The following is a 144179-nucleotide window of genomic DNA, read 5'->3' as shown; positions in this document are numbered from 1 at the left end:
ATCAGCCTTCCGAAATCCTGCCAGCCTGGCCCTCTCAAGCCTTCTGCATTAGCAGGTTATGACTGAATCCTCAGCCACGATTCCCTTGAGCTTACAGTTGGCATGATCTCACCTCTAACTAGCTGCCTACACTGGCAGCTATATACGTGCCATCTGTGGAACTGACTCCTCCAGGCTACAGTTGGTAAGGCGAGTTTTGAGAGGAACCCAGGATGACAACATGTGTTTGTAGATTAGAGCATTGCGTCAGTCGGCACAAAGGAGCCCAGCTTGCCAACAGATGGTGCAGGCAGCAGCAGGTGAAAGAGAGAAGCTCTATAACTTGCAGCCATGATAATGTATCTTCTTTAGAAGTGACCCTGAAGCTTCCTGGAACACTGTTTCCTCCTAAAAAGCATGTAGATTCAAGATTCCATTTCAATGGGATCAGGTGGTGGGGAGTAAATATGATGTGGTGCAGAGAAATCTGCCCTGTCTATCTCAACTCCAGGGTGTCTGGGGAGCCAATCAGAAGCAGTTGCACCTGCTAGAAGGGCAGGACAGAGTCGGGTCTGGTTATAGAGGATGGCAAGAGAAGGTCAGGACCCTGGACAGATCTATACTAGCTGGAACTTGCTCAAGAAGAACTGTTGTCTCAGCAACCTGCAGAGGCTTTCTGAGGCTTTATGAAGGCTAACTGATCTGAACCTTCTGTTAACCCCACCCATTCTGAGAAGCTGTCTGTCTCTTAAAGTGCCACTGCCTGATTCTGAAGCTGGTGACTCCTCTGGCACGGGGGTGGTGAAGATTGCATCAGGGGGAGGGTACCCTCTGAATCTGAAGAGTCCAATAAAGCCATTTCTTCTAGCCAGGAACTTCTTTGGTAACAGACAATGATTCGTTGGACAATGCCTCCTCCACTTCGAAGTCCTCCTCTGAGCCCGAGGGTGAATCATGGCCAAGAACATGACAGAATCTTGCACCAAGCTCACATATTGTGTTGGGCAGGCAACGCATTGGGCATGGCTCTATTTCCTCCCCATCTGATGTGCTAGGTGTGGTATGACCAGCCCAATCACACAAGCTTTCCAAGCAGATACTCAGGAAGCCACACACCTCTCAGGAGAAGGTGGCCCAGGAAAGTGGAGACAGCATTGGGAGGGACCATAGCTCAGCAGAAGAGCACATGCGTTGCATGCACAAGGTTCCATGTTTAATCTGATGCTAACATGGACCAGGTAGTGGGAAGTCTGGGAAAACCACTGCCGTCCAAGTAGTCAATACTGGACCAGAGAGACAAATGATTTGACCTTTTTAACTATTAATTTGATTTGATTTGATTTTTTTTTAAAGAACAAACCAATACAACAGCAAAACTCACTGTCATAAAAGTCGTAACAAAAACAACAATTGTGAATTAAAATACTTGGACATGGTAAGCTTCATAAGTCTTTCATGGAGGGGGAAAACCTCCTTAATGGATTGCGCTCAGTTGTTCAGATTTGTCTGTCTCCCACTCTGTTGCCCAAAGCAAGAAAAAGTTATGGAGTGCGAGTCCAGACAAATACATAGTGTGAAAAATAAGCATGGTGGGTCTGATTCAGATTGGGCCGCAGCACAGAGGATTGTTGTTGTTCAGTCGCTCAGTCGTGTCCGACTCTTCGTGACCCCATGGACCACAGCACGCCAGGCCTTCCTGTCCTGCGCTCTCTCCCGGAGCGTGCTCAAGTCCATATCCATTGCATCGGTGATGCTATCTAGCCATCTCATCCTCTGCCGTCCCCTTCTCCTTTTGCCTTCAGTCTTTCCCAGCATCAGGGTCTTTTCCAGGGAGTTTTCTCTCCACATTAGGTGGCCAAAATATCTGAGCTTCAGTATCTGTCCTTCCAATGAGCAGTCAGGGTTGATTTCCTTTAGGATTGACTGATTTGACCTCCTTGCAGTCCAGGGGACTCGTAAGAGTCTTCTCCAGCACCACAGTTCGAAAGCATCAATTCTTCGGCGCTCAGCCTTCCTTATAGTCCAGCTCTCACAGCCATACATTACTACTGGGAAAACCATAGCTTTGATTAGACGGACCTTTGTCGGCAAGGTGATGTCTCTGCTTCTTACTGTGCTGTCTAGGTTTGCCATAGCTTTCCTCCCAAGGAGCAAGCGTCTTTTAATTTCATGGCTACAGTCACCGTCTGCGGTGATCTTGGAGCCCAAGAAAGTAAAATCTGTCACTGCTTCCATTTCTTCCCCTTCTATATGCCAGGAAGTGATGGGGCCAGATGCCATGATCTTAGTTTTTTTAATGTTGAGTTTCAGATCAGCTTTTGCACTCTCCACTTTCACCCTCAACGACAGGCTCTTTAGATCCTCTTTGCTTTCTGCCATTAGGGTGGCATCATCTGCGTATCTGAGTTGTCCGTTTATTCCTTCTCTCCCCAGCGATGAGGCTGCCCCCCTCACCTCCACCAGCATGATAGAGACAGTAAAAGCCTCCCATTGCCACCAATGGCAGGTGATATTTTTGTTTCTTTACTATCTTTTACTACTGCATGGGGAGGTTTGGGGAGATGTGGGGAGAATCACACCTGGTGAGGAAAGGATTAAACCTCCCTCCATGTGTGCTGCAGGCCCAGTCTAGATACCCCCATGCTTACTTTTGAGTAAAGAAAAAATTGTGTGCTGTATACTTTGTTTTTAACGTAACATGTGATTTGACCCTTCAAAACATGGGAAGGACTCAAATCCAACCAGGAATAGGACATTCTGTTTTAATTTTCTCAATGGGAAATGTGTTCATCACTTCCAAGCAATCTCCCTGCAGAGGGAATCTTAAAAGTTTCATATCTCAAGTGGAGCTACATTTTCCAATGGTGCAGAAGCAAAGCCTTGGCCTGACCCAAGCACCCACTGCCTTCACATTAACTGTGCAAACCCATCCTTTCTCCCAGGGTTGAAATAATTTTCCGCTGCTAATGTGCAACCCTTCACTGTCCTTGGATCTTCTCCTAGCTTGTAGATGGAGGGAGTCACTGGTCCGTCTGTTTTCTTTCAAAGAGCTGTGGTTATACTTAAAAAAAAAAAAAAAACCTGTTCGTATCCCACCCAAAAAGCTGCAAGGCAGAACATGGTCCTCCCACCTGAAAACTTCGTCTGGTCAAAATCAAAACCGGGTTTTGGGGGAAGGGTGATGAGTGGAGGGGGAGGTGTCGGGGAAAGCAGCCAACATTTTAAGAAAGGAAATTTAAAAAAAAAACTTTCCCACTCATCTGTGAGAAAACAAAGAGTAAGAACACAGAGAGGGAAGAGCAGTACTGCAGAGGATAAATGAAACCTGCCCAGAGAAGCGCAGAGCCATCCTGGAATAGGAGCTGGGATTAATTCTAAATCGAACCTCACAGGGTTGCACGGCATTGCTCAATTCTGGGTTGCCTTCGGGGAGGAAATCCACAAAGGTGTCAAAGCAGGAAGTGACCACGCTTGGTTAATAAGCACTGAAGCTTGTTAGTCTCTGACAATCCCATGTGTCTGCATTGCCAAAGAGGAAGGTTCCCCCCCCCCCAGTCTCTGCTTTCGGGTGGCCTCTGTTCCCACTAATGTTAGTTAGGGTTCAGTTAAGAGAATGCTTCAGTGGAACCCATTCCAAGCCTTATGGAGCCAGATGCAAATATACTTTAAAAAAATGCATTGCAGAAACGCCTGTGTAGCTATGAAGCTGGAATCTAGGAAAGAAAGATCCTTTATAGGGGAATCAAGGAGGATTTTTAATGTATTTAAAAACACACATTTATATGCTGTCTTTCCTCTTGGGAGCTCAAGCCAGATAACAATAACAAATACTCATAAATTTAAGAATTTAAAACATCCTTACAATTTAAAACAAAACCCACCAAACATTAAAACACAAAAACAGTAGCAGAACTTAAAACCACAACAGCAGTCAATCCTATACATAGCTACTCAGAAGTAAGTCCCATGGCATTCAATGGGACCTACTCCCAGTTAAGTGTGTATAGCAGGCATGGTGTGTATAGGATAGGTATGTCTAGAGCTGATGGGAGTTGTAGGCCAAAACACCTGGAAACACCTGGAGGGCCAGATGTTGTCCACCCCTGGGGTATAGTATTGCAGCCTAAATATGCAAAAATGAAAAACTGGAGACAGATTAAAACAGCAGGTTGAAAAATTCATGCATTCCTAAAAAGCAAGGTCTTCACCAACTTCCAAAAGGCCATTAATGAGAAAGAACTGGGAAACATTGCATCCTTACATCCATGCCAGAATATAGTCACCTGTACACATCTGTTCAGGTTTCGCCATATTTGTTTAGGACTCCATGGGACTGTTATATTTTGTCCCACTGCAAGTATTACATTAGCAAAGCTAGGAAGAGTGTATTATCATCATTATAGAATGAAACTCTCAGTTTTGCTTTCTCCCACATTCACGTTTTGTTTTGTTTTTAATCTCAAATTATTTTTCTCCTAAATATAAAGAAACGTGCAGATCTGGGTAAATTCTTATCAAAAATGAAATTAAATTAAATTCTCACCCATCTGCACTGACCAAATTCAATAAGTACAGCTATTCCCAGCAGGGAGAGGACCATGTTGTACTTGCCTGCCATATAGATGTTAATGATGAAGAGCCTGTCAGAAAAAGAAGAGAGGTTATAATCCTAATTCAGCACCATGAACGTGGTTGAATGAGTACTGAGTACACAGTGATTCACATCCAGACTTTTAAGAGCTAAGCAGTCAAAGCCCTGAGTCTGCATGGATGAATTCATCAGTATCAGTTTCTCCCAGGTTCATTTTTTTTTTTTTAAGATCTCAAATTCCTTCAATTCCAAATATGATGAAATTTGCAAATTTTGGTAAATTGCATAGGAACAACTGAGGATAACACTTCATTCTTATTTATTGATTTATATCAGCCTTCCCCAAGGTGGCAGCCTCCAGATGTTTTGGAATACAACTTCCATTGGCCCCCAGCCAACATGGCCAAAGGTAAGGGATGATGGGAATTGTAGTCCAAAACATCTAGCAGCACCAGGTTGGGGAAGGTTGATTTATAGCTTGCCTTCCTACAAGTCATTTGAGGCAGATTTACGACTATAAAATTAATACAATAAAATAGTGCAAATGAATAAGATTGTAGACATGTCTTAAAACAAGTACAATGTTAATACAAACCCAAACAACAGAAGAAAACATATTAACACCAAAATGACATGAAGATGAGCAGGTGGGAGAAGCTTCACCCACTAAATTTCTAGAGCTGTGCACCGCTTTGGTATGAAGCCCAAATAACGAGGTGAAGCGGGCTGATTCGGAGCTGCCTCATTGTGATACAAAGCGGATCAGACCAGCACTGAGGCACCCCAAAGCGAAGCAGCTGCTCCACTAGGCACCTTGTCTGCCTTGTATATTCAGAGCTCTTCTTATGCCTTCTAAGCAGCCCAGAAAGGCTGTCTCCGGAATGCATCAACATCTGAAAGATGACTTGGAGGGGCAGGAGGAAAAGGAAGGGGGGGGAGGTGAGAGGACACAGGGGCACCAAATGTATTAATCTGAGAGATGGAGAGGTGGAGGAAGGGGAGAGGGGAGGGAGGAAGAGGAGGAGGAGGAGGGATGGAGCTTTCCTGTCAGTCAGCCTCCATTTGGTCATTGTGAGAGAGGTGGTGTTACTGGAGAGGAGAGGACTGTCTGAACATTATTTGGCTAGAGCAATGGTCTCCAAAGTGGGGTGCACACACCCTGGGGGGCACAAGATGGTCCATTGAGGTGTATAGGCCACTTGATAATTGAGCAGCCCCCCGCTACCCTGACAAATTGCCACTGTGTGCAATGATGGCGGTGGCCATGGCAGCAAGATGGGATGGGAGCTGAGAAGGAAGCTCCGTGGCATTTCTCTCTCCGCTCCAGACCTATCCTGCCTCCGCTGCAGCCACTGGGAGCAACTGCCCCAGTCTCTTCCAGGCATGGCAGAGGAACCCTTAACCTTTCCCATTCTTCTTTGGCAGTCTGAAGCTGAGAAGAAAGCGTGTGCTATGGGGACTGGGTAAAACAAGGATCCATAAAATCAAAAAGGGATCCTCATGATTTCATATGATTTTTAAAGGAGAGACCCACAGAACCACCATTCAATCACAGAGCACATCTGCCTCCACGGGCTGAGCCAGAAAAATCATGGATCCGCTACTCATGGGCGCAGCCACAGCACATAACATGGATCCTTGGCAGGGATCCTCATGATTTCATACGATTTTTAAAGGGGAGACCCACAGGACCACCATTCAATCGCAGAGCACATCTGTCTCCATGGGCTGAGCCAGAAAAATCATGGATCCTCCACTCGTGGGCGCAGCCACAGCACATAACATGGATCCTTGGCAGGGATCCTCATGATTTCATATGATTTTTAAAGGAGAGACCCACAGGACCACCATTCAATCACAGAGCACATCTGCCTCCACGGGCTGAGCCAGAAAAATCATGGATCCGCCACTCATGGGCGCAGCCACAGCACATAACATGGATCCTTGGCAGGGATCCTCATGATTTCATATGATTTTTAAAGGAGAGACCCACAGGACCACCATTCAATCACAGAGCACATCTGCCTCCACGGGCTGAGCCAGAAAAATCATGGATCCGCCACTCATGGGTGCAGCCACAGCACATAACATGGATCCTTGGCAGGGATCCTCATGATTTCATATGATTTTTAAAGGAGAGACCCACAGGACCACCATTCAATCACAGAGCACATCTGCCTCCACGGGCTGAGCCAGAAAAATCATGGATCCGCCACTCATGGGCGCAGCCACAGCACATAACATGGATCCTTGGCAGGGATCCTCATGATTTCATATGATTTTTAAAGGAGAGACCCACAGGACCACCATTCAATCACAGAGCACATCTGCCTCCACGGGCTGAGCCAGAAAAATCATGGATCCGCCACTCATGGGTGCAGCCACAGCACATAACATGGATCCTTGGCAGGGATCCTCATGATTTCATATGATTTTTAAAGGAGAGACCCACAGGACCACCATTCAATCACAGAGCACAACTGCCTCCACAGACTGAACCAGAAAAATCATGGATCCGCCACTCATGGGCACAGCCATGGCACAAAACCAGGGGAAACTGGCTCCCCCTATTCCACGGAACAAAATGGCTGCCCGCACGCGCCGCCCCCATGCCAAGCAAGGGACCTGTGAAGGCTTGAGCAGAGGCAGGAGTCAGCCTCCACCGAGGCGCCCTCCCTTCCTTCCAAGGAAGGGAGACAGCACAGTTGGAGGACAACTCCTGCCTCTGCCCCCTGACTCAAGCCTTCAGGGGCTCCTCTCAAGCAAGGGACCCGTGAATACTTGAGCAGAGGCAGGGGTCAGCCTCCAGCCGGGCGCCCTGCCCTCCTCCCAAGGAAGGGAGAGAACGCAGTTGGAGGATGACTCCTGCCCTCGTGCCTGTCGGCGGTTGGCGGGCTGTGACAGGCAGCATTTTCCCCAGCAGCGCCTTCCCCGGAAGCACTGGCAGCAGCTTCCCCAGCAGCACCAGCAGCAGTTTGGAGGGATTTGCACATTTGGGGGATTTGCACATTTGCACAAGTGCACATTTGCACAAGTTCAGAAACTCCCCCCAAATCTGATTCTGTCGATAAGCAGAAGAAAAGGCGCCTGATCATCTGCAAAATGCAGACAGGATGGATCTTATGCAATCCGTTCGTCCCTAGTCTAAAAGCAGGTCCTCAAGTCAGTGCCTGCTTTTACAGTTTCACCTCACTCTCCTTCTGCATGTGCACTGGTGCAGCCAGGTAATTTTACAGCCTGGACTTCATGGTCTTACGGGGGGCCCTTTAGATGGCCGCGTGTACCACTCTAGTTGTGAGGCACACAACACACATTTCTCTCCCCACCACCATCCCATGCTTTGCAACTGCTTCTGCATTCCTACAGTGGCGGCTCGTGTCCATTGGGTCTGGTGGGGTGGAGGACAGGGCAAATGCTTAATATTCTACTGGGATTGCCGGACGAGTGCAGGAGAAGAGCACTATGGCACTCGGAAGCAGTGGAGCAAATGTACCTGGTTGTGGGGGGATTTCTCTGCCACAAGTGGGTGGGGGAGAGGCAGGGGATCACTGGCCCCTTTGTCCCAAATATAGAGCCATTTCTGCATTCCTGATATGTTACAACAGCAACAAAACTATTTGCTAATCCCGCTATCTGAGTATGTGCGGTTTTGCATTTTAAACTCACCTAAATCAAAGCACTGTCACAACCTCAGGAAGAAAGTGGAGTTTGCTTCTGCACCTGCTGCTCTCTGGGAGGTAATTTGGTGTGTGGGGGGGGGCGGTCTTTGGCTCCAACCCTAGCTGCCCATGCATGCTTCCATCTTTGCCCATTTTACAAGCTGAGAACTATTTGCATTGCCTCCGTGCAAGCATAGCACTCTAGTCTACGAAAGCAGTGCCGATTTGCACAAAATGTGGCCAGAATTTGCACAAATTTTAAAAATATGGAAATTCCACAGCGCAGATCAAGTCAGGGCAGTTTGCAGGAAATGGACTGGGGTCTGGGGGCCGAATCACGGGAAGCTCCTCAAGCTCCAGCTCTCAGGCAGATTTTTCCGACAACCCTAACAGTCAGAAGACGAATTGTGCAAATGTAGTGTGCGAATGTGTGTGGAGAAAGATAACCCTTGAATGTCCTTTCACCACCAAGGACTCCGAAAGCACCTGCATCTCTACCTGCGGATGCACAATCCCCTCAGGTAGCAAAGAGGCATTCCAACCGCAGAACTCCCAACGACCTGTCAATGCGCCTTCAGGAGAGACCCCTCCAGCTGTTCCCTGTCATCATCTGATCCAATCTTCCTTGGTCAGTGTGTGGAAAGAGAGCTTTCTAGGCATCTGAAGTGACTCACTGACAGGAGGCCTGGGTGGGACAGAAACACTAAACTTGAGGCAAATTCTTTTCCACTGACAGGCAGCTGGCCTTCCTTTGTTGTTGTCGAAGCCACAGCAGAGACAGGGAAATCTATCAGCTAACTGCCATGTAGCATCCTTGCCCTAGGCCCCCCGCTAAACTATTACTTTTCTGGCACTCTAGTGAGCGTCGGGCAGCTGACAGCCGCCATTTTAATTCTCCAAATGCCCCAAACGTAGTGTCTCTCAGGAGCATTGTGGGAAATTAGAATGTTGTCTCCAGTGGTGTGATGTTGCGACCTGCTCTCACTGCTACAGTTGGCAGGTGGGCCCATAAGGGGAGCCTATGCATATGTCCCCTATGCATAAGGGGAGCCTATGCATATGCTTGCATATGTTGCTGAACCCCTTAACCTTTGCCATCAGAAAGGGGCAATATGGCTCCCACCACCTATTCATAATGGACAGTTCATATTTTGGAAGGTCTATTGTTAATAAAAGTGTCATGATGCAGTGGAGGCTGGTGGCTCCGATGTCAGTGGGGCAGTGAATCTGCTCCAGGTTTCAGTCAAAACAAGTCAGAACTCTAAAGGAGCTATCCGAGGTGCAAACCTTTAGAGTTCTGACTGGTTCTGGCTGAAACCCAGAGCAGATTCACTGCCCCACTGACATTGGAGCCACCAGCCTCCACTGTTATGATGTTTGGACACACAATTCTGCTTTCCCAGAAAATATCTCAGTGACTCCGCTCTGGGTTTCAGTCAGAACCAGTCAGAACTCTAAAGGAGCTATCCAAAGTGCTGAACCCTATCCCCCAAATGGGTTCAGCACCTTGGATAGCTCATTTAGAGTTCTGACTGGTTCTGGCTGAAACCCAGAGCGGATTTACCACCCCACTGACATTGGAGCCACCAGCCTCCACTGTTATGATGTTTGGACACACAATTCTGCCTTCCCAGAAAATATGGATAAATTCCATATATAATTAGAAAGATCTTTCTTTCTTTCTTTCTCTCTCTCTTTCTTTCTTTCTTTCTTTCTTTCTTTCTTTTTCTTCTCTCCTGTGTGGCAGTTAAGCTTAGAAAAACTTTTTTCCATTGACATCAATGGACACTTGGAGCCCTTGGAAATAGATTTGTGGCCCTGGGCAATAGATTTGGGGCCCTTGGGAATAGATTTGGGGCTCAGCCCCCATGGACCCCAGCTTAGCAATGCCCTGGGGGTGGGGACTGTGTGGCTCTCCAGATGTTGATGGACTGCAACTCCCATCAGCCCTAGCCAGCATAGCCAAGAGTGAGAGAGGCTGAGAGTTGCAGTCCAACATCTCTGTAGGGCCACATGTTCCCCATCCCTGTTTTACAAAGAAGATGATCTTTTCCCCAGATAATGTTAACATCGCAAGTCCTCTTATCGCAACTAGAGAGCTCTCTGATCCCCATTAATAATTTCTGTGTTCTGTAATCAAATGATGGGCACACAATACACTGTCACATGCCAACAGAAAATGTATTCCCTGCCTAACATAGTTATTAGCCACTGGTATTTCCTATCTCAAGGTCCCCATTGTAGTACCCATGGGCACCATGGCACCCGGGGGGACCTCCAGTGGCCCCTGAGTAGCTCCCCATTCCCTGCCCACTTCAAAATTCTATTTTTAATATAGAACTTGGAAAACGTTAAGGCACCAAGTTCTCCTTCCTGTTTCTGAACCTGCCACTGATCAGCAGGTAGCAAGAGAAGGGAAGAGTTGCTTCCTGGCCTCACCCAATCTTCTTCTGTCCACACAGGCCTTTCCCTTTTGCTCTCTTGCTCTCTTGCTCTCTCCCCTCTCCACTCTCTTGCTCTCTCCCCCTCTCTACTCCCTCCCTCTAACCTTGCTATTTCGCTCCACCCCTTTCCTCCCTATTTCTCTCCCTCCCCCACATCCCTAGCCTTCTCCTTTATCTCCCTTCCTAGCCTCTAGCCTTGCTATTTCTCTACACACACACACACACACATCTCTTTTCACTAGCCAGGCCTCCTCTAGTCACATCCTACATGGGACCCATTTTGTGGTGGTTCCCACAGCAGTTTCTCAAATTCCCAAATGTGCCCACATGTCCAGGAAGGTTGGGGGACCTCGGTCCTATCTTGTATGCATTCACCCTTTTTTGAGCCCATTACATTGCTGAGAAAATCGTGAGGACTTGCAGTCTCTAGCAGTTTCCAGCTACACCTTCTGAGGGTGCCAGCGAGTTCGTGGCTTCGGATGAGCCCAGTAGTTCATGGCCAGGTGTGGGGTTGATTTACACCTCCCCAAAGTCTGTAAGGTATGGTTGCATGTGGACAGGTGCCACTGTGCATGCCATGCTGCTGATGTGCACACTATATGAATGCTCGATCTTGTGGCTGGAACTTGGCTCATCAGTGCAAAGCGATCTGCAAACAAACCAATTAACACTGCAGAGAAGTGCATCTCCTTCCCCCATATCCCCTTCCCCAATTCCAGGCATGACAGTCCCACCTCAGAACATAAGAAGAGCTGTGCTAGATTGAACCAAAGGCCTATTGAAACCAGTATTCTGTTCCCAAGGTAGCTGTCTAGATGCCTATGGGAAGCAGGACATGAGTGCAATAGCACCTCCCACTCATGTTTTGTTTTATTTCATTTTAAATATTTCTTGGCTCCCTTTCAGGGCAGAGGCCCATGTTCCCCAGCAACTGGCACTGACAGGCATTCCGCCTCTGATACTGGAGGTAAGATACAGCCATCAGGACTAGTAGCCATTGACAGCTTCTCCTCCATGAGCTCAGGGCCAAGTCATTTTCTGAAGCCTTTTTTAAATTTGCGGGCTGGAGTTCTAGACAAGGCCAAGATCTCTTCTCTCGACCATGTGCTTGGTTCCAATCTGAGTATTGCCATCAAGGGATGGAAGTACATTTGAAATAGCCTTACATGGGCATTTCCAGAGATGCTTGGAGAATTTGCACACTAGACTCTCACAACCTCTCTCTCTTACACACACACACACACACACACCTGCTTCTTCTTTCCTAAAGGCTTTGCTGCCATCTCTCAGCATACCGCAGAAACACACCCAGGGAGGAATGACCCAGGACACAGGGCAATATAAACAGGAAGGTACATGCTGTATCCCATTAAAGTTTGAGCTCCAAATATATATGCCCAGATATGCCATTAATGGTAAGGGAGGAGTAATGGTCATAGAAACGCTTCCAGAATAAATCAGGAGACATAATTCCACTTCAAGGCACATTCGTAAGGACGATGACGTTTATTTCGGCCACAGACCAGTATAACAACAACAACAACAACAACACAGCAATAAAAACATATCAGTAAAATACATAAAATCATTGCATTAAACACAACTATCCCAACCTAAATCTAAAATATTGTTATTCAATAAAACTGTTCAACATCAATTTCCATTGGCTTATGGCAGCCGCACAAAGGCTGGCCACTTTTAGAGTAACTTGGGGCTCCTTATCCGACAATAGATACTGTAGATTAAAGTATCTAAACTTTGAACTTTAGACTTCGGATCTACCAGGGGTTCGTTGTAAGATAGGAATAATAAACGGTTGGCGCATATCCCAGTAAAAGGAGCAGTATGATAGAACATGGCCTACCATTTCCACTTCTCCCATCTCACAGGGACATACCCATTCTTGATAGGGTATACTTCCAAACCTTCCGTCCAATAGGGCTGAAGGCAAGACATTAAACTTGGCCAGAGTAAAAACTTTCCTGAATTTGGGAATATTCAAATCAGCCAGATATTTTGCATACACAATTGTCATCCCAATGTCTCTAACTTCAGGATACACTGAAGAGGCACATTAGTAAGATTTCCCAGAATATAATGGCATGAGTGGTGTAAATGTATCCATAATGTCCAATAGTGCAGCAAAGTAATTTTAAGCCCTGAATCTTATGGGGGACCTCTTTAGAAGGCCATGTGTATTGTTTCTGTTGTGAAACACACAACTTACATTTCTCTTATCCTCCCCTCCTACTGCTGTTCAGTGCTTTAAAACTGCATCTACATTCCTGATAAGTATCAGGACAAAAACAAAGCCATTTGCCAACCCAATTTTTTTAAAAAAATACTCTGAGCATGTGTAGCTTTGCATTTTAAACTCACTTAAATCATGACTATAGGAATGAAATGGAGTTTGCTTCTTCACCTGCCACTTTCTAGGTGTTCATTGAGGGGTGGGGCTGACCCACTGCAGGGCCCTGGATTTTGACCCCAAGATCCAGTCCTGGCTGCACCACTGCTAATGACTCAAAATTCAGTTGAGAAATAAGTGTCTGCACAGTTTGATCCTCCATGCAAACTTATCTCAAGCACACAGATGCTGTATGTATCTGGTATCCAGAGCTCTTGTACACATACATCCTTTTGTAAACAATGAATTTGCAGGGCTTCCAGGTGCCAAAAGGGGACCAGTGAAGGTACTTGGAGGTGAGAGAGAAAAACGACCATAGCATCCTGTGCTTCCGGAGAATTTTTGCAATAGTGCAAATTAGGGGCGTGAACTGGATTTGGCCAAAACCAGAATCCAGTACTGAATTGGCTGATTTGGAAAAACAATGAGAAATACTCGAATTGAAGCAGGACTCTTCCAAACCAGACTGAATTTGAATCTGAACCCTTCTGGAAATTCAGAGGGACACAGAGACACAGAGAAATGTGTCTGCAAAATTGATATATTACTCCCCAAGCTCTCCATACAAAGAAAATGCCAGGGTGAGGAGAGGGTGTACAGAGAGGCAGGGATGTATGGATTTCATTAAATCTGTTCCATCTATGTTTCACAGATCGTCAGGCATCTTTCATTCCGTTGTCCACTCATTGACAGAATTGAATTTTTAAAATCAGAATTTTCTTTGGCTTGCACTAATTCGCATTAGTGCTAATTTGCATTAGTGCTAATTCACATTAGCACAAGTGTGCCAGAGCACTAATGCACATTAGCACTAATGCACACTTGTGCACATGCACATTAACTAATCCACATCAGCACATTTCTGCATTTGTGCAGAATGCACACTTCCACTGATGTGCTAATGCAAATTAGTGCTAATGTGAATTAGTACAATCCCACCCCCACCCCTGCTGGCACAAGTGAAAAACCAGCCTGCAAATCCACAGAATCTATGTGACTTGGGAAAAGCTGGTCAGATTCATAGAAATCCAATCTCATTTTAATCAATTGCAGATTTCTCTCACATCCCTACAGAGAGGAAAGGGAGATATTTTGTGAATGACAGCTCTTGCTTCTAATCACACTGAATGCTTTTACTAGGACTCTCCCATCACAGAGCATTGAGGGAGGGATCTTGAAGTAATATATTGTAAGACTGATCCAATGTTCAGTGCTCTTTGTTAGTTCTGTCTCCCAAAAGCAGGAACGTTAAAAGAGGTTTGGTGGAATTTGATGAAATACTCAGGTCCTTCTGCCATTGCCACTGTATGCTCCAAATCCATCATCCACTCCTGTCCTATTGCATTTTCTGTGACTTTGGTTTCAATTGAGCAGAAAACAAAAAAGCCTTAAACTGTTTTTCATTCATCCTAACTCCCTAGCTCCCGCACCTATCCTTTTGAAATTTTTCAGGTTTCTTGCTTAGGGACACTTTTATGATGTATGCCATTTTCATACAAATTGCCACCAAAAAAGTGGAGGGGGAAGGGGAAGAGAGTTGTCCTCTCCTGCAAAATTTGAAGACTCCCCTTCCACCAAAAATGCTACACCTATCCTTCCAATATCTTTCAGGTTTCTTAGCTAAGACCACCTCAGTCATTTTCATTACAAAAATGGAGAGAGATAAGCACATCCATTTGGGGGGGAACCAACTGTAAAGGCTGCTCTAGCACAAAAAACCCTGCACCTATTCATCTGAAATTTGGCATTCTTGATCTCCTCAGGAGGGGCAACCATGACTGCAAATTTCAACTGATGCTGCCAAGAAACAAAAAGGTTATTGGCAGTTCCTTCCCTTCCTAAGGGGGAACTATTCCTACAGCTATCATCCACTCCTATCGAACAGGAAAAAGTTCTAGCCATGTGTTGACATCCAATGATCAGCAATGGAAAGCACAAAGCTTCAGATTTCTGAATCAATATTTGGATTCAGGCTGCAGTTGAATTGGCGAAGCCTCACAACTGGTCTGAGGAAGATCAGGCTGTTTTCGAAATCACCCAATTGGGATCCAAACCTAATCTTATGGTCAGTGCACACCCCTAGTTCGAGAGGTGATATGGGGTGGTTCCTACAGCTCCATTGAGTAATTGGTTGATCACTACAGCTCCATGTTGTGCTAACTGATACATACATATGCAGGCCTTATACACTTTTTAGAGAGTCAATGTTTTCCTACCCTTAGCCATGTATTACTGGGGTGGGGTCATTTTGGATCACCCTGAAATTCTTCTGTCCCCTTAAATTAACTCCTGCCCCCCTCACAAAAAAAACCCCCTCAAGGATTTATGGTGCCTGACTAATCTTGAACATCTGGGGTTGGGAGCTGTGAAATTCAAAATGGCAGAGAAGATGGAAGGCTCTTGAAAAACAACATGCTGACATGACAGGGTTGCCAGATGTCCCTTACTTTGCCTGTCCTATATCCCAGAACTTCAAAGCCCCCTAGGATCTAATGGGTAGTTCTGACTTCAGAGCATTCATGCTCTGTTAGAATGCATAGACCTGGCATCATAAATTCTGTATCGTTCCTTTGTTTATTCATTGTCATTTTTTGAAGTTTTGGCCTAGGATCACCAGGATGTCACACCGGACATTCTTAAAACATGCCTTTGGGAAGAGGTTGAGGGGAACTACATAGTTTGGTGCAAATTAAAAGAAGAGGGTAATATCTCTCTTTCCTCCCCCCCCCCCATGTACACAAAATGATTCTCCCCAGAGTCTGTCAAAACACAGGGTACAACATGTCAGGACTGTTCAGAAAAAGACCATTTGAAGCCAAAGAAACTGTGAACAATTCTTAGCCGCTGGAGGACTGGCCCGGTTTGTTTCTTGCAAAATGCAATACACTGCACAATGGCCAGCAGACCCCCACAGCTTGTCCTTATTCTCCAAGAAGTCCTGCAATCATTTGTCCAGCTTCTCTGAAGCCGTGCTCTGACTTCTCATGCAGCGACAAAAGAGATCCCTGGAAGGCCTTCCTTTCAAAAAGCTGTGGCTAAAAGATGCAATTGCTGTTCTTTCCATTGTTTATAAGTTGCAAGCTATTTACTAATTAGGAGTGTCGCGAACCCATGGAGGGTTTTAATTTGAGGCCTCAGGCATGGGCTTAGTCATCCGCATGGCTTTTACACAGACACACATTCCACCCAATCACATGGGCAGAAAGATACCTATTTGATGGTTTTGCATTTGCCCCTTATTCAAAGCGATTTTCCTGACTGCTTCAACAAATGAATGAAATCATTACAGAGTTTACTCAATAGGGTGGCCATGTGTCCTCTTTACAGAGGACAGTCCTCTCTTTGAAGGGCTGCCAGAGGACGGTCCTCTACCTAAAGGCATCCTCCATTTGAAGGACTGTCTTCCTCATTCTGCATAGGAGCAATCCTACGCATGTTTAGACAGAAAAATCTCCCAGAACTCCCAGCATAGCTGCCTGGGGCCTGGTGGGACTTGTAAGACTTTCTTCTGTCTAAACATGTGTAGGATTGTGCCCTTAAAGATGAAGAACCATCAGAACTATTGCCCGTCAAGAATTAGCTGGCTGGGTGGCAAATGCTGGGAGTTGTAGGGAAGGCTGGGAGTTGCCCATCAACAGCATGACTGGCTGGGGAATGCTGGGAGTTATAGGACTTCCTTCTGCCTAAACATGCATAGGTCTGTGACCTTAAAGATAAAGAACCATCAGAACTGTTACCCATCAACAGTTAGCATCTGAACAGGTCACCTAGCCAGAGTCTTCCACACTATGGTAGGATGTACTCTATTTCTATGTAGAGTAGAATTATTTCTGAATTTGCATCTATATGTGTAAATCAGCATGTGTGAATTGCATGCAAATCACTGTCCTCTTTTGTCTTCTTTTTTGGCAATTCATAAGTGGCCACCCCACTCAATGCTGTTGCAAGGCAGCTGATGTCATCCCTAATGACCTCAGTGGGTATAGTTGATGTCTTCTGGCCTGCAGAGGACCTGGTGAGGACAAACTGCACCCTCCCCCCTATATAGTTCTGCATCCATGACCTAAAGGATTATCTCCTCCCATACATACATACCTGAACCATAATATCTTCTTTGAAGACCCTTCTCCAGATGCCCCTATCAAATAAGGTGAGACAGGTAGCTACTAGTCCTTTTCAGTGGCTTCATCTACCATATCCACTTCCTGCTTGTGTCCCAGTTTACACTGTTCTGGGTAGAGAGGGAAAGCGACACTTGTATGGTGGCATGCAAACCTCTTCTGCCCCAGGTTCCAATGATAGGGCTGTAATCCAACACAGACTTAAGCATGCTTAATCTAACTGAAATCAAACCCGCAAGAGAGATCCATGTGCAGTAATGAAGTCCTATCTTCCACATATTTATCCCACAAGCTGAGTCAGCAGTGTGATGCTGCAGCTAAAAAGGCTGCCGGATAGAAGATATACAAAGCTGCCTTATACTGAGTCACACCATGGGTCCATCTAGACCAGTATTCTTGACACTGATGGCTAGGGATGTATGGATTTTATTAAATCCATTCTGCCTGTGTTTCCCAGATAGTCAGGTATCTTTCATTCCATCATCTGCTCATTCCATCATCCATTCATTGACAGAATCAGATTTCTCTTACAGATGTACAAAAATTTTGTTCCACTTGCACAAGTGTGCATTAGCACTAAAGTGCATTTGTGCACGTGCACATTCATGCTAATGTGCATTAGTGGAGATGCAAATTTGCCTAAATCCCCTCCAAAAAGCCACACACACACACACACACACACACACACACACACAAGATCTGAAAGTCCACAGAATCCGTGTGGCTTGGAAAGAGACAGGCCACTGCATAATCCACAGGTCAGATTCACAGAAATCCAAATGCATTTTGAATTTCAGATTGACATCCCTAGTAGCAGTGCCCCTCACCACCATCACCACCCCGCACCCAGGGTTTCAGGCAGGAGTTTTTCCAGCCCTATTTGAGGATGCCAGGGATCAAACCTGACCTGGGACCTTTTGCATGCAAAGTATTCACAGACCATCTATCCACAGCCCTGTCATACTGTGCAGTTCTAGGCCGCATCATCAGAAGTATAGTGTCTAGATCAAGAGAAGTAATGGTACCATTCTATTCTGCTTTGGACAGACCTCATAATGAGTACTGTGTCTACTGAGCACTGCAGTGTAAGAAGGATATTGACAAAACTGGAACATGTTCAGAGGAGGGAAACAACGCTGTTGAGGGGCCTGGAGACCATGTCCTATCAGGAAAGGTTGAAGGAGCTGGTATGTTTAGCCTGGAGAAGGGGCAACAAAGAGATGTTCTGATCAGAATGGCTGTCACATAGAGGAAGGAGCAAATCTGTTTTCTGTTGCTCCAGGTGGTTCCAATGAGATGAAAGGGGGTTTCGAATGAATTTTAGGAAAAGCTTCCTGATGGTACATGCCGTTCAGCACTGGCACAGATTGCCTCAGAAGGTGGATTCTCCTCCATAGGCAGCTGCCTTATACAGTGTCAGACCATCGGTCCATCTAGCCCCAGTATTGTCAGCACTGACTGGCAGCATCTGTCCAGTGTTTCAGGACATATACTTTCCTACTCCCACCTGGAGTTGCCAGGGATTGAACCAGGAACCTCTGCATGTAAAGCATGTGTTCTGCCACTGAGCTACAGCTGCTGAACTACAACCCTTCATTAGAGGTCTTTAAGCAGAAACTCTCAGCAATGCCACAGCATGCAAACTTCCTGCATTGGCAGGATGTGGACTAGATGACCTCTTAGGTCCCTTCGAACTCTATGATCCAATGAGGATGGAAACATGCAGTTGATGTGCATTCATATCATCCACCACTTCGTCCAGTTGTACCCTCCAATGGCCAGAGCTGTTAACCATCAGGGTGCCTTTGCATGCAGGTTTCAAAAACCATTCAGAAATTCAGTTGATAGTCGGCTGCAGCCTTATTCCCATGCAGAGGGGCTGGTAATGGATGCTGCAGAAGGGGATCAGCCAGGTGCCTGCTTCACTAACAGCCTTTTCCCATGCTCTTTCCATGTGTTTGGTTTAACAACTATACAAAATGGAAAGGCTCCATGCACCCATAGCCCTTGCAGTAGAAAAGCAAAGGCTGCTGTAATTTGTTCCCCATTTTCCTCCTCTTTCCCACCCCTCCCAAAAACAGCAATGCAGGGGGGAAGCCACCTTGGGTTCCTTGCAAGAGGAAAAAAGGCAGGATATAAATGCGTGTGTGTGTGTGTGTGTGTGTGTGTATGTAGATAGATAGATAGATAGATAGATAGATAGATAGATAGATAGATAGATAGATAGATAGTTTGCCGGATGGTGTTCAAGAGCGCCACCTGGTGACTCTTGTGAGAACATTCTTCAAAGTGTCCCCCACCAGCACCATACCCCCACTCGGCTAATCATCATCATCATCATCATCACCATAATCGAAAAGAGAGGCTACTCCAGAAGAATGCTCCAGCACTTGGAAGAGCCCAGATTTCACTCTGAATTTTCTGCCCAACTGCCGGCCTGAATGGAGCCAGCTGAAGTGTGGGCTTTTGTGGTCTCTAATGCTGTTTGCAGACATGCATTTACAGGGGCGTGTTTACGCCTGGGCGCACAGACGGCGGCATGTGGTGAGAGCTGATGCCGTTATGTGGGCAGGGGAGCAGTTCTGGATCGCCGCAGCCTCTCGAATTCTCTCACCACAACCCTTCCTGCTGTTCGATGCCGGGGAAGAGCCTCCATGGAGAAAGGGCCTGCTTCTTCCCTCTGGCTGAAAATGCAGGGGGCTCTTTCTCTCCCTCCCACCCTCTGCCACCACAACCTCAGTTTCTGTACACATGATGTCAAACCCCTCCATGCCAGGGCGCTTTGTATTTTGCCATCTCCCCACCATCAGGATACAGATACACCACAAAAGAATGTGACGCTCGCACGCCTTCTCCCAACAGTGGCTTCTGGGTGGGTAGACTAGATAATCCAATCAAGGATAGAAACAGAGGATATCCCAGATTACGTCTATGGCCGCCAAAGCTGGAAAACATTGAGACTTGGGCAACAGCACCTGGTGATCACCACTGCAGGCACAGGCTGAGGAACGAGGACGTTCTAGCACTTTCCCATTATGCCAACTGCTGATATCAGCTTCAGATAGACCAGCTTTCCCCAACCTGGTGCCCTCCAGATGTTTTGAATGACAGGTCCCAGCATCCCTGGCCATTGGCCATGCTGGCTGGGGTGGAGGGCAGCGGAGACTGGTGGCTCCAATGTCAGTGGGGCAGTGAATCCTCTCTGGGTTTCAGTGAGAACCAGTCTGAACTCTAAAGGACCTTCGCACCTTGAACAGCCCCTTTAGAGTTCTGACTGGTTCTAACTGAAACCCAGAGTAGATTTATCCCCCCAGCTCTGACATCAGAGCCACCAGTCTCCACTGGGCTGAGGGGCATTGAAGTCCAAAACATCTGCAGGGCACCAGTTCAAGGAAGGCTGACACTGCAAAGCTCTTCTGAAACAATACTTGGAACAATACATGGATGACAATACAATTCAATACATGAAATACAATACAGTACAGTACAGTACAGTACAATACAATACAATACATGAAACAGTATATGGAAGAGTTCTGGGTAATAGGGAGTGGAACAACTTCTTCTTCTTCTTCTTCTTCAGCTTGCTCCTAATATTCCATCTTGTTCAGCTGTATGCCAAGCCGATGGCCAAGGATGGCATGAAAGGTTGGAAGACTTGGGTACCTACTGAGGTCCACAAATCTGCAGGGGGCCCACTGCCAAGGCTCGTACTGATGCTGCTCTTCCGTAGCTTTCCTGTTTGCACAGTTGCCTGCCCTTTTCCTCTGGCCCAGAGTTGGCGAATGATGGTGACAAGAAAGAGAAGCAGCACCAGCCTCCTTCTCATTCATCAGCTCCCTCCTCCTAGCAAGCAAAGAGGCAGCATTGGCAAGGAGGACGTGATCTGCGGTAACAACGGCAGCAAGGAGAAGGTGGGCTCACAGGGTGGCTGGGTGGCCTACTTTGCAGAGGACAGTTCTCTGTTTTAGAGAACTGGCAGAGAACAGTCTCTGAAGGTGTCCTGTACTTGAAGGGCTAGCCAGTCCAAAAATTAAAGAGAAAGAACCATAAGAAGGGAGAGCCAAGGGGCCTTGAAGTTGCCCACCCACAGTTAGTACCTGGACTGGAGATGGAGTAGCAAGCACCCAGGTCAGCTGCTCAAAGTCTTCACCCCTCAGCTGAGATGACTTGTATTTCCATTTCAATCACAGTGGTTATTTGTAAATGTGCACCTGTAAGTTCAAATATGCAAATGTTATGCCAATTGGTGTCCTCTTTTGACTTCTTTTTTGGATGACACACTTTCTCCTTTTTAAGGATGTGTGATTGGCTACTCGGGAAGGGCCCCACTGAGAGTGGCTTGCCCAAGGGCCCTCCGAAACCTGGAGCTGGCAGTACTTACAGCCTACTCCCCACCCCACCCCCCGACCCTGCTACAGTTGGGCTGCTGCAGTTCAGGACTTCTTGTCATGAAAAAAGGCAGAGAAGCTAAATTCTGCTCATGAGACAGGGCTGGCTCCAGTTCTCAGCCTCCTCCACAGACCAGCTTTGATGGTCTGATGGCTCTTTACAAGGGGCAGGTTTCCCTTTTAGTGTTTTTTTCCACAATTCAGCACGTTACGAACTGTTGTACCGGCTGCCGCACCCACGGCTCTGCCAACATCCAGACATCTGCAATCCCTTAGCGTGTGGCATTTTCCTTTCTTCCCCTCTCCCACCCCCTTCATCTTGCTTTTGCTAGCTTATCCCCACATACACTGCCAGAACACATACACTGTTCTGGAAACAGTTTTGCTGCAGAGAATTATCTGCTGTAACCCACGGAATGATTCACAGCAGTGAAGGTCTCCCTGTCCATTTGGAGGCCATGATGTAGTGGTAAATTTTGAAGAGCAACAACTCATTCTGCACTAGCCATATCCCCAAGGAGAGTCCAAATAGCTGGCAGCTGCACTGATCCATATCAACAAGCCATTTCTAGCATAAGAACCTAAGAAGAGCCCTGTTGGATCAGACCAAGGGTCCATCTAGTCCAGTATTCTGTTCACACCATGGCCAACCAGCTGTCAACTGAGAACCCACAAGCAGGATACAAGTACACCAGCACCCTCCCGCCCATGTTCCCCAGCAACTGGTGTACATAGGCATACTGCCTCTGGTACTGGAGGTAGCACAGAGCCATCAGGACCAGCAGCCACTGATGGCCTTCTCCTCCAGGAATTTGTCCAGCCCCCTTTTAAATCCATACAAATGGGTGGCCATTGCTACCTTTTGTGGAAGTGAGCTCCATAACTTAACTCTGCGCTGTGTGAAGAAGTCCTTCCTTTTATCTGTCCTGAGTCTCCCCCCAATCATCTTCTTGGAATGACTTTGGGCTCTAGTATCATGTGAGAGGGAGAAAAATGTCTCCTTTTCTGCATTCTCCACTCCATGCATAATTTTGCACACCTCTATCAGGTCTCCCCTTAGCCTCCTTTTTTCCAAGCTAAACAATCCCAGCTGTTCTAACCTTTCTTCACATGGGAGATGCTCCAGCCCCTTGATCATTCTAGTTGCCCTTTTCTACAGTTTTTCCAGCGCTACAATATCTCCACCAGGAGCAGGTCTTTTGTACAGCTAATGGGTCTTGATTGCCCATTTGAGACCAAGCCACCACAAAATACTTTGCATTACAACAGGGAACGATATACTGTTGCTGAGAAAATTAATTTCCCCCCAGCAATTGTGAGGATTGCAGCAAAGCTCTGGGGGAACAGGGAATTCTGAGGGGGGTGGCAGATGACATCAGAGTCCCTGCTAATCAGAAAGTGCCAGCACTGCGTCCCTGTGAGCCCTGGCTGTACTACACCACTTTTCAAAGGTTGATGTCTTCACTTGTCGGAACTAGCCTCAGCCATCGTTCCACTCTGGGATCAAATAACATCACTCGCTTAACTCATACACCCTTTCTGCTGGGTGGATGGGAGTTAAGGTGGCCAAGTGTCCTATTTTATGGAGGACAGTCCTCTGTTTGAAGGGCTCTCCTGTCCAATTCTGGTTTAAAGCCATCAGAACTGTTGCCCTTCCAGAGTGAACACCTGAACAGCAACTGAACAGGCAGGTGCACAGCTCACCTGGTCACTGTGTTCCCCACTATAGGGAAGTGTACCGTATTTAAATGATAACAAGTATTTCCAAATGTGGATCTATACATATGAATTAGCATCGGCAAATTTTATGCAAATCTGCCACCTCTTTCATCCTCTTTTTGGGCGATGAGCTTCCTCTCTGTTGGCAATTCATAAGTGGCCAACGTAATGGGAGTTCTCACCTCTGCTTGCTTGGAATTCTCAGGAACAGCACACAGGGGTGGGGGCTTCCATCTACCAGCCTTCTGAACCATTGGGAGGGCAGGAATTGTTTGGGGAATGGGCTTACGCACTGCTCTGCACTCTGGAGCGCTCCTTTAGAGTTCTGACTGGCTCTGACTGAAACCCGGAGCAGATTCACTGCCCCACTGACATGGGAACCACCAGCCTCCACTGGCTGGTGTCAGAGATGAACCAGGAGCCAAGGGGTGAGCCAAGGTGTCTGTCAAGGGACTGAGCCTATAGTCAGAGCTGAGGAACACACAAGAGCCTGGAAGACCTTGATGCTCAGGCAAGGTCTCAGCCCGAACAGAAAGCCCTTTTTTAGCCCTTCTTCTTGAGCGGGGAGGCGGTCATGGCCACTCTGGGTTGATGAAGCCAATACAGAACGTGGGAATATTTCACTGCCTGGAAGGTTTTCCAAGCTGTAGTTCCGATAGCCAGTGCCAGCTCTAGGTTTTGGGGGTCCCTTGGGCAAGATACCCTTAATGGGGGCCCTTTCTTAGTGAGGTTGCCTTTCCTCACCCTTGTCACCAGCTGCTGATGCTCCTCCTCCTCTTCCTCATCATTGCTCTTATCTGCTTGCTTGCCTGGCAGAGAGCCAGGGATAGGGGTGGACGAAAGTCACTTACCTGTCGTCGAAGCTTGTTCGCGGTGGGGGGGAGGCGCTTCGCTGCTCCCCCCGCGAAGTTCAGGCCGGGGGGGGAGGCTTCCCGCCTCGCCCGGCCGCGATCTCCAAAGTTTAAAAAACAAAACAAAAACGCCCCCGTGATAGGCTACGTGACGATTAACGGCTATCACGGCTAGATCTGCAAAGTCAGCCGTGGTAGGCTACGTTAATCGTCACGTAGCCTATCACGGGTGACTTAAAAAAAAAAAAGCACGTACGCTAATGGCGGCCCCCATAGGGAGCCGCCATTCGCGTTCCTTATTTGGTCGCTGTAGTCTACGTAAAGATTTACGTAGACTACAGCGACCAAATAAGGAACGGGAATGGCGGCTCCCTATGGGGGCCGCCATTATCCGTACGCGCTTTTTTTAATTTTTTTTTAAAGTCACCCGTGATAGGCTACGTGACGATTTACGTAGCCTATCACGGCTGACTTTGCAGATCTAGCCGTGATAGGCTACGTTAATCATCATGTAGCCTATCACGGGGGCGTTTTTTTTTTTTTCTTTTATTGGAATGGCGGCGGCGGCAGCTGGTCGAAAGACCGGCTGCCGCTCCCACCCCGCACGAACACCCGCCGAACCGCCAGCCGGACCCGCTGCCAGGAGGGACATTCGGCAAAGGTAAGTCCCATCCCGGGGGGGGCGGGGGGCGGGGGGGCGGAGAATTTCTCCCCGAAACTTGTTCAGGGGGCCGAACACGTTGGCGCTCGGCCCCCCGAAGTTTCGGGGAGAAATTCTCCACCATCCCTAGCCAGGGAGCAAGCAGGCCGTGGCATCTCATCACCACTGTGGCCTGGGCCAGGGCAGGAGGCAGGTGAACAAGCAGCTTGCAATGGTGAATGGGGGGGGGTTGTCAGTGGGCCCCCTGCTGGAGTGTGGGCCCAAAGCAAGTGCCCAACCATGCCAAACCTTGATGCTGGCCCTGTTTATAGCTCAACACAGGGGGCAGCCACACACAGAACCAAAGGTTCTCGGATCCAACCCTGGCAGATCTTAATACCCCCCGCATTATTCACTAGCAGGAGACACGGTCTCTTGGCTACCAGCTCAAGTGTTCAGCTGCTCTGTGAGTGAAGTAACTAGCGATGTGTGAGCCTGCTAAAAACATTACTCGTGCAGTAACTTCAAAAGACCCAGTACCTCAATGAGTGAAATGAACTATAGGTTGGGCTGCAAAATATGATATGAGACCAGGGCCAGCCCTACCACTGAGCAGAGTGAGGCAGCTGCCTCAAGCAGCAGGTTTTGTGGGGCTGGAAGGAGCAATGAGGTGATGGCGGATGGAGCTGTGTGTGCCATGTGGCAACAAGCGATCTTGGGCCAGCTCTGTGTGAGACACTCCTTCTGTCGCCTCGGCCCTGCCACGGGAGGTCTCCGGGAGGCCAAAGCAACTGACACTTTCGGCCAGCACTTGAGTCCAGTAGGGGTCAGAGCAGTGGAGGCTGGTGGCTCTGATTTCAGTGGGGCTGTGAATTCATTCTGGGGTTCAGTCAGAACCAGCCCGAACTCTAAGTGAGCTATCCAAAGTGCCAAAACCTATCCCCAAATTGGGTTCAGCACTTTAGATAGCTCCTTTAGAGTCCTGGCTGGTTCTGACTGAAACCCAGAATGGATTCACAGCCCCACCGAAATCAGAGCCACCAGCCTCCGCTGGTCAGAGCTAGGATAACTGGCAGTAGAGGAGAAAATGAACAGACAGTGAGGGAAGGAGAAAGGAACATCATCCAAAAAAAATCTGAGCTGAAATACAGAGGTAAAAGTCATGTCAGACACATACCCGAGAAAAAGAGAGAGAGAGAGAGAGAGAGAGGGAGGAAATGAATATATAACCAAAACAAAGCAGGAGTGGGTTCACATGGCTGGGGTCAATCCCCAAGAGGAGTCTTGCTTTACATTCAGCTGCTGGGGGTGGGGGTGAGGCAGCCCCCAGAGAGCTGAGAAACCAGGTTCATAGGTGGGGGTAGCTGGTGGTCTACACAAGGTAGAGCCATTTTTACTGTTTGGGTGCAATGAATGCAGGACAGAGTGAGCCCTGAGCAGAACAGGTCCACTGAAACGGCACGCCTGGGAGCACAGAAAGATTTGGGAAGCTGCATTCCATATTTCAACCAGCCCGTCCAATGCCTTGCTAAAGGATATGCACCTGGAATGGAATCAGCACATGCAGAAGAATAAACCTTTGTGTTGCTTGGCAGCCTGGATCAGCCTTCCCCAATGTGGTGCCCTCCAGATGTGTTGGACTATAATGCCCAGCACGTTGTGGTCCAACACAGCTGGAGGGTGCCAGGCTGGCACCAGGAAAGCTGGCCTGGGTCATAAAGCTGGGAATGCTGGCGAGGGACCATAGCTCAGTCACCTGCTCACAGCTTTCTACACCATCGTGGGATCTACTGTATTTCTATTTAAGTTATAACAATCTTTTCTAGACTTGCGTCTATGCATATATATTAGCATGTGCAAATTGTATGCATATTTGTGTCCTCTCTTGGCCTTCTTTTTGGGGATTCCTCTTTTTCAGGGATTCCTAAATGATAAGTGACTATCATGACTATCAGAAGCCTAAGGAAACCGAGAAGCCGTTTGCCCCTCTGTGACTGTGAACAACCAGGAAGCAAATCCCTTTGCTTTCTCCTTCCTCTGGAACAGGTAATTATACCACATTGCTCTGAACCTGTCTATTCTGCCCCTTGCATTGCCAACCCTTTGCCATTGAAACTTGAGTTTTCTCCATTGTGCATAGGCCTCCGAAACAACCCTGCCATTACCCTAGCACCCTTAACGCTCCCTATTTGGCAAACCAGAACTCCCTGCCTCCATCTTTTCTTGCTCTATTCCCTGCTGTTAGAAATCATAAGGGAATAATCTGCCAGCTGATGTTACAGATGTTGGGGAAATCCACAACGGAATCAAATAAGTTTGGTTATTTACGAATCCAACCCATGGATTCCACAGTGGACCAGCTTATCCCCTGTCGGGTGGATTCTATGGATGTGTGAACCATTTTTCTAACTTTCCAGAATTTTACACAAATTTAGTAACAGAAAAATAAGCGAAACTTTAAAAAATGGCCCCAAATGGCCAGAAGCATGGAAATTCGCATATGTGAGGGATTTGCACATTTGGGGGGGGGGAGCTGCACATTTTTGCAAGTGTGAATTTTCACAAGTGCAAATTTGCGCAAATTTGGAAACTCAAAAAAAATCAAATTCCAACAATGAACGCATGACAGAACAAAAGGCGCCTGACAGTCTGTGAAACGCAGTCGGAACAGATTTTACACAATCCATACGTCCCTGGCTGAGGTACTAACTAATCTTTTCTTTCTTTAAATATTTGTGGTAAAATAAAATGTAGACGCCTTAAGCTTAAGCTTTGTTAGTGTTTTTTGAGCTAATTTCCCCACTGTATCAAGCAAGTGTGCACACCACTGTGTACATGCCATACCTCTACCCAAAATTTGTTTTTGTTTTTTATTTATTTTTTTATTTCCATACACTTGCATGTTCCGCAACTGCCAAAGCACTCTGGGCAGTTCACCAAAATTAAAACCATAAAATATAACATGCTAAAATACAATGTAAATCCTCGGGGTGGGCAATTTGTGGCCCTCCCGATGTTTTGGCCTACAACTCCCATCAGCCCTAGCCAGCATAGCCACTGGTGAGGGCTGATGGGAGTTGTAAGCCCAAACATCTGGCAGGCCACAAGTTGCCCACTCCTGCTTAAAAAGTTTAAAACAGAATACAATCAAAGAAAAGAGCAAATGCCAACATTAGAGTAAAGATCTAAAAACACAAGATCCTGGTAGTTCCGTGTCAGTTGATTACACATACACAGCTGCACGTTTACATCTTCGTGTAACAGAGGGCGTGCACTAACATATTAGTGAGCTGTATGGAACTAGGGATGTAGTTATTCAGGATCATTGTGAAATACAAGGGAATGATCTTGCTAGCAATATGTGAGAAATCTGCTCCATCGGACTTGTAGTTTTTACGGATTTCTCTAGTCCACATCACCCTGAAATGGATTTGGACCAGATGCATCTTGGGCTCAGAAATCTGTACATTCCCAGACTTGTGATGTGTTCCACAGAACAAAAAAAGCCATATCCAATTATGTGCACAAATTTGAAAAGTGTGTAAAGAACAAAGCATACATTTAAAAAATGCTCACCAACATGCTTTAGTCAATGGGTGGATGTGTACAAAAAATGCATAGAATTTGAAATATGTGCACAACAATTTGCTTTTTAAAGAGGAATACAAACAATCCATATGGGTTTATTTCCATTTAAAAAAAAACACATCCACATGGATTGGGAGGTGGGAATGGAGGAAATTGGTGGAAATGGAGGAAATTGGTGGAAACAGACCTGGCAGATCCACCCATCACCAGATCTTACATATGAAGCATCCATTTTAATTGCAAGCAAAGCTGAAGTTTTGTCTCACTCTGGCCTTTTGGCCTGACACCCAGCTCCCAATTGCCTGACTTGGCTAACACACTTTCCACCTTCAAGCTGAGACTGGCCAAGTGAGGGACAGAATCTGTAATAAGCAGCTCAGTGTGGATTGTATTATCCAAATTCATCCCCAGAGCATCTTTATTAACATTGCTGGATGAGTTACAGAAGAGGTGAACAACTCCCTATGTGAGCGTAACAAAGGAGAATACAAATGCATAATTTCCAAACGGCTGTTGCCATTCAAGTTACAGCTCTGTGAAGTTCTCCTGGGCCATGGCTTGGGAGTTCTTATGGACCAGAGGGTTTCCATTACAACACTGCTTCTCCAAGCTTTATCAGTTTATGTGGGGGACTCATTAGATAGCCTCTCGTTCACGGCACAAGTGAAACAAAAAACAAAAGAACCTTGTGATTCGAAGGCCAGGGTGTCTCAGAATCATAGCAATGGGACTCTGTAAAGTATCTCACTCCTTAAAGAACCATTTTTTAATGTCCTCTCCTTCCTTACCAGGAATTATCATTCTAGAACAGCCTCCCCCAAGCGGTGGTGTGGTGGTACATTTTGAAGTGCAGAAGCTGTAACAAAAGGTCTTCAGCCAACCAAAATGCAACTTTAAACTCAATCTTGCAATCTTGCAAAGAAGTGTTACTGTTTCAACCGCTACAGTGAAATAGGAAGACCACCCAAAATGGGGGCAGGGGGATTATCCAGCTTCTGCAGAATTATTTTCCTCATCCTCTGATTTCCTCTATATGCTACTCTATCATAAACAATAGTAATATTTGAAAGCCTCATTATCACCACATTTGCCTGCCAGGGCAAGGAGAGCCCACCAGTTTCCCTGGACGCTACTGCTCCTGCCCTGGAAAATGTCCCAGAGCTGCATTTCACCACATTATCCCCACACTACATCACTGGGTCTGGAGCACAAAATCCCAGTGTAGTGCTACATTTCCAACCTACCTACCCAAAGCTACCTATACAGATAACAAACATTGCTAGGAATATAGGAAGCTGCCTGTGGAGACTGGTGGCCCTGATGTTGGTGGGCCGGTGAATCCACTCCAGGTTTCAGTCAGAACTCTAAAGGAGCCATCCAAGGTGCTCCTTGGATAGCTCCTTTAGAGTTCTGACCGGTTCTGACTGAAACACAGAGTAGATTCACCACCTTGGATCGCTCCTTTAGAGTTCTGACTGAACCCTGGAGAGGATTCACTGCCCCACTGATATCTGAGCCAGCAGCCTCCACTGGCAGGTGCCCTATCTCAAGTCAGAACATTGATCCACCTTGCACTGAATATATTGTCCATACAGTATTGCCCACACTGACTGGCAGCAACTCTCCATAGGTCTTTCCCAGCTGGGGATGAATGAGAAATTTGTTTCAATCCGTTTTTGATCAGGATTTACCGCATTCACGCCTTCCAAACCAAACACAGACTTGGACGCAATCTATGGTCAAAATCCATACATTTCTGAGCTTGCAAAGTGATTCACGGACCCACCCACCCCAAATGGGTTTGACAGCACAGGTACATTTGAAAAGAGTGCGTGGAAAACCACGTACTTTTGTAAAATGCTCACAAATATGCTTTAATCGACGGGAGAAGAATGCGTACACCGCTGTGTGTGCAGTCGGAGCGTACATTTCGAAAAATATGCATGAAAATACTCACTGATGGTCATGCAAAAACAGAAAGCAAAACACAATCTGATACAAACTCAAGTAGGATCGAGCTTAGAGATGGAATTCTCCAAGGTTTTATTTCTGGTTGTATTGTTATATTGTGGTTTTAATGCTTTTATATTGTTTTATCCTGCGCTTTCTGGTTTTAATTTTTGTGAACCGCCCAGACAGCTTGAGCTATTGGGCAGTAGAGAAATGAAATGAATGAATGAATAAACAAACAAACAAATAAATAAATAAATAAATTCGGAGAACTTTGGTGAGCTCATGTTTTGCTGATTCTGCCTGCAAAGCAGGTGCTCTCTCCCCCTGAGCTACCGCCAGCATTATCTTGTTTTTGAGTCACGGCTCTTCTATAACAAGAAAAAGCAGATCCATTTTGGGATTAAACACTTTATTAAACACTCTTAAGTCCCTGGATGCTGTGCTTCTTTGTTGTTGCTGCTGTTTTTAAAAATGAAATTATTACGGACAACCAGAACAGGGTAAGAAGGATGTGGGGGAGGGGGCATTGTGGACCCCTTGGTTGTTTGAAGCAAAGACCCTTTCCACATACAAGTTATAACTGAATCATCAACTGTGAATTAAAGTCAGGCTGCTGCGCTTGGCAGGCTTATTTGAACATTAATGCTATCAAAATCAGTAGGCCTTAATTCAGAGGATTTGCACTAGACACCACCGGCAGGAGCAAATAGCAGCGATGGGTGAGGGAGATCTTCAACAGGAAACTGACACGGGACCCTGATCCAGATTAGGAGCATGTTCTATGTCAGGGCCCCCACAGCTGCGATTTCTTTCCTAAATAAAAGTGGACGCTTCTAAAAAAGAAAAGTATAACTAATGTAACGTATTGTTTGGGATCTTACCCACCTGCTCCAGAAGCTAGGGCAAATCAGGCATTACAAATCTGCAGGAATGTTGACATATTTCATCAGGGAAATATAGGAGGGGATGGGAAAGGACAGGCATTGCTCGGTTTGGATGGCAGCGAATGCAGCCCATGAGTCTTGCTGGGCTCCAATTTATTAAAGCCTCCAGCCGTGCTCCCCGGAGGAAATCTTTGGCACTTGGTTTGACCTCCTGACATCAGCACATCCTGAACCGAACTTGCTAATCATTTGGGATCAGATGGCAACACCTCTGCAGCCTGCTAAACAAACAGCATCCAAGGGGTTAAAATACAGCCCCTGCTGTAAAAGAGTTTGGAGAGACACTCCCGTGGAGACCTTGAAATCCTATTAATTAATGCCACACATGCGCTGCATTTAACCTCTGACCTTTCTCATAATAGTTTACACAAGTACTACCCAGGCCAGCGTTTCCTAATGTGCAGGGTTGCTAGGGCAACTTCCACATGACCTTCTTAACTATATTACCCAGTTTCTGGGAGGCAGAGCTGAAACGGCCTCCAATGAACAGGGGAAGAATCCTCTACCATATGGGCATGCAACCTATGCGAATTTAGGAGGGAACTCGGTTTGATTCATGCAGTCTTCTTAGATAGGCATGGGAGAATCAGCGATGTTCAAGTAAGGATGTTGCAAGCACTCGAGTAGATCCAGGAGTCCATTTACGTCTGTAATTTACGCTCATAATGGCCCATTTATGCCTGTAATGTTGCGTACATGGAGGCCTTACAACCGACATTTGCGTACGATTTGATTTCCGGAAAAGACAAGTTGCCATTTTAAAAGAAAATGGCAACTCCCTTGAAGAGGGTGATAGCTGCAGGCACTCGTGACAGGTCCAGGTAAGGAGCAGGGGGCTTGTGCGGCTCAGCAGGCATGGTTCGGCGGCCCGATTCAGGTGTTTGGATCTCGCTTCAGATCCAGAGTCCGAAGCAGGTTGGACCGGGTCCGGATCAGGCTGAGGTGGGTCAGGACCAATTCCGAAGCTCCAAATAGGCCTCCCAAGTGGGTTGGGGGGTCTGTGTACAGCTCTAATATTAAATCATTGAAACTCTTATGGATTGCCATGAAACTACATGAACTATAAAGCCATCTGCTTTGTAGGCAAATACACAGAAGCTCTTTAATGTTAACCCCTTGCTCTATCAATGCAACTGCTGTTGATTGCTCTCAACTATGTGACTAGGCCAACCAGCGATGCAGGGTTTTGTTTGGTATGTATCTTCTCAGTTTGGGTTAATTCTCTTCATTCTTCCTTGTAGATATTTTATGTCACCAATCAAGATCTAAAAACCCTCTCATGTTCCAGGGTGTGTTTGTTTTAGGAGAGGGGCTGCTGAATTTCCAAATGGCTTTCCACAACAACTTCCAAGAGGCGATGTGATAAGGTGCACACACATGGCATTATCAGCATTCATTTACCAATATTACAAGCAGGATTAGCCTAGAACATTTTTGCTGCCTGAGGCAAGGACAAGATGATGCCCCATTCCATGTACCAAAGCCAACTGGACTGACTGTTGAATCTTATTTCAACATTGGTGATGGAATAGCATCATCCACTACCACACCTGTAGCAGCAGACTAAACTAGGGGGCTCAGGACGGAGTGGGTGGCATACACAGATCCCTCCTCCAACAGAGGGGAATGGCTCAGGGGCTGAGGAAGAACAGCTAGATGAGTTGCTGCTAGGGATGTTGGAGGAATCCATTTTGTGGGTGGAGCTCACTGAGCTTTTATCAGCTTGGCCTACCAGCCTTCAGCTTGCTTTCCCATGAGCTGGCCTGACTTGATCTGCATTGAGTCAGGCCAGTCTGCAGTTTTTCTGTTGCTGCTGTTACATAAATAGCAATTTCCAGAAAATGCAGCTACTATTTGCATGATTTGCACAAATTTCAGCTGCACATTGTATGATCTGCAACCGCAATTTGCACAAATTATGCGATTTGCAGCCAAAATTTGCACAAATTACAGAAAATGAGCCTGCAATTGAGGCAAATTGCTATTAACATTTAAAAATTTAAAAACTGAAAACGCTTCCGGATTTCAGGAAGAAACCTCCAGCTTGACTCGCAAATGTAAGCCAGGTTGGAGGCACCACAGAAATCCAGTGAGCCCAAGAAGGGCCAGATTTCCCAGCAACAGACATCCCTAGTTGCTGCTGCTGCCCGATACCCCAAAATCTTCTGCCTGAGCCATTTGTCTCACTCCGCCTAACGACTGGGCTGGCCAGGAGAGGTCACTTAGGAACAAAATCTTGTAATTACAAAACCAATTTGGAATTGAGCTGAGAGGAGTTCACCCATCATATATCAGTATTTTAGAAGTCTATTTATTTAATGAACTTTTAGGATGCCTTCCAACCACACTGGTCCTAAAGATAAAGTAAGTGTGACATCGTATATTTTCCATTTGTCAACCAACCACTTTAATGTGCATATAGTCATTCTTACAATGTTACTCTGTGGCTAGAACTTGGAAATTCCATCAAGTGGTATTTTAGCAATGTTCAGAAATAGGCAACTACTGTCTAGCTCTGCTGCTCTGGAAGTTGTTGGAACAAATTGTTTGCCCAGCAGCATTTCAATGTGAAGTTCCCTAATTTTGCACTTCCGAACCAATACGCAAAACTCAGTTGTCCTTTGAAATTTGCACTTTGCCGAATTTGGCAATCAAGTTCCCCAATCAGAAAACTTGTATAACGATTTGTATATTAGGGGTGAGCACACACAAAAATGTGTATATTTGTGAAAATAATGTTTCAAAATGCATTATATTAGAAAAAGTGTTGGCAAAAACTGAATATTAGGCAAAATTGTGTACCCAAAATCTGTGCATTAGGAGACACGTACACCAAAATGGATACGGATTTTCATGTGAATCTCCAAAGAGAAAATTGCGATGTCCAGGAAGAACCAACTTAATATTGGAAAGCTGACAAACTCAGCAAAATCAAAATTGATAGATTCACCCAGCCCTATGCAAAACTTGAATCTGGCTGACTTTTTGCCTTTTCTCTTGCTGTGTGTATAGAACAGGGGTGCAGAACCTCAGACACAGGAGCCAAATCCAAGCCTCTGAGGGTCCCAATATGGACCTCCAAGTGTCCCCCAGAAGGTCATGCCTCCTTCCCTTGGCCCCACCCACTTTCCCCCAGCCACAAATCATTTGGTGGTTTCCTAGCTTTTGTACAGTTCTTTTCTCCCTATTCTAAAAAGTGAATTGCATCTCCTAAGACTTAAAGCTCTTACTCCTGGCAGTAAGAGCTTTAAGCTAAAATAGGCTGGTATGGTTTTTCTCCACCCCTTTGCCTTTGGCCCTGCCCACTACTGCAATGTGGCCTCTGAGAGCTTCTCTGAAATGGAATTTGGCCCTCCGGCTGAACACGATTCAACACCCCTGGTATACAACACCCCCTGCCTGGCTCGAGTCTGTATCCCTAGCTTCAGCCTGCTACCTCCATTTGTCTCTGCATGGCTGTATACCTTGCCCCACGGGCTTCATCTGACCAGAGGAGGCCACTGTGTCCAGGTTGGCACTTAACAATCCTAGGCCCAAAACCAGGTTACACACGGGCCACTTAAATGGCCATGGCTTGGATTGCAGAGGGAGGAGGTGTTGCCTGCTGTCGAAGAGAAACCGTTCATAATACTCCTCCCTGGGGCTGGATTGTATCTCTTGAAGTCAAGAGATCGCACAAAAAGTAAGAGTTAGCAATGGGGAGGAGAGAAATGACACCAAGTTAATCAGCAAAGATCTCCCTTTATTGTCAGCCATTTATCCAGGCAGCCCATTAAAGCCTACCCAGCTAATACTGCAGAGTCAAGTTCCTTTGAACATAAGCTTTGTCTGGTAACTTTATTTACACTTTCGATGCCAATGTTTATTCTTCCTTTAAAAAGCAATTCAGCGCATATCCAGAATTAACTACAGATGTGCAAACAGTGGGAATGTTCCCCACACCATATTTCGGTTCCTGCTGTGTTATTTAATTCTGTGGGTGAGGGATCCCTTTCTTGGGAACAGTTAAGGCAGCAAGCAAGCTACAGTCATCAGTGTTGTTCATCGTCTCAAGACAAACAACACCAGATCAGTCTCTTGGTCCATCTACTCTCACAGCACCTCCTGCAGGCCCAGATGACCCCCCAGCCACCCAGCCCTCCACAGGCTGAATGATGCCAAAGGGGTATGGCCCTGACACCATTCGGTCCCCGGCAAGTGCATCAGGAGGATGATCCTCTCAGTGCATCCACCAGGAACCACCTTTGCTCTGCATGGGCCTTCCCTACTTTGCTTGTCTTCCAGACCACCCCCTTCAGGAATCCCCAGTGTTATCTCCAAACTGTGGTTGGAGATAACAGTGGGGGATGCAGGATGATGGGGGACTCTTCCATGCAGTGCCTTCCCCATTGCCTCAGTGGTAGAGCATCAGCTTTGCATGTGGAAGAAGGCAGACACATACTCAGCAAATGTACTTTTATCGTGAGTACATTTCATTGATATCAATGGGCCCGGGTATCTTAACAGAGAGCGCTGCTTGTTCGTGGCTTTCAAAGGAAAATATGTCCAATTCCCCATCACTCTGACCACATGCTAAACAGCGGGCAGCATTGGGAGATCTGTTACAGACCTGGAAAGCAAGACAGCCAGGAAAATATATATATTCCTAGGCCCAGTGAGGATGGGATATAGTGGAAACAGTCACGTCTTCTGGGACTCCACAGCTGCGAGCAAATGTCTGGACAGAGTAAAGAAAGACTTGCTGACAGCACAAGGCTTGAGCAAGGCAGGGGGATTGCGATAAACTTTATGTGATTTGGAGACATCAGCAAGCAGCAGATCTCCATATATTTAAACTGCTCCCTCTTCCTCCCTCATTGCTGCCAAAAAAAAAAGAAAAAGCAGTATCAGTTTCTCATTGCTGTCTCAAACTTGTGGTTTGTTTTAAAGAAGGCAGTTTTCTTTTTAAAAGCTGACTGGATAGAGATGCCCAATGAAAATGTCATCTCGGTCCCACAGGATAGCTCACACTTCACGGAGCTGGCTGGAGAGCCCCACGGGAACAATATGCTGTGAGAACTTCGAGCCAACAACCTAGCAACCCAAGGATTGGGTGACTTTGTCCCAACTTTGCAGGTCTGGGGGGAAGCTGTGAAGTCTCTACAGGTCAGTGGACTTGGCCTCATGCAGGCAAAAGCAACTTTGTACAGGGCTGGCCCAAAACATTTGGCTGCCCGAAGTCAAGGACAAGAGAGCACCTCTCCATACCACCTAGAGAAGCCAATCAGGCCAACAGTTGAATCTTACTTTGACACTGGTGATGGGACTGCGATCTCCACTGCTCCAGAAGGAAGCAGGCTGGCTTAGGGGGTGTAGAACGGGCTGCCTGGGACACACAGCTCTGTCCTCCAACAGAGAGGAATGGCCAGGGGGCTGCTGTTGCTGCCATCTCCAAACCATCCAGCATCTGCCGCCAGAGTCAACTGCCTCACTCTGCCTCATAGCAGGGCTGGCCCTGACTTCATATCTCCTAACTCCAGGAATAGATCATAAATCCTATATACTAATAGTGAACTCCAGGGCTAGATAACCAATCCTACATGCTAAATTGATTACTGATTCATAATAGGAGTAGTATAATCCTATCTACTGATAGTGAACTCCAGGGCTAGATAACCAATCCTACATGCTAAATTGATTACTGATTCATAATAGGAGTAGTATAATCCTATCTACTGATAGTGAACTCCAGGGCTAGATAACCAATCCTACATGCTAAATTGATTACTGATTCATAATAGGAGTAGTATAATCCTATCTACTGATAGTGAACTCCAGGGCTAGATAACCAATCCTACATGCTAAATTGATTACTGATTCATAATAGGGGTAGTATAATCCTATCTACTGATAGTGAACTCCAGGGCTAGATAACCAATCCTACATGCTAAATTGATTACTGATTCATAATAGGGGTAGTATAATCCTATCTACTGATAGTGAACTCCAGGGCTAGATAACCAATCCTACATGCTAAATTGATTACTGATTCATAATAGGAGTAGTATAATCCTATCTACTGATAGTGAACTCCAGGGCTAGATAATCAATCCTACATGCTAAATTGATTACTGATTCATAATAGGAGTAGTATAATCCTATCTACTGATAGTGAACTCCAGGGCTAGATAACCAATCCTACATGCTAAATTGATTACTGATTCATAATAGGAGTAGTATAATCCTATCTACTGATAGTGAACTCCAGGGCTAGATAACCAATCCTACATGCTAAATTGATTACTGATTCATAATAGGGGTAGTATAATCCTATCTACTGATAGTGAACTCCAGGGCTAGATAATCAATCCTACATGCTAAATTGATTACTGATTCATAATAGGAGTAGTATAATCCTATCTACTGATAGTGAACTCCAGGGCTAGATAATCAATCCTACATGCTAAATTGATTACTGATTCATAATAGGAGTAGTATAATCCTATATGCTGATAGTGAACTCCAGGGCTAGATAATCAATCCTACATGCCAAATTGATTACTGATTCATAATAGGAGTAGTATAATCCTATATGCTGATAGTGAACTCCAGGGCTAGATAATCAATCCTACATGCTAAATTGATTACTGATTCATAATAGGAGTAGTATAATCCTATATGCTGATAGTGAACTCCAGGGCTAGATAATCAATCCTACATGCTAAATTGATTACTGATTCATAATAGGAGTAGTATAATCCTATATACTGATAGTGAACTCCAGGGCTAGATAATCAATCCTACATGCTAAATTGATTACTGATTCATAATAGGAGTAGTATAATCCTATATACTGATAGTGAACTCCAGGGCTAGATAATCAATCCTACATGCTAAATTGATTACTGATTCATAATAGGAGTAGTATAATCCTATATACTAATAGGATCCACAATACTAATATGAATCCCCATGTAGCCAAAACAGTCCCATCCATGCACAAGAGGGAGATATCAGCATGCTTGGAATCCCAAGGGGTTTGCATAATACAAAATATTTAGCAGGGAAAATATTCTAAGTGCGGGGTAACCCCAAAATAGCTCAGTGAAGGCCGAGCATGCTCAGTGGCCACAGAACACTCTTTGTTGGGGTGGAGAGTGGAAAACCAAGGGGAATGGAATGGACTATTCTAGAAAAGGGTGGCTGGAATCTGGAACAGGAGCAGCACTCCACACTGCAACTTTTTGTTGCAGATCCCATTTGTGATTTACCCATGCACACGCACGTGCACACACATGCACACACACTTCTCCCCCCATCTTTCAGACAAGTTGACATCCGAGGCAGCTAACACTATAAAAGCAACAATAAAAACAATAATAAAACTCAAAACAGCTACAACCACAAATGATTGGGGGGAGGAAAAGAAACACGTAAAATTAGCGATTATTCAGCAGCCAAAATAAATAAAACACCAGAAAAACAGAATTAATCCTGAAAGCTTGGTGAAAGAGCAAACTCTTTGCTGGCTGCCAAAAGGTGAGCAGAGGGGGAGAACAGTGGGCCTGCTGAGGAAGGGCAGTCCAAAGTTTGGGAGCTCCAACCAAAAAGACCCTGTCTCATGAGCCAGCCTGATGTGCCTCTGGCACACAGAGGAATGTAGAACTGGGCAATCAACTGTGTGCAAATATCAACCCAGTTTAGAGTGGCCATGTGTCCTCTTGCACAAAGGACAGTCCTCTATTTGAAAGCCTACCAGAGGACTTGGAAAGCATCCTCTGTTGGAAGGGCTGTCCAGTCCAAATCCAGTTTAAAGATAAAGAACCATCAGAAAGTTGGACCTTGAAGTTGCCCATCAACAGTTCGCACATGAACAGCAGACTGAGCAAGGCACTCAGGTCTAACCTGGTCAGAGTCTTCTATTTAAATTATAATAATTATTTCTAAATTTGCATCTCTCTATATAAATCAGCATAAGCAACTTTTATGCAAATTGGGGGTCCTTTTTCTTGCGCGTGCGCCTCTTTTTTGGTAATGCATTTCCTTTTTGGTTATTCATAGGTGGCCGTTATAACCCAGTTAGTGCTGGTTGGTCTCATGTTCCTGTGGAACTCCCTGCCTTCGGAGGTCAGGCAGGTGCCAATGCTGTGTTGCCTTCGACACCTCCTGATGACATTATTTCGAGAGGCCTTCCTTGAGTGACCAGCCACAGTTTATTAAATTCAGACTTTGTTTGTTTTAAAATATTTTAATTGTTTTAACATGGTGTTTTATTCTGTTATCTTTGTTGTTCCCTGCTCCAAAATCTTTTGATGTGGAGCGGAATATAAATATTGTAAATAATTTTTTAAAATAAAAATAAATGTTTTGTATGCCCAGATTGATAAGTGAATTGGTCAGACCCAGGTAATGATAATAAATGGGATGGATGGGGGAGGGGGGAGAAAAATTATAAACTAGCCCGTACTTTTTCACCCATGAGGAAAAGAGGAACAGCTCTGCTGTCATCTTTTCTGCTGCATAGCAATAAAGAGCATGTTAGGAGATGAGATCATAGTTCAGGCCAGAACAATCCATACTCTACATCCCTTCACCCACACCTGCCTTCCTCCCTGTGAAAATGAGCCCACCCACAAGGGTTGATGAACAGGCACTTGCAGGTGTTAAGAATCCAGTCACCATAAGTTGAAGGGCAGTTGTGTGATTGCCGTGACACGTAATTTCCTGTGTGTCAAGGTTTTGATGGCACCCAAGCAGCTCTGTGTATTAGCTTACTTTTAATTGAACCGAGTAATCTTACAATATCCTTCATACGTTGACTGAGTTTTCTTTGAAAACTCTGGTTCTTTCTGCCTGTGACTTTTCTGAAAAGATTTTTTCCAATAGCTGTCCTCCAATGTTTAAAAACTTCTTTTTTTCGCTCTGATGGCCCATTTTTATCTTTGCAACTTAATTACTCCATGTGGGAGTTTTAAGCTTCGCTTGCAGACTCACTAGTCTTTGACAATCTTCCCAACTTTGAAATAATCAGCAGCAGAATTATTTTGGAAGGAAGAGAGTTCCAGTTGGAACATGGAAGTTAAATGAATTGTAGACTGACTGAGATTTCTGTTAAACTAGCATTGGATACAACCCAACGTGGAGATTTTCTTTACATTCATGGGCAGAAAAGCTTAACAGGAGGACCTAGAGCTGAGCCACAATTGCTCAGAAAATAATTTTCTGCAACATTTCCTGATCATTCTCTCCAACCCCAACCCCAAAAGAGAGGAATTTTGCAGAATATTCTCTGCCGTATTTTCTTGTGTGGGCTGCCATATTTTTCTCATCATGCTCTCACTACATCCAGGGCATTTTGTGGGATACAAAATAGTGATCAAGCTACCAACACAGGACCTTTGATGTTGCTGCTTATGCTACTTGAAATGATGACAACAACAACAACAACACCTTGGAGTGGGTGAGAAGGAAACTGTCAAGTAATCCATTTTCCTTCTGTGCCCTAGCAGCTTGTGAGAGTTCCATTCTGTGAGGCTTGGCCTGCATGCATTCAGCTAAAACATGCTGGTATTTTGGGGTGTTTCAGCTCCACCCCTTTTGCCTTTGGCCCTTGAGGTTCAGCACTTTGGATAGCTTCTTTAGAGTTTTGACTGGTTCTGACAGAAACCCACAGTGGATTCGCTGCCCCACTGACATAGGAGCCACCCGCCTCCACTGGTAGACAAAGCTAAGCTAGATGGACGTTCCTAACTGAACGTTGCTTTTGTTTTGTTTTTTATGATTATGTGTTATTATGACCAGGGCCGGCGTCAAGGGTAGGCATGGTTGGGCACTTGCCAAAGGCCCGCAACCCAGCAGGGGCCCACTGACAAGTGTCTCCTGGACTTGTTCCCCCCTTTACCATTGCAACCTGCTTGTTCACCTGTCTCTCACCAGACAGTGGTGGTGGTGAGGAGGAGGAACAGGAGATGCCGCTGCCCACTTACTCACTGGCTCTCTGCCTGCCAACCAAGCAAGTGGTAAGAATGATGAGAAAAAGGATAAGGAGCAATAGCAGGTGGTTACAATGGTGGTGAGAAGGTAGGCTCACTGAGGGAGGGGGCCCATGGAGGGTGACTTGCACAAGGGCTCTCAAGAACCTGGTCAGCACTGTTTATGACTATGTATCTTTTATTGTGAACTGCCCTGATGCTTTCTGTTGGATGTCAGCATATACATTTATTCAATAATTTGAGAGCCAGTGTGGTACAGTGGTCAGAGTGTTGGACTGGGACTCGGGAGATCTGGGTTCTAGTCCCTACTCAGCCATGAGGCTCCCTGGGTGACTTTGGGCCAGTCACTGACTCTCAGCCTAACCTACCTCATAGGGTTGTTGTGAGGATAAAATGGAGAGGAGGGGGAGGAGGAACACCATGTAAGCTGCCTTGGGTTGCTTGCGAGAGGAAAAAAGGCAGGATATAAGTGTAACAACAACAACTTAAAAAAAAAAACTAGAAGTTGAACATTTATGAACAACACTGATTCCCCCTGATGCCTAAACATCCAGATCCTTCTCTCAGCTTGCCTGAACTGCACTGCAAATCTCAGGAGCCTCCCCTTTTCCCACAGTCTCTGATGGAAGGGAATTTATAGAAATGCTGCAAGGCTCAGCCTGTCTTGAGGTATTTGGCATGCTCGCAGCAGGCATCGGGAACCTACAGAAACCCTAAAAATAATAGGGGAAAAAATACAGAACCAAACTTTCTCAAATGGTAAAGAAGTTTGATTTGGGCCGAGTTCAGCTCTGACGTGAAAATTTAGGCCGGTCTGCTTATTCCATCTGCATTAGCATGCCCACCCTTTCCTTTATAGCAATCATACGCAATTGCCCTAGCATTGAGACAGAAATGGGGTGGAAGCTGACTGGAAAAGTACAGGAAGTCATGGTCAATGAAAGCAAGTCTACCAAGAGGAAAGCTTTTCTCCAGTTCAGGGGTATTGCTTGAAGTTCTTTGAGTTCAGCTTGGTTTAAACTGAGAAATACAGCCAGCTGAAGGTTTCTCATGAGGACCTGCATCAATGGCCACCTTACCCAGACAGGTGTTGGGGTCCCAGCACCCTGGCAGGGTTGACAGCTGAGGTTGGTATTGCTGCCACCCACCACCTGCACAGGTTCTATGAGCAACTTGCTATTTTAATGACCCACAGTGCCCTGGAGCAACACCATGTCAGGGGGATTGTGGATAATTAAAATGGCAGACAGCTCACAGCCACCCACTGCAGATTACAGTGCCACTACCCAATGGCAGTGTTAGTAAGCCCATCAGAGGGAAAAAGAGGAGAAAGATGAAGAATAAGCCTGCTGGGAGGGAGGGTGGAAGGAGGAGGAAGAAGGCTGTTGTGGGTGGAAGGCCACCAGGGAGAAGGAGAAGAAACTATGGTGGCCGCTTGTGAGTTGCTAAAAAAAGAGGACGTGCATTGCCAAAAAAGAAGACAAAAGGGGACATCTATTTGCATAACATTTTCATATGCTAATGTATATGGATTGATGCAAATTTAGATATAATTTGAATATACAGTTCATCTCACCATAGTGGAAGACTGTGACCAGATGCCTTGCTCCGTCTGCTGCCCAGAAGTTGTTGATGGGCAACTTCAAGGCCCAGTTTTTCTTTCTGATAGTTCTTATTTTTAAACCGGGCTTGGGCTGAAGAGCCCTTCAAACAGAGGACACCTTCAAAACAGAGGACAGGCCTCTGGCAGGCCTTCAAATAGGGGGCTCTCTGCCCTGTAAAAAAGGAGGGAGATTTGTACATTTCGGAAAATCCTTCCTCTGGGGCATGTTTTCAGCCATGATTCACCAGTGCTCACACACTGGAGTGAGTTTGCCATGGCAGCTGGGAGGGGCTTGGAGGGGGAGACCCACAGTTAACTCTCCTACTCTGAGGTAGGAGCTCTGTGTCCAGTCTCGGAGGAGGAGATTCGTGGCATCCTATCGCCCCTCAGACACTGTCTAGGGCCACATGATCACTCCCTAAATGAGGAAAATTGTTAACTACCTATTAGCCCTGTTTATAGGGACAAAGGAACCCTAGTGGTTGAACATTCACCCCATGGATAACTTCATGGGGTAGTAATTCCCCTCCCCTACCCAAATATTTCCCACTTCCCCCTTTACTCCCCAGCTTATGGTCACAATATATTTCAGGAGTACAGCAAAATCCTTGCTCCCCTAACAATGGCTGCCACCAGCCGTTCACTTCTGCTGAAGTGAAGTGTTTCTGGAGTTGCCTCAGTTTACCCCTCAAGACCTCAATACTACTTAGTAGGTGGCTAGATCAACATCCTTTTCCTTTGCCATCTTTGGCGGAGGGACAAAGGCAGAAGAACAGACCCAGGAAGTAGAGCATAAATAGCAACAGAGATTCTGGAATGCAATGCGAACTGCAAGCTCCCCTTGTAGGAATATTAGTAGCAGATTTCATTTCGTTACATCTGCCAGTCTGGAGAGGTGCATCTTAAAAGTTTAATGAGCCAAGACTTATCTTCATCAATGCCACGCTGGTTCTTCCTCAGGAAGACTTGTTGTTTTATATATTACACGATTTGAGCAGTAATCATGCTTTCAATCAATTTACCCAGGAGGGCAGAATTTAGGCTGACATGTGTAATTTCCTGAATCTCCCCCAAGCACAACCCAGTCTCTGGATCCCTTTCAAAAAGATCAGTGTTATATATTTACCACTCTGGTAAGTAGCCTGCTTTAAAGGATGTTATATATTGCAGTTTTAATCATGCTGGTGCTACTCCCAGGTTCAATCCTCAGTATTATAGGAAACTACCTTATACTAATTCAGACCCTTGGTCCATCTAGCCTAGTAATGTCAACACTGACTGGCAGCTGCCCTCTAGGCAAGGGGTTTTCCTGCCCTACCTGGAGAAGCCAGGGATTATCATTATTTTTAATAATATTGTTAAAGCTGCATTTTTAAAAAAAAAATACTTCCCCATGTTTTAGCTGCTTTGATATTTCTCTGTTTTTTTTAAACTATTTTAAATCATTGTTGCTCCTTTAAAAAAAAATTCAATGTGTTCTTTCATTGGTTTTCATAGAATCATAGAATAGTAGGGTTGGAAGGGGCCTACAAGGCCATCGAGTCCAACCCCCTGCTCAATGCAGGAATCAAAGTCAGAGCATCCCTGACAAATGACTGTCCAGCCTCGTCTTGAAGGCCTCCAGTGTGGGAGAGCCCACCACCTCCCCAGGTAATTGGTTCCATTGTCGTATTGCTCTTACAGTCAGGAAGTTTTTCCTGATGTCCAGCCGGAATCTGGCTTCCTCTAACTTGAGCCCATTATTCCGTGTCCTGCACTCTGGGATGATCAAGAAGAGATCCTGGCCTTCTTCTCTGTGACAACCTTTCAAATACTTGAGGAGTGCTATCATATCTCCCCTCAGTCTTCTCTTCTCAAGGCTAAACATGCCCAGTTCTTTCAGTCTCTCTTCATAGGGCTTTGTTTCCAGTCCCCTGATCATCTTTGTTGCCCTCCTCTGAACCCTCTCCAGTTTGTCTGCATCCTTCTTAAAGTGTGGTGCCCAGAACTGGACACAGTACTCCAGATGAGGCCTAAGGTTTTATTGTATTTGTTTTTACTGTGTATGTTACCTGGACAGCTTCAGCTATAGGACAACTCATAAACTGAATGAATGAATAAAGTTGTAGTACAGACACACACCCAATAAGTATCACAACATAGTTTATACTAATACAGTTATATAACTCCAAAGTGCTTCTGTCATGGGAACATCCTGTACCTTCTCTGAAAATCCCTGGTTTCATTTTTGCTCACCTAATGCCAGTGGTTAGCCCTTTCTCTCTCTCCCCCCCCCCCTTCAAAGCCCCACTTCAACCATGAAGAAAACAATATACGCCAAACCAAATTGCAAAGACAACAAAGGCCAGTCGAGGGACATAAACTAATAATAATTACCGGAGCAGCCAAGCTGAAAAACACATTAAGCTGCATATTAATGACAAGTAGCTTATAGTAACCACTTTGAATTGCATTGACTCAATGTGCATTTAATTAGGGTTTAATAAAGCAACAGCATGTTCTTAAGGGCCAATTAGAAACACAGCTCGGTGGAGGTTTTGAAGCTCTGTAATGGATGCCTTTCAGATCCAGATAGGCACCAATTTCATTTCTATTAATCTTCAATAAAGGCTCTGATAATAAGTTTGCACTGCAACACACACAGCTGCTTGATTAAATCTTAATGAAAGGCATACTTGGGGCGGGGGGTCTTCAAAGCCACTTGTGTGGATTGTGGAGATGGGTTTAGAAGAAGTGGAAGATCACTGGCTAAAGAGACCTTGCCACACGCATACAGACCTTTATCCTTAGACATTCACACCAGAGGGCACTTTAGATCCATGCAGCGGTGCAGCACAATGCTGCCCAAATGGGCAAGCGAGGCATACACCTTGCATCGCCTTGCCCTATGTAGGTGAATCTAACTGAATGGTGAATTCAGGTGGTTAGCACAAGGAACTACAACCATTTCTGTCAAGCAGATGCTGGAACAGCTTGTCTGGACTGCGTTTGGATAGCGCCTTCGAGGAAATATTTTGTCACACTGGTATATGCACTGATAGCCAGATGTGCTTATTGGTTTGAGTTATGCGCTGGTATCTGCCTAGCAGGAAATGGACACTCAGGTTTCCAGGGCTGGCCAGCAGATGGCACCACAGGTGGCATCTCAGCTCCCTTCGCCAGATGTGGAGGCGTGGGGGCTGATAGCACCCTAGACTCATCCTTCATCTCCATTCTCATTCCTTGCTGCAGAGCAGAGGGAAAGAGCTGCTTCCCGCTGCCTCCCTCCCTCTGTCAAAACAAGTGGAGCCAACCATGTGGACTCCCTAATGGCCCCCTAACCCTCCCGAGACATCCAGCCCACCCCTGAAGGACAGGCACAGCTCTGTCACCAGAGAAACGCCGCTGCAGCCGTCTCTGTTTCCCTGCAAACTACCAACTCCATTGCATGTTGGGACTTCCTGTCTGTAGCACCCCCTCAGTTTTGTCATGAGTGGGCTTCCACAACGGGCTGGGGTGGTGTCAAATGAGACTCCAGATACCCCCACCCAAGTGAGCAAAGGCGATCGGAGCACCCTGATTGCTCCTCCTCCACCTTCCCAGGATCAAATCTCTTACTTCTGCTTGACTCTTGAGTGACTCCATCTCGGCTTGTGGGAGCTTCCCCTAAATGGGCTGGAGCAAGTTGTTCATGTTCTGTGACTCATGAGGATGTCCCACGTGAGATCCTGGAATTCCTAGGCCTAGAGTCATGCTGATGTAATAGTGATGGCACCACACTGCCTGGACCACTCCTCTCTGCAACAGGAAGCCTCTTCCCCCAGTGTGGTCCAGCAATGAATGCTGCACCTCCTTCAGCCATCATGGCCATGGGCAGGGCTGGCCCAAGACATTTTGTTGCCTGAGGCACCCACCCAAGTCAAGATGCATTATACCCAAAATCAGCTGAATTATTTTCATACACGTGGCAGAAAATGCCATAAGCACCTCTCCTCCTCCATGTCAGTAGAAATACAACAACACCAAGGTAAATAACTATGGATTTGCTGCCCTTTTATGACACCCAAAATTTGCTGCCTGAGGCAACTGCCTCACTCTGCCTCGTAGTAGAGCCGGCCCGGGCTATGGGTTCCTCCATCACCACACATTGCGCACGCACTCACACATACATACACACACCAGTTGAGAGGGCCATGTATTTTACAGAGGGCAGTCATCAATTTGAAGGGCCGTCAAGGGACAATCTTCTCTCTGAAGGGCTGTCCAGTCCAAGTCCGGTTTAAACATAAAGAACCATCAGAAGGATGAGCTGGGCCTTGAAGTTGCCCTTCAACAGTGAGCGCTTGATCAGCAAACTGAGCAAGGCATATAAGTCACCTGGTCACAGTCTTCCACACTATGATGAAATGTACTGTGTTTCTATTTAAAGTATAATAGTTATTTCTAAATTTCCATCTATACGGATAAGTTAGCCTATGCACATTTTATGCAAATAGGTGTCCTCTTTCGTCCTCTTTTGGGGTAATGCATTTCCTCTTGGGGGTGGGGGCAATTTCCTAGCCATGTTAGGCTTTCAGTCTGCTTGGGGCAGGGGGCTGCTCCAATGAATCCCCCTTCCCTTGGGATGGTCATGGCGGTGGCAGCTTCATAGGAGTCTTCTCAGTGGTGATGGTGACAGGGATAGTGGTTTCTTCACCTCTCTTCTTCCTCATTGGGATCTGTGATGGTGCACTATGGCTCCAGTTGGTCACAGTTACCACCCAGTAGCTTGCGTGTAGCCAGCTGTCATCGAACAGTGCTACAACACCAGCCTCACACCTCTCCATGGAAGGAAGCAACTACCATGGCAATCAATTCCTTGCTTCTTTTGGCTACCATGACCACAAGGTCCTCACAGTCAACTGGGGGTGGGGGGTTGCTGCTGCTGCTGCACCCGCTAGATAATGGAGGGGAGGGGCCACAGAGGGCCCACCTGGGGATGCCACCCTTGCCACTGAAGGGCACTCTCTGGGGGGCTCTAGGGGCCTGCCAATCCTGATGCCAGGGTGGTAGGTTGCAATTCTATGCACACTTACTTGTGAGTAAGTCCCACTGAACCCAACAACCTTTCTTTCTGAGTAGGCACGCACAGAATTGCACTCTAAGTTGTTGAATTCTAAGAGTTTGAATTGATCAGTTAGATTTGCGTCTGGGCAAAATCAATTACTCCGAAACCACCATCATACCTCCTTCGTTTTTAGACGTCAGATACATGAAGGAAAGGCTACAATGTTCTGGGCACTTCAGTTTAGTCGGCAAAAGGTGACTAAAGAGGGGAAGGCAGGGAGTTAGAAATGTATGCCTGGGGCTGAGTTTTATAAAAGCCTTGTAAAATTATGCATGGAGTCGGGAAAGTGGATAGAGAGAAGTTTGCTCCCTCTCGTAATACCGGAATCCAAGGTCACCCAATTAAGCTGAACAGTGCAACACTCGGGGCAGACAAAAGGAAGAACATCTTCCCACAGCACATACCTAAACTGTGAAATTCCCTACCACAAGAGTAGTGAGGGCCACTGACTTAGCTGTAGAAGGACATTAGACAAATTGATGGAGGATAAGACTATCTCATGACTACTAGTCATGATGGGTATATACACCCTCCTGATTTAGAGACAATATGCTTCTGTGTACCAGTTACTGGAGAGCGGAAGCTGGAGAGACCTATTGCCTTCATGTCCTGCTTGTGGCTTCCCGGAGCCACATCGTTGGCCACCGTAGGAAATGGGATGCTAGACTCATGGAGGCTGGTGGCTCAGATTTCAGTGGGGCTGTGGATCCATTCTGGGTTTCAGTCAGAACCAGCCAGAATTCTAAAGGAGCTACCCAAGGTGCTGTTTGGGGAATAGGGTTCAACACCTTGGATAACTCCTTTGGAGTTCTGGCTGGTTCTGACTGTGAAATCTAGAATGGATCCACAGCCCCAGAGAAATCGGAGCCACCGGTCTCCACTGGCTAGACTAGGTGAACCATTGGCCTGATCCGGCAGCACTCTTTTATCTGTTATCTGCCAACTGACAGCAATCCATGAAAGCTTATGGCTAGGGTGGCCACTTACGCATCACCCAAAAAACCAAAATGCATCACCCAAAAAGAGGACACAGATTTGAATAAACTTTGCATGGGCTAATTTATACATATAAATGAACATTTAGAAATAGTGCCTGTAATTTAAATAGGACTACGATACACCTCTTCACCATAGTGGGGAATGTGGTGACGAGGCAACCTGTGTGCCTGCCACTTGGTCTTCTGTCCAAGTGCTTAGCTGTTGATGGCCAACTTCAAGGCCCCTGGGCTCTCCCTCTTCAGGGTTCTTGATCTTTAAACTGGACTTGGATTGGGCAGCCCTTCAAATAGAGGATGCCTTCAAATAGAGGACTGTCCTCTGGCAGCCTTTCAAATAGAGAACTGTCCTGTGTAACAAAGAAGACATGGCCACTCTACTTACAGCAGGCTAAATCTGTCCATCTATAAAGTGCCTCAAGCCAGTCGGTCCCTCTCCCTCTCTCTGAATGATGATGAATACCTTTGTGCCCTTTTAATAAGATAAACAGGAACAAAGGGTGACTGATCATGTGCGGCAGCATGGATTGCGCCACTTCCTCATGCAATTGCCAGCAGTGTGTGGGAAACAGGCTGTCTGGACATGCCTCTACATGAGTGGAGTAGAAGAAACCAATTCTGTGCCTTGTTATCCACACACTGGGAGGGCTGGAGCTAACCTGATCCGATTGACAAATGAATTACCCCTTCCTGCAAGTATTTCCTTTGGCTCCGATCCTTCCTCGCACCTCTTCATGTGCCCTGGGAGGGTGAGCTGACCCAAAGGATGTCTGCTGCATCACCCACCCCTTCTTTTCTTTCTCTGTTTGGCCAAAGGGATCACAAAACAACTATTAGCCTGGACGATGTGTGCAGTTGGGCCTCCAGTGGCCTTTCCCACAACACACCAGTCCCGCTGGCATGCATCCTCATCAAGGGTGCACCTAGCCAAACAGGCATGCCTGGAATCTCAGGCTTAATTGAGTTAATTACAGCACATAGAACTATGGCTCTGTGTGTGTGTGTGTTTTCAAAAGGACAAAATATTTGAGATGATGAATGAGCAATCAAGGATGTTTTTCTTTCTTTGCCTGGCTTGGCTTGCCAAAGGGCCCGGCAGAGAGAGAAAGAGAGTGCACAAGAGCAAGGAACTCATAGACAGCAGTACCTTCTGCCAAGTACCCACCCTGGTATTAATCCTGTCCAACATGTGTTTGCCCTTGGGGGGGGCGGTCACTTCTTTTCCCTAGTTGTGTTCCTGGTAAACAAATTGCTCTTAAAGCTATTTGCTTAACTTTATTCCTTCCTGATCTGATCTTGGGTCATACACAGTTTTCTACTTTTTCTTATACCTTTCCAAGTAACCCTATATCCTTTGCTTTCTTCCTCTTCCCCCAACCCTGCCGCTGAATATTATTTTTGGTATGCTTCCCTCCATGCCACATTGTGCTTAACAGGTCACAGAAAGGCTGCTGGGTCCAAAGCTGTGCTAAACAACAACCACAGAAACAACAACCACAGACCAACAAAACAATATTTCATGTCAATGTAAATCTGCACAGACCATAACAAGAAATGGAATTTGGTGAATCGGATCCAAAGGACGGTGAGTGATTAGAACTGTTCTGCAAACATTTGTGCAAAGGTGGTATCATACATGAGTCCTTTAGCAGTTCTCATGCTTTGAGAAGATGTGCATCATTGGATTTCGTTTCATGTTTCTCTAGCAAAGGTGTAGCAACCTTTGTGCCACATTTGGAAATTTGAGAAACTGTCTCGGCACCATCACAAAGTGGCTGCCATGGACGGCATGGCTAGGCACAAAAGCTAGTCAACATGTAGCTCAGAGGCATTCATAGAAGACCCTCACTTTGCTTTGAAGTAATCTCAGCTGCCAGGAAGAAAATGTGTTGTTGTTTTTAAAGGGGGAGGAGGGCAGCTTGGCGAATGCCAAGAATGTTGTCCAGGAGCACATTGGTGCCCACAGGGGCCACATTGCCTACCTCTGCTCTAGCATGAGACAAAAAACAGCTCATGGTATGAGCAGCAAATGCCTTTAGATCCAGCCCTGTATGTTTCATGCAAATAAATTATATCTCATTTAAGTAAATGATGTGATATGCATGTCACAGTCCATTGTTAATCCTGCCCATTTACTGCTCACAACCCCATCACCCTGAGATGCTTCTGATATTCCCTAAGGCAGCCTTCCCCAACCTGGTGCCCTGCAGATGTTTTACACTGCAACTCTCAGCATTGCTGACCATTAGCCATGCTGGCTGGGGCTGACGGGAGTTGAAGTCCAAAAGATTTCAAGAGCACCAGGTCAGGGAATGCTTCCCAAATATCTTGTTCACACAGGTGCTGCTTTAAAAGCTAGAAACCTGCTTTATTCAGTATGAAAGCTGAGACACACATGATACTAAATTCTGCATCCAATGCTATATTTCACCTTGACATCCTGGAATGCACATAGCCCGAGAATTACCCCCCAGGTACATGCACTGGGAACTAGCTTTGTGGAGTACAGGTCTTCTCCCACTGGAATCTGCTATCAGAAATAACTTGGAGATTGCCCTGCACACTGCACATCCTCCATTGGGAGGGGGAACAGCACACAGGGAAACCCCATTGTTGCCTGTAATCACAGATCAGAGATAAGAAGGGGATTCGTCTCCCTGCCTCTTCACAAAGTCCCTGGTGGTCTCCAGGCTGGGGCGGAGCTTGCAGAGGAGCAAGGCTTAGGGAGAGGAGAGGTGGGGGTCCACAGAGGGAACCCAAATCTCCACAGGCCAGATAGGCAACCTCCGTGGGTTGGATTAGGCCTGGGGGCCAGAGGTTGCTCACCCCTGTTCTAGACTTTGCTGTGCTCCCTGTTCTTGAGTGGATTCCTGTCTGGGCATGTGATTTCTGTGAATCACCAATGCCTGTACTGGAGGGCAGCTCACATTTCTAGTCCAGGAACTTAGCCGTGCTAGCAAAAGCATTTGTTTCCAGAGGGCGTTTTGCTGGGATTATATAGTAATGATCCCTTCTGTTAGAAAGGCAGCTAGCAAATAAAAAACAAAAAGGCAAAGCAGAATGAGTGTTGACCGATTCCACATGCACACAGGCTATCTTACAATAAAAGGAGACCACACTTTTCTCCCCCCCTTCATGGATCACTGCCTTGTTGTGGCAAAGAGGCTTGCATAACTCAGTGAAGCCATAAGCTTACAAGACCTGGAGCTGACTGTGGCTCGGATCACGAGCTTCTTATTGCAAAATTTCGGCTTAAATTGAAGAACGTCGGGAAAACCACTAAACCATTCAGGTATGACCTAAATCATATCCCTGATGAATATACAGTGGAGGGGAGGAATAGATTTCAGGGATTAGACCTGATAGACAGAGTGCCTGAGGAACTATGGACGGAGGTCCATAACATTGTTCAGGAGGCAGCAACTCATTCCGTCCCAAAGAAAAAGAAATGCAAGAAAGCCAAGTGGCTGTCTGAGGAGGCTTTACAAGTAGCTGAGGAAAGAAGGGAAGCGAAAAGCAAGGGAGAAAGGGGAAGATATATCCAACTGAATGCAGAGTTCCAGAGAATAGCAAGGAGAGACAAGAAGGCCTTCTTAAATGAACAATGCAAAGAAATCGAGGAAAACAACAGAATGGGAAAGACTAGAGATCTCTTCAAGAAAATCGGAGATCTCAAGGGAACGTTTTGTGCAAAGACGAGCATGATAAAGGCCAAAGAAGGCAGGGACCTAACAGAAGCAGATGAGATTAAGAAGAGGTGGAAAGAATACACAGAAGAACTATACAGGAAAGATCTGAATGTACCTGATAGCCATGATAGTGCGCTCACTGAACTTGAGCCGGACATCCTAGAGAGTGAAGTCAAGTGGGCCTTAGGAAGCATTACTAACACAAAGCTAGCGGAGATGACAGTATTCCAGCTGAGCTATTTAAAATCCTAAAAGATGATGCTGTTAAAGTGCTGCACTCAATATGCCAACAAATTTGGAACACTCAACAGTGGTCACAAGACTGGAAGAGGTCAGTTTACATTCCAATTCCAAAGAAGGGCAATACCAAAGAGTGTTCAAACTACCGTACAATTGCGCTCATCTCACATGCCAGCAAGGTGATGCTCAAAATCCTACAAGCTAGGCTTCAGCAATATGTGAACCGAGAACTACTGGAAGTACAAGCTGGGTTTCGAAGAGGCAGAGGAACTAGGGATCAAATCGCCAACATTCGCTGGATCATGGAGAAAGCAAGAGAATTCCAGAAAAATGTCTATTTCTGCTTCATTGACTACGCTCAAGCCTTTGATTGTGTGGATCACAACAAACTGTGGCAAATTCTTAAATTCTGACTCTTCGTGACCCCATGGACCATAGCACGCCAGGCCTTCCTGTCCTCCGCTCTCTCCCAGAGTGTGCTCAAGTTCATATTCATTGCATCGGTGATGATATCTAGCCACCTCATCCTCAGCCATCCCCTTCTCCTTTAGCCTTCAATCTTTCCCAGCATCAGGGTCTTTTCCAGGGAGTTTTCTCTTCGCATTAGGTGGCCAAAATATTTGAGCTTCAGCTTCAGTATCTGTCCTTCCAATAAGCAGTCAGGGTTGATTTCCTTTAGGATTTACTGATTTGACCTCCTTGCAGTCCAGGGGACTCGTAAGAGTCTTCTCCAGCACCACAGTTCGAAAGCATCAATTCTTCGGCGCTCAGCCTTCCTTATAGTCCAGCTCTCACAGCCATACGTTGCTACTGGGAAAACCATAGCTTTGATTAAATGAACCTTTGTCGGCAAGGTGATGTCTCTGCTTCTTACTATGCTATCTAGGTTTGCCATAGCTTTCCTCCCAAGGAGCAAGCGTCTTTTAATTTCATGGCTACAGTCACCGTCTGCGGTGATCATGGAGCCCAAGAAAATAAAAACTGTCACTGCTTCCATTTCTTCCCCTTCTATATGCCAGGAAGTGATGGGGCCAGATGCCATGATCTTCGTTTTCTTAATGTTGAGTTTCAAACCAGCTTTTGCACTCTCCACTTTCACCCTCAACAAGAGGCTCTTTAGATCCTCTTTGCTTTCTGCCATTAGGGTGGTATCGTCTGCGTATCTGAGGTTGTTGATAATTCTCCCAGCAATCTTAATTCCGACCTGTGATTCATCCAACCCGGTGTTTCTCATGATGTACTCTGCATATAAATTAAATAAGCAGGGCGACAATATACAGCCTTGTCATACTCCTTTCCCAATTTTGAACCAGTGGGTTGTTCCATGTCCGGTTCTTATTGTTGCTTCTTGACCCTCGTACAGGTTTCTCAGGAGACAGGTAAGGTGGTCTGGTACTCCCATCTCACCAAGGCAATTAATGCCATACGTTGGGGCCTTCAACATCAGTTGTCTTATCAGGTCCTGGTATTTTATTGTTGTTTTTAGCTGTTTGAAATTGTTTTAAATTTTTGTATGTCAAAGATTTTATATTACGTTTTTATCATGTTGTATTTTGGGTTTTACTTTCTGTGAACCTCTCAGAGAGCTCTGACTACTGGGCAGTATAGAAATCAAATAAATGAATAAAGTGCACACAACAATGTTAGGCTAGCGATAATAACATTAAAAATGCATGATCGCAAGGAAAATTGCTTGCAGAAACATGTGCATATTAGGCAAAAGTCTGTCCACAAGTGCATGTACGAGGAGAAATGTACACAAAAATGTGTACAAACGTTCATATAAACTTTTTTTTAAAAATTCTCTTACGTTTGGGACAAACCAAACTTCAGATTGGGTAAATTCTCAAATTTTGAGATCAACCAAACTCAAAACTGAAAAAATGAGAAACTCAACACTGAGAGATGCATCCAGCCCTCATGCCACAACCCGTCCTGCAGCTCCTAAGCCAGTGTGGCATCTGGGGCCATGGGTTTGTTTAAATAAAGATCCGAGTGGGGAATTAAAGGATTCAGACAAACACCTGGGTTTATTAACAATGTTTCTTTCAATTGCAGATGACTAACAATAAATAACAATAACTTTCCCCTCCCTCTCTCACTTCACAACGGAATCACCCTTTTGTCCTTTCTTGCAGTTCCTCAAGTCTTGTTCCTGTGTGTGTACACAGGGTCTTTGCTCTTTCTTCTCCCTCTCTCCAATGCCTTTTTGAACAGCTTCCCTTTCCACCTTCCATGACTCTCCCCTTGTCAACATTCCACTCACCTGGCTTGCTTATCTCATGCCACACTAACCCGTTGCCCTCGGGTGCAATGGAAGACACTGCCTTGTTGTCACTGTTGAAGTAAGATTCAGCTTCCAGTCCAGTTGTGTGGGGGATGGGGTGCACCATCTTGTCCTTCTTCTCAGGCAGCAAAATGTCTTGACCAAGTTCTGGTGGCAGTTCCAAACATCCCCTTCATGCAACTGTCAGGTAGGCCCCAAAGGAGGTCTAACTCACAGGAAATGGGGGGGTTTTTTTACATCAAGATGTATCTTGGGATGCCTGGTGTGAATGACAAGGAATATAAAGAGCTAGCAGAGGCTTATAGGGATTGTTAAGGCTTAAGGTAAGTGTGGTGGCCTCGAACAACTTCATTCCGCACCAGCCAACCCCAGGGAAAGGAGATAGCGGTTTATTCCACTGCCATAGCGAAGGCCAAGAAATCGTTCCCTCCTCCCAGACTCAGGAAACAAAGCATCCTTTGGTCCTTTGACATGGCAAACTCAAGGAAGAGGTGGAGCAAAGCCCCCTTCTCTACCATGGATCCTGGGCGTGTGGCCCTCCACTCAAAGCTCTTCCCAGGGGCCGCCACCTTTAAACCACACAAGGCTTTGCAGATGGACAGGAGGAGGAAGCAACTGTAGCCGATAGAGATTACTCCCTACAACGTTCTGCTGCATGTAACGTAATGCAAAGCAAAAAGACAGGCACAGCTGCACGCACAAGGGAACCCAAAGTGAATATGCGCTGTAGTCAAGGTGAAAGGAGAGCTGGAGGAGACGCTGTTTTTACAGCCAAAGCTGTCGTGTTATGAGAGGAGCGGGGGGGGGGGGAGTAAAGAGCCTGAAACCCTGATGGAGGTAAAGGCAGAGGGATAAGGGAAATGGCTTGGATCAGGAGACAGGAGAGGCCAGCTGGTTTTTGTTAGCAGCTGTCAAGCCCCATGTTTCTGCAGATGGGCCAAAATCACAACATCCCTGGTGTTATTAATTAACGCGTTTTCACAGAAAAATGGAAACTTTTCTCAGAACATACAAGATGAGTTAATCTGTTGCACAAATTGGGCCTAATCACACACACACAAAAACCCTTTGAGGAAGGAAGGAAGGAAGGAAGGAAGCCATGTGATTTCTTCTACAGAAGACAGTCCTCTATTTAAAGAACTGTCAGATGACAGTCCTCTATTTTGAGGGTGTCCTCTTTTCGAAGGGCTGTCCAGTACAAGTCTGGTTTAGAGGTAAAAACCATCAAAAGGAAAAGCAACAAGGTCTTGATGTTGCCCATCAGCAGCTCCTGGACAGCAGACTGAGCAACCCAGGTCACCTGGCCACAATCATCCATACTACGAATTATTTAAATTCTAAGAATTATTTCTAAATTTGCATCTGCATGTATAAATTAGCATATGCAAGTGTTATGCAAATGGGTGTCCTCTTTTTGAGTGATGCATTTCCTCTTTGTCGATTCAAAAGTGGCCACTTATGGGAGGGAGGATTTTCACCATATTTTTTTAAACCATCATGGCAGCTAGAACGCACAACTTAACTAAACCCAATCATAGAATACAAGGGGTAGCCCTTCCAAGCTACTATACACATACTTCCTGTCAAAACAGGAAGCCAATAGATCTGCTAGGAAGTATGACAGCTATAACTGCCACTTTCTCCATGCCCTTTGCCTGTAGCTTGCTAACCATATGGATAATGTCATTATGTCGTTTAGACACTAGATGGTACTGGGCTTAATTATATCCAGGTGGAGTCAGGGGTTTCCAGTTGCTGTTCTGTTCTTGTTGAAGAGAGAGAGAGAGGGAGGGAGAGAGAGAGAGAGAGAGGGAGAGGGAGAGAGAGAGAGAGAGAGAGCTACAATAAAGTCCTTATCTAGCTTCCTCACTGGTATGACCTCTAACCCTTTGATGACACCAACATTTAGAGGGCAAAATTTGCCCACCCATGGGGTTCCTGTTGGTGTTGCTGAACCCTGTCCTACGGTGGCAACTCCTGAACTTCAAGGGGGTGAATCAGAAGTTCAGGGAATAAACCCAGAGGTTGAAGTGAGTTGACTCAAGCCTAGGTTGGCCATGTACCCTACTTTATATAGGGCAGTCCTCTACTGGAAAAGTTGTCAGAGGACGGTCCCCTGTTTGAAGGGCTGCCCAGTCCAAACCTGGTTTTACCATTTAAAAATCCATCAGGAGAGAGATCAAAGGCCTTGAAGGTGCCCATCAACAGCACCTGGACAGCAGACTGAGGAGGTCACCTGGTCAGTCTCCCCCACTATGATGAGATGTATTGCTTTCTATTTAAATTATAGTAAGTATTTGTAAATAATTACAAATGATTTGTAAATTTGCATAACATATCCAAATTTTAGGCAATCTGTCTTCTTTTTTTTGCAATGCCTAAGTGACCACCCTGCTCAATGCCATCCAGTAAAATTAATTGCTCCTGAATTACATCTCTTTCATATTGCGGCCATTTAAACTGGGGATGTCCAATATCACTACTCTTGCAGGTGGGGGGGGGAGCTCCCAGACATGATCTGGGAGGCAGAAGTGTCCTTTAGTGCAAACAAACCACCCTCACAAGCGGTCAGGCAGTGTTGGCTCCAGGTTTTTAAGGGCCCTTGGGCAAGACACCCCTCCCTCGGCGCGTCTGCCTTCTCACTGCCATTGCCACCACCCGCTCTTGCTCCTCACCCTCTTTCTCATCTTTGCTCCTGCTTGCTTGTTTGGCAGGCAGAAAACCAGTGAGCAAGTAGGCAGTGGCATCTCCTGCTCCTCCTTCTCACCACCACCATTGTCTGAACAAGCAGGTTGCAATGGGGAAGGGGAGGAACAACTCCAGGAGGCTCTCGCCAGCTGGAATGGGGCCCTCGACAGGTGCCCAAGCATGCCTACCCTTGATGCTGGCCTTAAGGTCAGGCTCTACAAACAGGTTGGTCAGAGCTTGACCCTTATTTATTTATTTATTTTATTTATTAATCGCCCATCTGGCCGGTCACCCAGCCACTCTGGGCGATGTACAACAATAAAAACAATTCATACAATAAAATTCAACATTAAAAACATCACATTTCTAAAATTACCCTAGCCCACCCCAAATGCCTGCCTGAACAACCACGTTTTTAATGCGTGGTGGAAGCTCATTAAAGAGGGGGCATGGCGGAGTTCCCTAGGAAGGGAGATCCACAGAGTGGGGGCCACCACAGAGAAGGCCCTCTCCCTCATCCTCACCAGCCTAGCTGTCCTGGCTGATGGGACAGAGAGAAGGCCATCTGAGGCTGATCTTGTTGAGCAGCCTATCTGGTGTTGCTGGAGGCACTCCTTGAGATAGGCTGGGCCGGAACCGTATAGGGTTTTAAAGGTCAAAACCAACACCTTGAATTTGGCCCGGAAAACAACTGGTAGCCAGTGCAGCTCCTTCAGCACTGGACTGATGTGATCTCGCTGGCAGCTGCCTTTAATCAGGCGAGTCGCCGCATTCTGTACCAGCTGCAACTTCCGAACTGTCTTCAAGGGTAACCCCACATAGAGCGCATTACAGTAGTCTAAACGAGAGGAGACCAGGGCATGTACTACTGATGGGAGCAGTTGGTTGGGAAGGTAGGGGCGCAGCTGCCGTATCAGATGGAGTTGGTACACCGCTGTCTGGCTCACAGCTTGTGGAATGTACATGCTCAAGCAGAGCCAGGGCATTACAGACAAAACCCAGAGGGATGTAACTTTAAAGCAAGGGTGGGGAAGCATTTTTCGGGGGGGGGGTCACATTCCCTCAGGGGTAAGCTGCATGCTGGCTGTGGGAGCAGCTAAAACCAGCAGTCCTCAGGGTCATACCTTCTCTCTCTCTCCATCTCTCTCGTTCTCCACCTTCTTTCTTCTCTCTCTCTCTCTCTCTGCCACCCCCTTCTCTCTCCCTCCCCCCTCTTCTTCCCTACTCATTGGGCTGCCTGGGGAGGCAAAGATTACACTTACTAGAGGTCTTAACTGATCGCAGGCAGAGGGCTTTCAAAATTAGGCCACGGGCCGCAGGTTTCCCACCCCTGCTAAAGTGTAGGATCTCTCTCTCTCTCTCTCTCTCTCTCTCTCTCTCTCTCTCTCTCTCTCTATCTCACACACACACACACACACACACACAACATTTGAGAACAAATGTATCTACATTCCACATTTTCAACCACACCTTATTAAAATCTGCTTGAGTCACCCAGGGCCAAATCAGATTGCTTGGAAAGCTGCATCGAGCTTGTAGGCCATCAGCCGGACACTCCTACATTTAAACAATGCCGGGATTGTTGCCTCTTTCAGGTGAAATTGCCACTTCCCTACAGCAGTGCAGCAATTTATGAATGAACTAATAAGTTGCTGTGCTGCTTCAGGCAACTGGGAATTCCACCCAATGGAGGCAACAACCATAGTATTGTTTAAATCAGGGGTGGCCAACTAATAGCCTACAGGCTGGATGCGGCCTGCAAAGTAATTTTATCTGGCCCCTGGTGCCTTGACCAAATGTTAATAAGGCATGCTTTAAAAAAAAAAAAAGCCCATTGTTGTTCATGTAAGGGGAAGAAGCTTGTTGAACATTTGAGTGTGAGAGAGATTCTACTGTCTTAGTTCAGACATTTGACAAAGGGGCGAGCCTGAAACACTTGCCTGGATTACTTGCCTGTTATGATCAAGATAAAATAAAAACCTGGAATATCAGTCCCCTGAACCTTTGGCTCCTGATTCTGTAAGCCAGGAGTGGGTAAAAGGTAGATAAAAATTTACTGTTAGACCCCTTGGGTGGCTTGTGGTAGATCAGCAAGTTTTTCTGACTGCCAACTGTTTAACAATAGCAGCAACTAAAAGTCAGTCTCTCTCACTCTCTCTCTATCTCTCTCTCCCCCTCCCTGGCTGCTGAAACAAAGAAAGCTTTGGGGAGGGGGGGAACCAGGAGTGCGTGTGTGTGTGTGTGTGTGTGTGTGTGAGAGAGAGAGAGAGAGAGAGAGAGAGAGAGAAGGCTGAGAGCTTAGTTTTCATAATGAAAGCAAATTCTTGGGCTAACCATATGCTCAGAGGTATCCTTTACCCATGGGGCCGCGGTGGCTTAGTGGTTAAGACGCTGAACTGCAGACTGGAAGGTCAGCAGGTCAGCAGTTCGAGACCCGAGTGCTGTGTGACGGAGTGAGCTCCCGTCTTCAGTCCCAGCTTCTGCCAACCTAGCAGTTCGAAAGCAAGAAATTGCAAGTAGATAAATAGGTACCGCCTCGGTGGGAAAGGTAACAGCGTTCCGTGCATTTCGGTGTTCAGTCATGCCGGCCACATGACCACGGAAGCATCTTCGGACAGCACTGGCTCTTCGGCTTAGAAACGGGGATGAGCACCGCACCCTAGAGTCGGACACGACTGGTTGGGGACACCTTTACCTTATCCTTTACCCAATTCTAAGTATGGAAGTGGGTGCTTCCAGATGAGGCTTTAATCATGCCTACTTAGAGGATTTTATTGGGGGGGGTCCAGATGTCATCGTCTACTTTTAACCCTCCCATGTTTTCCCACCGCTTCTTCCATCTTTTTTCTTTCCACAGAAAATCCATCAAGGAGAAAGAGATGGAACAGCTGCGCAATGGCTCCTGGCTGGTAGCACTAGGAGCCCTCCATTGGGAAGCACCCATGGTCTGCCCCACTGAGCCACTGTGAAAATCTCAGGCATCTAGGGGGAAAAACCAAAGTTGATCCCACAAGCCTGAAGTCTGCTCACCCCTGACATAAGCAAGCTGAGACATTCAGGATCAACTTTGACTTTGCTTATCCTGGAACATAAGTGTGTTGAACCTCAGGCCCGTTGGCCAAATCTGCCCTGCCTGGGGTTCCAGTCCAGATGGCCACACACCCATCCCCTGTCCATACCTCTTTTCCCCAATCACCGATCATTTGTTGGTTTTCCGGCTTTTGTGCAGCTTTCCCCCATTCTAAAAGGTTGAAATGCCTCTCCGAAGGCTGAATTACTGGCAGGAACAGCTTTAAGCTAAACATATGCGAGTATTTTTGACCACACCCTTTTGCCTTCACCCTTGCCCTCTTTGCCTTTAGTCCCACTCACCACTGGAATGTGGCCCCCAAGAGCTTATCTGAAATTCAATTCAGCCCTTGGGCTGAAAGAGGTTCCCCATCCCTGTTCTAAAATGTAAACACCATGCCTGTGAAAGAACCACAAAACCAAAGAATATGAAACAATGAATATCACTACCTGCCAGCCAGAGGGTGTTTTTAATAAATGAAAATGACAAGGAATCTTGTGACACCCAAAAGACTAATACATTTCCTATGGCATAAGCTTTCATAGGCTGCAGTCATTAAAGTCATTAAAGCTGCTCTTTTTTCTTTTTTTTTCAATAAAATGAAAAAAGTAAGTGCCAAGTACCTTTGTGCTCATTGGCCAGAAGACTGGAAGAAGGGCATAAATTTACTTCTCACTGCACAACCTAGCAAAATACGGCTTGCATCATTTCCTGTATATCCCTGTAAAAGGGCTAGTGACATTATTATGATTATGATTTGAGTGACAGCTGAATATTCAAGTCTGGAATATCCCTGAGGTCCCCCTCCTCCCTAGCTACAGCCATTCCTGGATCTGACACATCTGTGTCAGCCATGATGAAACTGGAAACGTTATAATATTTGGGTCTCCAAACATAACTTCCAGACACCATGCTGAAAATAGGGAGGCCCATTAAATCTAAGGAGAGGAGTGTCGTAACATAGATGTATAGTCAATGGATCCTGACCTGACTAAACATTGCGTGAGTCTCTCTAATAAATGCCTTTTCCAAATTTCTTCATTTTTTTTCCTTTCCCATTTATTGTCTTGGAACGGTTCTCTCTTGCGAAGGTGCTCCAGGGATATATGTGCCAAAGGTTTCCCAGCACAGGAATAAAGCAAAACAAGAGAACATTTCTTTCATCTGTATGCATTCAGCATGTGCATTCAGCATGTGCATCCAGAAACTTGTATAGTTTCCTTCCCCAATCTGGTGCCTTCCAGATGTTTGGGACTACAACTCCCATCACACTCTGACCATTGGCTATGTTGGCTGGGGCTGACAAGAGTTGTAGTCCAAAGCATCTGGAGGGCACTAGGTTAGGGAAGAGTGTTGTGTCGCAATGTTTCTGATAAATACATTCCGGTCTTTAGTTTAGAGCCAAAACAAAACATTCACACACATTCAACATTTGCTGCATTTTCCCCACTTCACTGCTTAGCTTTTTGAATGAGCCCTTTCAAAGCAACGTTCAACTTCACTTGTTCGAATATGTTGTTTTTAATTTGAACTTCAAATGCTTTAGATGTGTTGGCATCGCTTAATTGCTTTGAATTTGCAAGGTTTTCAATAAGAAATTTCATCAGCTGTCCAGGAACAGAGCCAGTAGAGGACGCTCGCAAAAGGCAGCAACCCTGCTCAAGTGAACAAGAGCAGAACTGGGGCAGACACAGTCCCTCCTGAGCAGGTGCCCACCTTGTTTACCCAAGCCTCCACTCTTTGCTGCCCACCAACACATCCACAACCCCAAGAGGAAAGATCAGGGCCAACACCAACAGCAGACATGGTTGGGCAATTGTGGAGGGCCCATACCCAGCAGGGGCCCACTGACAAGAACCTGCTGCAGTTGCTCCTCCTCTTCACCACTGCAGACTGCTTATTCACCTGCCTCTTTCTCTTGCCCACTCAACAGAGGTGGTGAAAACAGTCATGGAGGAACAGTAGATGCCCCTGCCTACTTGCTCCCTGGCAGTCTGCCCATCAAGAAAGCTAGTGGTGCCAGTGATGAGAAAAAGAATGAGGAGCAAGAACAGCTGGTGACAATGGTCGTGAGAAGGTAGATTCAATGAGGAAGGGGCCCATCGAGGGTGTCTTGCCCAAAGGTCCTTAAAAACCTGGAGCTGGCACTGGGAAAGATGCTGGCATTTTCCGCCACCAATCACAGAGGGTTGAACTACAACAAAGACATTGCCGGATGTCACATCATCACTACCATCTTCACTTTTTTAAAGCCGGGGGAAGGACACCTAGCGGGTTTCTCCTGGCTTGGAGAGAGCCTTCTGCCACTTGCTATCCCATCCTGTTCCCTAAGGTGACATTGGGCTGTTGTTGTTTTGTTTGTTGCTTGGGCTGGGGAAAGAGTAGCAGGCGGTAGAGGGAATCTGGGCTCTTTGAGTGTTCTTTCATACACACCAAAAGGCCCTTGAAGGGTTCTGAGCATTTGAATGGAATGTTCAAAGTAGCCCAGTTCATTTGGGGAGCAAGCAGCTTTATGCTTGCCCATCTCTAATGGCGTCAACCATCAAATACTATTTACTATAGCATGTTCTCTGCCCTGGAGAGCAATCTAGCAATCAAATCTCTGCTAGCAATCAAAGCAGACAATTCTGGGCTACACTGACGATAGTGTGACCTGGTATAAGTACTGCTTTGAGCAGTAGAGCTTTCCAGTGGCTGCTAAATCACACCAGGAGCACTGCTATCAGGAGAAAGCATAGAAGCCTTTCCTGGGAGAACTGTACCATGTGTTTTTTTTCTGCATGGTACAGTCCTCCCAGGAGTGTACTATTCTGGAAGGGAACTGCATGTTAAAAAAAAAACACCTGTGGCATGTGGACAGCTAGCTAGTCTAACCTTTTTCCTGATGTTTCTATGAGCAAGGAGGTTTTTGTAATATGAAGCACTTTATTTCATTTATTTATTAGGCAACCAAGTACAGGTTATAGCCAAAGAGAGCAATAACAGATACCTATCAATACAATACCAGGTATTAACAATAAAAACTCTATCACCAGGTTAAAATTCAACATACAGTATACAAATACTCAGTACCTTACAAGAATATGTGATTGCAGAGAGCCCTTTTCTCAAGAAAAGCATTTATCCTCTTGGGCTGTTCTGAGTTGGGCTGCTTTTACTGCAAATCTAGCTGTGTTAAGCATAACAAACTTGGATGTGCTTGACAACCAATATTTAATCTTATCCATATCATTAAGGTTAGCGACAGGTGCTAAACATCGTATTAAATATTTATCTCTTGGAATTTTATATAACTTGCAATGTAGCGTGTAGTGTATTGTATCCTCAACCATGTGACTGCCACAGCTACAGAAACGTTCCCTGGGGATGTTCTTGGATATATGAAGCATTTAAACATGCAGTCCCCATGCAGCCACATTCTGAAGAAGTATACATGTGCGTTTCCCTGCATGTTTGTGTTAGCTCTAAGATGCTTTCCAATTTGCAGCATTCACATACTTCAGTGGTAGTTCGCAAGGGCAAAATGATCACAAACCAACCTTGTTCCCATCAGACTTTAAGGCTGCCATCATCAGATCAGTTTTTCAACCAGACAATCTGCAGCCGGGAGCATCATCCAATTAGGATTTTTATAAGTTCCATCGCAGCCATAAGTGCACACATATGTTTAAATGAATTCCATACATACACAGAACTATTTAATATATGCAAATATTTGTGGGCCTCTTTCTTTCTTCTAGGAAAGGAAGAAAACTTCATCAAGACTAGTAAGATAGCCTTAAAAGAATAACATATGAACAAGGTCATAGTCCTAGAAGAAACAGACAGAAGAAATGGTTCAACAGGTCATTTTAAGGCTAACATTTAAGACACTAGCAAGTCATTTTTTGCATCTGCAATAAGCCCTTTTGGGGATTCAGTCTACAACTCCAATGTAATAACGCATTTGGGTTGTGAGGAGTGGACGTGATTCCTCGCAAAACGGACAAAGACTCTCTCATGGGAAGTGAGAGAAATGCCTTACTAGGAGAAGTGAAAATTGGATGTGACAAAATACCAGAATATATATACCATAGTGATCAACCCTTCACTGACCCTTGGTGGAGAAACAGAGAAGGGTGAACATGTATTTCTCATACTGACATGTAATGCATTACTGTGTTGCCTGGAACTTCTGAGGAGTTGAGACAAAATGGTTATGACATGACGGTATGCCAACTCAACACTCATATCAACAGCAGGCTGGCCTGATCAACTTTCAACATGTTTTAAAGTGAAATGCCTGATGTCATTGACCCAGTTCACAAATCAACAACCCACATTTTGTTAACTGTGGGTTGTTGAAAATGCAGCGGGAGCAAGCATGCATGCCTGCTGGTTCCCATGCATTCCCATTGCAATAAACAACCCAGGAACATCCCATCCCTGGTTATTTATTGTAACATCCGAACCTGGAACCCTGGGTTGTTGGGGGATGAACAATTCAGAGTTTGAACCCATGGTTAATTGATTCAACATCATTTCATATCTCTCAAGGTCATTCAGTAGTGAAGCAGGTATTTTTTGGACCAGATTTTAGGAATATCTCCAATGACAGTATTTTCAATACAGTTCTGTTGCGCATACACACACACACAGCTGCCACATTTCCCTGAAATGCAGCTTAGGGGATCTAATAGAGCATTGGGAAATAATGGGAAAGGAGACAACATGAAATTGGCAGAGCACCTTGGAGATGCTCCTGAAGTTCAGGGGGGCGGGAGATGAGGAACACAACACAAATCCAAATGTTTCACTTTGGCATATGGATATGATTGCTAAGCGGAGACTTGCTTCTAATCCGTCTATGGGATCAAGGGCTTGGTCTGACATTCTTCAAATCTGCAATGACATTACAGAATGGAATAGAAGGTGCCGCCAAAAGTTGACTGCGCAGTTAGAAAACAGTGTTTAAGGAGTTGCAGCAATTAATGGATCGTTGTCTAATGGCATACCACTTTATGGATATTTCAGGCCCCTCCCTGAATGTTCAGCTTCATTTTTAAAAAACTAAGTCCGTAGTCCTTTTTACATAAGAGAAATAACAGAGATAAGAGAAAATATGCAGGCAGTATTCTGCCCAATTGCTCACTAAGAGCCACACTAGACATGATGTTAATTGCATGGATGCAATTAAATTGCATGCTCTTGATTATGTAAACAGCAGTTGTGGGCCAACCCCTGCAACCATGGAGGGGGGGAGTTTAAATCTTCCTGTTACTGACAAAAAACCACCTGTTATTTGCATTTACAGGGAAGCTCCCATTAGCACCAATGAAAGCTTCCCTTGAAATGCAAATAGCAGCTTTGGAGAGACAATTTTGGCTCGAACTGTGTGAGGGAGAGAAAGAGTTAAACTTTCCCTCCCCATGCACACACCTCTCCAGTCAGGAGGCTGCCTAGATTTCCCTGCAGCTGCTATTTACATAACAAGAGATACACACATCAGTTGCCATTATGCAATTAACATCATACTTAGTTTGGCCTTAAGAAGTGAGTTTACTCCCACCTTCCAGTGTTTTTGGCCAATGGCTGCAAAGACATTGAGATAACTGTCAAGCACTAGGCCCTTATTTTCAAACTGTATCCAATTACATTTTTATTTGATTATTATTGAATGCAATTAAATGGCTATAAACATATCAGACTGTCTGTATTTATGTTTTGGCTGTTCCGTACTGATTTCCAACCCCTCCTCAGGCTCTCTCTCAACTCAAAATTGTTAGTGAAGGGCCCTCCAAGATAGCTAAACTGCAGGAGACCCAAAATGGGGAGGCGCTGCAGATAATGGAAAGGATAGGATTAATATTCAGAAATATTGATCTTAACACTGGGCAAGGGCAATAAAAAGATAGCCAATAAAAGTACTGAAAAGTAATATTCCCTGGAAAACTAACCACAGAATGTCACTTCCTAGGAGTCAGCAACTCTAATCTGAGGGCTGTAGATGTGGATCATGAAGTAATCCTGAGTCACCAGAACATCTGCCTTTGGGTTGCTTTAACAGAAGCATCATCTGTACGACATGAGAAATAACAGCACTTTTCCCTCAACAGCAGATCCTCAGTATAGAACATAGCCTAGTTTTGGTGCCCAAAATTTAAGAAGACTGCAGAAAGGCTGGGGAGGCTACAAAGGAGATGAGAGAAGATGACAAAGGCTTTGGAATGCGTGACTTAAGAGTAAAGTATGAAGAATTTGAGCATATTTTGCTTCAAGAAAGGATGTGTGGGCAGTGAGAAACAACAGTCATTTTCAAATCTCTTGAAAGCTGCCAAACAATTTTGCAATGAGCACTTTATCCTAAGGGCAGGGCTCAGAGAAACCAAAGGTATGGGGCGGGGGGGCGGGGTGATAGAAGAAGGTTGTTCCATTGGAACCCTTCCATAACTAAGTTAGAAGCAATGAGTTCTAAACATTATTTGTAGCTGTGAATGTAGTAAGAACTGCCCTTGATAAAGAGATAGTCTTGAAACGTGTCACAATCTATAACTTTTGGTGCAGCTGTCTTTTTTGTCTTCTTTTGGCTGAGGGCCTGTTAGACAACATTGTGTATTACTTCCGTTGTGAAGCGCACAACCAACATTTTTCTTATGTCCCAGCCCACCATAATTCCATGCTTTTACAACTGCTTCTACATTCCTGCTACATTCGAGCAAAACAACAAAAGCAAACCAAAACTGCTTGGCAACCCCGAGAGAACTATTCTGCGCGTGTGTTGTTTCACATTTTAAACTCACTTGAATCATTGCACTGTTATGACTACAGGAAGACAATGGAGTTGGCTAAAGGTAAAGGTGTCCCCAGCCAGTCGTGTCCGACTGTAGGGTGTGGTGCTCATCTCCATTTCTAAGCCGAAGAGCCAGCACTGTCCGAAGACACTTCCGTGGTCATGTGGCCGGCATGACTGATCACCGAGGTGCACAGAACGCTGTTACCTTTCCCGCCGAAGCAGCACCTATTTATCTACTTGCAATTTCTTGCTTTCGAACTGCTAGGTTGGCAGGAGCTGGGACTGAAGACGGGAGCTCACTCCGTCACGCGGCACTCAGGTCTCAAACTGCTGTCCTGCCGACCTTCTGGTCTGCAGTTCAGCGTCTTAACCACTAAGCCACCGTGGCTACAACAACCCTAATGCTAAACATTTTGGGAATAAGTACCATTTTGTTGTGGAAAAGGATAATACATTTTTAAAGCAAACATAAGAAAATGAGCATCTGTAACCATACACGTTCCCAGCCGGCTGCCACTTGACTTTAAAATGTTAAAAAAAAAAATAAGAGGAAAGAATGGACGCTGCAGTGAGCAGTATCAGGCCCAGAGGGCCTCTCTGAGATAGAGATGTGAGAATCAGCAAAACTCAAGCTTGCCAAAGTGCTCCAAATTCCATTTTGATGCTCGTTCTGACTTGAGTCTGTATCAGGTTGCAAGCTTTGTTTGCTTTTTTTCTTATGAAAATCCATCCATATTTTCATACATACTTTCCCAAACGCATGCATCCGCTGTGCACATCTTTGAAATATATGCATTCTTCTCCCATTGATTAAAGTGTATTTGTCTGTATTTTTCAAAAGTGTGCACAATTGTCAAAGGTAAGCATGCAGTCGAACACGCTTTGGGGGAGGGCCCACGAAGCACATTCCAAGCTCGGAAATGTACAGACTTCAACCGCAGATTGCATTCATGTTTGATCCTGAAGCTGCGAACTGGGTAAATCCTGATCAAAAACTGAAATGAATTTCTCATGCATCCTTAGCCTCAGAGATGCCCATGCTAGGCCAGATGCTGCTGCCAGGCCTGTTTCCCCATCATCTGCCACTGTCTAGGTAGTCTTTTACAGGGCCTTGTGCTGTTGGCCCCTGGACTTCAAGGGTCTGCGATCCAGTCCTAACTGCACCACTGATCTGGATTATTATAGGATGGCCATGTGTCCCTTTTATAGAAGACTATCCTCTATTTGAAGGGCTGCCCTGTCAAATTCAGTTTAAAGATAAAGAACCATCAGAACTATCGTCCATCAACAGCCAGCACCTGGACAGCAGAGCAAACTGAACAGGCAGGCACACCGGTCATCGTCTTCCACACTTTGGTGAGTTGTACAGTATTTCTATTTAAATTCTAATAATTATTTCTAAATTTGCATCTATACATATAAATTAGCATATGCAAAGTTTATGGAAATCGTTATCCTCTTTTTTGGTGATGTACTTCCTCATTTTTGGCCATTCATACGTGGCCGCTCTAGATTGGGGATGGGCAAATGAGCAATTTTCAAGATCGCCAGGGTTTTCCGAACAACATCTCACCACTCGTCTTGTGCCCGTGCCCATTTGCATTTGGAATCGCTGCTCGCTCATTGCAAACTGGAAAGTTGCGCAAATCAAGCAGCGATCAAATGAGAGATTTGCATAAGTGTCCCCAAATTTGCGCAGCTTTCCGCCATAAGCTAAGGCAGGGCCGATTCAGTCTGCAGAGGATATTTGCACAAATCGAATTGGGCATCGGGAATGAGATGAATGAACACACGTGATCAACAATTTACAAATATTTTCGGCGAACACATGCTCTCACTTGGAGCTTCAAACAGGGCATGGTCACATGTTTTGTGAACAAAAACAGAATTCTCATACTAGATTGAAGAGAGGAACGTCTGCATGCAAACCATGTGCTCAACCCCACAGCCACAGACCCTGCACTAGAAAATGCAGGATTAAGAACATAAGAAGCTGCCTCATAGTAAGTCAGACTGTTGGCCCATCCAATTCAGTATTGTCTCTGCTGCAGTCCTCTGGGGTTTCAGACAGGAGTTTTCCCCATCCCTATCCAGAGATGCTAGGAACTGAACATAGGACCTTTTGGTGCAAAGCATGTGCTCCACCACTGACAGCTAGATAAGCCTAAAGATAGGTAATCCTAAAGACTTACCTATCTAAAGACTTACCTATAGGCAGGTAAGCCTAAAGACTCATTTGGCCTTTCCCCTGGGCTCGGCAATTATTGGAATCTGCAAAGAATTTTGGATGAAGTTGGGGGGTTAGTGGCGGGGGGTGTTTCCATCTGTCGCAAACTTGTCCTTGCATCTTGGTAGAATGGCTAAAAATGTAAAACATCCTCCTTAGAAATTAGAGCAGTCTTTCAAAGCTTAGCTGCATCTGGACAATGTAGGTTTCCGTCAAAAATGTTTACGGAATACGGGAGGGGGGTGGGCATGTGGAAATCAAAGAGCTTTGGGAAGAGAAAGAAGAAGATGGCAACCCAGACGTCGAGTGAACCTGACTGTCATATCCCCCCTTGGGAAACGGAAGGCAGGCGCATAAGGACCCGTTTATTTTAAGTAAACTATAAATATCAGACTACAAGGAACGCATGTAAGAAATGAAAAAGTTGGTCTGAATCCAGCGATTTCCAAAAGGCCTTGGACAAACATGTCTGATTGAATCTGGCAATTTCCACTCCCCCCACCCCACCCCCACCCATACCCACTCATTGGTTAAAGTTGATCAAGAGAACAGAGAGTGAGATAGTTTAATCCCTTCCAAATGGAAAGCAGATTACACCGGGGGGGGGGGGAGGAGAATCAAGATAGAAACTCTGCAGGAACTCGGTGGTAGGATCAGTTGACATGTGGGGCTGAAAGCAGAATGCTTCCTCCTAGGCTTTTCCAGACGTGTGCATGGCAAGGGGCCAAAAGGTACTGCTGGGGGAATTCTTGGCCAATGCCGTGTGAAGACGTATGATACCGGCAGTGAAATCTTATGCCTGTTGACTCAATGTGACTCCTTTCCATGGATGTGTGCGTGTAGTATTGGTGCCCATTATCCAGCTCGCTTCTGCCTCTTGCCCTCTGAATCTTTTGCCCGCAGTCCTCGAAATGTGGCGACTGGTTGTGCTTACTCAGAAGTGACAGAAAGGCAGTTTGCACATGCTTAAAGGCAGCCCTGTTTTAAATCACTTTTCAGAGCCCTTTCAGAGCACCGCATTGACATCTGGCTGTGCTCTAGAGAAGAGTCAGCAGGGATGAAGGCCATCTTGGCCAACCGTTGTTTTCAGAAATTCTCCCAACTCAGTGCCTCTGGGCATATGCAGCATGCCTTCGCCTCTAATCGGAAGCAGCCTCTAAAGTAGACAAGGTGCCTCTAAACGTTTGCAGAAGGGTGTTATCTTTTTATTGTTTTTAATTGTAATATGTTTTTACCTATTATTATTATTATTAAGAAAGGTGTGAGCTTTTGTTTTAATACACTCAAGCATTTATAGAATCTAAGAAGAAAAGCTCAAGACTTCAATTTCCAGAATGATTTAAAGACATGTGCAACGTACTCAACCCTGGTCAAGAGTGGTTACCGAGCTGTTAAGAAGATAAGAATTGGTTTCCACGATCAAAGGTCCATCTAACCCAGCTCTCTGCCTCCAATAGTGGGTAGCCAGATGCCCCTGCGAATCATGATGAAAAATCCCCAGGATCTGGTAATCAAAGGTATACTGTCTCTGAACATGGAGGTCCCTTTCTTAGCTATCATGACTAGGAGTCATTGCTAGAACTACCTTCTATGAATTTGTGTAATCCTGTATCAGCCTTCTTCCAACCTGGTGCCCTACAGATGTTTTAGATTTCAACTCCCATCAGCCCCAGCCAGCATGGCCAATGGTCAGGAATGCTGGGAGTTGTAGTTGAAAACATATGGAAGGCACCAGAATGGGGAAGGCTGCTTTATACAAGTACCAGACAGATTCCTGGAATGTGGATTCTGATGCAGCTAAAACAGCACCATCCGCACGTGACAGTGATGAAGCAGGAGGCTTGGGGAACCCCAAAGTTTACAGAAGTACAAAAAAAACTACATTAAGGGGAGATCCCCACCCCAAAAGAGCCCTGTGAGGACTAAGCATGTTCAGTGACCCCAGAATGACTGTTGAGAAGGGGGAGAAACGGCTAACTTGGGGGGGGTGCAGGGCCGGCCCTATCATTAGCCAGCTTGATGCACCTACATCAGGTGGCAGAGTGGAGGAAGTGTAGCAAATTGTGCCCCACCCCACCGCCCAGAGGGTCCACCGCTTCTTCTGACTGTGACAGCTACCACCGCCACCTCCCCACCCTACCTGCTTGGCTGGCTGGTCAGCCAGCCAGCCAACCAACCTAGCTGGCCAGTTGCTCCTGCCCACCAGGCTGCCACTCCCGCCCTGTGCCACAGCCATGGGGCTCCTGGAAGAGGCTGGCCAAACTATTGCAAGAGACCGGGCAATGCCATCTCCTGCTCTCCTGCGATCGCTCAGCCAACCTGCCCCAAGAGCCTCGCACCTGGGGCACAAGGCAGGAGCGGCAGCTGGGCAAGCAGGAGCGAGTGGAGGGCCAGGCTGGCTGGCCGGCCAGCCAAGTGGGTAGGGTGGGTGTGCGGGGCGGGGGGCAGCCGCAGCAATGGCCACCCACCTCCTTACACACCTCCTTGCTTGAGGCAGCAACATACCTTGGACCGTGCCTGGGTGTGGGTGGAACGAGACCCTCCCAGGAGCATGATTATGCTTGTAAACAAGGCACCTGCTCCCCACGCATCTCGCCTCTTCAAAAGTCACCAGAGGGGAGGGCGGGAGTGGCCACTGCTGCTGCAGCAGATTCAGTGGTGGCTTTTTCAGTGGCACTGGCTAGATGCAAATGTAGACAGATTGACTCTCGTTTAAACAGAAGTACAGTACATCTCACCACAGTGAGGCAGGCGATGGCCCGGTGCTTGCTGCTCTGTGTGCTGCCCAGGTGATCACTGGGGATGGGCAACTTCAAGGCCTCTGGGCTCTCGCTTCTGATGGTTCTTAATCTTTAAACCAGACTTGGGGTAGGCAGACCTTCGACTAGGGATGTACGAATCCCCCACTATCCAGTCCAGCGGGGGTCTGCCTCAGGGCAATTTGGGACCCGTGGAGTCCTCTGGAGCCCTGCCACATCTGCCGGGGTTGGTGGAGCAGCTCTCTGGCTTTCTAAAAGATGCAATACGCAAATGGCAGCTGCCATTAGCCTGTCATGGGAAAATTACAGCCATAAATGGAGTATTTTATGCCATTTGTGGCTGTAAAGCGCTTACTTTTACCTAAATTGCAGCTGTTCAGCGGATTTCCCCAGCATCCCTACCTTCGACTAGAGGGCACCTCCAAATAGAGGACTGCCCTCTGTAAAGTACAACACCTGGCCATCTTAGGCCTCCCATATCCTCAATCTGTCTCTAGACCATAGTTAACCCCAGGCCCTGGATTGGATGAGAGGATGGAGCCAATCTCTCGAGGGGTGGGAGTGACTGAGGACAGCGTGTGGAATATGGAGCCAAGGGAAGCACTGGGAGGCTGCAGCCCCCGCCTTCCCGGAAGAGCGTCATGGCACGGGAGAGACCAGCCTGGCGCCATCCATCAGCCAGAGAGGGAGCTGCTGCAGGGAGCTCGCTTGACCCCCCCCCCCCGACAGAAAGATCACACGGCTCCAGCAGATTCTAAGAATCCAGCCTCACTGGAGTCCGTGACGGAATTCTCCAACATCCCTATCTGGAGGGCAGCCAATTGGGGAAGGCCGGTTATAACCACCATTCGGTTGACACCCCTGCTCAGGTTCTTCTTTCCGGCTCTATAGTTTGTCATTTTCCTCTCCCAGGCAGCTGTCTTCCCAGGTTCAGAAACACTTTGACACTCTGCCTGGAACCCAGAGCCCTGTGCTCCAGGTGCTCTATTCCCTGCTTTGCCTTACCTCTCAGCAATGCCCAGGAACTGCTGTGGTTGGCTGGCCTACTTGGGGGAGAGGGGAACCTTTGTTCCAAATGGGTCCGATTCCTGACATGGCCCAGGAAGAGAGCAAGCAGGGGCAGGTGCATCAGTGAGCATGCCCTGGCAGTGGCGGCGAAGAGAGGACAATGCAACAATTCATTGCTCTCGCCGTTCCCATTCCCTGCACTGATCCGCTCAGAGCCCTGTTGGAGCTGCTATTCAAAAAATTCATCGATGATAATTAAATTTTGTCGTGACCTGCCTTGGCCTCCAAAGACTGTGGCAGCCAGCCAGGAAGAAGGTGTTGCTAGAGAGGAGAGCTTTTGCCTCCAGAATAAAGCCTGGCCCAGCTGCAGGGATCTTGAGAGAGGCCTCGGACTACCTTCCCTGCTTCTAGGAATGGGCTCAGACTATGGCGTATGGGGGGAGGATACATAGCATCAGGGAGCCAGACAAGGGTCCAGTTCTCACTGAGGTGGTAAACCTGCGTTTGAGCTGTGCCGCTTCAGATGGCATATATGGATTCGCATGATTGAAACCTCCCCCCATACTTGATTCAAGCATGGGGAACCTGTGGCCCTCCAGATGAGGGAAGTACTGGTCCAACAACATCTCAGGCCATAAACCATGCTGGATGGGGCTCAGAATCACAGAATCACAGCATAGTAGGATTGGAAGGGGCCTATAAGACCATCGAGTCCAACCCCCCTGCTCAATGCAGGAATCTAATGGGCTAATGGAAGTTGGAGTCCAACAGCATCTGCATGGCCACAGGTTCCCAATTCCTGTGATAGTAGAGAGAGAGAGAGAGAGAGAGAGAGAGAGAGAGAGAGAGAGAGAGATCCTGCAACAAAATGTTGCAGTGCAGAGTGCTCCTGTTCAGGGTTTCAGTGAGCCAGCCATGCCCTCTTCTGGGATACTCTATTCCAGTGCCAGGCTTTGGGGGCCCTTGGGCAAAACACCGGCAAAGGGCCCCCTCCCTCAGCGAGCCTACTTTCTCACCGCCACTGTCACGAGGTGGCCACAGTCCTATGTTGGTGCAGCTCTACAGGCTTACCTGGCAACAGCAGGGTGTCTCACATTCATGATGACTAGAAACATGCATCTAAATTCTGCCCCAGCCAGATATCCGATTCCATGCAAATGTCTGACTAACCAGAATTCCCAGTAGGACATTTGCTGGCACCAGGCCGCAACAGGAGCTTTGCCACTGTTTTCTATAGGGGTTGGATTGCACCCTCTTTTGCACCATCTGTACAATTTCCACAATTTAATGTTCAGGCAGAGAGCTTCCAGGAGTTGGGTTTGGACTTGCAAAAAGCCAGGTGGGTTTGGACTTACAAACCACAACCACACCAGGAAAAAAGAAAAAAGAAAAACATCACTGCATTTTTTCTGGGTTTCATCTTTCACTTCTGATTACCAAATGCTGAGGACAAAGAAACATCAAAGAATGGCTGTCTCCACCATGACCTGTTTGCAAACGTCCGGGTGCCTCGCCACCATTGGAAAACTGGCCCAGATGGATCCTTGTCTCATCCAGCAAAAAAAAATTTCACTGTTCTTTGGACACAGGGCCTGAACAACTGTTAATCCATCCTGGTGGGCAAGAGGATAGACCCATTACAAGAAAATGCTTAACAATTTGGGTGTTGATTTATTTAATTTGTATCCTGCCTTTCTGCCAAAGAAATGGCACTCAAGGCAGCTAACAATAAAATCCAAATTAACTAAATCTTAACTGAAACCTAGGATAGAAACAAATAAATGAAAAACAGAACAATAAAGGGCACCAACCAATTAAAAAAAACCTTCGGCAAGAGACCACTTTATATGTCAAAGGCCTGCCTGAATATAAACGCATTTGCCTGCTGGCGGAAGGACAAGAGAAGGGGAAGCAACCTAGCTGACCTCAGCAGGGAGTTCCAGAACCTAGGAGCGGCCACCAAGAAGGCCCTCTCTCGTGTCTCCACCAAATGTGCCTCTGATAGCAGCAGTACCAACAGAAGGCTTCCCCTAAGGATCTAAAAACCTGGGCGAGCTCATATGGGAGAAGGGGGTCTCAAATTGTATAGGGCTTTACAGGTCGTAATTAGTGTAGCAATGTCATCCCATTCATTCTGTTCCAGTTTGCATATTGGTTTGGCAGTTGCGAATTGGTAAATTCATATAAAACTCCAGACAGAACATATTTCTCACCCATCCCTACAATCCACACTGTGGTCCAGGAGCTGTGAATCAGGTGAGTCTGCCGTGGAAATCGGACCCACCAAATAGGGATGTTGGAGAAATCCAAAACAGAACCAAATGAGTTCGGATTTTCATGAATCTGTCCTGTGGATTCCAGAACAGACTGGCTTCCCCCTGTCAGGTGGATTCCACGGACTTGCGGACTGTTTTTCTAACTTTCTCAAATTTTGCATAGATTTCATTGTAGAAAAATACACAAAATTTAAAAACATGGCCAAAAATGTGCATCCCCCCCCCCCCAGACTAAAGCGTGAAAATGTGTGGTTTGGGGGGAATTTGCATGTTTTCACACTTGCAAATTTGCACATATGTGCATTTACACACATGCAAATGTGTGCAAATTTGGAAACAAAAAAATAATCTGATTCCATCAATGGGTGAACCACTAAACAAAAGGTGCCTGAGAGTCCACGAAACACAGACGGAACAGATTTTACACAATCCATACATCCCTACCACCAAATTCCTCCCCCATCACTAGCGCCAGGAGGTTTGCACTAGTGCAGACCTAACCCTACAGCAGGGGTGAGAAACCTCAGGCCTGGAGCCACAATCCAAACCCAGTCCAGAGGGCCCCCAGAGGACCCTGCCCTACTCCCATGCCCCACCCCCTTTCTCCCAATCACCAACTGTTTGGTGGTTTCCCAGCTTTTGTTTTGTTTTGCTTTCCGTATTCTAAAAGCTTGAAATGCCTCTCCCAAGGCATAACAACTGGTAGTGAGAGCATTAAACTACAATATGCTGATATTTTTTGATGGGATTATTTAGTAATGATGCCTCCTGTTAGAAAGCCAATTAGAAGAGATAAAACAAAAACCAAAGCAGAATGAGCGATCATCAGTCCCACACGCACACAAGGCTATCTTAATAACAACAAAAGGAGACCACACCCTCCTTTGGTGAAGAAAAGATAAAATGGTTTCACTCACAAATGTTCTGGCATGTAAAATGCAGGTACAGTGTACAGTTTCCAAAAGGTTCGTTCAGTCCATTTTATGTTCCATTACACAGGCAGCAGAGAGAGAAAGAATGAACACACAGGCTCCCGCAATGGAGGAGGTCAAAGAGGGGGGAGGGGAGGGGGAGGAGCAAAAGGAAGAAATCACAGGAAACCACGCTGTAGGCTATAGAGATCCTGAGGCTAGCTGTGGTCAAAATTCCCATGAATTAACTAACTGCAACACTGCCCCCTTCAGTAACTTCCATACGAGGTTGCAATATTCCCAACACTTTTTGTATCTCTGGCCTTTTGCCTTTAGCCTCGCCCACCCCTGGAATGCGGCCCCTGACAGCTTCTCCAAAATTGAGTTCAGCCCCAGGGCTGAGAGAGCATCCCCACACCCCGCCCTACGATTAGTGAGGCATTTGGAGACCCAAACAGAAACGTCTCTCTCTGCAGTCATCATGGAACCAGGGAGCCTGCCAATGCCAGGCGCCTGCCCGCCTGCCTTTCTGCGTAAAAGCCGGCAGAACCCACTTGGTGTATTTTCCATGCCCCAGCAATTTCTCAGGCAGCAAGATGCTGCCGCTTGGCGCCCTTCCGTGCTCCGACTCCTCTGCAAGTGTGGTTGCTGCCCAGGGTAAACAAGAGCCCCCCTCCCGTATTTTTTAATGGCTGCCGCCTCCTGCCGCCTACTTTGGCCTCACACAGAACTGGGCCAGAGTGGTTAAGGGCCATGCCTGTGGTTGCTGTGGGAGCTCTCACTCCAGCTGCCAACTGCTGCCACTGGCAGAAGGATGTGAAACAACAAGCAAACAAGAAACAGGCCCAGCTTAGCTAGGTTTTTTGTTTTGTTTTGCCTTGGAAGTATAGAAATGGCTGTCGATGGGGCTGCAGGACCCAGAAAGCCAAGAAAAGCAGCACTGGGGGGAGAAGGCGGCAGCGGAGCCATGGAAGGAACTAGCTGGCGTGCAAGGCCGGCTGGCGGTGCTGGGCATTACAGTCCAATACAGTGCCAGCTCCAGGTTTTTGAGGGGCCATGGGCAAGACCCCCTTTGTGAGCCCCCTCCTTCAGTGAAGCTACCTTCTCACCAGCATTGTCACCAGCTGCTGATGCTCCTCACCTTTGTCATCATTGCGCCCACTTGCTTGCTTGTCAGGCAGAGAGCCAGGGAGCACACGGGCCGTGGCATTTCCTGCTCCTCCTTCTAATCACCTCCGTTGTCTGGGCCAGAGTGAGAGGCAGGCAGGTGAGCAAGCAGCTTGCAGTGGTGAAGAGGAGAAGCAGCTCCAGGGGGCTCTTGTCAGTGGGCCCTTGGCTGGTTCCTGACCATGACCACCTTTGAGGCTGGCGCTAATCCAACTCATCTGGAGGGCATCAGGTTGAGGAAGCCTGGTGTATTCCATTCACTGTATGGGATAAGGGGAAAGAGGCTGTAATTGAGGGAAATGTGGAGAGAACAATAGCCCCAGCCCATCAGCTCTGGGTCTGGGGAAAATGCTTACCAACTGACCAGGGAAAAATAGCTTGTGCTTTTAAGAGCAGTTTGATGTGCAGAGATCAGCAGGTGAAACATTTTGTGGTATGAGGATAAGCAGTAGCCCCTGTTAGCATCTGCAGGTCTAGCTGCTGTTAAAGGCACAACAAGGGCTGTTTAAAAAGTTGGCAACGCTACTGGGCCAAGCAGGGGCATGGAATTCTGCTGCCCCTCCTGGTCCGATTATAAGGTGAGGGCACCTGTATATCCTGTTGAAGATAACGAGAATGAACGTCTTCTTTGGCCAATGGCCTTGCATGCTAACCCAGAACAAGACTGGTGATCCAACTGGCAGGGCAAATCGTCAAGTTCTCTCTCCCTACTACTCCCACCTCCCCAATCCAAAAAGTAAATTGTTCAACAAAGGGTTGGGGGGGAGCTATTTCATTCAGTTGCAATGGGAAGAGCTTCAGCTGCTGGTTTATCTCGTTGTGGACCTGTTAATGGCACAGCTGCCCTGCCAGAAAAAAAGTTGGCAGCCAACTGCTTACATCATCATCACCTTTTACATCTTAAGTGGGGAAAAAACAGCAGGAAAGGTATGCAAAGGTGCATGCATCCACCGGATCGATCTTTTAAACACATGGGTCCTGAATGGAGAGAGGTTAATGCAGGTTTTCCACACAAATTAAGGTTGCCAACTTTCCAACTGGGCATTGTAACTATGCCTATAAACATTTCTCTCCATGCTATGAAAAGCTTCACCTTCTGATCTCTGCATATCAAACCGTGGAATAAAGACCTTAAGTCAGTTTTCATTCTGGTCATTTGGCAATCCTCATTCAGTTCTGTATTGCCATAAATGTACAGTGGGAAAGTTTTCCACCCACCTTTAAAAGGAGAAATTCAGTGTGCACCAATGCAGGTCTTTTCTACGCCTAGACCAATTTATAGCTAGTCAATATCCCTGTATTAAGCTGGCAAGTGTGTCATGGGCTTTTGGAAGAGAAAGAGCGCCCTCTGGTGTTTGTTGAGAAAGACAGTTTTTAACAGAGGTCAAAGCCTCCATCAAGTGAAGCCATAGGGGAAGAGGAACAGAATTATATAGAAAAGCTCCCTTTGCAGAACCTGAGTTGCTAACCTTTAAAAATGATTTAAATGTTTTTTAAAATAAAAAATAAAGTTGTTATAGTGGGGGGGCAGGGGGAACATAAGGTCAACCATTATCTTGGGATTTGTCATTCAAATGCAGCCTGGTACCTTCCATATGTGTTGGACTACAATTCTCATCATCCTTAGTTAGCATGGCCATGGGAGTTGTAGTCCAACACATTTGGAAGGAGGCGCCAGGTTGGAGAAGGCTATTTGAATGCATTACAAAAAGTAGCAATTTCTCAATAAATTTGTTTGCTTGTGATCCTGCACAGTTCCTCCAAAAAGTAAGTAATCTCTGACTTGCATGAAATTTGCCAGTTCATTTAAAATCAGTCTCAAGTTAGCAGTGCCTATTATTTGTTTAACCAGTAAGAAGCAATATTTTATTTACAGCATTTATATACTGCTCTACATCTGAACAGATTCTGCTACAAAACAGCTACCAAAAATAGACATTTTGTAGGTGCTAACTATTAATATAAGATCACTGTTGTGAACAACCCATTTCAAACAACATAATTAGACTTTCTGAATTGAAAGGAATTATGTAACTGTTGATCATTGTCTGAATTTATTTCCAGTATTTCTATATGCAAGGACATGTGCAAAATATATGGTGGAAGTCTGCATTTACCTCTCAGTCATCTTGTGGTAAATGATAAGATAGGTCACAATTTATACGGTTTGGAGGAATCTTTGCCTTTCTATGCTAAAAAGGGCTTCTTTCAGATTTGCAGATCTTAGACTAGATCAAAATAGTAGTGTAGTGGAGGGGGAACTCAGGGGAGCACAGATCCAGGACTTTTTTCTGAGCAACCAGAGCACCAGAGTAATTGGGACCGCGGTGGCTTAGTGGTTAAGACGCTGAACTGCAGACTGGAAGGTCGGCAGGTCAGCAGTTCGAGACCCGAGTGCCGCGTGACGGAGTGAGCTCCCGTCTTCAGTCCCAGCTTCTGCCAACCTAGCAGTTTGAAAGCAAGAAATTGCAAGTAGATAAATAGGTACCGCCTCGGCGGGAAAGGTAACAGCGTTCCGTGCACCTCGGTGTTCAGTCATGCCGGCCACATGACCACGGAAGCGTCTTCGGACAACACTGGCTCTTCGGCTTAGAAACGGGGATGAGCACCGCACCCTAGAGTCGGACACGACTGGTTGGGGACACCTTTACCTTTACCTGGCAAGTGAATGAGGTGATAACGAAGCTTTCAAGTATTACTAGAGTTTGTGACAGATTTATTTATTTATTTATTTATTTCATTTTTATACTGCCCAATAGCCAAAGCTCTCTGGGTGGTTGACAACAATGGTTAGATTAGCATACAGGAAGTCAGAGAATGAGAACAATAATTAAGCAGAGGCTCAATTCTTCCTTCCTTTTCTTTGATAGGCTTCCAACTTCCCTTCAGCAATTTAAATAGTAACACTTATTTTAGTTCTTGTGATCCACCCCGAAAATATTATTTCTGTTCTAGAAATCTTTCTTGGCACTTAGCAGAATAATTCAGAGTGAATACAAATGAATATTTTACATGTTCTAAAACCTGACATGTGATGACTAGGGATGGGTGAGAATTTCACTTCAGTTTGCTTTTGATAAGAATTTATCACAATTTGCAAAGTTCTCCATATTCAGGACAAAAAGAACTAGAGATTTTTTAAAAAAAATCAACTGTGGGAGAAACCTAAACAGACAGATTAGTCCATCCAGGTCCAGGACTTTGAGTGCTTAGCTTTAAAAAAAAAATAAATTGGGGACACGCTGCTCAGCTAAACAGCAGGCAGGTATATCATGGTCCCCTCTATTTTTTATAAGAATTAACCAAAATTCACAAGTTCTTCATATTCAGGAAAGAACTTGACATTTACAAAATTCAAATACAGGGGGAAATGAAACTGTCAAATTTGCCTGTCCTTAGTGATAACCTTCTACTAACTACTTGGGAGGAGATACAAACAGCTAAAATAATCTGAGCAGAGATAAATTAATTCAGGATAATTTAGTTATCTGCACGGATGCAGAAAGTTAAACTACCCCAGGACTGGATCAGACAATTCACCCTGTGATAGTTCACCCTATCGTCATTTGTATGGGCTCTCTGCCAAATGATAAGGAGGATTTGACTTCAGAGTGCACCTGTATGTTACAAAGTTGTCTGTAGCCACTTTATGACACTGAACAGGGCAACTCACAGTTTAATCCTGGTTTGTTTTAACTAACCACAGTTAGAACAAACCATAGTTCCCTGAGTTCAGATATAACAGGGAACTGTGGCTAGTTCAAAAGTGAAAGCAAGAGCTTTCCATCTCCTCATGTGGCAATGTAAGAGTCTGAGGCTGTAGGCCAGCCAGCTCCCCATACAGAATGTTGTCAAAAAGTGTGAGAAGAAAATATACTTTTGTCAGTAACAAATTGTCAAAACATAATAAAAGCTAATTATACATAATTTTGAAATGAAACTGCACTTGCTCAAAAAAAAATGACATTTTGATTGAAAATCTTTTTTTTCTTTTTGAATCATGTGGGCTTTTTGAGAAATGTTAGTGTAATCATATATATATTACTCAGAAGTAAATATGTATCTTTTTTTTTTTGCTGGCTCCTAGACAAGTTTTTGCTAAACACTGGAAATGTGATAGGCTTCCTAATCTGAGTGACTGGTATGGGAGAGTGTGGACTTTGGCATTATTGGAGAAACTGACTCAGCAAGTAAGGTGTTCAGGAGACCACTCAGACATCGACACATTTGAACATACATGGTCATCGTTCATTAATTTCATTGATCAAGAAGGCGATGGATTTTGGTCTGCTCCAGCAATTCATGGGTGACATATGGACAAGTCAACTCAGCTCTGTAACATCTGGACAGTAAGACTCTTTATCTTCATGTGGTTCCCTGTCTTCAGATTTTTTTCTTTTTGGACTTTGATTTTTATTCTCTCAACATATTTGGTCTACGCTAAGTGTTCACTTGTTTGCTTAACTGGTTGTACATTGGTTTTTTTAAAGATTTGGATAAATTTGTACTATATATATATATATATATATATATATATATACACACACACACATACATACATATATATATATATATATATATATATAATTTAAATTAAAAAAGAAGTAAATATGTAGATGTACTGAATGGGACTTACTCCCAGGTAAGTGTGTATAAGATTACAGCTGAAATCATTTTATTATTGTTGTTGCTGTTGTTTAGGCTTTTTGTTAGACCGGAATGAAAAGGTATTTCAGAAGGCAGAATGAAAAAACTATTTTCTCCAGCATCCTGACCCCTTCCCTCCAGCTCTTGCTATACAATTGGCCAGAGGGTGGGGCATAATTCATAGTCCATTGTTGGTTTTGGCCCACCTTCAGCAAGGCTGCTTCCAGCAAGTGTGGTATGAATAATTGCCCAATTAACTGAAGGGACTTCCAGATGTGTGTTTACTTTCATACTAATCCAGACCTCCACTCCATGTGCCTAATGTCCCAGAAAGCCTTGGGGATGGCAAGGTGGAGAGCAGGAGGGAGAGAACAGGCCTCTGCAGGGCCAGTGGGCCTGCAGACTTGCTGAGTGCCTCCCTCCTTTCCTTTCAAGGGGAAATGGGCTTGTTTAACAACCCAAGGGAGAATGAATTTTCACCCGCTCTGCCAGCCGAAGCTGAGGTGTGCCAAAAGCCGAGCAAACTGGAGGAAAGTCAATCCTGTGTTTTGATTTTTATCAGGTGTACGAACAGCGACCTCTCCTAAATCAAGGCTCTTTTACACGCACATATTGAACAGTTTGCTCCAAGAAAGAACTCCCTTGCGATTCAGAAAGCACTCTTTATAGATTGAGGTCACTGTCGAATTTGGGTTCTGCCAACCTGACTTGGGTGCTTAATATTCCACATTGCTCAGTTGGCAGGTGGCTCAAGATAAAGGAGGGATTTGCCTTGTGCAGAGAATGTGGTGCAGCACACTTACTTGGCTTGAGATATTTGGAGTGGACTTCTTGCCATTCTAAAGGCATTTCTGGCTTGATGTAAACACCTGCACTGAACTGTATTGTGGCGGGTCATATTTCTCTGACCCACAGATCATGTTCTCTTCATGCACTCCGAGTTATGCAAAGGCAGCCATATAGACTCAGGTTATGCCTACAGCTGCAACCTCCATCAGAGCCAGAAAAGCAAGAAGCTGTTGGTTCAGGAAGCATTGTCCAGTGGAACCTTCATTTTCCTGCCTCCAAATGAGCTGAGATGTTTGTGTCAGGTGCAAAGATACTAAAGGCCAACACCCAGATCTGATGTTTTACGAAAAGAAAAGGCCATGATGCATTCTGGCATCTATCACTTTTTGTGATCTTCTGTCTCATTTTCTTGGCCAAAAGCATGCCTCTCATTAAAGAGCTATGACTATTTTGTATTATTGATGTGACGTGAAGACAACCAATGTCTTCTCTTCCTGGCCACAGCCTGCTCTTCCTTGAATAGAGAAGCTTTGGATTGGATTTTGTCAACTTGCCCCATCTGTCAAGGCAGCTTGTAATTCAAGAAGGGATGATTTGGGGTGGGTTAGGGTATTTTAGAAGATGTTTTTACTGTAGAATTTTATTGTTTTAAACTGTTTTATTATATACTTTGTACATCGCCCAGAGTGGCTGGGTGACCAGCCAGATGGGCGATTAATAAAATAAATAAATAAATAAATAACCCCCCTGCCTCCATTTTAATGGTGGCCTACAGTGGGAGCTGCCATTCCACCCGCCCCCCACCACCACCACCAAATGCCCCTTGGAACAAACAACAACATTATGATATAGTGTCATTCCAGGGCATTATGGGAATTTAAATGTGGCAGCCAGCAGCATGGAGGAGCTGGGAGGTGTGCCAGTGAGCTTTGTGCACCCCACCCTCAAACTCAGCCTCCTCCAAAATGCCACCCTACATTTGTGGCTTGGGAATGGGGGTGCAAAAGGAGGGGTTCACTACATCAATCAATTAATCAACTAAATTTCATACAATTAGGGCACAATCCTATGGCTGCTAGACAGCGGATAGACAGCCATGGTGTTTTCCGTTTTCTGGAAACTGAGCTCAGAGCCAGTGCCCCAAGTTTGGTTCCCAGAAAACTGATTCCCTTTCCCCTCCCCCCCCCCACCGCCTCATAGGCGGTGCAGTTCACCCCTGTCTCCGTGCTCAAAAAGCAGTGCAGAAGGGCCAAAAAGGGGGTTTCCTGGGGGTGGGGAGGGGATGTCAGAAGCACCATTACGATGCTTCCTATATGCCATCCAGACTCCCCCCACTCCGAAGCCCCCTGGCTAGACAGCCAAAATCAGCTGTCTAGCCACAAATGTAGGGCGGCTGGAGCATAGAGGAAAAGATCCCCTCCGCGCTCCTCCCACCCTGCATTGGATTGTCAGCCTTCTCTGAGTTCAGAGGCAGCTGACTATCCCCATAGGACTGTACCCTTAATCAACTAAGATTTCTTTAATCAGGCAACAGTCCTATTAAAATACTAGTTTTACTTTTGACTTAGGGAGGCTTATTATGATAACACTCCAAAACTCCCAGGTCAACACGTTAGTACATGGCAAAGTCTTCGCCAAGCAATATGTAATCAGAGCTTGAGATATCAGAACTTTTCAGCCACTGGGGGAAAATGCATGTTGAGGATAGGCATGAAGAGCAGGGAGCAGCTGATCTTTCCTTTAAAAAAACCCCCAAGTATTTCCAGCCCCCTTCCCTGGAAACAGGAAATTCCTGTTTATCTACAGCTGATTTTTCAAGCCTTGGAAAAGCCACTTTAATGCTAATCTTTGCTAATTTCCAATCCTTGGCAAAGTGTTTGCCAATATATACATTTTCCTTCCATGCATAAAGTTTCTCTTTTCCAAAGCCAAGTGGTTTTCTTGCAAGGTTACAGAGATTCACTTTCCTATTCCCTCACAAAGCCCAAAGCATGCATACCCCAAGAGTCATGAGCATGCAAGGGCTGACTCTCTCATGTTGCTGTTTGGTGCTCAGAGATTCATACCAGAAATGTGTGCAAAGTAAGATCAGAATGGCCACAAGACTTAATATTGACCTTTGCTTTAGGCTTTTGTGTTACTAATAGCTGAAGTTGTTCCTTTAATTCTTGCTTAAACGAGCATCAATTGCTTTTGATAGCTAGTGGCTATGAACTACTGAATGTATCTTGCAGGGTGCCAGTTTGAGAAAGGGCCTTTTCTGTGATAGCCCCATGTTTAAGAAACACTCTCCCCAAGGAAGCTCATCTGACACTGACTTTGTCATCTTTTCAGTGCCAGGCAAAGACATACTTATTTTCCCAGGCATTTGGACATTAATCATGGTCCAATTGTGGGTTGCACTTGTAATGTTCATTCTAGGCTGTGAGGAAGGGGCGATTTTGTGCATTTGCAGATGAACACTTCTCATATTGCATTGTTTTTTAGATTATTTTTTGTTGTGTTTATTTTTATTTGTATTATTGTGCTGAATTATGGTTTATATTGGGGGGTGTTGTTTTTTCTTCTTCCTGTTACATTAATCATTGATTTCTGTATTGTGTATGTAAGTCATTTCAAGACTGCTTTTTGCAGTGGGAAACAATGCATAAATTTAATAAATGAAAAGGAAAATATCTCACTTGCTTCAGTGGGGCCTAGAAAGAAGCACTTCAGAGATTAGACAAATTCATGGACAATAAGGGTGCAATCCTATCAGGATGACTGTAAGTCTCCAAACTCAGAGGCTTACAGCCATACACTGCAGAGCGAATGGAGCGGCAGAGACACACTCCCACACACACACACACACACACACAATTCCTGCCGCTCTGCATTTTGGCTGGGCAGGCTTTTTTGCCCGTCTAGCTGGGGCTGTGCAAAGTGGAAGGGAAGGGGGCTGGGGAGCCCTGGGCATATGGCATAAACTGCTCTCCCCAGTCCCCTCTGCTCCCCACCTGCTGGCACGTCTCCCTTCCTTCCTCTCCATGGTCGCCTTTGCGACCTCGGAGAGGCAGCTGGTACTGTTCTCTCCATGCCGGCTACGAGAGGGAGGGAAGCTCGGATTCCTGGCTCTAAAGTCGGAATGGTGTCTCCAGCCTTGGATCCAGGAATTTGAACTATCCTATGGACGCCCAGACTCTGTCTAGGGGCCATAGGATTGCTCCATCTGTCTATCAATGGCTACTAGTCATGATGGCTGTATGCAGCCTCCAGGTCCAAAGCAACCACAGGAGATGGCTGTTGCCATCTTGTCTTGCTTGTGGGCTTCCCAGAAGCATCTGTTTAGTCGCTGTGGGAAACAGGATACTGGACTAGATGGACCTTTAGTCTGATCTAGCAAGTGGTTTTGAATGTTGCCAGGGAAGGAGAAGATGTCTGAGTCTTGCAGCTGGCTCGCAAGAAGAACCCTTGTAAAGCTCCAAAAATATGCTTTTGACTTTTGCAGGAACTGATACTGCTTTCAACAGGAGGACAGCATGTCAGGGTGTCTGCCTTCTCCCTCATGCTCAACATCTATATTTGCAAATAAACAGATATTACAAAAACCTCATTAAAGTCTCCAGTATACTCCTCCTCACCAGGTAACAGACATGCCCTGTAGTATGTAGTCCCTGGAACTACCTACTGCACAGAGGAATGGAGAGCATGGAACAGTATGCCCACGCTACATATGTCAAGAGACACCCATACCTGTATCTGGTTTTGACAGCTGCTGGGGCCAAATTATACACTTTCACAGTGATTCTTAGATTATTTTTAAACACACTGTTTTGTACTCGAGAACAAATTCTGTGTGCAAAAGAACGTGAGTCATTGATGACAGAAAATCAATTGGGGGAAATTGAAGCCTGGTCTCAGTTTCAGAATCCGTTTTCAGTTCCAAGACATCACCCTAGAATGTTTAAAGTAGTTATAAAGAGAGTGCTTCACAGCATGCAAAAGGTGCCTTTAACAGTGCAACCCTAGCTATCTTTACTTGGAAATAAGTCTAATTATATTAAACTGGGCTTTATCCCAGATAAGTGTGCAGAATCTTGCAACCTAATTCACCATCTAACTGCTCTCCATATGACAGAGATTAAAGAGAAGGTCTTTTCTTGTGCATCCCATGTTCATTTCAGTGATGGTTGTGTAGGAGAATTTCCCAGTGGAATTTGTCCTGTGTCAATAAGATCATATGTGTGTGTTGGGGGTGGGGGGTGGCATTTGGATTTCCAAGTTCTGGCAGCAAAATGTCTTGGGACAGCCCTGCCTACAACACAGAGGGGGGGGGGAACATTTTACATACGATTATATCAAGTTAGGCTTTTTTGTGCTGTCACACTATCAAAATATTATGCTTATCCACACTTCAAAATTCAATAAGCATTAGCTTAGTGGTGAGACCTACTTGTCAAGATAGTGTTGTGTTAGCTAAATCAGCACAGGTGGTAGGTAACCACTAATCAGATACAAATTCAGTATATACCAGTAGTAGTTATACAATCTGCTTTTCCAGATGATCTGTCGATAGTGCTAGTAGTTCACAGTTTTTTTTTATGTGTTGTGCAATTTCCAAATGTCTTCCCTCTAGGAAGCACTTCTGTTTCAGAGATGCTGCATTTTCTCCACTGATATCATTGCTGGGGAAATTTCCCAGCTAGCTGGACCATTGTAATTTGCAGTGTTGAGAGGAATGTGATTATGTGAGCTCCGCTGCACAGGCATCTTTTGGACAGTGCCTGTAGCATCACTGATTCTGTAGTACAAACTGCCACCCACCATCCTGGCCTGAGCAATCTTGTGACTGGACACCAGTGTTCAGCTTGCAAGGAGGGAACTCAGAGGGGAACTGAAACTGATGAGCCTCAAAGCAATGTGTGAAAAAGCCCCTTGCCCATTTCTGATGCACGCACAAAATCCAGGAATGTATCTTTACATTTTTCCTTGAGACTCTGCTTGGACTCACTGCTGACTTTTTCTGTGGAAAAGACAGGATTCGCTAAAACCAGAGCTAACATCCAGGGTCAACATTGTTGAGCACCTGCTGAAGCCCACTCTTCACAGCCACATGGCTCTGTTGCTGCTTCTCTCACCATTGCCATCTGCTCACCACTCTGTCCTTCTCAGCACCAGCAAGCAGGATGAACAGCAGCTGCTACTGCTCTCTCTGATCCTTCTCTCTGGGCAGTGGTGGAGATTAGGGCCAGAAGCAGAGAGAGGGCAAGCAAGTGGTTGCCCCTAAGGAAAAGGAAAGGTCTTGCTAGATGGGCCCTGAAAACCTGGAACCAGCACTGGCTAAACCCATTCGCTTGACATGCTAGCTTTCCAAACACAGGGGGTTTATTGCATGTGGGATACATTTATTGCATTTAATCCCAACATGAAATCTGAAGTAAAACCAGCCAAGGAAAGTCTACAATGTGTGATATTTCTTTACATTTGGAGCAGCTTCAAATAGCATCCCATGGAAGATACAATTGCAGTTCTCCTTGTCCCTATTATATGATCCATGCTATGAAAGGCCTTCTTCACACGGAGCTTTTATCCTGCTATTGAGATTGGTTACTCACAGAAGTTTGTGGGCCCTTTAGATGATGTCATCTACTTCCAGGGTGTGTCCCGCGCTAAATGACCCTTATTCCATTTTTTAAAAGATCGGAGATCGGAGCTATCAAATTACCATGCTTGAGTTCCACTTGAGTTCCCCTGTGAAAAAGGAAAAACCTCAATAAGAGGAGGTAGACCACAGTGCCATCTAGCGGCTGTATAATGAAACATATGGAAGATTCAGATAAGGGGAAAAGCGGGGGAGGAACGTGTGTAAAGGGAGTCTGTTGTGTTGCTGCATTTAAAATAGAAGCAGAAAGCCGCATTTTAAATGCGGGATTTTAGGCTGTTGTATAGATGCTCAAAGATTTGTCACATTATTTTCTGTGTATTTTTCTGATACCTGCTGGTTTCCCATCCAGACGCTGATTAGCTTCAGCAACGGAGCACCATAGATACCTTCGAGCCATTTTCTATGATCCAAGTTGGAGTCTGAGGCATCTGCGATCTTCGTAAGAACTGCTTTCCTCTCTGAAACCTTCTCTCCTCTTTCCAAATGCCCTGCAGAGCTTTAAGTAGGCTATAAATGTGTGTTTTTTTGCTATGGAACTTTCCCAAACATACTCTATAAATTGCAATCCCGTGCCGACCATAAGCTAGGTAATAAGGCCACTTTTTTTGTCCCGCCAACAGCACAGAGGTGGCAGCGGGGAGGGGGGCGAAGGCTTATTAGCGCCAAGGTGAATTTTATGTGCGATGGAAAATGTTTACTCAGCTGAAAGCAAGAAGAGTTTTGAACCCAAGAACGCACTTTAATGAAAACAAGAGCATGCAGAGGAGGGGTGAGCTCTGGCACAAAGTGGCAATTCACTCGTGCGCACAGGTGTGATCACACGGGAGGAGCCCAAAGCCTCCAGGTCAGAGCATTCACAGAGCCCTCATTTGCTTCACACTTTTGCGAGCACTAATTGCAGGTGCTGCTTCATGCTGGACCAGAACAACACTGGTAGTTACAGTTCTTTTATTCTTTTTACAACCATAGGTCCTGACAAGTCAAATCTCACAGCAGTACAACAGCAAAATTTTAAAAGAAGCCAAAAGGCAACATATACAATGACACGGCCCTTCCAAGTGCTCATTATTACCTTTATAGCCCTAAACAGCTTAAAGGCAGGATATCTAAAGGACACCCCCCACCCCACCCCCTCCTCTTACCAAGACCTGCTGGGCAGGCTCTTCCTTACATCCCCCTAACATCTGAGTTGTAATTGGCTAGCACGCCAGAGAGAGCTTTCTGTGTAGTCACAGCTAGACCATGGAACTCTTTTCAAAGGAGGCCTGCCTTACTCCCTGCCCCTCCTTGATGGACTTCTGCCATCTTGCAATACCTTCCTTTTCCTGCCAGCATTTGGTCTACTGAATGGTGAGGAAACCTTGAACTATTGCCTGGTGATGGAATGGATGGGGGTTAACAAGTTGAGGCTCAATCCAGATAAGACAGAAGTTTTAATGCTCAGAAGCTAATCCAGAATTGCGAGTACAGACTGCTGTGGATGGAGTTGTACTCCCTCTGAAGGATCGGGATTGCAGCTTGGGAATGCTTCTGGATCCAGCACTGCTTTTGGATGCTCAGGTGGCTACTGTGGCCAGAATGTCTGTGCCAAGCTTCAGATGGTGCGCCAGTTATCTACTTATCTACCCTTATCTCCTTATCTACCCTTCCTAGATAAGGTGGATCTGGCCACAGTGAGGTGCCATTCTCTCTTGTCTCAGTCCCACCCCACCCCATGCCAGTTTGGAAAATGGGGAATAATAAAACTGACGTTCATTATAAAGTGGTTGTAAGGATTACAAGTAGAGAATGCATGTGAAATGCTTTGGGTCATCTTCATACTGAGCTTTTATCCTGCTACTGAGATTGGTTACTCACGGAAGTTTGTGGGTCCTGACGTTGTCAATCTCCAGGGCGTCTCCCGCACTAAATGACCTTTATTCCATTTTTTAAAAAGATTGGAGATAATGAGCTGTCAAATTACCATGCTTGAGTTCTGCTTCAGTTCCCTCCGTGAAAAAGGAAAAGCCACAATAAAAGGAGCTGGACCACAGCACCATTTAGCAGCTGTATAATGAAACATATGGAAGACTCAGATAAGGGGGGAAAGGAGCAGGGAGGAAGCACACATAAAGGGAGTCCGTCACAATCCTGCATTTAAAACAGAAGCAGAAAGCCCCGTTTTAAATGTGGGATTTTAGGCTGGTGTGGAGACGCTCTTGAAGCCTTGAAAGCATTATACAAACTTTAAATGTTTATACCTAACTAGCAAAATGCCAGTGAGAAAAATGAGGGAGGAACTGAGAGAGAACCTCTATATTGGAGTGACTGCAATATGTGGGTTTGTAATATATCTTTGTGTATCTCCTCCATAGGGTCCCATTCCTCTCAGTGAGCCAAACCATATCAGAGGTGGGAGGTAAGTTCTGTCCAAACTGTAATAGTTGTTTTTACCCCATAGAAAGGGAAAGTCTGTATTCCAGGACACCATGGGAATTGAAGGTGACCCCAATTTCTTAGGGAGACAGAGATCTTGCCAATTACAACCCACAAAAATAATGGGCACAACTGAGAAACAACCCTCCTGTCTACCTAGCTCCACTTTTTGGTCCGCATTTCTTTGTCTGGGATTTTGTTTGTTGCATACTAGAATGGGATAAAGAAGTTAGCCCCAACCCTGCCTTTTCTCTGTCTGTCTCTCTCTCTTTCTCTCTCTCTCTCTCACTCACTATGAACAGACCCAGCTTTGCATGGCTTGGAATAGCCCACAGTTTGATGCTGTGAAGCCTTCAAAGAAAAGTATGCAGTTGTCAGAGTTGGAAACATTGACAGGGTTTGCACTATCACAGAGTGGCTAATAAGACCAACCAACCACCCTCGCTGGGTTGTGATGTCTCTACAAGCTGAATACAGTGAGGGTAATTATGTAAATCAGATGGCATGCAACCACCCTGTGATTGTGCGAACTGGCCCACTGTGTCCTCCCCATCTGAGTGAAAACATGCCCACTAGCACCGTGGTGCACCCCTATAGCCTCCTGAGGGAGGGATCTGTCCACTCCATTCCCCTGAGGCAGGGCTGCCCCACAGCAGGGCGGGAGGGGGAAGCCATATAACTGTGTCCCTCAGACTACTAATCTCCCCTGTCTTCAAATTACGACAAAGCTATGCACTAACTGCAGACGTCTGCCACATAATGACTGAAGTTGGCACTGCAGGCATCAAACAGATGGACGCGTTTAAATTAATTAAAATTAATGCATTTAAAAAATGCAAGAGCCCTGAGATGCACTCCTCTAGGATCCCCTTAGTATGCATGCCAAGTTTCTGATGTCTAGGTTTCATGGTCTTGGCACCTATTATTATAGAAGGTAAATTTCAGTGCACATGTATATAATTTTTGTGAACTGCCCAGAGAGCTTCAGGTATTGGGCAGTATATAAATGAAATAAATAAATAAATAAATAAATGTGATGATTGGGCAAAGAGTCTTGTGGCACATTAAAAACCTAACAAATTTATTATGGCATAAGCATTAATGGAATAGAGTCCACTTCATCAGATGCAGGAAGCATTATTCTCAGTTATCAGGAATATACATACTGTGTATACATGAGTGCAGACAGGAAAAATTGTAAGTGGGACCAAATGAAGTGTTTAGTGCAAAAAACTGAAAGGGAGTTCTAAGTGTGTTTGATTCAATGTGCTTACAACCTGCTTGTTAATTAACAATATATAGTGGGACAGGAAACCATTATCTCTATTCAAGCCCTGACAGAATCAAACTTCTTGATAAGTTCTAGTTCAACAATTTCACACTTGGACTCTCCCTTTGAAGTTCTTTTGTTGAAGAAGTGCTCTCTCTCTCTCCCCCTCCCCCCTAGAAGTTGGACATATTAATTTACTTTTAAACCATTCATTTTGGATTCCTAGGCCCAGGCCCTAAGAAGACCTTTGTCCAACACTTAATATATTTTAGGGCCTAAAATGTGCACTTTCAGAAATATTAAATGATTATTTATTTATTTATTTATTTATTTATGACAGTGGTACTTTATTGTACCTTCAAGAACTGCTTTACAGAGAAAATTCTATCAGAGCATATTATCTCTCTTTCTCTCTAACATAGTTCAGTTTATCTTTGCAAGAACTGCGTATTTGGATATGTGCATAACTTGAATGATGTTGCTAGAGCATAGAAAGGAGATAGGTGGGTTTGTGGAAGGCTATGGGTGGACAGCTGGGAAATGAGCTACAGAAAGGGTTTACTAAGATTGCAATTTGTTGGTATTTTCACTGAAACGGAGGGACTTAGGTCACCAATAGAGCACTGCGTGCCAAATGTACCAGGCTCCATCTCTTGCACCTCCAGTTAAAAGTATCAGGTGGCAAGTGATGGGAAAGACGTCTCTCGGCCTGAGACCCAGAGAGCTGCTGCCTATGCAACTCTTAAAGATAGTAAAGCCTTCTCAGGGTCCAGACCTGACAATCCTGGAACATGCTATGTAATCAATATGCATCATAACCCATACAGTAGTTCCTTCCTTTTTCATTTTAATACAAACAGCTCAACTCAACATAGCAATTTTGATAGAATATCTTACTTTATTAGTCCAGAACACTGCCCATTTCTGAGCAAACACACTGACAGCTTGTCTTCCTTCTCAAACAATATTGGTCACTCTGATCATGTATGCCACCTCCCATACTTTTAAAACCCACTCCATTGTGGCAGTTGGACTGGCTTTTTTCCGTTTATAGGTTAATGCCGCTTTAGTCTCCATTAAGATATGTATAATCTGCTCTGTTTCTAGGCTCCACCGCTCCAGCACTTTTAAGAAAATAGTTCTTTCTTGTGTCCACAAGGTGTCTCGCATTCCCAGTGTTTTGCCTGCCAGCTAGATCACTGAGGCTACAATCCCAGACACAGTTACCTGGCAGGAAGTTATATTGAACTCACCAGAACTTACATAGTACACATGCAAAGGACTGTGCTGTGAAATTCCACATCACACATTAGACTGAGATGCCATTTTTGTTGTTGTACTAGCTTAGTATTAGAATGGCCAGACTTCTGCCCTGAATCATTGAAAAGCATTCTGTTGAGAGCACAGCAGAGATAAGATATTCTCAATGCCCCTCCCCTGTGACTGGCTCACTTTAAGCATTTAGACCATGCAGAATCTTGTCCCATTACTGAAATTTGAAATGGCACCCCTCAGCAAAGACTTTGGTGACAAGTTTAGCTCATATAGTGAGGGGTTTTATATTTGGAATGATCTCTACTGGCTAAGCTGTTAGGTACCATATGTTTACTGGAGCACATATTTTGTTGTCGTTTTATAACAGGGATGGGGAACCTCCAATCTGCAGGCCAAATTTGGCCCCAGACTCAAAAAGGTTTCCCACCCCTATTTTATAAGCAAAGTCAGAAGTGGTTACCTGAGAGCCCTGCTAATAAAATATTTCCAATTCCACCCCCAACCCAATTTGTCAATGGCTTTCTGTTTACAATTGGAGAAGCAACTATTGCATCACAGATTAGTAACCATAAATCCCTGAACGGTCAATAAAGACGTATTATTATTTTTATTATTATTATTAATGTGTTATAATACTGTATACAAGGTAGACAGCTTTATAAAGAATTATTCATTGTTGGGCAAAGTTATAACTTTTGAAAAGTTAGGGCCAAAATACTCTGTAAGAAAAAGACATAAAACACAGATATACAATAGGATGGGGCTTTAAACATTATCTAGAATAGGTTGTTTCTTATCTGCAAGTTTTCTTCCATGGGACAAAAGACTGTCCTGGGAACAGGAGGGAGTGATTGAGATTGGGAAACAGTGTAGGGGAAAAGCATTAACTCACCCCTCCCCAGGCACCATGGCCTTTAACTGAATCCACCCCCACCTCACCCCTGGCTACTATTAATATATTTTTGAACGGCAAGATCCTAAACACAGATCTCCTGGTTTATGTCTAGCTGGGCCTATAGAAATTGAAATAGGATTTGGGTTAGGATTTTTGTTGGGGCTGGGGTACACAAATCATTTTTGTTGGAATTTTGCCTATGGGATGTGCTTGAAAATCAACGAGGAGGTTTATGGATCATAGAAAAGCACAAGCAGAGATTTAAAGAGTGAACCTTTTGCCAGCATTGGAGATGCAGTGATGGGAAGATTTCTGTGTGTTAAACAGCTGTTAAAGGCATGCCAATAAAAAGATGGTGAGTAACCCTAGGTGAAAACTGAAGGAAGAGAAATAAATGATTATGCCTTTTGGTGTGGGGCATGAGTCCATATGAGTCCATTACAAACAATAGTGTACTCAGAATCACTGAATTCACCAGAACCCCCATGTCACCCATATGCATGCATGGAAACTTTTACTACCCTGATTGTGCCTTTAAAAAAATGCTTTTAAGGCAATACTAATGCAACCACATCGGTAACCTTCAGTATAGATGTTATTCTTTACAAGTGAGGCCTGCAACAAAATGCTGTAGTGCAGGGGTGGGCAGAGGGTTGATCTCCAGATGTTTTGGACTTCAGTTCCCAGAAGCCCCTACCAGCATGGCCAATGGTCAAGAATGCTGGAGACCTATTTTCTGCCCACCCCTCCTGTAGTATATCCTCCTTTCTAAAAGGAGCACGCTTGTTCAGGGTTCCAGTTAGCCACCCCAGGTTCCCCATGAACACAATGATGCTCTTGTTTCTCACTGACCCAATCTTGGCTTCAATCCTCTTGGCACTCACCACCTGAGTTCATTATTAGCAGGAGTGATTATTTTTTATATAGTGCCATTAGTTGCCCACGCATGTCCTAAAAAGCTGTATGTAGGCAAAATAGACTGATTCCTACTCCTGAGGAGCTTACAGTCTAAAATAGGCAAAGAACTAAACAACAGAAGAAGGAGAAGGAGAAACCAGAGGAAAGGATGAATGCATGTAATAGTCAGAACTGGGAATTTAGGGATAATATTGCAGCCATTTCCACCTGTTTATATCTAAGGGAAAGCACAGCCACCAAAGCTTACTGTATCAAGTCAGCAGGGACCAACTGCATTCCTGCTGGTCATTATAACATCTGTCATGTAATTGTAAGAATTGGTACCTGAATTTGCTTGCTTTCCTCTTCACTCTCCATTCCTTTTTCCTTCTGTTTTTGTTTTGATTGTAAGCCCATGGGCAGAAAAGTGTCTTGATATTTTAAAATTTCCATACATCCTTTAGAAAAATCTAGGTGCTCTATAAATGAACGATAATCATGATGAACAAATAAAACAGTAAGGGTGCAACCCTATGCATGTTTAGACAGAGAAAAGGCCTACAACTCCCAGCATGCCCCAGCCAGCTATGCTGGGCTGGGGTATGCTGGGAGTTGTAGGCCTTTTCTCTGTCTAAACATGCATAAGATTGCACCCTAAGGGAGCAATCCTATGGCCGGTAGACATATCCCGCTAGATGGCCACAGGATATGTAGTTTTCCAGGAACCGACCTCAGAGCCCACGCTCCAAGGTCAGTTCCTGGAGAACCAACCTCCCCCTACTTCCGCACTACCTGTCCTCTGCGCTCGCAAGAGGAGTGCAGAGCAGCCGAAAAGGGGCATGGCTGGGGGCGTTCCGGGGTGGGGAGGGCAGAACTGCCTGTACAGCAGCCTCCTCCCCTGCGCAGCCCTCCAGCACCTAGACAGCTGCAATCAGCTGTCTAGCTGAAAATGCAAGGCAGGAGAAGCGCGGAGGGAATGATCCCCTCCGCGCTTCTCCTGCCCTGCTTTGGATAGGCGGTCGCCTATCTGGATAGGATTGTGCCCTAAGACTTTTAACTTCACAGGTGTTCCATTATCTTTCTAGCTGTACAGATTTGAAAGAGTTTTAAAAGAGACGTTTTTATCCAAGTTGGCCTTTGGCACCTTGGGATAGTCGGGGACCTGAAATGAGGGCTGTTTAATCAGTGCCAGCTCCAGGGTTTTGAGGAACCTTGGCCAAGACCCCCTCCATGGGCTCCCTCCCTCAGTGAGTCTACCTTCTCACTGCCATTGTCACCAGCTGCTATTGCTGCTCATCCTCATTTCTCATTGTTGCGTCTTGACCGGCAGAGAGCCAGCAAGCAGGTAGACAGTGGCATCTGCTGCTGCTCCTTCTCACCACGCTGTCTGGGCCAGTGTGAGAGGCAGGCGAACAAGCAGGCTGCAATGGTTAAGAGGAAGAGGACCTTCAGGGGGCTTTTGTCAGTGGGCCCCTACTGGGGGTTGGGCCCTTGGCAGGAGCCCAACCATGCCTGCTTTTAATGCCAGCCCTGTGTCTAATCATTATAGTAGGAGTAGTATCATTTTAACGTATTGTTGCCCACTCTAAATGGGCTATAAATCAAATCAGTAAACAACTAAAGCAATGACACACCAAGAACACTTTTAAAAAAATGAAAACAAAATGCTAGTTGAAAACAACTTACGTTTTGGGGGCTTTTAAAATGCATTTTTGGAAGGAATTCTCTGTAGGTATTTAACACAGGTGACCTCCATGGAACAGTAGAATGCCATGACCTTTATTTTGCTTCTTTCTTTCTTTTGTTCTTTCTTTCTTTCTTCCCATACCTGCAGCATTTTATTATACGTGATTCAGACACAAAAGGTGCGGGGGAGGGGGGGGCTAATAAGTTGTTGGTATCAAGATTTTTAGTTTACTTAATAGTAATCTCCGGCAAATCTTTATAGGGGCTAGGGGTGCCCAAATGAATCTGGACTCTGTTCACAAGCAATCTTATCCAGCATACTAAAATCTCGTCCTGTTAAACATCCATTGCTTTTCTGCATATTCTGGAGTCAGAACCAAAACTTTGTGATGGTTATTCTCACCCTCTGGTTTTCTTAAAAGGCTTCCATAATATTTGAAACAAATTGGTTAGCAGCAGTTGCTGTCCTCACAAAAATGAAGTCTCCTAAAATGGTGTATTGCAAGAATTTTTAAGTATGTCCTCTGCTAAATGTATGAACAATTTACACTGCTTTTGGAAAAGGAAGAAGGGCAAGAGCTGGACTTCCCTATTCTTCGGGCACAACCCTATGCATCTTTAGACAGAAAAAAAAATCCTACAACATGCTGGCTGAGGAATGCTGAGAGTTGTAGGCTATCATCAGGAGGTTTGGGGTGCAATGTCATCAATATGCGGATGACACGCAGCTCTACCTCTCATTCAAATCTTCACCAAGGTTGGCCGTAGAATCCCTGTCCAAATGTCTGGAGACGGTGAGTGGCTGGATGGGGAGGAATAGGCTGAAGCTGAACCCTGACAAGACCGAGGTACTTTTGGTGGGAGACAAGAGGAGGCTGGGGGATGTTGACCTGGTGTTGAATGGGGTACGGCTACCCTTGAAAGACCAGGTCTGCAGCCTGGGGGTCATTTTGGACTCCCAGCTGTCCATGGAGGCTCAGGTGTCAGCTGTGAGCCGGACAGCGCTGTATCAACTCCATCTGATACAGCGGCTGCGCCCCTTCCTTCCCGACCATCTGCTCCCATTGGTAGTACATGCCCTGGTCTCCTCTCGTTTAGACTACTGTAATGTGCTCTACGTGGGGTTACCCTTGAAGACGGTTCGGAAGCTGCAGCTGGTACAGAATGCGGCGGCTCGCCTGATTAAAGGCAGCCGCCGGCGAGATCACATCATTCCAGTGCTGAAGGAGTTGCACTGGTTACCAGTTGTTTTCCGGGCCAAATTCAAGGTGTTGGTTTTGACCTTTAAAACCCTATATGGTTCCGGCCCAGCCTATCTTAAGGAGCGCCTCCAGCAACACCAGACAGGCCGCTTAACAAGATCAGCCTCGGATGGCCTTCTCTCTGTCCCATCAGCCAGGACAGCTAGACTGGTGGGGACGAGGGAGAGGGCTTTTCTGTAGTGGCCCCCACTCTGTGGAACTCCCTCCCTAGGGAACTCCGTCATGCCCCCTCTTTAATGAGCTTCCGTCGTGCATTAAAAACGTGGCTGTTCAGGCAGGCATTTGGGGTGGGTTAGGGTATTTTAGAAAATGTTTTTATTATAGAATTTTATTGTTTTATTGTATGTTGTACATCGCCCAGAGTGGCTGGGTGACCAGCCAGATGGGCGATTAATAAGTTAAGAAATAAATAAATAAATAAATAAATAAATTGTAGGACATTTTTTGTCTAAACGTACATAGGGGCAGTATTGAACAGTGTAATTCTGCAAACTCAAATAGTGCTTGCAGAGCTCCACCAACGCTTTTGGTCGTGCAACTGCTTGCACAGCCACTTGCACAACTGTGTTTACACACTTTAGTTTGATTCTCCTCTTGCACACAATTTCAGAACCTCTTTTCCGCTGGCAGAATGACACAATTAGATACTGCCCTAGCATTGCGTCCTTAAGACTTTTGTGTGGCACGTTCATTACCAGCTGTATTGCAGCATAAATTCTGGTGGACTCAATGGGCAGTATCTAATGTGAGTCCCACTTAAGAGTCGACCCATTGAAATGAATTGGACTTACACTGGTCATGGCTAACTTAAGCCCCATTCCTTTCAATGGGTCTACTCTTAAGTAGGGCTCACATTAGATACCACTGAGGGTCAGCTGTCCGCCAGGAGGGCTGCCACTGCCACGTCTCCCAAACTGCCACTGCCGCCCACTCTGCAGATCCTCTCAGAGCGAGCAACCGAGATTATCTGAAAAACGGATGCAACCCAAAGGTCTGACTCTTGAGAGGTCCTTCAGTGTGCCCAAAAACCATGATGGTGGCCAGTGGATGCTGGCGATTCCCATTTGAGTGGGGCTGTGAATCCATTCTGGGTTTCAGTCAGAACCAGACAGAACTCTAAGAACCCTATTTTGGGGATAGGGTTCTGCGCCTTGGATAGCTCATTTAGTGTTCTGGCTCATTCCGGCTGGATTCACAGCCCCACCGAAATTGGCGCTACCAGCTACCACCGCATACATGTATATGGCCACCATCATAAATACGGCCAACGGTCCATCAGTAAAATTTATATATCGAAGCACCATTGGCCACATACAGCAAGGCTGTAAGCCGCCAGGTTTCTTAAAACCCGTTATTCCCGCCCGCTTGGCTGCGGCCTACTGTGAGGGGAGGAAAAAAAGGCGGGAAGACGAAGAACGGGGGGGGGGGGTACCGCTTGCGCGAGGTGACGGAGAGCGAGCGCGCAGACACGCGCACGCACGAGGGCACGCGCAAAGTCTCGTGCCCGGGCGGGGAGGGGCGGGGGGAAAGAAACCCCACCTCAGGACGCATGCGCATCAGACCCTAGGAGATTGTTCGCCGCAGCAGCAAGGGCCGTGCTAGAGGGAGGATGGTCTATCTAAGCAAGGAGGTCGGTGAAGTTAAGAAGGCGCCTGCGCGGGGAGGGGAGGGGAGGGGAGGGGAGGGGGGAGATGGACGTATATTAAGTGCGCCTGCGCGGGGGCTGAGGTAGTTTGGTCGGCGGGGTGGTACGTGAAGCGGCGCCTGAGGTGAGAGGGCTGGGTGCTGAGGGACGGGGGTGGGGTTGAGCGAGCCCGGCTGTCGCCGCCTCAGCAATGCCAGTTGCCCTGGTTGGAGGCCAAAGCGAGGAGGGGGGCGTCGCGGGGTTTTGTGTGGCTGCTGTTAGGGCAAGGGCCGCGGGTCGCTGAGAGCAGGGGGTGGCATTAAGGGGGAAGGGGCTGCTGTGGGAGAACTAGAGGAGTTTCTTTAGGGGAAGGGGAAGGCTTGGGGGGGGCGTCGCCTCAGCTGCAAGGCTTCACTCGAGTCAAACTCTTCTCTCTTTTTGCTCGCTCCCTCTCCCCTGTATTCAGAGGATGAAACTGAGGAACGTATGAAATAGTTAACTCAGGGGAGAATGTGCTCTTGAGCATAAGCAGAGTGCTGGCCCTCACCGCCCACTGCCCCCCAGCGCCTGGGATCAGTTCTCGTATCTGTGTGAGAGTGTGGCGCACTGTCCGACTAGGAGTGAGGTTCAAATCCCCACTCAGCTATGAAGCTCGCTGGGTCAGTTGCTGTTATCAGGGTAAAGGAAGGGGGCGTGTACGCTGCTTTGAGCTCCTTGGAGGAAATGTGGGATGTAAATGAAGTTTAAGACAAACTTTAAAATTAATTAAAAACCTCAGAAGGGCTTCTACATAGGCTTGAAGCCTGGAAACTTTGGTTCTAGAAATGTGGTGGCTGGTGGGGTCTGTATGGCAGAAAGTCCCTTAAGGCACTAATAGAGGTCATCCTTTCCAGACTTCAGATTCAACTGCTTAACCTCAACGTGCAGCACTGAATCCTAATGTTTTTGTATATGGCCATCTTCTGTCTTTCTCTCCACCATCTTTATGCTTCACACTTCTGTCTTCTGTTTTAAAAATGAACGCCAAAGGCATAAGAAACTGGTAGTACTGCACCTGAAGCAACCCACCTTAGATTGGGCCATGACCCAGTGTTGTATTCAGACCCACCAACTGAAGACCAGTACCATAAGGGAACAGGGGTGCTGCTCTGGTTCAGCTTCAGCAAAGCTGTGGCTGGTAATGCAATAATATTAAAGAGAATTGAAGCCTGGGCTATGAAGGGTTGAGTTAAAGATCCAGCCTGGGTGTTTGATGGTTGTGAGAGAAGGGCTGTATCCTCTCCTATAGCTGTAAAGGCATAAGAGGCTAGTACTTAACTTTTTTTAATACAGAGGGCACTTAAATCTTGAATTTCCATATGAATACAAACAAAATGTGTTTTCTGATGTGACACAAAGGCTGATCTGTTATGCCAACTTATTTGGGCGTAAGCCCCATTAAATATAGTGGGACTACCAAAATAAATATGTGTAGGATCAGACTGCACAGCAGCACTGTTGGTTAATCTGCATCCTTGCCATATTCTCTCCATCTGAGTACCATTGCATTGTCCAGAAAAGATGGCAATGTCCACCAACCCTATGTAGTAGAACTTACTATAGTATAATGGTGGTCGGTTAGTATATATAAGGCTGCTTGGTATGAGAATTGTGATAGCTAGGTGGGGGACGGTGCATTTTGAATCTGATGTGGAAGATCTAAAGTGAAGCAGTTGTTGTTACCTCTTGTCAACCGGAGCTGGTGTTGATACTCTAAGCACTCCGAATTGCTCTTAGTTACAGAGTGGCTGTTGCATAAACACAATTGACTAGACTTAAAGGCGGGTTTAAGTGCCTGTTTATATTTTTCTTAATCACATGATGCTGGGTTCTAATGCACTAGGTTGGTGAACTTGAAATTGCCAATATCCTGTAGGTTGAATAAACAAAAAACTGCACTTGTTTATACGCCTTGCACTATGACATAATCTGGGGTTATATAAAAATAGCGTAAGTCCCTTGGACCTCAAACTCTTTAAAAATTATTTCAGTTGTTTTCTGAATGGCTCAGCATAGATGTCATTCCCCTCAAGCTTTTTCTGAAATGTTCATGAGATTAGAATTAGACTGATTTCAATTTCAACCACAAGTTATCAATTAAGCCAATTCTCATGATCCTTGGATGAAACCCTTGCCTTTATCTAGAGGGCGGGGAAAATGGAGGAAATACCCAAAATTGAGAACAAATATCAGTTGAACAGAAAAGGCATACATATGAGCAAATATTCTGATACTGAAACACATGTCAAATGAAGTGATATGCAGTAATTTAACCACTGCTGGAAAATTATTCTCATTCCTAGGTGTAAACATCTAATTTGAGAGGCCAGGTAACCTGGTGCTTTAAATTTTACCAGCCCTGAATTTAACTGGCTGCACTCGCACTTGCCCCTTTCCTCAGAGAAGATACTATTGTTGTAATAACTACTTCTATTTCTACTTGCATGCTGTAGTATTTCCCTTTTGCATCTCTTTCTCTCTTCCCAGACTTCATACAGCTTATACGTTCTTGCTGTAAATAAAGATGTACAGGGGATGCAGTGTGTTTGGCATAGAGCTTACTTATCAAACACACTGCATCTTCTTTGATGAGATCAAAAGATTTGAATTCTGGAACTGTCTGCATTCTTACCATTGGTACCTTGAGACTTTTCAGAACGAATGGTGGTCAATGAATGAAGAAGTCCATATTCCCACAGAGAAAACTGATCTCAATGCTGACAGAGATGCTTGCAGTGGTATTCAGCAATACATCAGTGTTAAAAAGCATGTACCACATCCCCTTAGCCAAAGTCATATCTTCAAGCAAGGTGGACCATTTCAGTGGCAATATGCTTGGATTAGCTTCTAAACATTTTGTGAAGAGTAGACACACTGGCAACATGTAGTGACTTCCAAACACTATTTTTAAAAAATGATAAAAATCAAAATGGTTCTGCATATGTACAGTCTAAGTGACTTTGTCATTATTGGATATGTGCAAAACCTAATCAAAATACAATATTTTTTAGGCCTATACAGGTGTGCAAAACGTAGATTGCAGAGTTCATTCCCTACTGATACTTACAGATGATGTCTGAATGCTGCACCTGTGCTGCTACTATTCATGGTAGCGAGACAGACTGACACAGTGTGGTAGTTGGCTGTTGATGGGACAGCTCCTGCTCATTTTTAAAACTTTGTACCTGTATTCTAATTCATTTTAAGCTCGAAATGGAGCTGAGAGGACACACATTTTAAAACATGCATAGGATTGGGCTTGAAGGAAGTACACAACTGGCAGCATGTGAGGAAAATTGGGATTTTTCTTCATGCGAGGCTGATGTGAAAATGGGTTTGTGATTATTTGGGAGAAACAGGATAAAATTAGAGGAAAATCTGGGAGGCAAAGTTGGGCCTGTAAAAAGTGTTTTCAACACATGTGGGGAATGGAGTGATAATTAGGTTTGGTTAATCCATAAAACAATAAGAAATTCCTTGTTGGATTAGACTACGGTAGAAGTCCTCCTCCTTTTCCAGGTTGCTTTAACTGTACCTTGCTATTTCATCCCAATTTGGCAAGCTGTGGTTAGGGCTAAACTCCACACAGTTTTTGCTTTTTAAGGAATGCATGACTTATATATTTGTAGCCACTGATCAGCAGGCCACCAGGTTATTGTTACACCAAGTATTGCTCTTGGGCATTTCTGCCTGCATTGCCTCTTATTGCTTGACAGCGTTTGGGACCTGTGCAGCACAAGACAGAAACCTGCAAAAAGTAATAGCAGCAGAATGCTACTAACATCTAACTCGCAGTATTCTTTCCCTTCATAAACCCATCTTTCTTTTGTTCTGGGGCTCTTAGGAAAACATTGCAGCTAAGTTACACCTTTAAGCATGGATCAGTCAGTTTCCATATTATCAGGAAATGCTTGTTTACTTTCATTCTTTCTTCACACCTCTGTTTTCCTCTTTTTTACTGAACTCTTGCCCCTAACACACAAGGTTCAGCAGGAAAGCAAAATAATTGGTGATGCTCCAATCCTCCTGTTCCTTAGCAGTACTTCTGCTTAGGATTGGGTAGCATATTTAGCACATCTATACTGCTAAACTAGTGTTAAGTGATTTTTGGAAATGAATGTTTCCCTTAGTCAAGAAACCTCCTCCTCACCCAGTGCTGTTATCTGTTTGGATCTCTGGAGTCTTACCTAGCTCCTAGTGGTTCTGTGTAGCCAGCTGTAATTAAATGCATGCAGTAGTCGCTGTCACTAATCATGGAGGTATGCAGCATTTATTAATACTGTGTCTTTGGAGAATCTTATTGCAGGCTTCTAATGTCACTCTGTTTGCTCCTCATCAGTTAGCCATGGTTTTTATGGGACCTGACTTACGCATTGTCAATAGATAGTGGGGCAAGGGGTGGGCCCATCTCATCCCTCCCACTGGTTTGGTGTTATAGTCCTCCACTCAACTTGGCTTTTAAGTTGTTCAAACAGTCTGACTACTTCCTTGGGACAGCAAAGTTTACTTTTCCATGTTAGGAAGAGAGGCTGGATTCTGACAACCCACAACATATACACACGTGCTCCCTGCCCTAGCTCTAATTCTCATCCCCATCCCCCAAAATTCCAGTCATGCTATTCCAGGAGTTATCCCTAAGTGGAGGAGGTAGTGGAAGTAGCTACTTGCTTGAATGTTGGATTCCGCATTATGTTGCAATCTTTGCTCTTGACTTTATATTCAGTTTAGGAAGAGTGTTCTATTCAGTTTGGGAAGAGCTTGAATATTCAGAATAGTCTCCACCCCCACAACAAGAATCCCCATAGGGAAAATCAGCCATGGTAAACTTTCGTTACATGCAAACCAGGTCACTGTGAGGTAAATCGCTACATTAGATTTTAAAATAACTGTATGAGAGGTTGGAGCAGGAAGCAGTTATTACCTGTAAGACTTGCTAGATCAGCATTGGTTGTTTATTTATTTATTTATTTACAGCATTTATATGCCGCTCCACATCTAAACAGATTCTGGAGTGATGAACAATAATAGATAAAATGATAAAACACCATATTAAAAAGTATTTTAAAGAAGAGATTAACAGTAAAACCATGGCTGGTCAGTTACAGGCTTCCTGTAATAAAGCTCTTTCTAGGAGGCACCAGAAACAACACAGTGTTGGCATCTGCATAACCTCCAGAGGCAGGGGGTTCCATAGAAAGGAGGCCACCACACTGAAGGCTCTTCTCTATGTGGACTCCAATCTGGCCATAGGTCCATGTGGAACTACCAGGGAACTGCACTGGCTGCCTTCTGATGACCTTGGTGACCAAGCAGGTTGATAGCAGGAAGACACTTTCTCAGGTATCCAGGTCCCAAGTTGTTCAGGGCTTTATACACCACAACCTTAAACATGGCCTGGTAGCAAAGAGGCAGCCAGTGCAGTTCTGTCAGCAAAGGAGCTGCATGCTGAAAAGAGGCAGCTTCTGACAACAGCGGAGCTGCTGCATTCTGTACTAGCTCCAACTTCCGGAGCACCCTTAAGGGCAGCCCCATGTAGAGTGCATTGCAGTGATCCAGTCCTGAAGTTACCACACCTGTACCATTGTGGCCAAGCTATCACTGTCCGGGAGAGGCCGTAGCTAGTGAACCAGCTGAAGCTGATGGAAGTTACTTCAAGCTAGGGATGGCGGAGAACTCCGCCACGGACTCCAGTGAGGCCGGATTCTTTAGACTCCGTTCTACCAGCTTCACGGCCACAAATGGTGCCCACTACGCCATTTGCGTCTGGAGACTTACTTATATAGACATATGGCAATAGCTGCCAGCCGTATCGACCAGAGTCCGTGGCAGAACAGAGCACTCACCTCCGCCTCCCTGCGGAATGCATCCGGGTTGGATCTCTCTCGACTTCGATCCTGTGGAGCCGGCTGCCTGCTCTGCATCACTGGTGAAAGTCGATACAGCTGGCAGCCATTGCCGTATGTCTGTATAAGTAAGTCTCCGGACGCAAATGGTGTATTGGGCACCATTTGTGGCCGTAAAGCTCATAGATTAGCCTAAATGCAGCCATTTATGGCTGCATTTAGGCTAATCTACCAGCTTTATGGCCGCAAATGGCCCCACTACACCATTTGCATCCGGAGACTTACTTATACAGACATGCGGCAATGGCTGCCGGCTGCCCATATCGCCGAAATTCGCCAGCGATACAGAGCTGGCAGCTGGCTCTGCAGGATCGATGTGGAGCGGAGCCAGCCTGGACAGATCACCTACTCCCGCAGGCGGATTCCCCTGTGGAACAACAGGTAGGGAATATTCCCATCTCTACTCTAAGCCACCATGGTTACTTGGGCCTCCAGTGACAGTAATGGATCTAGGAGTACCCCCAGACTACAAAACTTTCAGAGGGAGTGCAGTCCCATCCAGAACAAGCAATGAGCCTATCTCCTGGACTTGGGAACCACTCGCCCACAGGGCTTCCATCTTCTGTATTCAGATCTGTATTCCTGCAACCCATCTGAAGTGGCTAGAGAAGCTGGTGCTGATGTCTCCAGAGCCTGGGATATGTCATAGGGAGATGATTAAACTACATTTAACCTCATTAAGGCAATCCATTGAACTCTCTGCATTAGTGATGGAAGAACTCCACTGCAGGAACTGAACAGTATTTCATTAAGTCTCATAGATTAACTGGGCTAGATACATCCTAAGGTGAGATAACTGCTTTTGTTGCCAATAATACATGTCTTATTGTTCAGTGGACCAGATGTTTTCGTAGGGATTCCTTTGAAAGCACCACAGTGGTTCGTGTTGCCTTGCCTGTCTAGACTTCTACATGTCTGTATAAAGAAACCTGAAGACTTGCTAATCACCTGGAGGTTTCTTTAAACAAAACCAGGGACATCTCTGTGACAAGAATTTGGAACTGAGGATTCCCAGCTTCATACAAAGCTAGAATTACATCTTATTGCAAGAGTCTGAGTTGACAGTAGTAGAGTGGGGGTAAATAGTAATTTGAAGGCTGGTTCTCCCCTTCAAAGTGATTACCATCTGGTTTCTAGTATAAACACCAAACCTAAGGATACCTTATTATGCATTTTAGTTTTTTCCTGTAGGAGCTATGGCAAAAGTAGAAGCGCCCTTCACTGTGAAGTGTAACAGAAGCTCTGTCAAGAGTTCTGTTTTTATATACTTCTGTTGCTCACTCACATGCATAAGCAAGAAACTGGCAAATTGAAGTGAGTAGTTGAGGTACAGAAGGAGTGGCCTATGGCTAAGCGGAGTAGAATGAGGTAAGAACTCTGACAAAGCCTCTGTTGCAGTTCACACCGGTGGAAAAAGGGATAAAGAGCTGCTTATCTGTGTTTCAAGTCTGTTGGTGGAACCGATGTTGCTGGCTTTTCGGCCTTAGCTTAATTCAAGAATATGGCCCTCGTAAAAAAATAAATTGCCAAACAGGGACTGACAATGTATCTGTCTTCAGTCCATCGCAAGCATTTAAAAAACATTTTCAAGGGAAGGACTGATATAAGCAGATTCAGAGCTCCTGGCTATTAAAGTGGAAATAAAGCAGCATTATGCAAAATGGAGGCATTGTACCCATCATGCTTGTTGTGCAGTGCAGGCACAACAGAGTTTTCAAGCTGGTCCTAATGTTTGTGGCCATTATATTTGTCCATGGTGGCATTAATGGTAGCTAAGAAATCTAAGAGTTCATCTTAAAACCAACTGGGAGAAATATGGTGAAAGAATATGTTGAAAGAGGAAGGTCATGTTAACCTTTTCCGCTTCTACAATATTTTTATACTAATAGAAGTCAAGTGCATTCCCCAAGTTGCGAAGACCTTACTGTATAAAGTATCAACACCACCGTTTCCAGAGTAGTAATGTTAGTCTGTTGCAGCAGAAACAAGTCTTGTAGCACCTTAAAGACGAACAAATTATTCTGGCCAGAATAAGCGTCATAGATATGATTCAGCGCTCTGGGGAAGTGCAAAATGGTCTGCACTCACCTTCTCAATTGATCCAAAGAAGATAATGTTGCCAGAACAGAAAGCTCCACAAAAGTTAGCTAGCAGGCACACACAAAATTTGCCTACATTCGTCATATGTAGCCTAAAACAAAATAAGTATTGGACTTGCTATAAAAGCTTGGTGGGCTTTGATTCTTATTTGCCACAAGTGGCTGGGCTACAAGTAAACAGAAATCTAGTATATGAACCAGTTGTCTTGCCAGCCACTGGACCAGCCTTTTCTGCTGCAAGGCCAGCCCACTGAAGAGCACAAAACAAAGTTTATCTCTTCCCTTCGGCAGCCTGCCACTTTGTCTATCTGGAGCAGACAGATTCTAAAGACTTTGTTTGATCAGACTACTGAAAGAGTGACTCTGGCTCAGCTATGTTGTACAAGCCCGTGGGTCAAGGAGGATCAAATTCCCATCCATTCACATCTGAACTTTGTTCCTCATCGACCGCTGGGCACTGCTCTCAAGAACCCTTGAGACTACAAATAGAATAGACTGGGCTTTTGACGCTAGGACATGGCTGTTTCCAAAAAGGAAATATACAGTCTGTGCCACAGATAAATATTAAGGTAAGGCGGCAGTCCTAAACAGTTACTAGGGAGTAAGTTTAATTGAATATGGTGGGATTTTCTTCCAAGTAAATGTGCCTAGAATTACACTGTAAGTCTACAATTACTAGCTTTTATGGTTTAATGGAATCTCCATGTGCAAGGCAATATAATTCTGATTACTAGATGCTATGGGAAAGCAGGAGCGGGTTGTTGACATACCCTGCTTAGATGCTTCAAAGAAACTTGCATCAGGGTTCTACTGGAATCAGAATTTGGATGAGATTGATCTTGCTTTGATCCAACAAAACAATTCTTTTTAAAGCAAATTTCTAGCCTTTAAGGCTGCAGTGGTAGGCTGAAGGGTATGTGCTACACTTGATGAAATCTTGGAAGGAGTTGGAAGGATTTTATTGAACACAGACTGGTGTCCATAGCTTTCTGCCCCTCCGCATGTTTAACAAGACTAAAATGATTTCTGTAAAACAAGCACTAATGTTAATTGTAGTACTTAAAAATCACAGTATTTGGATTACTTTGGAGAAAATGGAATTTTACTTTTTTGTACAGTGCTGGAGGTAGTCTTGTGAAGAGTCATTTCCCAAGAGGCAGCAGCCAACATTTGGCAATGCCAGCTGTATCAGGATGGGCCCATCTGCTCAGGACTCCAAGGGGTGGGCTATGTCTCCTCTTGAGCCAGCCAAGAAAGAGAGGCCTACCAGAAACCTGAAAAGAGTTCCATCCCTTCTCAGCATCCCAGCCCATTCTAAATATTTCTGTTCCATAGCTTCCAGCAAACCAGAAGGGAACCAGCGGTTTTGGGAAGCTTCTGCCATTAAACACAATTGCCTCCAGTTTGCAGAAGTTTCTCTTTTGTTTTCCTACTTTCTGTATACACAGAGTTTAAAACTTCTGACGCTGAGCTTCAAAAGACCTAAAGAGGCTTATACCATAAATACTGTCTTGAAGGTTGCTATTTTCAAGCCTGATATAAATAAGCAATCATTGGAGGGCAACTGCCGTGGTTTTCACCTATGCACTGTGCGGAAAATCTATATGCTTAACTGGAATACATGGGAGATGTAATCTGTAGGTGCTGAGGCAGGAAATAAAGGGACTCTGTCACAGAGGAAACTGGCAAGAAAAGGTGAGACATGTACCTGTGCTGCAGTCTGCAAAAGTTAGTACAATTCTGGTTTGAAACCAACATGAGGCTGCGTCACATATGCATGCTAATCAGGACTCTAAGAAGTGACTTTATACCTGATCAGACTACTTGTCCCTTCTTGCCCAGTATTTTCTACTCCAGCCTTCCCCACCCTGGTGCCCTCCAGATGTGTTGGACTGTAACTCCTGTCATCCCCTGTCAGCATGGCCAATGACCATTCTTGCTAGGAATGTTGGGGGTTGTAGTCCAACATCTACAGGGCACCAGGGTAGGAAAGGCTAGTTTACTTGACAGGCAGTAACCTGTCAAGGGTAGAGGTCTTTCCCATTGTTTTAATTGGAGATGGCAGGGATTGAACCTTGGACCTTCCGTATGAAAAGCAGGTGTTCCACCAGTGAGCTTTGGCTCCCTCTGCAAATAAAAACTTGATAACTGGCAACTGAGCAGAATTTCATATATTGTGCAGAGTACCACCAAATGTGCACATGATGGGAAGCTGCAGCCGCTCATTAGCTGTAGCCAGCATGCCCGAATAGTGCATGTATTTGGCACATTCACAGCTTGCATTTTTAGGTACAATTTAAAACTATTTATCACCTAAAATGTATAACATATGAAGTGATCCTGAATGTGTATACTGAGTCAATTGAAAAGTATTGCGTCTGAGCCAATATTGGCGTGTATATATAAAGTTTTAACTGTTATGGCCAGTTAAGGCATGCAAGTGATCGTTTAATGTTGTGATGTGATAAAAGTTTGTCCCTTTATTACCCCCTTCCAAAAGAAAGATTTATAGTTTGCACACTTCTCTGACATGGGTAATAATACCCATGCCAAAAATGTGAAGAGACTATTGCATTATTTTACTTGTTTACTTGGACTTCCAAACTTGTTTACTTGGACAAAAGACTTCCAAAGGTCTTTTGATAAAGTCCCTCACCAAAGACTCCTGAGCAAACTTAGTAGTCATGGAATAAGAGGAGAGGTCCTCTTATGGATCAGTCACTGGTTAAAGAACAGAAAGCAGAGAGTAGGAATAAATGGTAAATTCTCCCAGTGGAGGGATGTAAACAGTGGGGCCCCACAGGGACCTGTATTGGGACCAATGCTTTTCAACTTGTTTATAAATGATGTGGAATTAGGAGTGAGCAGCGAAGTGGCCACGTTTGCTGATGACACCAAATTATTTAGGGTGGTTAAAACAAAAAGGGATCGTAAGGAGCTCCAAAAGGATCTTTCCAAACTGGGAGAATGGGCATCTAAATGGCAAATATGTTTCAACATAAGCAAGTGTAAAGTGTTGCACGATGGGGCAAAAAATCCCAACTTCAAGTATAACCTGATGGGATCTGAGCTAGCGGTGACTGACCAGGAAGAGGTCTTGGGATTATGATGGGCAGCTCAATGAAGACATCAGCCCAGTGTGCGGCTGCTGTAAAAAAGGAACACTCCATGTTAGGCATAATTATGAAAGGAATTGAGAATAAAACTGCCAATATCATATTGCAAATCTATAGTGCAACCACACTTAGAATACTGTATACAGTTATGGTCACTGCACCTAAAAAAAGATATCGTAAAGCTGGAAAAGTGCAGAAAAGGGCAACTAAAATTATCAAAGGGCTGGAACAACTCTCCTATGAGGGAAGGTTACAACAGCTGGGATTGTTTAGTTTGGAAAAAGGAGGGTAAGGGGAGACATGATAGAGATGCACAAAATTATGCATGGTGTGGAGAATTTGGATGATGAGATATTTTTCCCTCTCATAATACTAGACCCTGGGGTCAACTTATGAAGCTGATTGGTGGGAGATTCAGGACAAATACAAGGAAGACTTCTTCACACAGCACATAGTTAAACTATGGCATTCTCTGCCACAAGATGTAGCGATGGTCACCCATTTGGATGCCTTTAAAAGGGGGTTAGAAAAATTCCTGGAGAAAGTGGCTACTAGTCCTGGTGCCCTCTATGCAGCTTAAATGAAAAAGAGTGATCTCAGAAGCTAAGCAGGGTCAGCCCTGGTCAGTACTTGGATGGGAGACCGCCTGGGAATCAGGCTTCCTGCATTGAGCAGGGGGGTTGGACTCGATGGTGTTGTAGGCCCCTTCCAACCCTATGATTCTATGCTACCTCCAGTACCAGAAGCAATAAGCCTATGTACACTAGTTGCTGGGGAACATGGGTGGGAGGGTGCTGTTGCACTCATGTCCTGCTTGTGGGTTTCCCATTGACAGCTGGTCAGGCACTGTGTGAACAGAATGCTGGACTAGATGGACCCTTGGTCTGATCCAGCAGGGCTCTTCTTAAGTTCTTATGCATTATCATGGGTGTAGGCAGTGTAATTCCCATGGGCACCAATGTGCCCCTTACTCATTTCTTGGTTCACTGATGGACACATGGGCAGGGGGGTTATGTGTAGGAGAGACAGAACATCTGTGGGTGGTGATCTAGAAGGGGGGGTGAGTTGGCTGGTGGGGGGTAGAGCGAGAGAAAAAGAGTTTGCTTTCTGTGAAGTAAGTTCTGTTGGTGCTGAAAACAGAGTTCAAAGGAGTTGCATAGTGTGTTGGGGCTCAGACACCACCTCTGCCATGTACTCAGCCTTTGGTGCAGTCAGTTGCATGGACACACTGCAAAATGTGTCCACAGGCCCAAAAAGGTTGCCTAGCACTATATTATCAGGATTTTGTTGTTAACTGCAGATTCTGCATAAAATGTGATATTTTGTCATCTGGAGTTCATTTTCAAAAACGTATACTATAGATTCCCCTGGATTGACACCTGTATGCTAATAGCAAACTCATTGTCTCAGTGGATCCTTTTGTAACCGAAATGGCACCATCCATATACAAAGGGGAAGTATCAGCAGGCCCAGGGGAACCCCAAGGTTTGCAGAAGTACAAAAAATTGGGGGGTCTCCATAACAGCTCAGTGAGGATTGGACATGCTCAACGTAGCCATGAAATGCTGATTGACTGGCGGGGGGGGGGGGCGCAGAGATATGGGAAATGCATGGTGAGGGCAGGGTAGAATGCAGTATCCTGGAAAAGGGCACAGCTGGGTAGAATCCTCAACAGGAGCACTCAACACAGCAACATTTTATTCCTGGTCCCACTTGAAGTCATGTAAAGCCTACATGAAGCACTCCATCTAGCCCTTACCTGAATGTTGCATTCACTATATGGTCTCTGGCAGACTCAATTTAGATTCTACATATCACCCATATGTAGATTCAAGCCATGTCTACATAGGGCACCACTGAGGTCACGCACATTAGAAATCTTCGCACAAAGACTTCATAGGTAGAATGAAAATTATGCAGAACATTTTGCATAGAAGCTGACAAGTATGTGCTAAAACTGCAACTTTGGTGACTAAATTCAGTCCATAATAGCTTACTTATCATGACTGTCCTGAAAAAGCAAGGGGACTCTAAGCCAGAAACTCATACACTCTGATATGCCATAATATTTGAAACGTTAGAAGACCTAAATACTACAGTGAGTTGCCTCATAAATCCTATCAGAAAACTAGGGTTGGGATAAACACGTGTGATTTGATAACAGGCCACTGTCAGATGGGAATATTTTCCTTTTTAAACTTTCATACCCAAATAGCACTAGACTTAAAAGAGGGGGGGAAACTACTGTAAGATTATGTATGTTTTGTTTAAAGAGTGACATATTTTCATACTGAAACTAATGTAGAATATCAAATATCCAGATTAATATTCAACCAGAGTCTGGATCTATCTGGACTGGATCTGTTGCCCTCTTAGCTATGTCTGATTTATATATAGTATTCATAACTGTGTTTTATTTTGAATAGGCAAAAGTTCATAACAGTTTTAACAGAAGAGACAACAACTCTCCAGGGGCACATGAGCTAGTCATATTTCAAGCATTTAATGTAACCTGTTATAGAGAACATACCCATAAATACTCAATTTCTTAAAGCTGTTTGGTTTGTGGGTGGTGAAGGCCACTTATAGTGGTTTTAACTTGTCTTTATTAAGTCTGTCTTAGCACTTATGTGGCAGCCATTACAGGATTTCCAAAGCTCCTCTTAAAAAAACATTTTTGTGTCCTTTTTGTTTCAGAACTACTTGTTAAACTATAAAGAAGCCTCTGGGACTAAACCATTTATTGCATACCACAGACAGAATTGCTATATAAATAGTGAGTATACACTTCTGACTAAGTTGTTGGAATCCTAGTCTCTCATATATTGTACAGGCATTGCCAGCTTGCCTTGTGTGTCTATAGCTTCCAGAAGGGTAGACATGTTAGCTTTGTTGTTAAGTCGTGTCCGACTCTTCGTGACCCCATGGACCATAGCACGCCAGGCCTTCCTGTCCTGCGCTCTCTCCCGGAGTGTGCTCAAGTTCATATTCATTGCATCAGTGATCCTATCTAGCCATCTCATCCTCTGCCGTCTCCTTCTCCTTTTGCCTTCAGTCTTTCCCAGCATCAGGGTCTTTTCCAGGGAGTTTTCTCTTCGCATTAGGTGGCCAAAATATTTGAGCTTCAGTATCTGTCCTTCCAATGAGCAGTTGATTTCCTTTAGGATGGACTGATTTGACCTCCTTGCAGTACAGGGACTCGTAAGAGTCTTCTCCAGCACCACATTTCGAAAGCATCAATTCTGTGGCGCTCAGCATTCCTTAGAGTCCAGCTCTCACAGCCATATGTTGCTACTGGGAAAACCATAGCTTTGATTACACGAACCTTTGTCGGCTTCTTACTATGCTGTCTAGGTTTGCCATAGCTTTCCTCCCAAGGAGCAAGCGTCTTTTAATTTCATGGCTACAGTCACCGTCTGCAGTGATCTTGGAGCCCAAGAAAATAAAATCTGTCACTGCTTCCATTTCTTCCCCTTCTATATGCCAGGAAGTGATGGGGCCAGATGTCATAATTTTAGTTTTTTTAATGTTGAGTTTCAAACCAGCTTTTGCACTCTCCACTTTCACCCTCAACAACAGGCTCTTTAGATCCTCTTCACTTTCTGCCATTAGAGTGGTATCGTCTGCGTATCTGAGGTTGTTGATAATTCTCCCGGCAATCTTAATTCCGACCTGTGATTCATCCAACCCGGCATTTCTCATGATGTACTCTGCATATAAATTAAATAAGCAGGGCGACAATATACAGCCCTGTCGTACTCCTTTCCCAATTTTGAACCAGTCGGTTGTTCCGTGTCCAGTTCTTACTGTTGCTTCTTGACCCTCGTACAGGTTTCTCAGGAGACAGGTAAGGTGGTCTGGTACTCCCATCACTTTCAGAATTTGCCACAGTTTGTTGTGATCCACACAATCCAAGGCTTGAGCGTAGTCAATGAAGCAGAAATAGACATTTTTCTGGAATTCTCTTGCTTTCTCCATGATCCAGCAAATGTTGGCAATTTGATCGCTAGTTCCTCTGCCTCTTCGAAACCCAGCTTGTACTTCCGGTAGTTCTTGGTTCACATACTGCTGAAGCCTAGCTTGTAGGATTTTGAGCATCACCTTGCTGGCATGTGAAATGAGCGCAATTGTATGGTAGTTTGAACACTCTTTGGCGTTGCCCTTCTTTGGAATTGGAATGTAAACTGACCTTTTCCAGTCTTGTGGCCAGTGCTGAGTGTTCCAAATGTGTGGGCATATTGAGTGCAGCACTTTAACAGCATCATCTTTTAGGATCTTAAATAGCTCAGCTGGAATACTGTCATCTCCGCTAGTTTTGTTGTTAGTAATGCTTCCTAAGGCCCACTTGACTTCACTGTCGAGGATGTCCGGCTCAAGTTCAGTGACCGCACTATCATGGCTATCAGGGACATTCAGATCTTTCCTGTATAGTTCTTCTGTGTATTCTTTCCACCTCCTCTTACCCTCATCTGCTTCTGTTAGGTCCCTGCCTTCTTTGTCCTTTATCATGCCCGTTTTGCATGAAACATTCCCTTGAGATCTCCGATTTTCTTGAAAAGATCTCTAGTCTTTCCCATTCTGTTGTTTTCCTCGATTTCTTTGCATTGTTCATTTAAGAAGGCCTTCTTGTCTCTCCTTGCTGTTCTCTGGAACTCTACATTCAGTTGGGTATATCTTCCCCTTTCTCCCTTGCTTTTCGCTTCCCTTCTTTCCTCAGCTACTTGTAAAGCCTCCTCAGACAGCCACTTGGCTTTCTTGCATTTCTTTTTCTTTGGATGGATTTCGTTGCTGCCTCCTGAACAATGTTACGGACCTCCATCCATTGTTCCTCAGGCACTCTGTCTATCAGGTCTAATCCCTTAAATCTATTCGTCACCTCCACTGTATATTCATAAGGGATATGATTTAGGTCGTACCTGTATGGTTTAGTGGTTTTCCCTACATTCTTCAATTTAAGCCGAAATGTTGCAATAAGAAGCTCATGATCTGAGCCACAGTCAGCTCCAGGTCTTGTTTTGACTGACTGTATAGAGCTTCTCCATCTTTGGCTGCAAAGGACATAATCAATCTGATTTCGATATTGACCATCTGGTGATGTCCATGTGTAGAGTCGCCTCTTGTGCTGTTGGAAAAGAGTGTTTGCTATGATCAGCATGTTCTCTTGGCAAAACTCTATTAGCCTTTGTCCTGCTTCATTTTGTACACCAAGGCCATGCTTGCCTGTTATCCCGGTGATTTCCTGACTTCCTACTTTAGCATTTCAATCCCCTATGATGAAGAGGACATCTTTTTTTGGTTCTAGAAGGTGTTGTAGGTCTTCATAGAACCGATCAACCTCAGCTTCTTCGGCCTCAGTGGTTGGGGCATAGACTTGAATTACCGTGATGTTGAATGGTTTGCCTTGGATTCGTACTGAGATTCTATCGTTTTTGAGATTGTAGCCCAGTACTGCTTTTCCCACCTTTTTGTTGACTATGAATGCTACTCCATTTCTTCTAAGGGATTCTTGCCCACAATAATAGATATGATGGTCACCTGAATTAAATTCGCCCATGCTTGTCCATTTTAGTTCGCTGATTCCCAAGATGTCGATGTTCAATCTTGCCATCTCATGTTTGACCACCTCCAGCTTACCTTGATTCATTGATCTGACATTCCAGGTTCCTAAACAATATTGTTCTTTACAGCATCGGATTTTCTTTTCACCACCAGACACATCCACAGATGAGTGTCCTTTCGGCTTTGGCCCAGCCGCTTCACTCTTTCTGGTGCTACTTGGAAATACCCTCTGCTCTTCCCCAGTAGCATATTGGACACCTTCCGACCTGAGGGGCTCATCTTCCGGCGTCATATCTTTTAGCCTTGTGATACATTCCATGGGGTTTTCTTGGCAAGAATACTGGAGTGGGTTGCCATTTCCTTCTCCAGTGGACCACATTTTGTCATAACTCTCCACCATGACCTGTCCATCTTGGGTGGCCCTGCATGGCTTAGCTTATGGCTTCACTGAGTTACACAAGCCCCTTCGACAACAAGACAGTGATCCATGAAGGGGCATGTTATCTTGTCACAGGTAAAATAAAGAGTCCTGTAGCTCCTTAATTACATAATTTATTTTGCCATAAAGTGGCCTTTAAGTTGCTACGGGACGCTTTGTTTTTGCTAGGCTATAATTAGTGAAATCCTATCATGCTCCCAAGTTTGCATGCTCCCCAAGCTATTATGTTTTCCAGAAATATCTAGAAACTAAGGTTCTTATTCTGCAAATTCTGCTTTTATTGTAAGAAATGGCTCCCAACACCTTCCAAGATGGCAGTAGCATATGTTTGCATTTTTATTTTTCAGCACCCCATATAAATTCAGCCCCTCCCTTCCTAGCTAATTAAAGCAGCCAGAAGTTGTCTGGCTGTCAGAGTGTTCTCAATTCCTCATTTAGAGAAGGTGTAGTCCCAGCAGTTGCAAAGATGGCTGTAGTAGGGCCTTTATTTAAGAAACCCTCCCTAGATCCCACAGACTTAAACCTATTGGCCAGTTTCAAGGGTACCATTCTTAAGTAAAGTAGAGCTGGGGTTGACATCTCAGTTACAGAGATCCCTGAATAACACTGATTTTTCTGGATCCTATTCAATCTGGGGACTGAGGCAGCCATCTGGAACTGGACAGGGAAAATGCCTCCCTGTTCTGCTGGATCTCTTGGTGGCTTTCAATACCATTGGCCATGGTATCCTTCTTGGTTGACTGGTAGGAAAGGGTTGAGGCACCATTTTGCAGAGATTTCAGTCATTCCTTTAGATTTCAGAAGGTGCAAAATGCAGCAGCTAGACTGCTGTCAGAAACCTGTGCAGATCACATAATACCAATACAGTACCAACTTCATTGTCTCCTGGCTTGTTCCCAGCCCTGATTCAAAGTGCTGGTTTTAACCTTTTAAAGCCTAAAATGGTTTGAATCTTGACTATCTCAAGGACCAGCTCTTCCCATATAAATCTACTTGTACGCTTTTATCATTAGGGGAGGCCCTGCACACAGTCCTGCCACTTTCTGAGGCCTAGCAGGTGGACAGGCAGTTAGGGCCTTATCAGTGATGGCATTCAGGCTCTGTAATTCTTTACCCCAGGAGACTCAGTTGACCTACCTGGTTCACACGTAATGGTGGCCCGTCCTGGGTTAACCCAAGAATTACTGCCACCAGCCACAAACTTGTTGCTTCTGTTTTCAGCTAACGACCCAGGCCCCATTCTTGGGTTATTTAGTGATGTCGAAACCCAGTACCTATGGGTTAGCTCTGAACAATTGAACAATCCAGAGTTTACCCAAGAATTAATCGGGCAATTTCTGGGTTAAGCCTTGGTTCTTTAACCCACAGTTTCCGGGTTAACTGAAAATGAAAGTGATGAGCACACTTCATTTCACTTGCCGGCAGTAATTCCTAGGTTAATCCAGGGATTGCCACCTTTATGTGCGAACTGGGTCTTTATTTCTGTTTCTTTAGTGACAAGCTAAAACTAGAGGTGCCAAGTTCTCCCTGGCTTATATCATATTGGCTTGGAAATAAGCTGGACTGTTCCTACCCCCAAACCCCCAGTAAATTGCTTGTCTTGTTTCTGAGCCAATCTTACTTCAGAAATAAGTAGGGGGATAAACTTCCAACCCCCCCCCCCTTTCTCTCATCCTACTTATAGGGTAGGCATTGTGGTATCAGTCCTTTGGTGGCAGCACTACTGCAGGGAAGGTCTCCTTCCTCACTCCCCCAGCACTGCGTTTTCTAAGAGTTAATGGGATATGATGTGGTGCTCTGCAGTACAAGCACCAAAGAGGGAAGGGGGCAAGACTGCCCTCCCTTTGCTGCAATGGCTTGCCATCAGGGGTGCCACTGGACAATTCAGGGCTCATAATACCTGCTTTTACACTTTAGGTGAGCATTACAAGACCCTGAGACTTGTATTTCCAAGCCCAGAAGTATAAGTCCTGATGGCATCACTAGTTAAAATGGCTCTCGATGAGCATCTGATAAAGCTCCTTGAGGCAACCTGAAATGGTTCAGGCATATTCCTTTATGTGTGTGTGTTAGCCATAAACTGTTGCTCCAGTAACTTGCACCCAGTTATTCCTAACAGGAAAATGCAAGTTTACCTTTTGTGTATTTGGTTCTCTTCCAGGAAAAAGGGTAAGTCCTGCAAGGCCCAGATAAAATACTTGCTTTTATGTCGTCCTACAAAGACAATCTTGACAACTATGGGTGAATATAGCCGCTTTATAGATTGGGATAAGATGGATGCAACAATCCAGGACCAAGATGCAAAGGAACTGACCAGCACAGAATTTCAAGACCTGAAACAACTAGCTCGCCAGGGGTATTGGGCCAAGAACCATTCCTTAAGAGCAAAAGTGTACCATAAACTGATTAATGATATCCCTTGCCGCACAGTGACTCCAGATGCCCATGTCTACCGGGACATTGTGGTGAAAATTGCAGGCAAACGTAACAGCAACACCCTTCCACTTCCAGAATTTGTGGATAATAGCCTTGTTCCGACTTACTGTCTTAATGCAGAGGGCATTGGGGCAGTTAGGAAGATAATCTCATGCATCGCAAGCCAGTTTCCAGACATATCGTTCTGCCCAGCTCTGCCTTCAGTAGTGGCCCTCCTCCTCCATTACAGCAGAGATGAAGCAGAGTGCTTTGAGAAAGTTTGCCGCATCCTTGCCTGCAATGATCCATCTAAGCATTTCATTGACCAGACGTTCTTGGCTTTTGAGTCGTCTTGCATGACTTTTGGGGATCTGGTTAACAAATATTGTCAGGCGGCCCACAAGCTGATGGTGGCAGTCTCAGATGATGTGCTAGAAGTGTATTCCGACTGGCAACGGTGGCTATTTGGAGAGCTGCCTATGACTTACATCGCACGAGTCTTTGACGTATTCTTGGTAGAGGGCTACAAGGTACTCTACCGTGTCGCTCTAGCTCTCCTCAAATTCTTTCATAAAGTCAGAGTTGGGCAAACCATGGAGTCAGACAATGTACAGCAGGACATCCGGGCTTTTGTTAGGGATATTGCAAAGTCGGTGTCTCCTGAGAAACTGCTAGAGAAAGCATTTGCAATTCGGCTCTTTTCACGGAAGGAGATCCAGCTTTTGCAGTTGGCCAATGAGAAGGCTCTTCAGCAGAAAGGCATAACAGTCAAACAGAAGAGGTAATGGGGCTTTATACATATCCCAAAATGACTTTTTTCCTCTGACGCGCTTACTTACATGGGAAAATGAATAGTGTTGTAAAATTGGGGGCGCTGCAACCATTGCAGAAGTATATATACAGTACAGTTCGTGTACCAAAGATCTCTATAGCCTGTGAGAACTACATACTTCAGTTACATGCATATATTTGCTTGTTCATTTTCTAGTAATTGGGCTTTCAAAGAAGGTAGCTAAAGGATCATCTCCAACCTGCCTTTTCATTGAAATAAACTGAAAAGGCTGCTCTTTTCATTTGTTGGTCACTGAGGGTGAGCTGTCAGAAGTGTAGGAGAGTGTCTTTTCTGTGGCCATGCCCAGATCATGGAACGTCCTATTTAGGAAGCTTTGTTTTGCATTGTCTGCCCCCCCCCCCCAATTGGTAAAGATCTTGCTCTCTCAACAGGCTTCTGTCCTTCCAAGTCGAAATTATTCCGCTCATCCACTGAACTTGTTGTCTACCTGCTATGCTTCTGTCTGTCTTTAAATCTGGAATTTTCCTTGTGTGGTGCAGAGTGGTAGGTGGCAGTATTGCAACTGAAACTCTCCCCACGACCTGAGTTCGATCCCAGTGGAAGCTGGGTCCTAGGTAGCCGGCTCAGGTCAACTCAGCCTTCCATCCTTCCAAGGTCGGTAAAATGAGTACCTAGCTTGCTGGGGGAAAGGTAGTCACGACTGGGGAAGGCAATGGCAAACCACCCCGCTATAGTCTGCCATGGAAACGCCAGCGTAAGCAGGCGTCCCTCTAGGGGTCAGTAATGACCCGGTGCTTGCACAGGAGGAACCTTTCCTTTCCTGTGTTTTAAATATGTTGCAAACTGCCTTGAGCATCTTAAAATAATGGAAAGGTAAGATATAAATATTTTTAATAAATAGGGACCCAGAAAACAAAGTAAAAGCACCAGGAACTGTTATATTTGGGGAGTGATGCTTAACGTTTCAGGTTCAGACCTACAAAAGTCACTGTCAAATATGCAAGATGATTTTAAAAGAAAACACTGTTGTTGTTTCATGAAGGTGAAACAACATGTTGCATGTGACAAAACACTAACTTTTCTAGCTTTTATTGAAAAGTAGCCTCAGGAGGCTGGAATTTTGAGCGCAGAAGGAAACATGGTGCTCTACCCTTTACCTGCTGTCTGTTGTCTGTTCAAAATTACCCTCAGTTGCTTTCCTTCCTACAAGGTTCCAGATGTGAATATACAGCAGGAAAGCAGCTGGGGTACATGGTTTTGAGCAGAAAACAGCCAGCAGGGGAGAAGTAAAGCACACACCCCCTTCCCTCCTGCTGTTCTTCCACTCAAAATCATAGCCTTCTAAGGTCACTTTTCATTTTTAAAAATGAGGATTTTGCTACGTGCCTTAGTGTGTTTCAGAATAAACTCAACTTCACTTACAAATAAGAATGATGTTGCTATCTAAAACCTCTTGTACAAAGAAGTCTGTATCCAAGGTGACACAGTTCCTATATGGATATTAGCTGAGTGAGAAGAACCTGTGGTTAAATATAACTATTGCGATGAAGCTCCTAAACAAAAACAGGAGGAAAATGGCTGAAAGGAAAAGCTGGTCAGGTTATGTGCATGAGATGTCTTTGATCAAAATACGCTCTAAGAGGCTCTTCTGGAGCTTACTCAGCTGACACATGTTCCTGAACACATTAAAGCCTCTCCATTCTTGCAGGAAGCTTTAATGTTTCAGAGGGTTGGGTCAACATTCTACATATTCCATTTATCACTAGAAGTAGGACAAGGCTGACAGGAGACATGGGAACTTGCTGCTTCTGTATAATCTGAAAAGCAGCTGGTGCTCTCTAATCACAGAAACTTCAGCAGAGGAAATATTTCCCAGTTGCTGATTGTCCCAAAACGTAAAGCTTCACAAAACTTAGCAGCAGCCTGACAAACAATTGATCATTTCATATGTGCAAAGGGCTGAAAGGAAGATCACTTTGCTTAATCATTGGGAATTCCATCTGCATACAGTCCTAAGCTAGTAATATTTGGGTTGTAGTCAGGCCAGGTCTGTAGACAGCTATGCCCAAATCTACAACTTTTAGCCCATCTTCTTGGATGTCAGTGGCTTCAGAGGACAGCTGAACTGCAGCAAGCAGAGGGTACTGCTCTGAGCAGGCAAAGGTAGAAAGCCAGGCTCCTGCTAGATGTATAAGCCCCAGCCAATCCAGAGGCTTTATACTGCCTGCCAATTGCAAGACCCACTGTTGCCCACCTCAGTTCCCTTTTTTCTAAAGACAACTCTGAGGCTCAAGCATACACATTCCCTAGACAGCAATGAGTAGGTCTCGGCCTCAGGTCATGATGATCCCCAGTTCAAGCCCAGAGCCCCTGACAGGCCAAATGTAGACTGTTGAGCTACAGTTAAGATTTGTGAAGCTCATGTTTAATCAAATCTTGGTGGTTTGCAAGCAACCACCACTTTGCCAAGGCATGTCTTTCTTACCAGCTGTTTGTTCTTAAAGTCAAACTATCTCTTGCACGTGTATGGGGGTAACCAAGCCCTGATTTTCAGTGTAAAAAGAAAAGCAACCCAGGAAGCATGCAATTTTAAATACCATTGTGTGTGTGGCCAAGGGGGAGGGGGCAGGGAGAACTTACCACAATTCTCAACTTCTTCTCCCCCCTCCCTTTTGCGGGCAAAAAATGTGAGTAGAAAAGCAGCTAGTGAGGAAAGGTTATGTCCACACTTGCACAAGCTTTCCCTGCTCAAACGTGCAGTGTCCTATGGCTGCTTCTCGCTGAAAAGCAGTTGGGGTTTCCGTATATGCATTTGTGTATAACAGGTAGTTTGCACCTGAGATTCCCAATAATAAACTTAACAAACACCTGCAATGATAAACACATCATGTGGCTGCTTCATCTTCTGTATTGTCAGTATCCTATGTTTGAAACATTCTAAGCAGTTTTAAAGGCATTCACTGGAATACTTGAAGCCTTGGGAATCAGGCCTCTTTCACAAGAGATTCTTAAAGGTTGCATTATTTTCCTGTCTGCATGATGGGACAATACCAGTCTACATTACACTAGGTCAGGCTTCTTGTACATTGGTCAGTGCTGCACCCAGTTCTTTTTATTGCTAGAGAGGCAATGCCTCTTAAAGAAGAGCCCAGATGGGTAGAGTTGTTAATTAGTAGACCTTGCTAACACAGGAGTAGTGTGCTGCACCAGTTTATAACCATCAATGAAACCAATGTTTGTTTCCCACATTGTGTATCACACTAATTACTTCAAGTAGGATTTTATACATGGTGCTATACTCAGTTTAGCCTCACTCCAACAGTATACTTGTTTTTCAGCTTTAGAAAAATAGCTAGGCTAGGACTAGTTAGTACAGCACTTATAAAATCCTACCTCTTTTTTTAAAGTTCAGTTCATATTTTAAGTGAAAAAGCCACTGCTATTAAATCGGTGAAATGCAGAAGCACTGAGACTTGCTGGCATTTCAGTCAGGTACAGGGCTAACAATGGGGAAAAGAACTGTTAGAATTTGAGATGGCAGTTGGGTATCCATGCCTAGTGCAGCAAAAGAACACCTTTAATACCCTCCATGCACTAATTCAATTTATCAGAGGTGAGGACCTGAAGGAGAGCCATTGTCTGGAAAATGTTGGTTCTTTCCAGCGCCACTTTCTAGAACCTTCCACAGTGCCTTGCTAGAGGAATGGATAAGACACGTTTTATTATAGGCAAACAGAAGTACTGCTGATGCTTCATGTGTCTCAAAAAATCCCAGTATCTGGACAAAGTGAAGGTAGAAGAGGCAGTTATAAGCTGCTGTGTGGATAGGCATTGTATGAAAGGAAAAACGTGATCAGACAGAATTTGGGCAACTGAGAAGGAATTGAGAACTGATAAAATGGTGAATGTTCAACTATCTTTTGATCTCACTTTTTGTTTAATCCAAATCTTACTCTGTGTGTTTCTCTGTAGGTTTCTTTCACACACCTTGGTGGGGATATATGAAATTGCTGATCTTTTCTTGATTTCTCTTTTTTTGTCTCCCTCCTTGTGCCTTCTTGTTCTGTCAATTCCAAATCTGCTGCACCCTCCTCTTTGCAGCATTACGTCCCCCAAAAGGTAGGTTTTAAAGATTTGAATCCTCATGCTGTGCTTCTCTCATCTGCCTTGGCTTCATTTCCTAATGGATGCTGTTGCTGCTAATGCTGGGGTGATTGCAGCAGCACTTACTGCTGCATCAGGTGGCAAGTGGGGGGAAATCCAAGAGTGTCTTTCCAAAGCTTTCATCAGTCCTGCTGTCAAGCTTGGTATACATGGCTTGCATTCTCATTTAGCCCTCTTTCTCTGCACTGTCATAAAGCTCATGGATTTCACTGATAAAAAATAAGCCTCTTCTAATCTAGCAATACTGCAGGGGGAGCTGCTCTCTCTGTTGGCAAAGAATTTCACCGCCATTTAGTGAGGCGCATTATGTTAAACATGAAGTTGCTCTTTGTGTGGGTAAATAAAAATTGTTTTGAAAATGGTAGCTAGCTCTACAGTCCAAGAAAGTTTTCTGCCTATGGAAGGTGTTCAAATGACAGTGTCTATAGCCTGTTTCGGGAAAGTGTGTTAGCTGCAAGTTCTTCAGGTTGTGTTATAGGCGTAGCACCTCTTCCTCTTACTTAGAGGTTCTGTCTTGCCACTTATCTATGTCTGGAGGTGTTTTGAAGACTCGGGCTGGGTTGCTGTGAAGTAGTTATTGTTCTCCCTACAGTCCTATCTCCTGTCAAGCACCTGCAATGGTGTGTTGAACTTGAACCCCTCCCCTCCATGTAGTCATGCCTATGCATTTCCTTGTAACTTGTTCTATTTCCTTGCTCCTGACTGTGCTCTGCTCCCTACTTTTGTGATGAGTCCTACATTCACTATGCTATCATAGGAACATACATAGAAAGCTGCATTATACTGAGTCAGACTATTGGTCCATCTAGCCCTGTATTGTAAATAGTGACTAACAGTAGGTCTCCAGGGTTTCAGGCAGGAGTTTTTCCTGCCCTACCTGGAGATGCCGGGAATCAAATTCGGGAACTTCTGCTTGCAAAGCAGGTGCTCTACTACTGAGCTACAGCCCCTATCCTTTACCATAGTTCTCCTCTAACATCAACTCTTCCTCCTTTTGTGAATTGCTTACTCCTATTCATATTCCATGGCTCAATCCTCTGTATTTGCCAACCTTTCCCTCTCCACAGAGCCTTTTTGAGATAGTTGGGGGAAAGAATTGCTAGATGCTTCTTGATCTGGGGCTTGTCATACCTCCTTCATTTATATCCTCACAGCCAGATCTGCCTCTACCGTGTTTCCAAGCCTGAGCTCAATGAGCCTGAGTTCTTAAATCCGAGTTAGCATTCCTACCCAGCACCTTACTAGGCAGATTCTATTTCTCCCATACCACCACCACCCCAAATTCCATGTCTGACCCCTCCTGTTGCCATAGGGGTTCTGTTTTGTTGCTCAGTCTTCACCTTGGTATAGCACCAGTTCCTCCATCCTTATTTCTCACTCAATGAACTGCAGGAGCACATTGCACTACTGGAAGTATTTAGCTCTAAACAGCCACCTAGAGCAGCCTAGTGGTAAGACCTCTTTCCTGGGTATGTGGGCTGGGTGAGTTTGAATATGCATCAGGGTAGTGGCCAAAAAGAACTTCGAACTGTCCAGAATGCAAATCCAGAAAATGCCCGCAACAAAAGGGGCATAGCTAAATGTGGAACTTCTGCCTACAGTCCAAACTGGGTGAGTGGCCTACAGTCCAAACTGGGTGATTAGCATGTCTTTCACATAGCTTCTCCCCACCCCCAGAAACTAACTCTCTCTCTCTCTCTCTCTCTCTCTCTCTCTGTATGCCCACTCTTCAGATCTTGTGCTTTAAAAAAAAAAAAGTGTCTGAAGCCATGTGGTTCACACCAGGCCCCACAGTTGAGAGGCCAACAGTGATGTTCCTAGATGAGAAATCCATGAAATCATGTATGTGAATCACTTTGCCACAAGTACACAGTCCGTGTGCTTTGAGAACAAGGTATGAGATTCACATAAGCTTGATCTGCCTAAGCTTTGATGGTCTTAAGGCTTGGGCATTAGTGATAAATCTTAGAGAGCACGCACACTGACAGAGCCGCAGGACAGAAGTAAATACAACAGCACAAGTTGCAGATTGTGCTTGGAAACACAATGTGAGAATCCCATGCTGGCAATTCTGGTGTCTTCTGATGCAGCCCTGTCCACTGTGCTGAGGAGCACATATAACTGGCTCTGTAGCTTATGGGTAGTGAAGCTCATCCACCACACCCATTTAAAAAAAGTCCTAACCCTAGCAGATGTGGTATTTTTCTTTAGCATATTTATATCTCATATTTTTGCGTGACAACAGGCCTCCAAGGCAGCTGACAATGTGAAAATTAATGTATAAAACTGCCTTTTAAAGGCTTTTGTGACTTCTGAAGGCTCTGTGGAGACAATGAAGGAAAATGTCCACTCCCCAGGCCTTAGATGCTGGTGGTGGTGGCTGTTTCAGCTGCTCAGTTTGAGACTGCTGGTTGAGGACAACTCATGAGTTGCTTAGAAAAGGGGGGCGTAACAACAATTTCTACAAAACTACCACTGTACTTGAGTTACGTTTGGAAGTGCCCACTAAACGCCCTCCCCTTCTGTGTAAAGCCATATGTGCACCATTTGCACTTGGCCAAGCTCCTGCTCTGAGTGATTTAAAGCTGAAATGGGAGTACAACCCCACCACCACCTTTTTATGCATGTTATGGGTGAGGGAGGACTATGTGCTGACGACCCTCCTGTGTCCACTGCACAGGCATTGCAGTTGTACCCATCTGCAGAACAGGTCAAACACACATGAGCAACAGTAGAAGTCGGCAGAGCTGTCTGCATGTTACTGTGCATCCAGTGAAGATCTGATCCTTGGATTGGAGGCTGATGATGCCTAAGTTACTCATTGCTTGGAGAGGTGAGGAGGAACAGGGTTTTAGGCATTCAGGGACCCACAATAGCACAACCTTGGGTCTTTTTTATTCCCCCAAGAATGGTGATTGGAAAGAAAAATTCCACAGCTGTTGGAGTTTTTTGGCTGCAAAGTAGCAACTCCATTGATATTATCAATACAAAAAACACTGATTTGTATGGTTGCAGCCGCCCAAACTTCTTTGTTTCAGAGTGCACCAGATATGCTCCTAAGTCACGTTTTGGGGTATTCATTTAAGTAATCACAGTATCATCGGAGTGAGATGGGTTCCACCACAAAATGGCTGCTCTGGGAGATGTGGCAAAGGACAAGTCACCTGCCCAAAAGACTGTGTACGAGACAGAGGTGGGGTCTGAGCCCCAACACACTAACAACTCCTTTGAACCCACAGTTTCCAGCACTAACAGAAATTTATTTCACAGCAATCCCATCTGCCAATAAGAAAATGTGTTAATTAAAACAAATAAGTGGAGGGGTAGGACACCTTGATGGGTGCCAAGAAAGGTGTCCCAGGTGCAGTGGGGCACTGTGTCACCTATCCTTCCCTTAACCATTCCTAACAGGCTGTGGCCATATAGTAAGTAGAGAAAAGGCATCTTCCACCTCAATTCATCTTCAGCTGCTAACTTTGTCATTGATAAGTCATCTTTTCCTTTCCTGTGGGAGGCATTTTAGTTATGACATAAACAAGGGATTTTGATACAGAGTAGAAGTACTGAGCCCAGCATGTGAGTTTTAATGGGCAACATTTTAATTCTTCCTCTATTGTGCTGCTGCTGTTTTACTGTCTTTTAATGGTTTTAAAAGTTTTATTTTAAGTTATGAATTCTAAGTTTGCTGTTAGCAGCCTTGGATGTTCTGTGCTGAAAGGTGGGGTAAAGAGTTAAAATAATAAACATGGTAGGGCAAGAAAGTGTACTGCTATAAGAGGCTGACATTGCAGCCCTGATGCCTGGGGAGGACTTGGAAGCTGGATTTTATGCCTGCTGGCAGAGACTACCTTATTTTACTTTTGCTTTTCTTTTTTGAATATATTTGTATTTATTTTATTTTTATAAATGAAATAAACAATACCAAAATTACCAACAACCTAATCAATACTTCAGTTTCCCAACAGTACAATATTCTGATGAGGACACCACAATAACAAAGAGAGAAAAGAAAAGAGAAATAAAAAAGGGGGAAAGGGAGGAGGAAAGGAAGTGGAGAAAAAAAGAAAAATTCCCTCTCCTTTCCCCTTAAAAAATTAAGTTTAAACTCCAACACCCCCCGGCCTCCGATGCCATTCTATTTTAAAAACTATATCTATAACCTTAACAGTCTTACAGTTTAATAAGCAACCTTACATTTCTATATCATATCATCAATCTTATATCAAGGAAGGAAAAAGGAAAGGTTCCTCCTGTACAAGCACCGGGTCATTACTGACCCCTAGAGGGATGCCGCTTGCACTAGCATTTTCATGGCAGACTATAGCGGGGTGGTTTGCCATTGCCTTCCCCATATATCAAGGAAACAGGTCTACAATTCCTTCTTAAAAGCCTATATTATTAGTAATAATAATAAATATATATATATATAGTATTATATAATAAAACTTAATATAAACCTTCAGCCATCAGTAATCTTATAAAAAACATAAAAGCAAGAAAAAATAAAAAGAGAATAAACCAATATAAATATAATCATTTATCTTCTGAATTAGCCTGAGTCGTATAGACTAAGCACAAACAATTAACAAAACTTGTTTAAAGATTCCAGTTCATGGGGTTGTAACAGAATTCTCACGCATTTTTACATTAAGCCAAGCCTCCGCCATTTCATGATTTAAAAACTTCTTCATCTGACCTTCAGACACAATACAAAGTGTAGCAGGATATTTTAAGTAATATTGTAAGTTCATTTGTTTTGCCATATTCTTTGCCTTGATAAATTGCCTTTTATTTGCCACCTCTTTGATGTAGTCTGGGAATAACATAACTTTATCTTGTTTCCAGGAAAGGCTTCCAGCCTCCCTTGCCAAGCGCAGGATATAATTCTTTGTGGAGACTTTTGCAAATTGAACTATGATGGTGTAATCAGTCCCTTTAGCATTTGGCAAACGAAATGCCTGCTTAGTATCAAGTAAATAATCAGATGAAATAGGGAGTATCTCATGCAAAAGTTTATCCACAAAAATAGGCAATTTTACATCATTAGGCAGGTTTTTAATCCCAATAATCCGTACATCGGATCTTTTCATGAAGGCCTCCAGTTGAGAGATTCTATCAGATATTTTTAAAACAAATTTGTGACATAGTTTCATTTCCTGCCACTTGGTTTTCAGGCTCATTAATTTTCTTTTTTTGCCATGATGCATTAATTAAATCTACAGCTCCTTGCAGGGTGGTGATGGAATTTTGGATTAAATCGAGCCTTTTGACTTGCTCCATAGATTGCAAAGATAAAGTCTTTATCAGCGTAAATAATTCCCCTATATCTTCTGTCTTTGACACTTTTGACACACAGGATGCGGGGGGAGTAGATGCCAGCTCCTTTCTTTTCCTCGGCACAGACATGTTTCTCTCAAACAGATCTTACAGGTCCTCAGATGTTTCTATTGTGGATAGAAACATCTGAGGATCATTAAATCTAGCTTGGCTGTCAAGCAGAAACGGCTGTATTGACTTGTCACTGGCTTACGTATGTTTCTGTGCCACAGTTGTCCTGCTTATGTCTTGGTTTCCAGTTTCTTAGTGCAGCTGAGACATTTGTGGGTTCTTTAATTCACAGCCCTATGGGTATGTGGCATTCCACAATAGAAACATCTGTTTAGAGTAGAATTTCCTTGGGTGGCCTAAAGTTCTTTCACCAAACCATCTGTTCCCTTTTAAGCAGCTGCTCATTATATGCCTGTCAGTGTCATTGTGATCTTGTTGCGGGGGACTTCAATAAAACCAGGCTACTCAGTCACTGGTTCCCCTGGTTTGAACTGCAGCAATCATTTCTGGGTTTTACACCAAAACATTCTATTTCTGTTCTGATGGCTATGGCTTTGATGAGTGAATTGGGCTAGCTTGCAAACAAGTCCACAAAATCTGTAGGAAAACCATGAAAGGGCAAAGCCAGTCAATGCAAGAAAACAATTTTTATTACAATATGTTTTAAAATATCCCCAAATTCCTATCATGAATGGGAAGTCTGTGTTCTTCCTTGGGGACGCTGAACACAATGCACAATTATAGACCTCAAACACAGAGCATACTTTTTTGTTCATGTAAAAATTTATATTTAAGGATGTTCTGCCTTCCACCCCCCAAAAAATCCTCCATAGGACTGTTGAGAATCTTCAACCTGGTCCCTTCTTACCCAGAACTAAAAACTGCTCCATCATTACAAATCATCCTATCTTCTAGATATGGGCAAATAGGAACCCCAGGTACAGAGTTGCTTAGTTGTTTTGTCCTTTCACTGTTCTTCTGCTGTGTAGGCCAGCCCTCTTTCTGCTCACAAAATTACTAGCCCTCCAGACCACACATCCATGTGTGGGTCATTTATGGCATATCTACAGAGGCAAAGGAAAATAAGAAATCTTCTGATTTGTAACTGCTTCTCTGCCTTCGGGGTACCTAATAGTGATTTTTCCTTGCCGCAGGCAACCAGGCAAGGCCTGAGCTGGGCAGCATTTGCTTTGGCCCATTGCCCTTATATCCTTTCTCAACATCTCTGGCTGTTGTTCCACAGACAGAATGTCCACTTGGCTGTTCATGCCGAGAACTTCAAGTCTGAAATTGTTGACGTGAAGAAGATGAGAGACATCTGGTCATGGATTCCTGAACGCTTTGCACTTTGCCAGCCACTGCTGCTGTTCACCACCTTGGAACATGGCTGCAGCCTAAGCAGGTAATGGCTTCCCTCCTTAAATTTTAAAAATCGTCTGTGGTAGTGAACACCACAAGATGAAAGTAGATAATAGGTCATCTCTCATAGCAAGGGTGCTTTGGTTGTAGTCTGTACTGTGGCATGGCTTGGTTTTTATGTCAGATGCACTGCCCACCTGCATGATCTGTCTTGCAGGTGGGTGCATTTGTAATATCCACAGTGTACCAGTGGCAGAGTTGGTGCCAGGTCAAATCATTCTCTTCCTTAAGAGACATATATTGTGATTGCCACCAGCCCCCCATGTGGACCTCTCAATAACATAGAGATGGCATTAGAGAATGGCCAGTTTAATTTAGAGGATTAAATGTGCTGTTAATGCTCCAGAAGTTTTCTCAGTGCCCAACAGGTCTCTTATCTGTGGAGAAGTATTGGCTTCTCTCTTTTTTTGGTCCAATAATTTATTTATTTTATTTATTAAATTTATTAATCGCCCATCTGACTGGTCACCCAGCCACTCTGGGCGATGTACAACCCACCATAAACAATTTAAAACAATAAAATTTTACCATAATTTTTTTTTAAAAAAAATACCCTAACCCACCCCAAATGCCTGCTTCTGTCTGTGTGCCTTTTCACTTAGCCTCTCAAACATACCACTGCCTTAATCCAGCAGTAACTGAAGCTTAAAAAAGGAAAGGTAGTCACGCTGGCCATAAGAAAAAATCTGTATTAGTGTAATACCTTATTTGGCCAGCTCAAAGTTCACAAAAAATGTGCAACCTTTTGAAAGCTCCAGTTATTCCATTGGCGGTTGAGGCAGTGCAGAAGAGAAGTAAACTATTCTTGTTCACTTTGGTGTGCCTACATCTGCTAAAATGAAGTCTTTATTACTGAAATTGCTGCTGCCTAACATAAACAACTCCTGCTTGAGAGGGTAGGTGTGAATGCACCTTTGGTTACACTAGTCTGCAAACTGGAAGTCAAAGGCTCTGGTGATATATGTAATGGAAATGGAAATGTTTTGCAATCAAACCCATTTCCCTACAATAACATTTTATTTGATAAACTCACTACTCCTCTATGGATGCATCATAGGGCTGGTTCATATGTATGTAAAACATTCTATGTGGAGAGGCCAAATTGGTCTTGGGGAAACTACATGGAGGAAGCAAGTCTGAACCAGCACTACCACAGGTACAGTCACCATTTCCTGGAGCTGATTTGCATTGGCATGATATTTTCAGCTGCTAAACTGGTGCAGATCACCACCAGGAAGTGGCAACTAACACAGCCTATATAGATGCTACTTTGCCTACTTGACTCAGTCCTTAGGGCCCGCTGATGTGAAGCAATTGGCAAATATCTGAACAAATCAGTAGTGTTACTCTTAGGGACTGCTCTGTTCTCCATCCTAGAGTGGTAGGAATGCCAGCTTAGTTCTCAAAAACAGCTCCTGGACTAAGGTTTTGTATGGACAATTTTTAGAAAGGGCGGGGGGGGGGGGAGACACAACTCTTCACATAGTACTGTACTTTCTTTAATACTGATTGTCTACCCTATAGCATGAGATGTGTACAAATTGGGGCTAGACCTGCTGCAAAAGGGTTGCTCTTGGAGGAAAAGCCTGTTGGTCCCTTTTAGAAAAAGCTACAGTAGCACTAGCTAGATCAGCAGGGATTTCTGGTAGTGAAAACAAACTCCTGGGCTGAACATGTGTTCAGTGGCTCCTTCCTGCACCATTATTGTCTACCTGACTCACATTGGTGGACCTCAGGGTTCTAGTGAAAAACAAAGTAGATCCTGCAAGCCTAAAGTCTGCACGCTCCTGGTGTAGAGTACACTCCCCTTGAGGTATAGGTGTATGGTTTTAGTGTGGCCCTAAGCCACTGTTCCTTAATTGTAATTGTCTTCTGGGGTCATCACCCATTAAAGAGTGCTGCACATTAATACTTTTGCTTGAGAAGAATTATTGTGGTTCTTGAAGAAGACGCAAATGATATGGGGTAAGCCAAAGTTTATTTTGGGATGCAGGGGAATAGATACTTCAGTTCCTTATTAAATGCATTGACTGAGCTTTGTTTCAAACTTTCAAGCAAATAGGGAATGCTTAATGAACTACTGATGCTGTATTCTCTGTGTATGCATTTGCTAAGACAAGCATTGTGCTGTTTCGCTAAGGAAGCATCTTTTTATATATGCATCAGGTTCTATACACATTGTGAGGGACACGAACCAACTCTCCTTCTGATTAAGACAACCACCCAAGAGGTAAGTTGGTAGGATAAGTAGCACTGTGATTAAAGGGCACTTTGTAAATTTCATACGATTAACTAAACCGGTGTCTGTCAAGTTATTGTAGCTGCCACAGGCAAAGGAAGGAATACCTTAGTAATACCTGTTGCAGTCATGTACTTCATGACTGAAAACCCTTTGTTTTAAGTAACTCCTCCCTGATATTCACTAACTCATTTGTCCTTGATGGCATTTCTGTTGCCAAACAAAGCACTAGCTATTTGCTTTTCATAGTCCCTCCTTTCACTTTTATTTATTTTTATTTATTTATTTATTTATTTATTTCTATACCGCCCAATAGCCGAAGCTCTCTGGGCAGTTCACAAAAATTAAAACCAAACAACACACAATAAAACAATTTAAAATATATAGAACATTAAAACCACAATATAACAATACAATCACAATAAAACCTGGCAGCAGTGCAGGAGTTTAAAATACAGATTTAAAACAACAAAGACAAAAATTTAGAAAGCTAAAATGCTAAAATGCCTGGGAAACTTTGTCCCATGGCTGAAATCAGAGGCACTAAGAACTGAGTCAGCCTGTATCTGCATATTTGTACACTTTCTCTCATTTCTTGGGTGTGATGTTAGTGTAATGGGTCCCTGGGAATGGGATATAAAACAATTATAGGCTGCTTTTCGACCCCCCTCCCCCATTAGCAATGCTGGCATTAGCAAAGCAGAGAGATGCCAAATTGAGAATGTAGGAGCATATGGCCAGCATATACACTAAAGTGAGCATATTTCTTTCCTTATCATAAACTGAGTAATACCTGTATAAAAAAGCTCCTGTTTGGAGGCTTCTGGGAAAGACGGTCACAAGAACAAGATGTATAAAATATAGTTATTGGTGAAAAGGAGGAAAATCTGAACACCCAACTAAAAAATCAACATTGAAACAATTATTTACTTTCAAATCAGTTGTTGAAATCCAGAAATATAACTAATATTTTCCATAGTTTTGAAGACATTATGGAGAGAATCAAATATGGGTTGATGTACTTCAGGGATTCAATCAAGTTCTGGTCTTTTTAATTGGAAAATCAATTCCATATTGGGTGCATAATATTTGGTTCATAGGAGATAACAGAGCTATGCATATACTTTTAGTTTGGAAAAAATGCATCCTTTATTTCTGTTGAAGACAGAGCCATTTTGTTGGCACTTCATAAGAAGATCTTTCCAAGAAGTTGTCATCATAGGGAATATGCCATGTGTTACCAGTAGTCTGCACGATCGTATCATACTGCAATACAGGCTCAAACTGTATCCTCTTTCCTGGTGTGTAGCTAGATAGCACAATTTGATGTCCACGCTGCCATTTAAAGAACAGGCATCGAGTAAGACAGAGAGACAAGCCTTAGGACTTGGGGGTGTTGGAGAAAACCAGCCCCAGCACAAGCTCTCTCATCACCACCACCACCACATTGTGCCTCCCTTCCCCTTACCTTTGCTGCATGGCCGGAAGAAATAGCTGCAGGGTTCTCACGAGAGCCCTGCAGCTGCTTCTTCTGGCCTCGTGGCAATCCATACAGCTGACACAACAACAGCAACACTAAGGAAGGGTAGGGCATGCAACAAGGGAAACAGAGGGTAGATGGCTGCTCCAGAGAGCCCCGCCAGCCAGTCTCTTGCTGCGGCAAATGCCACAGCGGGAGAGTGGCTGGTGGGGCTCTCCGGAGCACCCATTGGAGCAGGTGGGGCAGTGGCAGTGGGCCCTCCTATCAGGGTTGGGGGGAGCAGTGCAGTTCAGCACTCCTCCCACTGTCACCCGATGAGGGCGCGTCACCCTGCTTCATGGGAGTGCTGGGTCCCCCTTCACCCACCACTACCTGGGAGCCAATTCCCACATACTGCAGTATGTGTGTAAATACCATGTTCATTTGAGTAGAAGTAATCAAGTGCATCTTTCCCAGTCCTTTGTTGTCCTGCCTCCCAGTAGAGTGGCAATTGAATGAGAGACCCACTCCTTCCTGTGTGATGGCATTATACATCAGTAACCACATCTGCTTGGAATTGCGTCTTGAGAAGATGTGTTATTCATTGACAAGATATAACTTGCTCCACTCTCACTAGGGCCATTTCGGTGGCAAACCTGCATTTGCCACAAAGGGTACACTGAACAGGGAGCTAAGCCACTCACAGCTCCCTGACAAATTTACCTGTATGGTGCACACATGTTCATTGCATTTTGCACCTAAGTCATGTTGAGTGCACCCAAAATATATAGTGTAGTGACCTTAATCTACCAATTTTGACATCTTTCAGCATTAAAACGTCAACTGCTAAACAGATTATGATGATTTTTTCTAAAATGGTGACTGTTACCCATCTTAGGTCTGTGGTGCTTATTTATCAACCGACTGGAGTGAACGCAAACGAGGAGGAAACAAGCTGAGCTTCTTTGGAACAGGAGAATGTTTTGTGTTCAGGGTAAGAAACTATCATGGTTGCATGTTCTCTCTCTCGCACGCACGCGTGCTATTGGGGAGCAACCATCTTCTAACTGATCAGTTATAGGGCCAGACCATGTGAATATGACTCTGATCCAGTCCTTAGATTGTGCCCTGAAATTGTGATTGTCATCTCAGTTGCTGACATCACTAAGGTGTTCTTGTTTGGCATCTCACTAATCTATTTGCTTTATAGATATGAAGCATGAATCTTGAAAGCATGTCTATAATGCATTGCTGTTTGGAGGATGTCTCCAGAGAGCTGCAGATGACTCTCAGGGGAGGCACATGCTCTGTCCTGGCCCTTTCCATGGCATATCTTGATTTGATCTATGAAGCATCTATACTCAACCCTACCAACAATTGTTATAAGGGGAAGTTTTGTTCTGTACCAATTTTTGTCAGTTTGTCAGTCCTGGGGTAAGTTTTTGTTTTTTGTTTTTTTAGCTTCCCTGGGATCTGTTCATTTCTTTCTTCTTCCCACCCCATTTGTGGGTCTACTCTTTTTCACTTCTGATTTGCCTGAACCCAGAATAAAAGAAAATATTGCTAAGTTGTCCAAACATTTCCCCCCCCTCCTCATTACACTTGTTTTACCTGGCTTTAAAAGCTGTACTATGATAGATTGAGATACTTAGCTGACAGAAATTGCAGGTAGCCATGTTTTGTTCATTATGAAAAAATACAAAAGTAATAGCATGATACACTTCAATGGGACCACCTAAAAATCCACAGAGAAGTGAACAGGTTTTCAAGTTCATCAAAAGGCTCCATCAGGCTTGTTGATAAGCTATAGTATAATATGTCTCTACCTTTATTGTGCCTGGTAATCACTGTGTACAGAACTTCTCTGCAGCTGTGTACATTGCGGTGTTTTCCAGACTAGGATGTTTGTTGTTGTTGTTCAGTCGTTCAGTCGTGTCTGACTCTTCGTGACCCCAGGGACCAGAGCACGCCAGGCCTTCCTGTCCTGCGCTCTCTCCCGGAGCGTGCTCAGGTTCATATTCATTGCATCTGTGATGCTATCTAGCCATCTCATCCTCTGCCGTCCCCTTCTCCCTTTGCCTTCAGTCTTTCCCAGCATCAGGGTCTTTTCCAGGGAGTTTTCTCTTTGTATCAGGTGGCCAAAATATTTGAGCTTCAGCTTCAGTATCTGTCCTTCCAATGAGCAGTGTGGACAATTGTGACCAGTTGATCTGTGTGCCTAGGAGCGGGAGCTCATTCTGCATCAGGGCATTTGGACTGAGTGTAGATTTCGGCCTCAGTGCAGTACGATTCTGCATGTTTTCTCAGAAGCTGCAGAGATTCTTTGTTGTTGTTGTTCAGTCGTTCAGTCGTGTCCGACTCTTCGTGACCCCATGGACCATAGCACGCCAGGCCTTCCTGTCCTGCGCTCTCTCCCCGAGCGTGCTCAAGTCCATATTCATTGCATCCGTGATGCTATCCAGCCATCTCATCCTCTGCCGTCCCCTTCTCCTGTTGCCTTCAGTCTTTCCCAGCATCAGGGTCTTTTCCAGTGACTTTTCTCTTCGCATTAGGTGGCCAAAATATTGGAGCTAGATGTTTTCAATTAAAAACTTGGGGCGAGAGACCAAGGCGCATAATCCCGTATTGGAGCTCGCACATTTCTGGTGAGCTATTAAAACTAATGTGTCAGACTGGAGACAATTGTAAGTATAATTGCAAAGATTCCATTAATGGAGAAATCTTTGCCTTTTAAAGTGGTAGTCTTGAGGGTGGTTACTCAGGTGAGACATTTGAGTAGAATCATTGGTTTTACAAGACCCCAATGCAATATAGGTGAGAGATTTTGTAGTATAATTTAATCACTGTGCCTGAAGCTTTTCTCAACAAGTATATATTTATGTCCTGCCTAGAAAAATAAGCAAGAAGCACTCTATATAGAGCCTGCTGATTAATGTGGAAGCCCCTAACGCTGTACAAATACCACTCTGATCAGTGCCTGGATGAGAAGCCAGTGGAAGCCCCATGGAAGCCACCTTGACCATTCTCAGATAATAGCAGTATATAAATATAACTTTCATTTTAAATATCTACCACTTCTACTATCTGCAGACGGCAGTTGGGTGAGATTTTGATCAGCTGTGCTAAAGAACTTTCTCTGAGTGTGAGTCACATTGTGAGGAGGAGAGCCCACAAGTGAAGTTTTTTTGTCTTCAAAGAAGGACTTGCTAAATTCACTTCTCTCTCCAGCTGGTGCCTGAAGTGGAACGCTATGAGTGGGTAATAATCAAGCACCCAGAACTAGCTGTGACTGGATCAGAACAAGGGAACAATTCTTCCCAGATTTCTGACCCTCCATCCGCAACCACCCTCCACTCTGATCCTTCAGACCGCCTTTCCCCTTTCCTTTCTGCCCGGCACTTCAACCTGCCTTCCAAAGCGGCATCCATGTTTATGGCTGGTGGCATCGAGTGTTTCATCATCGGTAAGTCTGTGTTCTGCTCTGCCTGTCACAGCAACTCTTTGTAGTTCTAGAAAGAAATGATTGTGTAAATATAGTTGTTGTAGATGCATATGTGCTATGTGTTTTACACTTCTGTTTGTAAAGAGACTTAAGTCATCTTGGCATTAGGGTCAAAATTAAGGATGTACTGGCAAAATGCTTCCATCTGGTATCATACAGAGGTTAGGCCTGCAGTGCTATCAGTTTGCTGATATAGCCTAGCACATAAAACCTTGTTCTTGGGGGGGGGGGGGGGGAGGAGGAGATATTTAATACTTAGAATCTCCTGAAGGTCTCTTACATCATGCCAGAATATGCTTGATTGCACCTGCGGTATAATTCCTCCTGAGCCCACGCTTAGACTATTGCCATGCACTCTACATGGGGCTACCATTGAAGAGTGTCCAAAAGCTACAATTGGTGGAAAGTGCAGCAGCTAAGCAGTGCACAGTATTGGGAATGTATCATACCTGCCTTGAAAGACCTGCACTAGTTGCCAGTTGCTTTTGGAGCTCCATTAAGGTGTTGGTTTCATCCTTTAAAGCCCTAACGGGCTTAGGACCTGGCTATCTAAAGAACCACCTGTCTCGTTATTAACCTGACAAGGGATTAAGATCCTCAGGGGAGGCCCTTTTGAGGGCACCATTGCCCACAGAGACCCGTTTGTCAGGCATGTGTAAAAGACTTTCTCCTATGCCACTCCTAAACAGTGGAACACTCTCCCTCAAAAACTACAATTGGCCCCCATGTTCTTGGCTTTTAGGAAGGCTGTGAAGACCATCTCTTTAATTTAGCCTTTAAAATGACGTAGTTTTAATGTGATGTTTACTGTTTTTTAATGTTCTTATTTTTATTGTTTTAAATTGCTGTGCATGGGCTTGATGGCATTATAGCAAATAATGCAGTATATAAATGTTAATAATGAATAAACAATAATAAATGATGTTTTATAGTTTGTGGTATGATACAGTTGTGTAATGTGAGAATGTTCAGAAGGCCACACACCACTGAAGACACCTAGATTCCCCAACAGAGAGCCACATTAGATCTGACACTTTCCAAAGAGTGGTTGTAAGCTGGTTAGGACATTCCCTGCTGATTTCCACAAGGGCGTGCAGAGCCTTCACATGCGACAAGATCACAAAGCCTCTGATTCAATTTGCACTGATCAAAGTGAGGGTTACTGGTTCCATATTCAAGACCTTGGCTGAATATTGTATAGTAGTCCCTATATGTATCCATTCTGCATCACACCCTGATCAATTGGTGCAAATTGGTGTGTCTTGACCACAAACTTTTCTGAAAGCTACAGTATCCGTAATTGAATGTACTGTACGCTTGGTGAAGTCTGACAGATCCATGAACTCATAATCCTACAGCGGTTCAGTAAGGGAAGTGGAAGCTGCTGTAGACAGTGACTTTTCATATATGTATGCAGACACAAGTGGCCAACCTGTGTCTACAAAAGTAATACAACCAAACATGAGACTGGAACCTCTGCTTCGCATATTGATCCAGAGCACTGGTGTAACTCTGGTCTTTCCTTTGCAGGAGGAGGTGACGGCCAAGCTCTCTACATTGATGCAGACCTAAACCATGGAAGAACTGGTCACTGCAACACTTTCAACAACCAGCCGCTGTGCTCTGAAAGTTTCCAGATAGCTATCATGGAGGTTTGGGGTTTCAAGGACACTATGAGCAGTTGAGAAGGCTGCCTCTTTAAAAAAAAAAAAAAAAAAGCAGCAACAACTGGCCCATGGAGTACCTTAAGATTCTGAGCCCAACTCCAGCTGCAAGAATCAAGCCAACTTTTGAACCCACAAAATCAACAGGCTCCTTGGAGCTCACTTAGACGCAGGGTCTAGTTGTTTTGCTGCTATATTCTTCATACGCAATTTCTGTTGGGCTAAGCAATTCATCCTCAGACACTTTCTCTTACCTCTGTAGACCTTGATGCATATCCTAATATTTTTGATAGCAAAGGGATGGCCTCACTTCAGTACCCAAGTTGATACATAGCTGTATCAGAGCTGCCACAGGGTTAAGGCTTTGGAAGGCCAGATGCATTTCTGATCCTGACAAATGTATGTTGGCAGCTGGCTTTAACCAGCAGTATCAGTTTTCCTATTTTGCAGAAGCTTCAAATTCATGCAAATGTGAGCTTGGATCCAAAGTGACCTGTGTGCAATCAGAACTTGATTATGTTGCCGATTTCTTTCCCTTCTCCCTCCCCAACTGCAGTCCCACTCAGTGCATGCCACACCATTCTAGAGGCTCCCCCAAACCTCAGTGGGATGTAGTAGGAAACAGGGAGCGGGAAAGCCTTACTGCACTTGTGAGAGCACTGCATATGGATCTTCTGATCCGAGCCATTGTTTTCTAGAACCTGTTCCTTAAAGAAAACTGTTTAAAAAACGTGTGTGTGTGTGTGTGTGTGTGTGTGTGTATGTATACGTACACATCTTGCAGCTGGCTGTTGTCCTGATGGCCAATCTTCATTTGACATTCCGATGTGTGTAAAGTGAGGCTGAGTAGTTTGGGAGTGCATATTTCCTGTTGCCCTGTTGAAGGCATTCAGTGCAGCACACTGCCAGCCTGCTTTTCTGTTTACATTCCTGATACTGCATATCATCAATATCATGATTTTAGGGGAATAGATTCAGGCAGCTAAAGGCCCACACCATATATACAGTGCACTTAACTATTTCTCCCTTGGCACCTGAGCTACTGTGCATGAAGATACTGGAGAAGCTTGAGAAGCAGTATTAGCCAGCTGATCTGAAATTTCAGCACAGTCTTCAAACTAAAGCCCTTGTAACTGGTTAGAAAAACGGCTGATGCATTTATCAATCCCTCCATTAACTGATGGGCTGCTGCTTCTAGAGACTCTAGGGGGTGCTATATTCTCACTGAAGACCTTAGCAGCCTCTGCCTATCTCTTTATAAGGGACATCTCTTCATTGCAGGTTGTTTACCAGGTAAGCAAAGTCATCCTCTAGGCTAATGTAGAAGAACTGCCTTCTGTAGATGCATCTTGTTCTCGGTTGTCCACTCCCTCTGGATGACCGAGAGAGCTGCCCACTCCTAGCTTAGAAAATGAAGGAGTGTTAGTGGGATGATATGGGCAAGGAGAAGAAGCCATTGCATGGTACTTCACTGTTGATACTAACTGCTTGTGATAGTGGTGAGCTTTAACTGCAATAGTATTGCTGGTGACATTTCTGGCTATCTTTTATCCTGTCATATCTGCATTGGAGTAGAACATCTCCAAAATATCCTGTTAAGGTAAACTGTTTAGGAAGTGGAAATTGCAGCAAATCAAGCTGAGCATATTTTGGCTTTGCCTCAAATTACTATACTCATCCAGAAGATGGTGTAAGTTCACTAGCTGATGTTGCATTGTGAAAACTAAAGTGGTGGTTAAAAAAATCATTCACACTTTTTTGGAGCAGAGCTGTGAAGGTGGGGATGGGATGCAACTGGTGGTCTTTATAAGACTCCTGCTGAAAGACCTGAGGCCGCTGCAGCAGTTCTGATAGAAAGTCTTGGTCTCCTTGTGATGTTTCCAGGTCTGTGTTGTAAATCATTTTTTTATCTTAAAAAGCGTCTGATACTTTGTCTTGAAATCCAGACCATGTTTATGATACCATTAAGCATGCCGATAGTTCCACCTGGTTTGTATCTTAAATGCTGAGATTTTGATGACTGAGAGAGCCATTCTAGAAGACCATCTACATGGTTTCTTAAGAAATAGACACTTCTTTGTAATACACGTTAGACAACAATGCTTTCAGAACTGAGGAAGGCAGAAGAATCCTGGGGATATCAAGAAATAACATGAATGTTACTAGAAATAGCTTCCAAGCTATTTTGTGGGGGTGGATGCAAATTTTAACCTGCTGAGGTGGGCTGAATGCTAGAATTCTCTTGAGGGCATTCATTAATTCACTGAGAACCATCTGCTGCTGACTGACACTTAATTTTCCTGCTGAGAAGGCATTTGAAGAATCTCACCTTCTCCGTATGAGAATGGGAATAGACAAGAGAGCTAGTGTTATCCTTAATGAGTTAAACATCTTGCATCAGGAATGTGTTCAATTTTAGCAGAATTTTAATATGCATTTTTAATTGGTTAATCCCACAATTGATGTGTGAGGAAAATAAAAGCTTAGCACCTCTGAATTCATTTTTTTCTTCCATGCTGAAACAGGTTCTTCTTCCTGCCTTGTGAAATAAGTGTCCTAGTTTTCTACTGAAATCTGACTTTTTTTTTTTTTTTACTTTAACAGTCACCATGGTAATGTTGTGTGATATCATAAGCAGGCAAGGCCTTTCCTCTCACTTATAGCAAGGGCAGAGAAACTCGGGTGTTTCAGATCCATGTCTAGGAGCTGAGGAAGGTAAACCTGAAGCTAAATCCCAGCTCTCTTTCCGTTGATTGCTGTGTCTCATTTTTTTGAGATGAACATTGTACCTGACTGTATTCAGTACATGTGAATGTACCAGTTTTACTTCCAATGATGTATTGTTTTCCTGTGGAGGCAATTGTAGTTCTCTTGAACTGTGGCTTTTTCCCATATCATCATATCGCTCATGTCTCCCCTTCCTTCCCCAATTGATGTCAGTGATGGCAGCTGTTCGTGTAAGTGTATGAATCTGTGACCACACAAAATCAATTTGGTTTTATCAGAAAAATAAACTCTGGATGTGACTTAACTCTTCAGTGCAGCCACATGATTATTGGTACTGACTTCTGAGCTCTTATGTTAAGTAGGCTTGTCCCTGGTGCCAGTAGTTGGATGGATTGGTAAAATGCTGGGAGCCCAAGATTTGGGTGGAACCTCCTGGTACCCCAACGGCTTGTGTGGTTCTTATTGCAACCCAAAAGTATTTGAACACCAGGAACCAGACATAAGTCATAAGTAAGCTTTCAGTGATCTACCAGATCTAAAATGGCACTATTGGGCCTTGGGGGTGGGGGGGTGGGGGGCAGCAACATATTTAACAAAGTAGGCAGAGATTAACATGAATAGGCTGCCAGCATCAAAATGAGAAGAAAACAATGCATATCTACCTTCATATTCTTGTTTGTATTGTAATTCACAAGAAGGCTTGCTTTGTTTTGGTTCTGCCACAAATCACCATTGCAGAGTCCCACATTATGTGGAAGCTGGAGCCCTCCGAATCGTAAAACAGCCTTCCCTGACCTGGTGCCCTCCAGATGTTTTGGGTGAGAACTCGCAGCAATCCTGACCATTGGCCATGCTGGCTGTGGTTGATGAAAGT

The 144179-nt window shown here is 44.9% G+C and overlaps 1 protein-coding gene across 4 annotated transcripts; it reads left to right on the top strand.

Moving 5' to 3' along the window:
- Nucleotides 1-100374: 100374 nt before the first annotated feature.
- Nucleotides 100375-143609, top strand: TBC1D24 (TBC1 domain family member 24). Of its 4 annotated transcripts, XM_084818728.1 has the most exons (9): nucleotides 106550-109050; nucleotides 114295-114373; nucleotides 119757-120791; nucleotides 124905-124922; nucleotides 131539-131697; nucleotides 133881-133944; nucleotides 136311-136406; nucleotides 138641-138875; nucleotides 140445-143609. In XM_084818728.1, the coding sequence occupies exons 3-9, from the start codon at nucleotides 119833-119835 to the stop codon at nucleotides 140597-140599; spliced, it is 1686 nt and encodes a 561-aa protein (XP_084674854.1). In that variant the 5' UTR covers nucleotides 106550-109050; nucleotides 114295-114373; nucleotides 119757-119832; the 3' UTR covers nucleotides 140600-143609. The 4 variants fall into 4 exon arrangements, with proteins under 4 accessions (XP_084674856.1, XP_084674855.1, XP_084674854.1 ...); XM_084818730.1 differs by lacking the exons at nucleotides 106550-109050; nucleotides 124905-124922 and adding an exon at nucleotides 100375-100446; XM_084818729.1 differs by lacking the exons at nucleotides 106550-109050; nucleotides 124905-124922 and adding an exon at nucleotides 100483-100585.
- Nucleotides 143610-144179: the final 570 nt, after the last annotated feature.

The sequence above is a fragment of the Heloderma suspectum genome, chromosome 12 (assembly GCF_057233095.1).
Source record: "Heloderma suspectum isolate Gila_16-S chromosome 12, 16-S_ref, whole genome shotgun sequence".
NCBI classification, from domain to species: Eukaryota; Metazoa; Chordata; class Lepidosauria; order Squamata; family Helodermatidae; genus Heloderma; species Heloderma suspectum.
Note: the sequence above shows the minus strand (reverse complement) of the source record. Positions and strands in the feature narration are given on the sequence as shown.

Excerpts from the sequence above, each read along its gene's own strand:
- TBC1D24 (XM_084818728.1), top strand. The coding sequence starts at position 119,833 with ATGGGTGAATATAGCCGCTTTATAGATTGGGATAAGATGGATGCAACA. Across the intron at positions 131,698-133,880 it reads CATGGCTGCAGCCTAAGCAG|GTTCTATACACATTGTGAGG; the intron begins GTAATGGCTTCC and ends TATATGCATCAG. Across the intron at positions 133,945-136,310 it reads TTAAGACAACCACCCAAGAG|GTCTGTGGTGCTTATTTATC; the intron begins GTAAGTTGGTAG and ends TACCCATCTTAG.